This window comes from Cucumis sativus, chromosome 3 (genome assembly GCF_000004075.3).
Source record: "Cucumis sativus cultivar 9930 chromosome 3, Cucumber_9930_V3, whole genome shotgun sequence".
In the NCBI taxonomy this organism is placed as follows: Eukaryota; Viridiplantae; Streptophyta; class Magnoliopsida; order Cucurbitales; family Cucurbitaceae; genus Cucumis; species Cucumis sativus.
In genome coordinates this window covers 16,627,680-16,771,858 of record NC_026657.2, presented here as the reverse complement: position 1 = coordinate 16,771,858, position 144,179 = coordinate 16,627,680, and the positions used below count along the sequence as shown (strand labels likewise).

At 33.2% G+C, this 144,179-nt stretch overlaps 9 protein-coding genes and 1 long non-coding RNA gene across 19 annotated transcripts; 3 read left to right on the top strand and 7 right to left on the bottom strand.

Moving 5' to 3' along the window:
- Nucleotides 1–636: 636 nt before the first annotated feature.
- LOC116402900 lies at nucleotides 637–1,665 on the bottom strand. Its single transcript, XM_031883332.1, has one exon. The coding sequence runs from the start codon at nucleotides 1,663–1,665 to the stop codon at nucleotides 637–639; it is 1,029 nt and encodes a 342-aa protein (XP_031739192.1).
- Nucleotides 1,666–9,913: 8,248 nt separating this feature from the next.
- Nucleotides 9,914–14,604, bottom strand: LOC101213604 (cytokinin hydroxylase). Its single transcript, XM_004145612.3, has 5 exons — nucleotides 14,262–14,604; nucleotides 13,824–14,050; nucleotides 12,756–12,997; nucleotides 11,074–11,464; nucleotides 9,914–10,451 (listed from the first exon to the last, which is right to left on the bottom strand). Exons 1-5 carry the CDS (start codon nucleotides 14,542–14,544, stop codon nucleotides 10,023–10,025), a joined length of 1,572 nt encoding a protein of 523 aa, XP_004145660.1. The 5' UTR covers nucleotides 14,545–14,604; the 3' UTR covers nucleotides 9,914–10,022.
- A 35,894-nt stretch (nucleotides 14,605–50,498) lies between these two features.
- On the bottom strand, nucleotides 50,499–68,915 carry LOC101213368 (probable dolichyl pyrophosphate Man9GlcNAc2 alpha-1,3-glucosyltransferase). Of its 3 annotated transcripts, none has more exons than XM_004145611.3 (7): nucleotides 68,700–68,914; nucleotides 66,596–67,033; nucleotides 66,310–66,493; nucleotides 66,089–66,196; nucleotides 63,148–63,309; nucleotides 51,215–51,467; nucleotides 50,499–51,111 (listed from the first exon to the last, which is right to left on the bottom strand). In XM_004145611.3, the coding sequence occupies exons 2-7, from the start codon at nucleotides 67,000–67,002 to the stop codon at nucleotides 50,675–50,677; spliced, it is 1,551 nt and encodes a 516-aa protein (XP_004145659.1). In that variant the 5' UTR covers nucleotides 67,003–67,033; nucleotides 68,700–68,914; the 3' UTR covers nucleotides 50,499–50,674. The 3 variants fall into 3 exon arrangements, with proteins under 3 accessions (XP_004145659.1, XP_031738402.1, XP_031738403.1); XM_031882542.1 differs by having other exon boundaries at nucleotides 66,596–67,020; XM_031882543.1 differs by lacking the exon at nucleotides 63,148–63,309 and having other exon boundaries at nucleotides 68,700–68,915.
- Nucleotides 68,916–71,610: 2,695 nt separating this feature from the next.
- Nucleotides 71,611–72,045, top strand: LOC116402898 (S-protein homolog 1-like). Its single transcript, XM_031883331.1, has one exon. The coding sequence runs from the start codon at nucleotides 71,611–71,613 to the stop codon at nucleotides 72,043–72,045; it is 435 nt and encodes a 144-aa protein (XP_031739191.1).
- Nucleotides 72,046–74,129: 2,084 nt separating this feature from the next.
- LOC116402697 lies at nucleotides 74,130–78,635 on the bottom strand. 5 transcript variants are annotated; one of them, XR_004215203.1, is made up of 3 exons: nucleotides 78,511–78,635; nucleotides 77,072–77,165; nucleotides 74,130–76,483 (listed from the first exon to the last, which is right to left on the bottom strand). It is a non-coding gene; the product is annotated as an uncharacterized LOC116402697 (long non-coding RNA). The 5 variants fall into 5 exon arrangements; XR_004215206.1 differs by lacking the exon at nucleotides 78,511–78,635 and having other exon boundaries at nucleotides 74,130–76,183; nucleotides 76,405–76,483; nucleotides 77,072–77,164; XR_004215202.1 differs by lacking the exon at nucleotides 78,511–78,635 and having other exon boundaries at nucleotides 74,130–76,183; nucleotides 77,072–77,204.
- On the top strand, nucleotides 77,112–79,585 carry LOC105434874. Its single transcript, XM_011653067.2, has 5 exons — nucleotides 77,112–77,590; nucleotides 77,694–77,797; nucleotides 77,909–78,080; nucleotides 78,169–78,291; nucleotides 78,581–79,585. The coding sequence occupies exons 1-5, from the start codon at nucleotides 77,399–77,401 to the stop codon at nucleotides 79,247–79,249; spliced, it is 1,260 nt and encodes a 419-aa protein (XP_011651369.1). The 5' UTR covers nucleotides 77,112–77,398; the 3' UTR covers nucleotides 79,250–79,585.
- Nucleotides 79,586–79,915: 330 nt separating this feature from the next.
- Nucleotides 79,916–82,551, bottom strand: LOC101207757 (30S ribosomal protein 3, chloroplastic). Its single transcript, XM_004145592.3, has 2 exons — nucleotides 82,187–82,551; nucleotides 79,916–80,428 (listed from the first exon to the last, which is right to left on the bottom strand). The coding sequence occupies exons 1-2, from the start codon at nucleotides 82,544–82,546 to the stop codon at nucleotides 80,147–80,149; spliced, it is 642 nt and encodes a 213-aa protein (XP_004145640.2). The 5' UTR covers nucleotides 82,547–82,551; the 3' UTR covers nucleotides 79,916–80,146.
- Nucleotides 82,552–86,679: 4,128 nt separating this feature from the next.
- LOC101207514 (S-adenosylmethionine decarboxylase proenzyme) lies at nucleotides 86,680–89,838 on the bottom strand. Of its 2 annotated transcripts, XM_031882231.1 has the most exons (4): nucleotides 89,686–89,838; nucleotides 89,468–89,549; nucleotides 88,377–88,531; nucleotides 86,680–88,285 (listed from the first exon to the last, which is right to left on the bottom strand). In XM_031882231.1, exon 4 carries the CDS (start codon nucleotides 88,119–88,121, stop codon nucleotides 87,027–87,029), a length of 1,095 nt encoding a protein of 364 aa, XP_031738091.1. In that variant the 5' UTR covers nucleotides 88,122–88,285; nucleotides 88,377–88,531; nucleotides 89,468–89,549; nucleotides 89,686–89,838; the 3' UTR covers nucleotides 86,680–87,026. The 2 variants fall into 2 exon arrangements, with proteins under 2 accessions (XP_031738091.1, XP_031738092.1); XM_031882232.1 differs by lacking the exon at nucleotides 89,468–89,549 and having other exon boundaries at nucleotides 89,686–89,834.
- An 18,704-nt stretch (nucleotides 89,839–108,542) lies between these two features.
- Nucleotides 108,543–118,446, bottom strand: LOC101207261 (uridine kinase-like protein 2, chloroplastic). The gene is made up of 14 exons (XM_004145591.3): nucleotides 118,098–118,446; nucleotides 117,828–117,919; nucleotides 117,688–117,757; nucleotides 117,283–117,401; nucleotides 117,080–117,176; nucleotides 116,585–116,664; nucleotides 115,723–115,917; nucleotides 110,302–110,385; nucleotides 110,154–110,214; nucleotides 109,947–110,007; nucleotides 109,655–109,748; nucleotides 109,448–109,520; nucleotides 109,283–109,365; nucleotides 108,543–109,183 (listed from the first exon to the last, which is right to left on the bottom strand). The coding sequence occupies exons 1-14, from the start codon at nucleotides 118,288–118,290 to the stop codon at nucleotides 109,037–109,039; spliced, it is 1,449 nt and encodes a 482-aa protein (XP_004145639.1). The 5' UTR covers nucleotides 118,291–118,446; the 3' UTR covers nucleotides 108,543–109,036.
- Nucleotides 118,447–123,481: 5,035 nt separating this feature from the next.
- On the top strand, nucleotides 123,482–133,677 carry LOC101213123 (regulator of Ty1 transposition protein 107). 3 transcript variants are annotated; one of them, XM_011653064.2, is made up of 9 exons: nucleotides 123,482–123,740; nucleotides 124,064–124,203; nucleotides 124,441–124,574; nucleotides 125,256–125,439; nucleotides 126,182–126,334; nucleotides 129,538–130,125; nucleotides 131,190–131,369; nucleotides 131,608–131,805; nucleotides 133,185–133,677. In XM_011653064.2, the coding sequence occupies exons 1-8, from the start codon at nucleotides 123,668–123,670 to the stop codon at nucleotides 131,782–131,784; spliced, it is 1,629 nt and encodes a 542-aa protein (XP_011651366.1). In that variant the 5' UTR covers nucleotides 123,482–123,667; the 3' UTR covers nucleotides 131,785–131,805; nucleotides 133,185–133,677. The 3 variants fall into 3 exon arrangements, with proteins under 3 accessions (XP_011651366.1, XP_011651367.1, XP_031739474.1); XM_011653065.2 differs by lacking the exon at nucleotides 133,185–133,677 and adding an exon at nucleotides 132,127–132,452; XM_031883614.1 differs by lacking the exon at nucleotides 133,185–133,677 and adding an exon at nucleotides 132,122–132,452.
- Nucleotides 133,678–144,179: the final 10,502 nt, after the last annotated feature.

The window sequence follows — 144,179 nt, the reverse complement described above, 5'->3', positions numbered from 1 at the left end:
ATCCTTACTTTTTCCTGGTATATCAAGTAAGGTGCCCACTATGTTCATGCATACATTTTTTTCAATATGCATTCTGTCTAAACAGTGTCGAACATGCAAGTGTTTCCAATATGGTAGTTGAAAAAAATAGGTCTTCTTTTCCAATAGTCATTGCCACCTTCATTATGCACGGTCTTTCCACACTTCTTCCCACATGAAAATATCATGTCTTTCATCTTAAGGTACATGGCCTCACCCGACAAGGGTTGTGGAGGAATTCCATGCTCTTGCTTCCCATTAAATTTTTTTTTTTGTAATCTGTATGGATGATGTCTTGGCAAATACTTCCTATGTCCCATGTATGACATTTTTTTCCATGTTGCAATCTTATAGAAGTAGTCTCCTCTCCACATATTGGACAAGCCTTATATCCTTTCACACTAAAACCGCATAGATTACCGTATGCTGGAAAATCGTTGGTCCATAATAAGACAGCCCGCAGTGTGAAATATTCTTCCTTATATGCATCGAAACAACGAACTCCATCCGTCCACAACGTTTGTAGATCATCAATTAAAGGTGCTAAGTACGTATTGATATCGTACCCCGGTTGCTTTGGACCTGATATTAACATTGTCAGCATCAAATGTTTTCTTCTCATACACAGCCATGGTGGAAGGTTGTATATTGTAGTGATGATGGGCCAACAACTGTACGTCGTCGACATATCTCCAAATGGGTTAATTCCATCACTAGACAAACCCAAACGGAGATTCTCGATTCTGACCCAAAGGTTGGCCACATGTGGTCTATCAACCTCCATGATGGAGTGTTAGCCGGGTGTCTCAAAACACCATCAACTTGTCTATCTATCGCATGCCAACGCAAGTTCTTAGCATTTTCAGATCTCTTGAACATTCTTATAAATCTTGGAATTATTGGAAAGTACCACATCTGCTTAGCAGCCACACCACTTTTTTCCTTTTTTGAGTTCTTAGCGATCTTCCACCTTGACAAACCACACTTAGGGCACTTGGTCAACTTTTCATATTCTTTTCTGTACAAGCAGCAATCATTAGGGCATGCATCAATCTTTTGGTAACTCAGTCCTAGGGCACCAAGTGTTTTCTTGGTTTCGTACAAAGAACATGGAATTTCATTGTTATCAGGTAATAGATCACTTATTATGGACAGCAATTCAGAGAAGCTAGTATTCGTCCAACCATACCTAACCTTCAGGTTATACAATCTCACGAGGGCTGATAACTTTGTGAATTGCTTACATCCTGGGTATAAGGGTTTCTTCGCGTCATCAAACATAGTGTCGAAGGTATTTGATGCATTACAAGATTGTTCTTGAACAGATTGAACCATATTAATTGTATTAAATAAATCGTCGTTTTCATCAGTTTCATCCACTATATTTTCCATCGGGTTGGCAACGTTATCTGAGTTCAATTCTTCACCATGCCAGAACCATACCTTGTAACTCTTATCAATTCCATTGGCATACAGATGATACCGAACTGTTGAGACATCCTTAAGTAAACGATTGCCGCAATTCAAACATGGACATCTAATTGAATTAACACCTTTGGCATGACTCAACCCAAATTTAATGAACCTTTCGACTCCTAAATCATATTCTCTTGACATCCTATTTTGGGTCATCCATGACTTGTCCATTGTGTAGAGGTCTAAGTTGGCCTCGAAATAAACCTGATTACAAAAGAGATTATAGGCAACAACTTTTAAAACTCAAACTTTCAAAACGGTAGATAATCCTCAAAGTACTTAATAATTTATTTCATACCATTTAGGAATTTTCTAGCTGTGGTGGAAACGATTGTGGTAGGAAATAGCGCCACAGATAGACACACAAAAGTATATTTTCCAAAATAGATAATCAACATCAAAATTATATATAATCAAGAAAATATTGTAACTATATATACGAAGAAAATATCGTAATCCACCTATTAACACTCAAATACCATGAAACGTTCTCCTAAGACTTGAGTCAATTCAGACCTCCCCTATTGGATTTTGTCGACTTTGACAGTTTTGAAGACATTCGTCCATATTAAACGAATCACTCGAATGCCATGATGAAAACTAATTAAATTTGTTACATTAATTTGAAAGGTTGTCTCATTACCACATTAGTGATGAAACCATCTTGAAGGAAACTTCTGGACTAGGTTCAACAACCCCCAATTAGCATAAAACATTTGAAGGACAATTTCCTTTACAGACATGATGAATGATGAAGGGAATTAGTTGACAAATAATTATAACAATAGTTTGTCTTTAGTTACTTGATTAGGGTAGGTTTGTATAAGTAGTTTGGCTTACATTGTACAAGTAATTAGACTAACTTTACCCTAAACCACAGTACACTGCCAGAAATTAAAATTGAACAGAAACTAACCGAATGAAAACAGAAATTGGGCATAACTCAAATTCACAAAATAAGCTCATGTGGTTGCAAGAACGAATTAAGATCATATATAACAGAAAATCAACGATTAATGACTGAAATTGGGATAAACTGAAACTCACGAAACAATCCAACGGAGACAACGAAGAACTTCATAGAGAGAGAGAGAGAGAAAGAGATAAGGAAGAGAAGCTTACCGGCGGAGGGGAGGGGTGACGACTGACGCCCACGATTTGAAGCTTCGGGTTGATTGGAGAGGTTTGGAGAAGACGGGGGTGGTGGCGACGGGTTGGTGGTGGCAACGGGTTGGTGGAGAAGGTTTCGACGGACGGGCAGGAGGGGGGTGGTGGTGGCGACGGGACTTCAGACGGTCAGAATTGGGAGAAAGGCGACTGGACTTCACGCGGATGGGAGGAAGAAATTGGGGGAAATTTGAGGGAAATCTATAGGGTACGCGGATGGGAGGAAGAAATTGGGGAAAATTTTGGGGAATTTGGGTTTTTTTTAAAATATAAATATGTAATTTTAATTTTTTAAATATAAAATAATAAATTTTTTAATGGTAACATTCTATGACATTAAATAACTGTCGCGAAAAGTGTTTTCCGAAAAATTCCGTCTTTTCCCGCCAAAAACGCGAAATTTTCTATTTTGTGACAGTTTTTTTTTTTTTTTCCATTCATTTTTTGAGATATAGAACTGTCATAGTAGACAGGTTTTCTTCTAGTGAGACTTGAAGAAGTTATGGTTGAAGGAAGTTAAGGTAACCATGATTGATTCACATTATCCATATATTTATGCTCTACATCGCCTTGGAACTTTTTCTGTATTTTACTTTGATTTCATCATTAACATATTTGTTAATTTGAGATAAATATTATAACCGCTGATTTTCATACTTCTCACTTTCCTAGCGTTGGATAATCTATAATCATCATGATTGATCACTAATTTTTCTTTTACTCGTGCAATATCTTTTGCTTGTTTTTCAAGGGAAATACTCTAAACTTTGAAAGGCTTAGGCAAACAACATGATCTCGTGGAGGAGTTGTGCATTGAATACTTCACTTAGGGAAAATACATTGGTGACCGGTAACTTAATTGTGAACAAGATTTTAGGATGATGTGATTTCTTCAAGATCATAGGATGATGTGATTTATGTAATTGTGAACAACACTTATTATTACTTATAATTTGTGTTTTATGATTAAGAACGGTGTTCATAACTTGTTTTGTAATATAACAATATGTTTCTATGTTGTAAGTATATTGGAATGAACAACTATATGAACATGTTCAATGACATATATGCAATTTGTTAGTTATTTGATTGAAGGTTTGAGTTGATTCAAAAAATGTAAATAGTTCAATTAATAATGTTGTATATCATTGTTAGACTTCAAAACAGGTGCAATATAATTATATGAGGTATTTTAAATTTTACAATTTATCATTTGAAAGAAGAAAAAAAATCTTGACATGTAAAACTTGTCAAGAATAAACAAATTCTTGACGTTTCTAAACTGTCAAGTATATATTTACTTGACGCGTAAAAACTATCAAACAAAAAACTCTCTTATTCTTGACACTAGATTACTTGACGTGTAAAAGCGTCAAGTAATCTTATATACTTGACACTTTTTACTTGTCAAGTATAATTTTACTTGATGCTTAAAAAACTGTCAAGTAAACCTCCTTTAAGCGTCAAGTATTGCCAGTTTTGTAGTAGTGTAGCTTTTTCCTTTCTATTTATCCTATGTTTAAACATTGTAATCGCATAAAACAAACATGATGCCTTTGTAAGATGTATTTATAAATAGTTATGAATTTACAATATAAGTTGCGTATTTTGATAATCTTATTGTGCGTTTTGACCTCATTATTCTAACAAATGTTTATATACTTATCAACATTGCAGGGCTTACCTAGCTTTGCTGGGTGCTAACCTTGCAAGGGACACGTGGCGCGCCTCACTTGGCCATGTGCCTAGTGCTCCACATAGAGTTGTCATGCACAATCCATGCATCTTGCATGTAGGGCAGACCACATGGCACAGTCGCGTGCTTCGTGTTGTATGGTTGTGCACTGTTTTGTGCCTTATGCATTCAAAAGCTCTAACTAACCTCTTAAATCTTGAAATGTACGTGCAACTCACCACACTCTTTCTAACCTATCGGCCCAACCTCAAACTTGTCTAGAAATTTCTTTCTTGGCCATAACCTAGGTCCCACTTTGGAGGTTAATATCTCCAAATTCATAACTCAAATAAGAAAATTTCCTTCTACAACATTGTGTGAAGTTGTTTTAACTTGCTTAACTCTAAATGTAAGCCAACAACTCTATAATATTTGTTTTGTAGCCCTCTAAAAATCAAGATTGCTTAGATTCTGCCAGAGAATGACCTTTCCTCCTTTATTTAGCTCAAACTTTATCTTCCTCACCTCAAACTTGACCAGAAGCCTCAACATATGAAATAGACTCAATTTAGAAACTTTTGATAGTAATTTGAGCTAAAATGCAGGAGTAAAAGGAGAGAAATACTATTTTGAAGTGATCTATTTATAATGAACTTCACATGAGAATTTCTTGACAACTCTTGCATGTAAATGGCACAGGGAATCCACTCAATCGACTTACCATGGTCAGACACCAGCTTTACTTCCTCGCTTGTAATTTAGAATTCAGAAACGTATCTGTCTTATTATTTGTTGAGTCAAAGCAATGTTACATATTTATATAGAGAATAAACTAAACCCTAGAGACTATGTAAAATTACAATAAAGGACATATGTATATATATATATATCATAACACTATAACCTTGATCAAAACTCCCAAACATTCAATCTCAATGCTTGCTAACCTCCTTTGACATAACCACAAGCCCCATCTCGCATACAAGTTTTCTTGCCAACCTTATGGTTGCCTAGGCAAAACGCTCAATGTCTCTTCACTGCCCAAATAACCTCTCAACAAGACAAGTCTTCAACGCCTAGCCATGATCATCTCACCTAACACACTTAAAGGTTATTTTGGTCTCCCAACTCTTCTCGGCTACACACACTTGTTTGTCTTTGGCCACCTAACACTTGTCATCTCGCCTAATAACCTCTTTAGAGATTATTTACTCCTCTTTTGGCCACCCACAAAACTTTAAAATGCCTACTTATAGACTGAGCCAGAATTTTCTCTTTTTCAACCTAACATCCATAACTCATTAACCATCCTTAACTTAGCTTTGTTTCTTTCGACCTACCAAGACACATTAAATGACACCACGTGCGTTTATTTTTCCAAACTTAACTCCAATCAAAATCTAACCTTCCAGGCTCTTTAAAAGATTTAATTTTTCCTAAGGTTTAGGGTTTACCAATTTAGGTGAAGGGAGTTTTAGGGTGTTGTGTGAGGGTTTGTTGTTGTTGTGAAGATGAAGAAAGGATGAGCATGGAAAATGGTTGAGCATGCATGCACAAACACACTAGATTTGAGTTGGAATGAAGCTGATGAAGGTGAATGGTTGAGCTTGGAGATCTGCAACGATTGTGAGTAGTGGAGATCAAATATCAGAGTTGTGGAGAGATGGATTGTGAGCAGAGATATGAGCACCATTCCACCCATGGAGAAGAAAAGATCGTGGTGGAGCTTAAATAAAAAAGGAAGATGAAAAGGACAAAAAGCATTAGGGTTTAGAGTTAGTTTTATTTCATTTTATGTACTTATAATTAGGAAAAGAGGGAAACAAATTTGAAAAAAAATTTAAAACTATCTTTAATGTAACTTTAACGTCGGTTTCTAAAAAAAGATACCTTTAATGTTAGTTTAAAGCTGACATTAAAGATCTGTTTTTTTAAAACCAACATTAAACATCCGTGTTCAGTTTTTCCAATCGACATCATAGGTCAAATTTATTGTAGTGAATGAGCCATGTTTCATATATGTAAAGGGCATCTAAGAGATGAGTATTATAAATATTATAATAGATGCCTATTATGCTTAGTGTTCATTGTCATGTGTCATTTTTCTCGCATTCAACTTCTTTACCATGCATCTTGAAGATACCAGCCTTTAGTGACATGTTAAATTGCCTTTAAATAATGACATTTGGTAAGTTATTATAAGATCCACATGTTAGTTGAAACTTCAAAATAATTGAATCAATATAGTGGAGATAAATAATTTTATTTTCTTTATTTTCTTTATTTATATATTATATTTTGGTTTATTGGTTAATTTACATATTATATAATAAAACTAAAAATATATTTATGACTCGTATAACAAAATAAGAAAAGTTCATGAAATTCGTATAATTTTATTTATTTATATATTATATTTTAGTTTATTGGTTAATTTTTTCTCTCCTTTTTCAGAATTTATTTCGTCTTCGTTATCATCTTTTTCATAAAGGCAATATTTTTCATCCTTATTATTTTTCATTATGATCAAGTATTGTGTCATTTTTTTTCTTCTTATTCTTTTTTCATTACCCAGTATTGTACCAAAATTGTTTTGATTTAGTACAAGATCATTCAAACCGGATACAAGGGTACAAGATCGTTTTTTTAAACATGTGTGGTCGATTAATTGCGGGAGTATTTTTGTTATTTCACATTGTACCCTTGTAACATTTTTTCTTTTTCAAAATTGTTATATACGTAGTAATTACTTTTAAAAATTCCCTTATTTACAACAATAAAATATTTTTAGTTTTTTTTTTCTTTTGTAAATTTTGCTGTATAACTTTCTATTGTTTTACTTTTATAACCTTTTTTTGAAGGTGTGGATCCATATCAACTTTTTATTGAAATTTGAAATTACATCAATTTTTTGTTTGACACAATTCTTTCCTCGAAATTTTTGTTTGACACATTTTAAACATTGTTTCTACTCTGATATTTTAATATCAAACCAACAGCGTTTTCTGGCAAAGTCTTTAATCATATTTTGTGTGGAAACCCATTTTATATATACTCTCTCTCTCTCTGTTTCTTTTTGACTATTTTCTCTAACTTTTTTTAAGGATGAATTTCATATGGACATGGCCACAACTTTACATTAGAGTCAAACCCCACCACTTTTTTCCCTTCATTTTCTACTTAAATCTATTATTTATTTTGGATATACTAAACCCCACTCGTGCTAAGTTGTTAGAACAAAAGAAAAATGTAATTATATCCTTATAATCATGGGATAATGCTATTATTAAATCCACCTTTCAAAATCTCTTATGGGTAATGCCTTGTGTGAAGTTCTTACATTTATATAATTCATATCTATCGGTAACTTTACTCTTTTTTCTTTTAAACATACATGAAAATGAAAATGTTAGGTCTTTTTTATCATTAATTGGTCTTTTATTTTAACTTTTGTAAATGAGGATTGGGGAGAACAATACAGTTGTTTCATCCATCTAGTTTTTCGGTTTCAAAATATTATAATCATAATTTGAATTTTGTTTCAATTTAATTCACAATTTTTAAGAATTACATTTTTAACCTCAATTCTTTTACTAAATAGTCATATTAGTCTTCTAGTCGTGATGAAAAGTAATGAAACTTTAATTCGAAGTAAAAAATTAAAGTTAAAAATACAAATGTTCAAATTTACAAGAAGAAAATTTTGAAATCTAGAGACTAAAAACTTGCTTTAAAATTAAAAATATAGAATTTTAAATTTAGGGTTGAAATTAAAACGGGAAAGAAAGAGATTTTCTTTCCTTTCTTTAATACGTTGAAAATGTCAAAAATTGGAATATAATGATACATGAAAGTTGGAAAAGAAATAGTGATTGTGAATAAAACTATACTTTATTGATTTTAATAAAATTATTTTTTATTTAATAAAACAAATATGAATTTATAAATTTCCAAAAAATCATTTTATTGTGGGGTTTTTTTTATGAATAATAAAAAATAATATTTACACAACTATATGATTTGTTCAAACAAAATTGATAGATATACAAATAATTAGATTAAGTCTAAAACTATATCTGGGTATGACTTAGAATAATGTGGTTGGTTGTTAATTAATATATTATGTGGCATGACAACCATATGATGTCTCTTTTATATTGAAAAGGAAAGGTAATAAATAGAAGAGTGTGATGGCACCATCATTACTAAGTTTATGGAGCATGAAGCACAATGAAGAAGACACATCTCCATATCATTATATATATTATATATATATATATAACAGAATAATTTAATTTTCTTAAGAAGATATATAATTGAATGAGTCCTTAATTTATTTCATTATTCTCACTTTGAATAATTTATTTATTTCTATGACTATCTAAATTTAAAGGGGGAGTTAGAAGTCCACTATTGAGTATTTAAGTAGGTAAAGAGTTCAACTAGGAATCCAAAGGGATATATAATTATTTGCTCAAATCTAATTGATATTTAAATTAAAAAGATACTTTTTCGTAATACTATAACATATAATTACAAATATATGGGAGAGAAGATATATGACTCGTTAGGAAAAGGAGATAAAATCAAACAAGTTTTTAAACATATTTATGAAAAGAGAGAGAGAGAGAGAGAGCGATTGGGTCGTTAAGAATATATAATTGCACATCGCTCAACATGTATAATTACTAATATTAACTATGCAATTAAAGTCGTTTTCAATCTTTCCATCATCAATAACTATATAGTTATATTTATTAGTGATATTTTATTATATTTATAAATTCTTTATTTTATTTTTACTATTTTTTAAAACAATTAGTAACAATTTATAAATTTTTTTAGTTTATTTTTACTATTTTTTAAAACAATCAGTAACAATTTGTACGTGACTTAATTAATAAATTGGAAAATTTGCATCAAATAATTATAAAAACATTTAGAAACGATAGTTTATTACATCAACTTTTTTTGGTGCATATTGTGAATATAACAAAATTAGTTATATTAAACAGCTATTAGACAGTAATCATAGTGCTATTAGACGATCGTCATTTTTAAATTTGTCATTTTTTGTGATATGAACTCTATTATCATAAATGTTTTTTTGCTATTTTTATAAAAACCTCTAATAAATTTTGAGGTCTCAAATTTAGGAAAGGTTAAACATTAATAGATATATATAAAGAAATGATATAATAAATATAACAATTAATTGTTTTCAAATATTACAAAATGAGTAAACATAGTAAAACGAGTCAAGATGAAAATTATATTTATAAATATAACAAAATTTTATTTTCCATAAGCAAGAATAAACTAGACTACAATCTAGATTGAGAAGTTTTGCTATTTAAAATAATTTTTCTATAAAAAATCATAAAAAGGAAGTAATCTTCTTGAATTTTAAACAAATTTAAAATGATTAGTATTAGTATCAGGGTAAGATTATCGATTATCTTATTGCTTTATGTTGATTTGCAATAAAATAACATAATGAAAATACCAATTTGTTTCTTAGAGAATGATACTATAATAAGATCATACAAAACATATTAATGAAAATATGGAGAGATATATAGGATAAGGAAGTTGGAATTTCACCAATTTCGTACCATTTTATATATGTCTAAAAGACAATATTTTGTATTTAATTAACGAAGAGAAGAAGATAATAAAAAGGGGTTTAAGGTTGATAAGAATTGATTGGAGTCAAATAAACTTGAACTCCATACTTAGGCTGTATGGTGAGAACACTAACAGGAGCATGGCGATAAGAATCTGAAATACTGAAGCTAAACTTAGAGAGAAGCATAGCCAAGATGATCTTAGCTTCCATCAATGCAAAGCCTTGGCCGATGCAGTTTCTTGGTCCAGCTGCAAATGGAATGAAACGTCCACCACTAAATGGCTTTGATGCAAATCTTTCTGGTTTGAACTCGTTTACATCTTTTCCCCACAGCTCTTCACTGTGATGAATTGCTAGCACTGGAATCCATATTGATAAGCCTTTTGGGATCTCTAAATCTCCCACCTTTATGTCCTCGAACGCCATTCTTGGTAGCACTGTTGCTGGTGGGTACAGCCTTAGTGATTCGTTTATCACCATGTTTAGCTGAAAAATAAGCATTAATTACGAATATCCGTTTAAACTAATTTATTCATGTTAGTTAAGCATCTTCTATCTCAAAACTAATTAACGTGAAATATTTAGATTAGGAAGAAATTACTTTTTGAGAATTTAATCTGATCATATATCTAACCATTTAATTTGTTTGAGAATTTAATTTTTAAGTGGGTGAGACCGTTATATTATAGCTCATTCTCTATTTGAGCTGGTTCCAATTATAATAGTTGGTGTTTTCAACTATTATATCTTGGTGCACGTACTAATTTCTTGACCATCTCAAAAGAAATTATAATAGTTGGTATTAATTTTCAATGTAATATTATATTTATAGTGTTTTACTATCTCCTCCTTACCCTCTCTTTCTCTCTTTTTTATTGTCTTTAGGTCATAGTAGAAAAATGTTTGGATGCAGATTAATATGACTTACTAATTATTGTAATCTAAATACTATAATAATCAACATGGTATTTCAAACACCTTTTAAAAATTTAACGTGTCGTAACGTGATTATTCTTGTGAATATATTATAATTCAACTCGTGACTAAATTACCACTAAAGCCCAAAGGTGAAGTGCAAGATTGGACACAGGGACAATAGTTTGCTTACCAAAGTGAACTTAGAGAGATGTTCAACAGAGGGAGTAGCACCATTATGGCAAACTTGATTGACTTCATGACGAACTTTTTGTTGCCAATTAGGGTTAGTGGCAAGCAACATGATTGTCCAAGTGAGCAAAAGGGCAGTGGTTTCATGTCCAGCAAAGAAGAATGTTTTGCATTCATCCATTATGAGTTGCAAGTTCAAGCTGAAACCATTATCCCCATCTTCTCTTCTCTTTTGCATTTCATTCAATAGCATTCCCAATAAATCACTTCCATAGCAAGTACTTCTACCAATCTCCACACCATCTTTTCTGCTTTGAATGATCTCCATTAATAACCTCTCTACCTCCATTTTTAGTGACTTTATTTCCCTATTGTATTTACTTGGAAAAAACCTGATCAAAATAAACATTAAAACTCCACTCCCCACCTCCAAAGCACAATATTATATTGATGGAGAATAGAAGACATTTTCTTCTAAAAAGTATATGGAGAGATGAACAAGAGGTCTTCTGAAAAAACTATTCAAAATATCTAAAAAACATTTCAAAATTTTAAATTTATCATTGATAATAATAACAAATTCATTCTCAGTTAATAATAAAATTTAAAACTTTTCAATATTTTGTAAATATCTTTTATAGTTTCATGATTTACAATAATTTTCTATAAATTAATTTTGGTTATTTGTATATTATATAAAGTTGAGATATTGATGAAAGTTTGTTGGACAAATATTAGAAGGAAAGTTTGCTTTTATGAATATAAGTTGGGGCATGAGAATTAGATTTTAAATGATTAAGTATACAATAATATTAAAAAAAATTACAAATATAGCAAAAATTATCAAAGTGTATCAATCATCTATCATTGATCATTGACAGACTATGTTGCACATATTGGAGTAATAAACCATAAGAGTCTATCAGCCATAGAATTTGCTATATTTGCAATATTTTAAAATGTTGTTATATACTTAATTATTATTCCTAAAATCGCTACACATTACAATTAGAGATATTTTTTAAAATAACAAAACAATTAAAATATTTACAAACTATAACAAAATTTTGAATTATATTCATTATAGAAACTGATAGACTTCCATCTTTGTGTTTTAATGTCATTGATAGAAGCATATCAGTGTCTATCAATATCTATTATTGATAGAATTTGAAAAATTTGTTATATATTATAAATATTTTATCAAATAGACTATTTCTTACAATCTCTTTTATAATTGTCCTATAGTTTTTGTAAAATAGAACGACATATGTGTTAGCCACTAAAAAGATTGTTGTACCAAAATTTGTATAAGTCATATTATTAAATAAAATCAATATAAACATTTTAAATTCAACAAATGTGAGGGTGTGAACAAGAGTCCAAGTTATCCACTTTAGTTGTCGACGATTACCAAAAGTTATATAAAGTAAAAGTAATGTTTAATTTTCTTTTTAATAAATGTAATTTGACTAAAAATTTAAATTATATAAATAAAAAAAACCAACGACTAAATTTAAAATTTATATAAAGTACAGAACTTAAAATTGGAGAATTAAAATTATAAAAAACTGAAATATTTTAATGAATAAATAGATTAGATTTAAAAACAGAGAAGAAAGAAACGAAATATTTAGACGAAAAATGGGTATAGGATTTGAAGTTGACATAAAGAAAGGTTACCGGCTACCGGGAAGGCAGAGGTGGCGGCTTGCTTGGGCACAGAGGTGCTGAAGAAGAGTAAGCAAATGAAATATTTGGTTGCCTTTATCGGAATTACAATCGAACTCGGTCCGAGAAATGATGTCGGCGGTGAGTTGTTTCATGTAATCGGCGATCTCAAACTCCGTCCGGCCCGAGTCAAACTCGGTCTCAAGTGATTGGATCAATTTGTTAGTGCATTCCACCATCAACCCGGCATAGCTCTTTTCATGTCATTACAATTTATAATCATATAACAAAATTCCAATTATATAATTACAAATTAATAAACATATGATTAAATCATATTTATTCCCTATCCCATTAATTAATTTATATCCTTTTAGACATATATTACATATGGGTCCTATCTTCTCTCTTTTTAACCAACAAAAGAGGTACAACTGAACAATTTTCATGTCAATTTTCTCAGTATATTCAACTCTCATTTCTCTTCTTCTTCCATCTATTTCTAGATTTTCCTTTCATTTTCTCTAAATTACTCTATCAATATCTAGCTACGTTTTTTTATAGATGATGACTTAACCGTAGTATAATATGAAGATAGGGGTATGGAAATTTTTTAACCTCAAACTTAATTTTAAAATGAGTTATTATATGGATTTTGTAGTCCTTCAAATTAAGGGTGTGGTTCTCACACTTGTATTAAAATACTAAATTTCAATATAAATAGAAAACATCAAACATTTATAAAAAACACAAACATCTACATTTTTTTTTTAATTCAAAATATATCAATATAATAATAATGATCAAATTAAACCTCTTTCCATATTTGCCTTTATTTCTAATAATGATGAAAAAGTAGAAAAAGTGAAAAACATAAACTTACCAAACAAGATAAAGGAGATGAAGGGAGATAAATTTGAAAGCATAAAGATCAATTAGGTAAATATTTGGGTGTTTTTGCATCACAGTCTGTTGTCCGACAAATTATTTTTCATTTCTTCATATATATATATATATATATATACACACACATATATATGTTTAAATATTATTGTTATATTCAGTTATAGAGTGAGTTACCTTGAGTTTATCCCCCATAAATGAAGGGGCAACGATGTGTCGTTGATGATACCAATCTTCTCCATTTGCCATCAACAATCCTTTCCCAATGAAATGTTTGGTTCCCTGTCTTTGCAGCCATGATCTTCCACACACATTGCTGTTTTTACTCAATACTTCTTTTATCAATTCCGTCTCCGCCAAACATAGCCTCGGCTCCATCCCGTTCCAATATATAAACCTCTTTCCTGTACCATAAAATTCCTAACTCAAAAGATTAACTTGATAGGTTATAATATATCTTATTCAATCATGCATGTTCAAAAAGTCACATCTTAAAAGAAACTATGCTTGTTTTTAAATGTTTACCAATATAATTTGGTTCTCTTGACAAATTCGAATCTTTAACCATTTTTATTTTGAATATTTTCTTTTACTGATGGTATATGCATGGCGTACCGTATTGCTTTGTCCAGGTGGTGTAATGAGGCAATAGGCGGTCGACGATGTTGTGATCGATGGAGCTCATGTCCTTGGCGGTGGATTTTCCTAAAAGTGCTGCTACGTCAAGGATGTTTCCGACAAGTGGCCGAGGGACGGGGCCACGAACACCTTGTTTCTCCATCTTCTTCCTGATTCTTCTTGGGGTCAACCAGTAGCATGAAATTGTATCATATGCAATCTTTGCAAGTGATGAAATAAAAATCACCAAAAGTGTTGTTAGAATAATCATAATCGCCATGGGCAGAGATGAAGAGGAAAGTTTTTCAAAGAGAAAAATATTGGGGAGAGAGAGAGAGATGGGTGGGTTTGTATGGATGAAGGAAGGAGCCAATTTATAATCGCCAACTCATTGTTACCTGTTAAAAAACTCTCTTATTTTCCTACTTTCCTTTTAGTGAATGAAAATATAACAATATAATTTAGTGCATCCAGAGATGCATCTATTTTTACCGTTTTTTCTTATCAAATAAGAAAATAAAAGATATCTAATTTCTTTTCAAAAAAACTTGTCATATTGAATTGTATTCAAACAATAAAATGAGTGTAGATTATAGTGTTATTGCATACATAGGAAAAAAGTATAAAATAATAGCATAAATAGCACAAGTATAAAATAATTACATATATATAGCACAAAAAATAGTAAAAGACTAAAATACCCATGTCCAACTTTCATTTTTGGCGGTTTTTGTTTTACCGAATTTCTCAATTTAGAAACTAGCAGTAATAACATCTATCACTAATAATTGCTAACAGCCATATATGCTATTAATGATAACTTTTAATTTGAGAAATGATTATTTCACACATTTCTTTTCAATTTTTCACGTTGAAAGCTATCACATATAGTTAAAATTTGTAAATATCATTACTAGCTGTTATCGGTTGTTATCACCAATAGCTACTATCAGTGATAATTTTTAAATTGAAGAATATGCATGTTAGCAATTGATATAAAGACAACAACTATTAGCGATAACTTTTATCAACGATAGCCACTCAAAAGGTAAAGTAATTTTCAATTTGAGAAATATGGTATTGGTTGCTATAGTTAACTACTATCGTTGATAACTGCTATTAGTGATATGGTATGTGATAGCTTTCATTTTAAGAAATGACAGTTCCTATCACTAATATCTTTTTATCAGTGATGTTAGTATCAATTGATATTCCTAATAGCTATTATAAATAATTTTTCTATATTGCTATCAACGTAAAATAATATCACTAACATTATCTATCATTGGTTGCATTAGAAGGATATGATCACTAGTAGCAACTATAAACAATATCATTAGACAAATGATATTTTTTTTATAAGTGATATCTCCTTGATAAACATATCAATTTTGAATTGATAAGGTTTAATTAGGCTATCAACTAATATTTTTTATAGCTACTATTAATGATATTCTTCTATTGCTATCACTTATAATATCCACCAGTGATATAGCAACAGAAGGATATCACTGATAGCATCTATAAGAAATTTTCTAATAGGCTATTATATCAATGCAATGCTATTCTAAGGTGATGATATTGCGGTTGTTTGTTTTTAGCATAAATTGAAAAAAAAAAAAGAAGATCAAATTAGTATGTTATTAGTGATAGCTTTGAATCACTGATTAGTAACATATAATATTCATATGATAGCTTCTATCCATCGTTGATAGTTAATTGACATTGATATAGTTGCAACTTTTTGTTAAAATAAATTATTGATTTTAGGTTATGCTATTAACATTTATATCATTTAAGAAATTTAAAGTTCAAGTTATCAGTGATAAATTCATGTAAAACATATTTACAGATAAGACATGATGTCATTGATAGAAGTCATCACCCATAGTATAGTATCAAGGATAGAAGTTATCATGGATAGCATAAGAGGAAGGAAACTGGGAGACAAAATTGATGTTTAAAAAAAATTGGTAAAAAATTGTCAATTTAGCATAAATTATATTTTTTTTTCTAATTTGTGTTATATGTGCAATTTTTCTTTCAAATATATACCTTTGTATTCTTCCATAAAATATTTATGGTGTTATGCGATAAACTACTCTTTTTTCTTTTCATGGTATGTTGATATGATTAATTTTAAGAGGGGTGGAAGAGGAAAACAATTATGATTCTTTTTGGGGGTAATTATGATTTTATACTGGTTATAATCTATAAAATTGAAAATGAGATGGCAAGGAATTTAATGACAAGAGTTAGAAAAAGAAGAGAAAATAATAGTTTGTTTCATGGTTTTCCTCACAAACATATATGCAAGAGTTAAGAAAAGAAGAGAAAATAATAATGGCAAATGATGTCATTGGAATCAAATACATATTACAAAAATAATTAACGTATAAAGCCATGAATCAAGTTCAAAGCATCATAGGTTAAAAAAATATATAATGAAACAAGTTCGAGGCATCATAATTTTTTTAGGGTTTTTCAAATATATGTGTATGATTCCAAAAAAAATTGAATTGTAATTTAGATATTGTTTGAAGGTGGTTTTGAATCAAAGGGTACACTCGACATAACACGATGACAACTGAACTCAAGAAAGTAATGATGAGTCGTAATGTGATGGTACATAATAGTAAAGTTGACTCAAGCAAGGATCAAATTAGAATGTGAGCGACCCATCAAATCAACTTTGGAGGGGTTTGACTCTCATGTGCTTAGGTTTGATAAGAGAGAAATGAAACTCGAGAGTAATAAAAGAAACCTAGACAAAGAGAATCTATAGATCATCGATCCATACAAAAACATTAGTATAAAACACTGAAAGATCAGGGAAGTTGACACTTCTAGGAAAGTCGTAGCAAGTCCCACCTATCAACTCTCTAACCTAACATTATTGGATCTTGTGTGTGGTAGACACCATAATAGTGTGTAAATAGGTGTAAGTATTTCTATTTTGTAGTTCATGTTGATCTTCTTCTTAATGCAATCTTACTATTGTTGTCACAGGAAGGAGATGCATTTTTTGAAAAATAATATATATTTCTAAATCATAAATAACTTAAAGTTACCACTAAATAATAGTTTGAGTAAAAATTATTATTAATTAAATTATAAACATATTTTATGTTTAAAATTTTGTATTATCATTCTTTCGTGATATGATCATAACAGTTAATGCATATTTTAATTTTCCATAAAGGAATTACATATTTGTATGCTGTCAATATTTTTTAATATAAATTTGCATTTTACATTTTCAAAATCAAAATCTGTATATAAACTAAAATGAAAAAAAATAATAATTTCCATAAATATAACAACCGATTTAATATTTACAGTACGTGTAACAAAATGAAAAATTCTATGAAGGTGGTCATTTTTTTATAAAAAAATTCATGTTTGCGCTCTTTCGTCGTCTTTCTTCTTTTCTTCTTCTTCTTCGTTTTCTCTTGTTCTCTTCGGCAATTCTTTTTTTTTTTTTTTCAAACTGTTGTTTGGTTCAATATTGTGTATCAAATATAAAAGTTCTATTTTTTAAAAACTTTTTTCAAACTATTATTTAGATGTTGAAGATCGCGAAAAAAATTCATTGGGAAATTGGATAAACAAATCTAAACGATAGTGTAGCAAAGAATCTTAAAGAAAATGTTTAGATTTAGGTAGTCAAGTTTAAACGATTAAATCTAAACGATCATGTATAAAAAAATCTTGAAAAAATTGTTGAGAATTGACTATCCAAATTTAAGCGATCAAATACAACGTTGATTTAAACACACGTCAGAAAAGAGAGAAGATGCCAAAGTTGAGAAACACACGTCGGGATAAGGAGAAAAGGCCGACACAACCGGAAACCACATTGGGGACAGATAGTAATTGAATTTTTTATTATACTTTCCCCGATGCAAACACAAAAAACGTCGGGGAAAGTTAGGAATTAAAATTTACATTTAGACTTTCGCCGACGTTCTTACACACCACGTCGGCAAAGGTTTAAATTATAATATTGAATTTAAACATTTGTCGACGTTCATACACACCATGTCGGCAAAGGTCTTAATAATAATATTTAATTTAAACCTTTGCCAACGTCAATCAACACTATGTCGACAAAGGTTTTAATAATCATATATAATTGAAACCTTTTCCGACATCAGCGTTGACCACGTTTGGCAAAGGGCTAGGAATTTATTATTACAGTTGGACTTTTCCTTACACCTTAGTGAGACGTCGAAAAAATTCTGGAAAGATTGATGTTTTCGTGTTCGGTCGACATTTTCTCTCCCTATTTGTTCTGTGATTATAGAACACAGAGCACGCGAAACTGAAAGAGAAAAGAAAAAAAAAATAGAGGGAAGAAGAAGAATCGTTAGTCGTTTGCCTTCCATCCCAATCATTCGTCGCCCACTGCTCTGTGCTCCTCCCTCATCCTCCGTCGTTGATTTGCTTGGTATAAGATTTTGTTCTTTGTTTTTTTTTTTTTTTAAACTTGTATAGTTTATAATGTATGTATGTGTAATATATTATATATGTTTTTATTATATATAGTATGAAATATATGCATGTGTAGTTTGAAATTCATTGTTATGTTTGGTAATGTATTATCCATGCCAGAGATATATGCGTGTGTAATATATTATGTATGTTTTTATATGAAAATGTATGAGTTTTTATATTAAGTTTGAGATTTGATGTGTAAATTTGAGATTGTCTGTTGATATTATATATTCTATGTGTAATGTATGTTCTTTAGAGTTTTGAATATAAACTAGATATTCAATTTGATAGTTAATTTAAATTTGAGTTTAAATATGAATTTTTGTTTAATATCAATTATAATACGAATTTGAATTTAAAGTTGAATATGAATATAAATTTTGTGGTTATCCTATCGTCATGGTAGCCTATTTATTTATGTAAAAAAAATTAGTTTCTAAGTCGTTAATTACAAGGTTTGAGATTCTTAAGTAGCTTTTAATTAAGTATGTATGAATTGTTAGATATGTTGAAAATGTTAGTTATGTTTAAACTTAAGTTTAGATTTGAATTAATTTTAGTGTTATATTAGAGATTCGACAATATAGCCTATTCAATGAGTAAGTTGGAGTTAAGTTGGAGTATGTTGGAGTAAGTTGAGAGCAGAGATATAAAACTAATCAAACGTATTAATGTTTTAGGGCTTTTAACGAGATGGACAAGAGTTGGATGAAACTTAGGGATATATTTTCGGTTGAGTACAGAGAATGAGTTTTCTAATTTTTAGAGGTTGCAAAATATCACGTCAATAATTACGAACAAATAAGGTATTCATGCAAGAGATGTATGAATTCAAATTGAGACTCATTAGAGGGTGTGGAGCGACATCTATTAACCATTGGAATAGCCTCTTTATACGTAGACTGGGTGTATCATGGAGAACCCGTAAACTTGTATAGAGGTATGTAAAGGCTTGATGAAGGAGCGAGTTGTAGTAATAATCCTTTTGATGAACTAGTAGTAATCCATTTTTTGAAGAAAATGAAATGTTGGGTGTGTTGCATAATTTACAAGCTGGTATTGAACACGTATAAAGGAAAAGTTTGGAGAATGAAATGTCGTTTATCATTAGGGTAGATTTAGAAGAAGATAGAACACATGTGGTATTTAAGGAGTTATTAAACCAAGCAAGTTGTGAGCTATATCCCGACTAGTCAGAATTTTCATCTCTAAACTTTTTGGTTATGATGATGCATGTGAAGGTTCTAAATGATATGAGCAACAAGTGTTTTGACATGATTTTACAGATAATAAAACGTGCATTTTCAATGTGTGGTACCAATATCCCTGGTTTATTCTATGAAGCCAAACGTAAGTTGCGTGAGTTAGGACTTGGATACATGCCTGTAAGTATGATTATCTATTGTTCTGGAAGGAGTTCAGAGATTTGCAAAAGTGTCAAACTTGTGGTGAGTCTCAGTACATGGTTAGTTCCAACGACAAATCATCAAGGGAAAAAATTCCACATAAAGTATTTCGCTATTTGTTGTTGGTGTCAACATTACAGCGCTTGTTTGTATTGCAAGAAAGCTCGGTGAACATGAGATGACATAATGATAAACGAATGGAAACAGAGGATGTGCTGAGATGACATCCAGCTAATGCAGAGGGATGAAAGCACTTTGATTCTGAATTTTATGATTTTTCTTTAAAGCCACTTAACGTTCGTTTGGGGTTAGCTTCAGATGGATTTAATTTGTTCGATCATATGAGTATCTCGTACAGTATGTGGCCTGTAGTGTTAATTCCTTACAATTTTCTGCCATGGAAATGCATGAAAGAGTAAAAAAATTTCATGTCTCAAGTTATATTAGAAAAGCGTGAGAGTTCAAATAATATTTCTCAAGATTTCTTCTCACTCGCAATGGGACCTTCAGTTGAGATTTGCTCTTACAGTGGATGCATTGTCGGTGGTGTATGATTTCACATATTGGAGAGTGATTTCTGACGCACAACACATAACAGTGGAGTCATTGTAGTCGGTGAAGGTAGTAGAGGTGGTGCGGTACTCACATTTTGTTTAAGGTAGTTGGTGAAGGTAGTGAATGTCTTCTTAACATATACACATTAGTCATATATTTTTTTATACATTTAGTTTATGTTATACTCACATTTTGTTTAACGTTTGTTGGTTTCCATGTCTGTAGGAATTATGTCTAACTTTTCGGTCGATAATCATGATACAGATATTTTTCTCAATTTGGATGCATTAGATAATGTGGGAGAATCATCCTCGGTGGGCAACACTCCAGATTCGTCTTGTTACACTTAAATATTAGTATTCATCGTTATTGTCCAATCTAATAGGCTATTTTTTCTTTTGTAGAGTCGCTTCAACCCTCTCCAACTCTCATTACAACACTTTAGGAACATTGAGTTGGAGAGATACGCTCAACAGAATGGGAGGATTCCCATTTCAATCACTCTGGGAGGGGACAAGCCTATTTTCGGGCATGCCCCTTGTTTCAACGGCACGATCCATATGTTGTCGCGAGAGACGTTTCCAATTTAGGCACTAAAATGGACAGATGTACCCCGAGAGTGCATCGAGGTCGTCAAGGGCTGCCTGTGGGTAAGTTTGTAAATTTTTTAACATATATATATGTTGAACATAAGTATGTAGAAGACTAATCTCAAACCCTATTTCTTTTGTAGCAATTTTTCGTGCTGGATTTTCTGGATCCATCACTTAATCGGTTTGTTGAGCATCAAATGTTCAACGTGTGGAAGGAGTTCAGGGAAGAGAACCACCAACACTTTAAGAAGTTCAGTGACCCCGAAGAAGCACGTGCAAACCCACCACCCAGATTGGACAATCGAGTGCCATATTGACACTTTCTTTGTGACCATTACATGACACGACAATTCCAGGTGATTAATATCGAATCAATTAATAATAATTCGTTTAATTTTGTTTGAATATAACATTTTAATTACACTTTGTCTGATTGTAGGAGAAATCAAGTGCTTGTAAGGCTGCTATAGCGAAGTAACCTTACAACAATAAGAGTGATTTCAAGTCGTTCCTTCAGCGACAAGTCGAGCTCACTGTAGAACGCAGTCGTTCATTGGATTATGTCGACTTTTTTATAGAGACGCACGCCAGTAGTACTGTCGCGTTCGTTTCACCGGTAGTAGAGGACACACACGTAAGTTCACCCTAGCTTGTTATTACTTTCTTTTTAAATTTTGATGATCTCTCTTGATCCCAACTTGTATTATTGTGCAGAATCAAATGTTACAACTTCAGTCTCAGCTCATCTCATAGGGTTCTCAACCACTCTCGGAGGACGACATATGCGAGATTGTTTTGGATAGACATTGGCCTACTCAAAAAGGTCTTGGTTGGGGCACCAAACCAAAGTCAAGAAAGAGTTCTGCTTCCTCCGCTTCTTCCTCCTCTTACGACCACCACGCACACATTGCGGAGGTTAGCCAACTTAGGGACAACCTTGAAAATACTGGTCTATAAACTAAAATAAATTAGGAATAATGGTCCTCTGTACATAACCCATTTGGGATTTTGAAAAATGTCCAAACTAATCTTGAAAGTTAGTGGTAGCCATCCGCAAAAGAAGATGGCTTTTCTTCAACAAATATTCCAACTTTTGCAACAAAGTAATCACTAATTAGTTCTAAACAAAAGTTTCACCTTATTTCTTTGCTTCCTTTTTTACTTTCTAATAAGCTTTCAAAAACTAATAATAATAATAAGTTCCATTTAGTAATCAATTTATTTTTTTATTTTAGTTTTTAGAACTGTACCTATTTTCTCATCATTTCTTACCTTGGTTTATACTGATGTGTATTCTTAGCTAAATTCAAAAAAAAAAACAAAAACAAAAAAAAAAGTTCAAAACTACTTTTTTTTTTAGTTTGTAAATTTTTACTTAGTTTATGAAAACATGGGTAACAGGACATAAATCAAGAAATTTGCAGTAGAAGAGAGGTGTATAGACTTAATTTGGAAAAACAAAAAATTTAAGACAAAATTATTACTGAATTGATTTAAATTATATTATTTATTTTAACATTTAGGAAGTTCAAAAATGGGAGAAACAAGTCTAAATTGAGAAAAAAGTAACCAAAAAGTAAAGGCAACAACAGAATAATTTTCAAATAATATTATGCATATCAGATTAGTTAACTTTGTTTTATTAATTCTTTTGTTGAGATTCAGTAACGTTTTAGGTACAACTATCAAATCATCTTTGTATATATTTGGGAGGAAGATTACAACATTTTCTTTCAAATCTCATGTAGTACGATGTTAAAGCATTAACAAGAACAGTATAAATAAGCACACAGTTAAAAGTAAATGGAAAACAGAGATTGGTTATCCACATGGGTGAAATAACACACCAACCACCTCTTAGAAAGATAATTTCATTAATATAATATTAAATAATTACAACGTTGCAGTACACAAATAGCTTAACTCCTTATAAAAGGTATTTATTCTTTGTTTATTAATTTTGTTTATGTCCTTAATTTATTCATTCACCAAAATCTTCGTTTCAATCCAATTGAATATCAATTTGAAAATTTTCTAAATGAAATTTTGAATGGGTTTTAATTAAAAAAAATTCAGTTGATTTTAGATACTTTTTCTAAGAAGACTTTCCATTGAACTTTGCAAAAGAAGAAAAAAAGAAAAAGAAATCTAAAAAATCTAGTTTAGAACTTTTAAATAAAATTGAATTTAGGTTAAACTTCAATTTCGAGTGTTTGAGTTAGCTGAGGAGCTCAAAAATAGAAAGGTTGAAGACTTATTAGTCGAGGAGGAAGGCTGGAGGGTGATGCTGAGGATATTGTAAATACCCCTGGAACCCGCCAATCAATTGAGATGAGAGTAGCTGGGGGTTGGAATAACAAACCCATTTTCTTTTGTTAAAGGTGCTTATCACCTTGCATTAATATTGTGTCTCTCCAGGAGCCCCTCTTCTTCAATCGGTGGAGGATTGAAGTTGGAAAGAGTTTTGGAAAATTAATATCATTCCTAGGGCGAAGATTTTGGAAGCGTTTAAGACGGAAAGTGACTTATAATAGTCTTCAGATTATAATAGTGTAGGTATCGTAATAGTCTGTGTTTAGGTCTAAACTATTATCACATGATACTAGTAAACGTCATGTTTGTGTAGAAAGTAAATATTTTAAGAAATTGTCTAACTCTGTTGTAACTAGAAGTACCGAATTGTTAGAGTTAATTCATTATGATATAGCCGATTTAAAAAACACTACAAGTAGAGGTAGAAAAAATTATTATCTTTTGTTCATGATTTTACTAAATTTTACTAAGATTTATCTTATAGAAACAAAAGATGAAGTCGGTAGCATATTTTTTAAATTTAAGGCAGAAACCGAAAAATCAGTTAGGTAAAACACTACAAGAAATCAGGGTTATTTCGACGCATTTTAAAGCATCAGAATAAAGAACGTCGAGATATAGCACATTCGTTGACGCTGTAAGGTGTGTGTCGGTAGATGCAATCTATCTCGACATTGATTTGATTGCCTCAAGCATGGCCATACAATCCACGTCGTACATGTATATGTCGAGAAAAAGGAAACAATTAAACAACATTTTCCTTTTTTCCGACGCCATGCATATATATGACAATAAATATGTGGCTATTCTCGACGTGAACGTGTACAACATCGGGAAAACTTATTATTTAATTGTTTTCTTTTCCCCAACGTCCTGCATATATGTTAGAAATTAGGTGGCCACTCCTAACTTATACGTTGATCACGTTTGGAAAAAAGGAAACAATTAAATAATTAGTTTGCTTTTTCCAAACGCCATGCATACAACATCGGGAGTGGAGGCTACCATTCCTAACGCCATATGTAAAACGTCGGATATATGGGGCATAATGCACGATGTTTTACTTATGGCATCAGGAATAGTGGAGATCTTTCGATGTTTTTATTGTGGGTCGGGAGATCTATAAAATTCCAGATTTGTGTTCACATATCTAAAAGTTTAGGGTTTAGGGTTAGAGAGTTAGAAAGAAAGAGAGACTGAGAGAGATCAACCGCCGTGTAGAAGCCGAGAAGAAGAGTCTACATTCGTGGTCAATAAATAACTTTTTGTTTATAGTTCATGCGTTGTAATCTCTCAAGTAACATGTTCGTGGATTTAGCATGAGTGGCTATAAGTTACAATATTAGACCGCTAAATAGAGTCATGCGATAAAATATGCATTCCTATTTATGCGTTGCTATCATGATAATTAAACACAGTTGCACAAGTTTTCCTCTCCATCATCCAAGTATAAGCAAAGAGAGGTTTCTGGTAAGCCCAGATTCGAACACAGAGAATGCAATATCCTACTTTATCTAATCGCGTACTAACTTATGCAGTATACACTATACAGTATAAACTTTTATCAACAGTATACTAAGAATTCTAGTTATGCACACTACAGTGCTTGGTGGTGCAAGGTGAACATGGCAGCATTTTATAATGTGATATGAACTCACTATAGACATGGCAAAGAAGGAGAGTTGAGCTAACTATTTGTCGTGATCGATGCTTTCTTACTTCGAGACAACACACACATAAACTAACTAAGAATTAAGACGAGTACTTTTTCGGTACAATACCATACTTGTTCTCCTTTTAGGATGCAAATACACTTAGTTATTTTATGGAATATCTAAGTATCATGAATGTAGTAACATTAGCAAATCTTTATTTAAGCCCTACACCTTTCAGTGCTTTCATCGGATACATTGACCTTTCAGTAAGCTATGCAAAAGATGAGCTTTGGTGACGAGAATATATTGCTATGTTCTCTTCACCAATCGTTTAGCTAAGTAAGATCCTTACCTATTTGATGATTACCATCCCTTTCCTTGCTTTTCTTTTGAATAAACAAGTTAGGACACTTACCATTAGCTAAACAAAATGTTTACTACTTTCAATGTAACTCTCTAAGCATTAATAACATCAATCACTAACATGTCATCAATCAACTGAGTAGATTTATAAGAGGTAAGAAATATCGGGGAATGGAAGAAGAAATACATTGCTTTCATAAACGACAAGTTAAGCTTTCCAGTCTTACTATGCTACTTACAAAATATTACAATATAAAAATTACAAAGTGGAAACACAACAGAAAGAGGGTGCCTTGGAGTTTGATTTTTCATACTCCTCGGCTCTTAATTTTGCCTACAAATGAGGAGAGGTGATGAAATGTGGAAATCTCTCCTGGTTTTTTCTTTAAGTTCTCAAGTAAAACTCAAGGACAAGGAGAATGATGAACGATGAGAGGAACTTACTTTGTTGGCCAAATTATGCACACCTCTTATGGAATGAGAGGCTCTATTTATACACGAGGCATGATGTCGACAAGATGTCACACACCATTAAGACCACTGAAAAGTTGCATTTGGTGTTGCGCCAGACGTCCTTTCTGTCCTCTTTCTGAATTTCCCGCCAACTACTAGGTTTTATAGTGCTTTAATCGCCTAATTTATATTTCTTTTTGCCACAAAGATTGATGGGTCTTCTCGTGTAGCCATATCTTCGCCAAGTTTATCTCTTCCTAAAGTCCTGCGATAAGAGCACTAAAGAATAGTAAAACGAGATAAGGTTCTTTTGTGTCATGCATCTCACAGAGTAAACAAATCACTTACTTTTTCCTTTGTTTCTTCTCTTTTCGTGTGATTAGACTTCATAGCGAGCATTAACTTGTATTTCTACAAGTTATTAGCTCTCCATCGTCATCGGGCTCCTCTTCCGCTCATCATCTTGCCACTTGTCGTCCTATTTTGCTGTTACTACTCGTCATTTCGATAAGTTGTTTTTTGTTTTTTTTAAGTAAAAGAAATGTACATTTAAGTGTATATTAAAACTGTTAGAGGTTCAAGGTTGAAATTTTTGAAATGTATGCTTAAATGTTTATTGAAATTGTTAGAGGTATAGGTTGAAATATTTGAAACTATTGAAATTGTTGAAATTGTTAGGAGGGGGGTTATAATGGATATGTAGGAAGCCTATAATGGATTGAGAAAATTGTTTGTTGCAAGTGTTAGTTGAAGCACTTTGATTGATTTATTCTGGCTATCCTGCAATTATTGTAGCCTTTCGTTTCTTATTTGTTATTGTGTTTTGTTTGTTGGAAGTGTTAGTTAGATTATAAAGATTGAAGCATTTTGATTGATTTGTTTTGGCTATCATACAGTTATTGTAACCTTTAGTTTTTTATTTGTTACTATGTTTTGTTTGTTGGAAGTGTTAGTTAGATTCTAAATATTGAAGCATTTTGATTGATTTGTTCTGGCTATCATGTATTATGATAGCCTTTAGTTTAAACTTAGTTATAAATTTGTTAGTAGTTTTGTTTATTGGAAGTGTAGCTTGGAAAGATTGAAGTAATTTGTGGTTAGTTTGTTCTGGTTATCCTACAGTTATGGTAGCCTCTTTAGTTTAAACTTAGCTTTAGTGAAAGTTTGGAGATTGGGTACTTATGAGGCATAGCTTATTCATGGAGTAAGTTTGAGCATTGAGAGGAGGAATATAAGACTAATCAAACTTGTTTATGTTTTAGGTTTTTAACAATGGGTAAGGGTTGAATGAAACTTAGAAATAAATTCTCGATTGCGTATAGAGAAGGAGTGTTCCGCTTTTTAGAGGTTGCAAAGTTTCACACCAATGATTACAAACGAATAAGGTGTCCATGCAAGAGATGTATGAACTCAACTTGGGAGTCATTAGAGGGTGTTAAGCGACATCTACTAACAATTGGAGTACCCCCCCCCCCCCCCCCTCCTATACAAACTAGGAGTATCACGAAGAGCCAATGAACTTGTATAGAGGTATAGAAAGTTTTGATGAAGTACCTAGCAGTAACCCTTTTCATGAAGAAAATGAAATGTTCAATATGCTTAATAATTTACACGCTCCGATTGATCATGAAGAAAAAATAGAGGAAGGTTTGGAGAATGAAATGTCGTTTAATATTGGTGTAGAACAAAAGACAACAAACATATTTCAGAAGTTATTGAATGAAGCACGTAATAAGCAACACCCCGATTGTTGTTTAGAGTTTTCCTCCCTGAACTTTTTGGTTAAGTTGATGTATATCAAAGTTCTCAACGGTTGGAGTAATAAGTCCTTCGACTTGTTATTTGAACTGTTAAAAGTATCGTTTCCAATGGGTACTACTATCCCTGATTGATTCTACAAAGCTAAACGAAATCTACATGACTTAGGCCTAGGATACAAGACTATTCATGCATGTACGTATAACTGTGTTATGTACTAGAAGGAATTTACCAATTTGCAACATTGTTCATCTTGTGGTTAGTCTCGGTACAAAGTTAATGCTAACAAAGGGGAAAAAGTTCTACATTAGGTAATGCACCACTTTCATTAATACCGAGATTAAAGTGATTATTTGTATGCAAGAAAGGCTCGTCGGACATGAGATGACATAAGAATAAACGAGTCAAAACAGATGATGTGTTAAGAATCCAATTGATGTTGAGTGATGGAAGCATTTTGATTGTGATTTTCCTGATTTTACTTTAGATTCATCAAACGTTCGTTTGGGATTAGCTTCAGATGGATGTAATCCATTTGAGAATATGAGTATCTGGTACAGTATGTAGCCTGTGGTGTTAATTCCTTATCATTTGTCATCTTGAAAATGTACGAAAGAGTCCAACTTCTTCATTTCATTGCTTATACCTGATCCAATATCAACTGGTAGGAATCCTTGATTGAGGAATTGAAATAATTATTGACTTTTGGTGTGCATGCTTATAATTCTCTTACCAATTAATTCTTTCAATTATATGCAGAGTTGTTGTAGACAACTAATGACTTTCCAGCACATGATGACTTATTTGGGTGGAGTACAAAATAGTATTAGGCATGTCCCATATGAATGAGAGATAATCGTCATTCGGGATAAAAGAGAGAATATCTTTTATGGGACATCGATATTATCTTCCAGATAATCACGTTTGGCGTAGAAGTAAGCTATATGATGGAAATGTAAAGCATAGGGTCCTCCGTATGATATCTTAGAACAACTAGATTTGTTGAATTTTCTAGTTATGAGTAAACATCTCTCATTGAAAGATAAGAAAATAAAGCAAGCTCTCAATAGGACTAAGAAAAGTATCTTTTTCAAACTTCCTTATTGGTCAGGACTACTATTACGTCATAAACTGGATGCAATGCATATTGAAAACAATGTTTGTTACAACTTGGTTGGTACGTTATTGAATATTCAAGAAAAAATAAAAAATACCATGAATGCTCGACTGAACCTACAAGATTTGAAAACAAGAAAGGATCTACACCTAGTACAATTCGGAAACAAATTTTTGAAGCCACATGCAATGTACACGTTGACTAGTAGCGAGCAAGCTGCATTTTACAAGTATCTGAAATCAATTAAGTTTCTCGATGGGTTCATTTCTAATATTTGATGACGTGTGAATGATAGAGACGGAAAAATATTAGATCTTAAAACAAATGACTATCATGTTTTGATACATCGACTTCAACCTATTGGTGTTGGAGCATATCTTCCAAAACATGTGTTCACGGCTATTACTTAATTATGTGGTTTTTTGTGACTTGTGCGCAAGAATGGTACAAATAAGTGATTTGGACCGACTGCAATCAGATATCATAATCATTCTTTTAAATTGGAAAGAATATTTTCATCTGCCTTATTTGTCGTAATGATACACTTTGTCGTTCACCTACCATATGAAACCAAAGTTGTTGGTCCAGTCTCTTACAATTGAATGTATCCTATTGAAAGAAGTCTACACATGTTAAAATAATTTGTCTGAACTAAAGCACATCTTGAGGGGTCTATTACAGAAGCATATGTGATGAATGAATCAGGGACTTTTTGCCCGAGATATCTAACTGGGATTGAAACGTGATTCACCAGAGATGAACAAAATGATGATAGCATTCTCGGTGACAAGGTAATTAATGAGTTTGAAGTGTTCATGCAGAAAGTATGACCATTAGAGGCATCAAGTTTACGAACTCTATCATAGAAAGAGAAACAGCTTGCACATTAGTACATCCTAAACAATGTAGATGAAATAGCAGACTACCGCAAGTACGCAATTCCAACATTATATTTCACTAACTATTTTAGGTGTTTGTCATTGTCATCACAAAAACTCACAATTATCCTCTTTAGGAAATACTTGAGGTTTATACGTCGTCAAGCTCAAAGCACTTTTGAGTTATTTAGAAGACATCAATGAGCATTTTCTGATATGTTCAGAGCTCATGTATATATAGCGTACATGAGTATGAAAATTGGTATATCTTCTTTAATAATTTATATATATTCATTTACATCAGTTTCATGTTTTTGAAATGCATAAGAGAGATAACATTTCTTATGATTTCTTCTCACTTACAATGAGACCTTCATCTGAGGTTCGCTCTTACAGTGGAGCGTTATTTCCAACACACAACAAAAAACAGTGGATACAAGTGTTGGAAATTCAATATCCGCATGGACGACATGTTTGGCTATTCCAGAGTAGTTGGTTTCATACAGACAACAACAAATCAATACGTAGCATTTTTGGTTTATTAAGGAACTAGTCATTCTCGCGAACCAAGCACATCAAATCTTTACCTCGAGGACCCAAAATTTGTACCAATTGAAAAGTTGTTCAAGTGGTCTAAAATAAACGTATATGGGATGTGACTGAAGTGGAAGATGAGAATGAACAATTGAATGTATTAGAAATTGTTGTCGGACATCGTGTGGATGAATAAATTGAGGAAACAACCTTACAACCATAGTAGTGGGTCCAATTTTTTCCTACAATGACAACATGATCTCACTGAAGAACGAGGTCAGTCAGTGAACCATGTGGAGCTTTTAAACAAACACACTCAATAGAAGTGACAAATTTGTTTTACAGGCGGCTGCAGATGCACATGTAAGTTTATAGTTTATTTTGTTTTATTTTTCAACTTTTAATTGTGAGTTCATAATTAACTTCAAACTTTTGGTTCAGAATCAAATACTGGAACTTTAATCTCAACCCACCTTAGAAGGTTCTCAACCACTCTCTAGGGACAAGATATGTAAGACCATTTTATGTAGACGACTGGGCAACTCAAAAGGTCTTGGTTGGGACCCCAAGCCCAAGTTCCGAAATAGTGATCCAATTCTTCGTCTTCATATTCACAAGAAATGAAATCTAGAGAGTTTAGAAAACTAAGACCTAGCCTTGAGTTTTCGCAATCAAAGATTGAAAAACAAAGAAGTGATTTTGAAAAAGCTAAAAAATTTATTGAACAACAAAGAACGTAAAAGATGCATGCTCAACAAATGAAAGAAAATGCTCGACAAATAGAACAAATGAAAAAGATGATTGAGAAAATGAGTCACCCATATAGAAGACCTTCAACACTTGCGGTATGTATTTTTGAACTTTTAAGTTGTTTAATTTGTTATTTGTGATATATAAATTTACTTTCATGTCATTGTAGATGTGGACTGTTTGAAGATGGCGTCCACGGGGACTAGGAGTTGATATATTTTTTTTTTATTTTTTTATGTAATTGATTCAAACAATTTGTAATTGTTCGAATAGTAAAATTGAGTTTCTAATGATATAAATTACAAATTTGTATTTTAATAATTTTATTAATTTTGTGTTAGTTGTCTTTCAAAATTTTATTGAATTTAAATCGAATTGAAACCCAAAAGAGTACCTCACGACAAAAAAATAAACATAATAATTGGAAGAAAAAAATATTAAAACTATCTCTCGACACCCTAAAGGCGTTGAGAATGATGCCCTTTCCCGACATCGTAAGCAAAGCATAAGGCCAACCGTCCCCCCATGTCACGTCGGGAGTACCTTTCTCTCGATGTAGGGATGGGACATCAAAAGACACCTACTGTCGACGTGCTCCAACCATCAGCATTTCCAACGTCGGGAGTAAGTAATTTCCGATGCCTTTTTGGTTGCACGTCGAGAATTCCTCCTCTGACGCATTATTGTTGACTTCCTTTCCAACAATGCTTTGTACATGAGGAGATCATTTCCTGATGCTTTTGGGTATATATGTTGACGCTTGAAGCCATAGGAAGACCTTCGATTTCTTGTATTGAAAAGATTAAAAAAAATAAGATCTGATAAAGGTGGTGAATACATTGATAAATTTCCTAAGGATATTTCTTAATCAAATGATATTTTTCATGAATTTACTACCCTTTATTCACTACAACAAAATGGTATAGCAGAGCGAAAAAATAGAACCCTTAAGAAAATGATGAATGTTATGTTATTAAGTTCTAAATTATCTAATAATATATGGGAAAGTTGTGTTGTCTGCTTGTTTTATTCTCAACAGGGTTCCTCACAGAAAAATGGATAAAGTATCTTACACCTTTGGAAAGGATATGCACCTAATCTTTCTTACTTGAGGGTTTAGGGATGCTTGGCTAAGGTACCATATCCTACATTCATTAAATCTACGGTAGGGTTAAAATCTTTGACTGTGATTTATTGGTTATGCTCGAAATAGTGTTGCATATAGATTTACATGCTTAAATGACAAAACCATACGTGAATATATGGATGGAGTGTTCTTTGAGAATGTTTTTCCTTTAAAAGAATAAATGAAATCTCTATTTGTTTCTTGTTTGTCTAGCAATATGCATGATCTCGAAAACACTTCAGTTGTTAGTAAAACATTCGAATATGAAATTGTAAATACTTTTGATGTAATATCTTAATTAAAACCTAGAAGAAGTAGGAGACAGAGAACTGAGAAAAATTTGGGATTGGATATCTTAACCACTTTTGTAGTTGAAAACTACAATGACATCAACTATAATTTCACATGTTTGTATCTAATAGATGAGGATCCTAAATCTTACAAAGAAGCCTTAAACTCTGTAGACTCAAGTATATAGAAGGAAGCTATTAAGAGTGAACTAGATTCTCTAACCATAAATCAAACATGGGATTCAGTAAATCATCCTGAAGGAAGTAAACCAATTAAGTGTAAGTGGATTTTAAAAAAGAAAACAAGATCAAATGGTTCGATAGAAAGATACAAAACTAGATTAGTAGTGGTAGGATATACTTAATTGACTGCTTTGACACATATTCCCTTGTAACCAAGATAACGACAATTAGGGCCTTGATTGTACTAGTTTCCATACATAGTCTTCTTATTCACCAAATGTAAAAAAATGTCTTTCTAAATGGTGATCTCGAGGCATAAATTTATATGGCACAACCAGAAGGGTTCAAGGTTACTGGTCCAGAGAATAAAGTATGCAAACTTAAAAAGTCGCTCTATTGTCTTAAACAAACTCCTAAAAAATAGTATGAAAATTTTAATAAAACTTTGATAAACAATGGATTTAAGGTAAATTCCTTCGATACATGTGTTTATTCAAAGTTTTTTTGAGCTCATTATGTGATACTATGTTTGGATGTTGATGACATATTGATCTTTGGAACAAACATGGAATTAATAAATAATACCAAGTTGATTTTGTCATCACATTTTAAAATGAAAGACCTAGGAGAAGCAGACGTAATTCTTGGTGTTAAAATCAGAAAAATTGAAAATGGTTTTTCCTTCTGTCAATCCCATTATGTTGAGAAAATATTAAAGAACTTTGATAGCTTTGTTATTTATCAAGTAAGAATTTCCTATGATGCTAGTAAAATCTTAAGAAGAATAAGGGAAATAGTGTCTAATCTGAATATGTAAAGATCATAGGTAGTGTTATGTATTTAATGAACTATACTAGATCTTATATTGCATATGATGTCATTAGATTAAGTAGATACACATATAATCCTGACAAATATCATTGGGACACTTTACGTCATCTGTGGACATATCTTAATGGCATAAAAAACTATTGTTTGCACTTTAACAAAGTTCTTGTTGTATTAGAAGGTTATTGTGATGCAAACTAGGTTACAGATAATGATAAGATTAACTCCACTAGTGACTATGTACTTTTACTCGAAGGTGAAGAAATATCTTGGAAGTCTGCAAAACAGACTTGCATAGCTAGATCCACTATGGAATCTAAATTTATTGCATTAAAATTGGCAAAACAAAAGGCTGAGAGGATTAAATGCCTACTAGGAGATGTACCATTGTGAGGGACATCTGTACTAGTGTCTATACACTGTGATTCACAAGTTGCCATAGGTATTGCCAAGAATAGTGTTTATAATCGCAAAAGAAGACATATACGTCTTAGACATGAAGCAGTGAAACAATTGTTGGAGGAACTATTTTCTTAGAATTTGTTCAGCCTAAGAGGGACCTGGTTGATCCTTTAACCAAAGAACTAACTATAAAAGTAGTTCTAAATTCCTCAGTGAACATTGGCAAGAGTCCTACAATGATCCATAGCACTTGATATTGACTGATCTATTGCAAATGACTTGATGGTCCTTACTAGGTAGTTCGTTCCAATAGACTTGATGGTCTATAGCTCATTATGTGGATATTCCTTAAATGGACTTGATGGACGTTTGGTGCTTGTAGAAACTTTGCACATAAAACTCAATACTAACGGCGCCAAAAACTTGCTTTTTTGTCTTGGTTTCGTCTTATGCAAGACCAAATCATAAATTTATCATGCTAGGTTCTACTAATGCGACTAATATAGCCATCAAGGCAAGGATTAGGTGATAAAAAATTCATATCCTATCTATGCATTACTTCATGCATGATCAATGTTTAGAACAAGTTTCCTCAAGCTTGCCCAAGTGTAAGCCAAGTGAGAGGTTTTCTAGATAAGCTAGAGTCTAACATAGAAAATTTCTATCAATGCTTACTTCTTTACCAGGCGATATAAATTCTATATAGTATAAAGTATAAAACTATACTAATGTACTTATTTACACAAAGGATTCTTTAGAGGGAATGGAAGGGGAGGATTATGAAATACAAACTAATTTACATTGTAAAAATTAGGCCTATAGGGCCAAAAGGTCAGACGTTTGAATAGAGTGGTTGAGAGGTTCGAGTGGGCCAAAATCTAGATAGAGAGAGACGGAAAGGAATAGCCCTTCATCCATCTGTAAAAGAGTTTCTTCTTTTTCTCCAATCAGTCGTAAAAGTGAGAGTTGTATTTCTGATTGGAGAAGAACTCACATTTCATTTGTCTTCTAACTTGTAATATTCTTCATCTTCTTTATCTTCCATTTTTGTATTTCTCTTTAATATATATGTTCATATTGTACGATGGTCGAAGGCCTACATCTTTTAATATATTGCATGATTATACCTTTTCAATCCACCGTTTCTTGACTTTCTAAGACCGATGGTTGAAGGCCTACATACTTGTCGCGTTAATTGAGCTATGTTCATCGCCTGATCAGCGTAAATCGCCAACTACCCGAGAGTGTCTCCAAACTCATTCTTTGTGAGAATATTTCTATAATTTGTATTTCGAAAGGTGAACAAGTGTGGATACCAGGCAACAAGAGGTTGATGTCCTTAAAAGTGAAGTTTTATAAGCGAAAACTTCTAGACATAGCTTGCATTAGTATGCTTAGTCACTTGGATCCTGAGAGGTGAGCAAGTGTGGCATTTAAAGACTTCGAGAGAAGCTTGCCATAATCATGAGCTGGTGATGCAAACAATGTACCATTGAGGCTCTTACATTGCTTAATCACCTAATAATGTGTAGACCTTCCTTCGACCCCCTTCTCACATACAAGTTAGTTTGTATCATAGCTCGTAATTCATCTCCTCCCCCTTTTACAGACTCTCTAGGCCTATAGGAGTAGAATTCATTCTTACATTCTTTATACTATTCAATTTATTCTTTTATATTGTCTGATTGGTAAGTAAACTCTAAAACTAAGCTTTGATATCAATTCCTTGTGTTTGACTTTTAATCACCCAGATAAACCTATTACTCTGTTTATACTTGGACAAGTAGTAGAAAAACTTGTATCGGCCAACAAGGGTTTAGTGGTTAAGCAATAATGAGGTACATAGTGAGTACTTCACGTACAGTGAACATGATTAATGATTTATTGCATAGAGATAATGATACCCTTTAAGTCCTACATTAACTTACGCGACATCTCAACCTAGTGCTTGGCGTCATAGGTTAACTAAACACCAACCACGCACAAACAACACCCACCAACGAACTAGCAAGCTATCACATAATTTATGTCCATTATTTGTGTCCGAAAAGGAGAACAAGTATGGTGTTAGGCACCAAGAGGTTTTTTTCCTTAATTAGAAGAAGGTTATAAAATCTCTATTGCATCAAGGGCCACTACTTGGTTTAATCGTCCATAACACAAAGACCTTCCTTCATATTTTTTTAATACAAGTTAGTTAATTATTTTCCACAACCACACCATCACATATCACCTTCTACAAATTCTCTAGTGTAAATAATAGCTTTAATATACACATATACATTTACTTTATACTGTATAGATATTGTACATCGCCTAAATGAACATAAAACATTGTAGTTAAAGCTTGATAAAAATTCTCTATGTTCAACCCTAGTTGTCACACCTCCTCCTAGATCACTTGCTCTTGATCCAAAAGGTTGTGTGATGTCAACTGAAATCATTCACCTTTAAAACAACTTCAATTAACCCTTAACTTGAAAACATAAAACATTTGCAAGCAGAAGTCTTTAAACTTAGAAATAACTTAAAAGTGTAGTGTAACCCATTTAGAATTGAGTTTTACAAATATCAAATAAAGTATATAATACATGGAAATATAACTTTACATAAAATATAATAATACTTTTACTAAATCATTTCCTTTCATGACTGAAAACTTATTTGGCTTGGCAGTAGTAAGTTAAGCACATAGAGATTCACAATATGTACCTGAAAAAAGAAAAAATATTTTGTAAAAGTAAGTCAAAAGATTTAGTGATCAACTGTTTTTTATAAAATAAGTTTTCAAAAATAGTTTAACATAAAACTGAAGATTAAATAACATTTATCAATAAACAGTCATTTCATAACATGATACTCGAAATAATGAACTTTTATATAGCTTTTGGAAAACATGATCTATAGCCACAGGCTGTATTAAACCTTTGTCCGAAGACAAAACAATCGATAGGAAACAACTTTCACAATAATCCTCCTCCTTTAAGGGATGAAGATATACCCTTGATGACCCATAAACTATAGCCTTGTCAATCTTAGCATTATTTTGGAGTTAACCACATGTATACTAGGTCTCATGGAATATTCGAGCTATGATAAAACATATTGAAAATCTTGAAACATTTTCTTTGCTTTAATAGTTCATCAATAAATCATTCAAACATATCATAGCTTGAGATATCAATTCAATAATTTCTTTATCATAAAACATGTCTTTAAACAATAACTTTTAAATAAATGTGTCACTCACTATACTTGAGTTGATCTTTAGTCGGAAATTTTCTTCACCTTCTCCTTGATCTGAAAAATCCACATTAATTCTTAATTAATTCCTTGATCATGAGAATATCCAAAATTTCCTTAAAGTTTCCAAAAGTAGAAAAACAAACCAAAAACAGCCGAAAATGGTTTTCTTGCGCCCAATGGCATGATGATTGGGCTTGGACAGGCTTGTAAAGGTGATAAGAGCTAGGCCTAAAAGAAGCATCATGCAATTATTGACTTGTTTGGTTACATGGCATAGGTGATAAGAGTCAAGGTACTAATGACTTGTCTTCTTTATGTTCTCCTTCTTGTTTCGCCAGTTTATTAGAGTTATTTTGCTAATTTTTAGTTGACTTACTTTGAATGAGGTTAAGAAGAAACTTTGGAGTATTGATTGAGGATGATCTTTCTTCTTGTGTATGTTCATTCTATATATGTATTGTTTTATTAAAAATAGAGGATTTGTTGCATCGGGAGATCCTATACATCTTTCAACGTCGTCTACACGGCGTCAAAAGTTACAATTGAATCTCCCGATGCCGCAAATGCTACATTAGGAGAGCTTTTTGTTGGATCGGTATGGCAACCCTAGAGGGGGGTGAATAGGGTTTAAATAAACTTTTTGACAAATAAAAAGTAAAATCAACTAATTAGATATTTTTTTAATTTAAATAAAGAACTTTGTAAACTTTGTTAAATAACAAGATTGATAAAAAGATATTAATGGAAGTATTCAATCAAACTCAAGCAATAAGAATATATAACTAAAATTAAATTAAAAAATAATTAGAAAAGAGTTAGAGAAGAAGACATCGTAATTTTATAGTGGTTCGGTTAAACTCAACTTATATCCACTTTTTTCCAAGCACCTCTTGGGATTTTGATTGAAAATCTTCTTTGAACTCTTTCCATGGATTTGAGCCGAACCGATTCTTGCTCCTTTTTCGTGTTCAAGAACAAATCTGATCCTTTCCACGGGTTAGGATCCAACCGTTAAAAAATGTTAAAGTTTTTAAATCACACAAAAGAAAACTCTCTAAAAGAGTGAGTATACAATTTGAAGCTCACAAATTTAATCCTCACAATACAATAAGAAGCTCTCAAGAATAAGATGAAAAGAATAAAAATTGGAAGCTTTAGAGAGATTAACAACGTTGGTTTTTTGCTTGAGGATTGTAAAGATTTAATGATCTTGTCTAGTTTAAAATTTGGAAAAAGTGAAGTATTTAAAAAGAGAGGAAAGATAAATTCAAAATCATTTTGGTTCATTAGATATAAGTAAAAGAAAAATGAATGGTTGAGATTTAAACTTAATTAGCCGACACAATAAAAACAATAATATAATAATATGTATTTTCAAAATACTTTGTTTAAAAAGAAACCAATAAAGCAACTTCACAATCTTTTAAAAAAACTAGCCGTTAGACACAAGGAAAAATAATAATATTAAAGTCATTTTCTTTTTAAATTCATTTCCTTTATAAAAGCCAATAAAACATAACCAAAAGCCACATTTGTTACTCCTCCATTGCTCCAAGTGGCTTTCTCTAATTGGTTCAAATTGAATGCTTGGTCGTCACCATCTCGGGTATTTTTCCTTTAAGCTTCTTTTAGCAATATTTTCTTCATTTGAACTTCGATTTGGGTGATTCAAGAGGCGTTAGAATCTTTTTTCCAAGCTCTACGATATGGTCTATTCAAATTAATAAAATTATCAATAAAAAAATATCAAATTTGTTATCATCAAAACATAAATTAATTGAATAATTAAAATAAATTAATTTGAGATTAAGGACCAAAAAGCCAACACTTATCTCCTAACCCCAATTATGATGGATATTTATGCGTCAGGAGATTCTTTACTAACGCTTTATTATATCTCTTGACTATTTTCTACGTTGGAAGATTCCTCTTTTCTTGTAGTGGTTGGCGACCAACATCGGCCAAGCGATTGAATTAAGCTTAGCTAAACATCATGAGACTTATAACTAAAGAATTCTTACCAAGTACATAACATGGACTTAAACTACATAAAACACATCAACAAGGAAAGTAAAGAAATAGAAGATAAAAAGTGGATAAAAATGATTGTATTATAAATGTAGGCCTTTCGGCTATAAAATGAAGAACACTCATACAATACATCAGAAAGTACACAAATGGAAAGAAAAGAAATGTGTTGAGTCGTAGAATGCATCGGCTTGCATTCCTTGGCTCTTTTACAAGTTAGGGGAAATGGGAAGGGGACTTCTCTTTCTCTAATATCTCTCTAAGCTCTCACTTAGATGTTGACCGGAGAAAGGATGGAGGAAGAACACTACTACAAATAGTGAAGGACTTTAAAACTCGTCCTTCACCACTTGCTTAAGGGATAACCTCCTTTATATGGTATTCTTCAAGGTGGAGTTGGGCTTCTTTTATAGGCATACTTTAGGCAGGAATTTAAATGCTCATGTTGTACGTTGGTCCTTGCATACTAATGTCAGAACAGAAAGTACTCGTTCCTTCTCACATCAGACCTCCACTACCACTCTTGTCTTCTAGTGAATCATCTCATGAAGTGATGTGCTGGCATCTCGCCCTGCGACTCTTGAATTGTCAATTTTTTTCTCGCTGATTCAACGAGCGAAATCCTCACTTCATTTCTTATTTACATCATCCTATGTGAAAACACTTAAAAGCATAGTTAATCAAGCATTAAGACTTATGTTAGGTGCATTCTATTGATATTACAATTTTGCACTAAAAGCTATGTGTTTTGACCATTTATCTCGCATTTTGACTCCATTATTTTACCTAAAAGGCTACAATAACTTGTATTTCTACAAGTTATCAATGATACTAAAACCTTTTGAGTGGTCCATAATTTGTATGGATGATGATGAATTCTCCATAGCTCTCTTTTCGAATGGTTTGTTTTTGGCATACTTGATGAAAGGTATGGTCGCCTTCTATGAAAGAGTTTAAAGGTCTCTTTCTAGAACTTTCACAGTGACCCGAGGATCATGTGCATGGCCATAATAAGCACAAATAATCTTGCAGAAATAAAATGAAAAACCAAGAATAAAATGTGTTGTGAGGGTCTCAATCAGTATTAATTATTGAAAGTTCAAGATGTAATTCACTCTCTTTAACAAGGTTGTTGCCTTGCTTTACTAGCATCAATTCAAATCTTTAGATATTAATTTTTAAGCTTAATATCCTATCTTAGCTCAAAACAGAATTGTTAAAATCTCATTTTTATTTGTCAACCCCCTAACATTGTTGTTACAGTCATGTATGGTGGATTGTTGGAAATGACTTGTGGACCTAAGCCCATAAGCAAAGTTGAGAGAACTTTCCTTTCCTTGTCCCACGTTGAAAGAGTTAGAAGATGTGAGAGGTTATAAATACTAAAGAACTTCAAGTGGAAGACAAAGTATGTTGGTGCTGATAGCATAACCCTAAGACAAAGTAGGTTTAGGGGTAATTGTGTTTGCCCAAAAAGAGGTACTTTTTTTTGCTACCTAATTTGGTAATTATTGTTCTTTCTTGATCGTGGTAGCTCGGTTCTCTAGTGAAACCTTCATGGGGCATCATTTTCGACCCGTTCAACCCTTCACATTCAGGCCCTTCATTTTCGGGCCATCCGTTCGCACATTCAACCCTTCACATTCGAGCTTCAGTTGGCCCTTCTCCCCCTATATAATGAGCTGCTCTTTGTCATTCTCTACACACCAAAACAATCTCCCATCCCCATTTCCATTACAAAAAACCTCTATGTTCTGCTTATCTTTGTTTTCTATATTGCTCTGAGTATTTTCGTTTTGTTTCTACTCCTTATTTCGATGAGTGCACATCTGAGGTGGGGGAGTTGTGTTAACCTTGGGGAGCAACTGGCAACACGATTGACACCTCGATCAGCCGTGATTACTTTTAGGGTAGTGGTTCGTCATGAAACAGCAATCAATTTAGTTCGACATTATGATATTATTTTCCAAAATCTGTATGTCAACTACAAACCGTTCAAGAATATATCTAATAATCTCAAAGGTTTAGGTTAATGGATAATTTAATATTTCATATTTAATAATAAATAATTAATTAAAGGCTTTTGGGCACAAATCTCAACATACCCACACCTTTTTCTTTAGATTTTGTTAATAAATGATTCTGCTCCAAAAGTTTCGCAAACTACTATTCTCCTTGTAAGATTTTGTGTACTGATGTTTTGATTGATTCTCACCAAAGTTTTTCCATATAATGTTTTCATATAATTTGAACAATGGTTTTTCCATTAAGCTATTAAGTTTAACTTCTTGAAGAAAGCCATGAACAATGAGGAGATTGTAGCTACGAAACAAGTGTACTGGTTCCTCTTTGTAAAAGACAACATGCTAATCAATGCAAATGGGTTTATAGTGTTAAGTACAAAGCTGATGGAAGTATTGACATATGTAAAGTCCGCCTTGTTGCATGCAAGAGGGTATTAGCTTTACACTGACATGCTTTCCACTGTCGCTAGCGCAGTAACTCTTAAAGTTTTCGTCTTTTATTGCTTCATATGGGTGATGTCTTAGTCAAATGGACATCAATAAATGGAGTTTTATTTGAAAGGTATGTATCCCCCAACTACATTCTTTGTCAAAGCTTTTTAAACAGATCTAACACTCGCATAACCCCGACCTATGTTTATGTCACAGCACAGTTTCTTCGTTTTGTTTAAAAATGTTACCCTGGTAGTTAATAAGACTAGTGGATCAAAGATAGCTTCGGTCAAAGGAGCCTATATTTTCATTATATAACAAACCGCATCATCCATATATTCAAACTCTAGATCACATAATAAGATTATCAGTAAGTTGTTCGAATCAAAATGTAAATGATTTTTCCAATTGCACCATCACCAAACATCACTTGGCTGGGTCTCACATATTTGAGATTAGAAATTAATTGTTTTTTTTAATCATGTTTATGGAGCTTTCATTGTCAAAAATACAGATTTCCTCTTTTGTAGAAGATCAAAAAGAGATATGTAAGTACCACATGGCATCGAACACCTGTTATTTTAATTGAAAAGTTAAAGGCTATTGAACGCAACCTTTTCTAACCTCAACAAGGCGTGTTGTAGTTACTACCTTTTTAGTCTTCTCATTAGTCAACCAATATATGCTTACATAAGGCACTCCCTGCTTTACAAACTTTTATGGTTAAGATGGGAGCTTTCAACATCATGGTCCATTTTGAAGGTGTGTATTATGTATATTTATTATTAGTTAACATTATTTTATTAATTTGTTTGTTGAGATTTAGCAACACTTGAATTATAGCTGTTATATTTGGGAAATTTGGACGAAAACACATTTTTTTTGTTTTATATTTTAAAACTAACATGGTTTTATGAAACTCGTAATTGTGTTTTTCTCTAAGTTAATGTCGATAAGGATCAACTTCGAGATTCTTTTCAAATTTTAAAAAATTATTTAAAGAAAATTTATCGGTCCCTCTCGACCAAATGCGTCACTAAGATAGTGTATTTTTTTTTTATTTGAAACTAAAGACAAAAGAAACTAAACAATCTAACTTTGGATATTAGAATAATTTTTGTTTACAAACTTTTGTTCCTTGAGAGCATCAGCAAAAAAAACCTTAAAGTAATGTGGATTGTCCAACGCTTTCCAAGGTTGTTTAATAATGTTGTTCTTCCGATAAGTGGTAGAAGCCATAAAGGGAAGCTTTTGTTTAAGAAATTAAGTATTCTTGTTCGAGGACTAAAAATTGAACTTTAAACTAATGTACATTTGTAATGTGGGTAGTATATTAAAAAATTAGTTGAAGTGTAGAGATTGACAAAATCTTATTTATTAAATGTTGTTTGAGGAAAGATGCAACGATGTAATTAATGAGTAGCATCGGTGAAATTAATGGATTAAGAAAAACAAGTCACTCACCTTACAATGCTAATTAATGAGAAGCTTGTTCAAGAAATTTCATAACCTTGTCCCAAGAAAACTAAAAATGAATTAAGTAAAACTCGAGGACCTCTTGAGGCAACTTTGATCCGAGATCATATTACATAATTTTATGTTCTTTGGCTCAGGGTTATTATGGAACAATATTGTGAAATTTCTTGAACAAGAGCTCCCCTTCGTAGCTTCCTCGAGTCGCAGGCAAAATGACATTATCAAACGATATTGTAAAGCGTCAGACAATCCTCATTTCTTTAAGTTTGTTCTAGTTGATGCTCTCATGGAACAAAAGTTTGTGAGCAAAAATTATTCTAATATTTTACAATGTTTGGCTTCTTTGTCTTTACTTTCAAATTAAAAAAGAGAAAGAAAAAAAACATTATTGCACTCGGTCGAGAGAATCTAAGAAATTTTCTTCAAAGAGTTTTTTAAAATTTGGGAAGAATCTCATGTCTATCATGACCGAGATTGACCACGAAAAAAAATAAAATTACGAGTTTTCTAAAATTATATTACTTTTAAAATATAAAACAAAAAATGTGCTAGTTTTGTCGATTCCTCTAATATTTCTATGTGTATATATATTTTTAAGATTAGATTAGTAAAGATTTAAGCATAATTTATCCTTTATCTTACAATAAACAACGTAAAGCCTAAAATAACCCAACATAGAAGATTACTTTAGTGATACATTGGTGTGATTTTCTATCTTAAAGATTTGGAAGTTACGTTTCCATTTTTTACAATTTTTGTATTAGAAAAAATAGAGAAAAAAATAGAGAATAGTAAGAAGAAGAAGAAAAAGCAATCTCAGTCTGCCCACATATAAAGTTACATAAATCTTTAACCAAACTTTTCATGGGGCTACATTTTGAATAGAGGATTAGCTTTTCAAAAGAGAAATAATTATGAAATCTTTTGGTTTAAAAGTTGTTTGGACTGTACTATCAAAATATTGTTTAGAACTGTACTATCAAATAATTATGTATATTTATAAAACTGATATTTGAATAAACCTACACACATTTCATAACATTTTTAAGCATATATTTATAATTAAATGTCTACATGATAATTTAGGAGGTTAATCTAATCAAGTTAAAAGTTTTATAGTATATAAGCATGAGCAGAGATAAAACTGTCCAAAGTCATACCCAAAGAAATGTACAAAGCCAAAAACTGATATACTTAAAAGAAATTAAGGATTTAAACTATGGATACAATTATTATTAATTAGTTTAGAATTTTAATTGATGTAACAAAGAATTAAGAGATATAAATACAAGTTTGTCTTTATATTTTTTGTATTATTTAAGAATCACACACAACGTGGGTGCAAAAACATGATCAAAATAAAATTGAGAGTATAAAGATTTAATTTTTTATATAACATAGGTTTTATTTATTTATTTATTTATACTAAATATTGCAATTTAATCTATAGTTTAGATGTCTGTGGATTTTGATTATTCCCTTTGGAGATCCAAATTAAAAATCTACCAACATATAGGGAGTGCCTATTTAGCTTCCTAATTCCTTCTTCACTCTAACAAAGTCAACAGCATCATGAAAAGTGGTGTATGATATATTGTGGTTTTGTCTTTTAGACTTAAAAATGGTTTTTGTGGATGTGATCTATATGTATAGGTTTCTTGTTAAACACTCAAATTTTCATACAAATGATTTGTACATGTACCCAAACAGTTCATTTTCAAGATATATGAACATTACATTGATTACCTGCATGCTATGAAATAATAGATTTAGAATACATTGTTTTTTCTTTAGTTTCTGGTCAAATATATATGGCTCAACCAAGTTTAAATACAAGTATATATATATATAGTAGCATGAAGATTTAGGTGGTTTCTAACGTGCCTTAAAATGCATATAATTATGGTCATGAGATCTAGTTTATAGTTATTTAACAGCAATATATAATTTCTGGACAAAACTCCCATTCATTTGCTATTCTCAAAACCCACCTTTTGATTAGTTAGGGTTTGTAGTGATTTCTAATCACTAGCTACTCTCCATATTGTAGCCAATCTTGCTATAACTCGTTTTTCATCTCTAATAATGCGTATGATTCTTGAGTTGTGAGGCTATTAGCTTACCTTTTACGTTTTGGGTGGGGGAATCTCTCTCCACTTTTAGATTATATCCACTCAAAAAAAAAATCCAAATAAAATATAGTCTTTCAATTATCAAATAGGTGCGAATATATTTGGTAAATCAAACTAATAGGTGAAACTAATATTTATCAAATATATATATATATATATATACACGTTTTCTTTTAAATATAATAAAATAAATCAAAGTAATATTTATTATTATAGCAAAATGTCATTATCTACTAGTGATAGGCTACTATCATTTATCACTATTATTAGATATAAGCATTCATAGGTAAAACTACTATCATTCATCCTTATCACTAATATAAGCAATGATAGACACTAATATATAAATTAACCTGAAAGTTTGATGTGGATACATGTATGTATATATACACATTTATTTTAAGTTATTTTTTCCTTGAAAATGATGGAGAAATTTCTAAATAACCCATGAGGATCAAAACTCTATATGATCATAAATAGTGTAGTGTTGAATGAAAAAAAAAATTACGCGATAACACTGTGCGATACGCAATAAGTGTTAGGACTAAGCTATACGAATGGATAGCTTTGAGAGTTCTACACAATATAATTTTCAATTATGTGATATTGATTATGACTACGTCATAGTACTGGCTATGCAAAATGCTAGAATATCTTCTCTCATATGTTGACATCCTAAGCGATCAAACGAGATGAGATGTAATAAATGACATGATCTTTATCGCATAATTAAATAATCAAACGTCTTATATTACCGTTTTACATTTAATTTCCAATGTAATCTTCCATTAACTACAAATGTTTCCAAAATTAATTTTCCAAATTAATTCCCAACGTCCCTATTGGTCTCCTCACTCTATAAAACAAATTTCATTCTTCATTTTGTGTGTGGAAGAAAAACCGATAAAAACTCTCTTTAAAATTCTCTTTGCGAAGTTTTTTGAACAAATAGTGTTTTTTTTAATGTTGAGATTCCAATTATTTTCATTGCAAAACTAATTTAAGGACAAGACTGTTTTATCATGAGGACGACAAGACAATAAGAATCTGTTTGCACAAAAGAACATAAACCTGTGAAAAGTCTTAAAGAGAGTGAGATCTGCGACTCAGCCCTCTTATTCTAACTTAACACTGTTTTGTAGGTGTCTTGAGCAAGCAAATTGATCATTAGAAGAGTTTATCATTGGCCGACGACGTTTTGATCAATAGGTGATTTAATTTGACATGTACATGATTTGACTAAAGAAAGTATTTTGATCAGACGGTATACAAGGCAAAACATTAATACTATCAGGCAAAATACAAGACGAATCGTTGGCGCGCGGGTTGTCTAGACATTCTGTCTAAGTGCTAAGACTTCTCAACTTACAACACCTTCTTCCAAAAAATGCAAACATGTACAAATCCATAGACAAATATTCAAGAATCTAAATGATTTGCTAACCTTGAAAAATAAAACAGACGTAAAGGTGGGTGTGAAAAATAAGTTGATAAAATCCAACGGAAAATTACAAGGAAGAGGGAATGTCTGTAACGGTTTAGAAGAGATAAAAGAGAGACGAAAAGAGGAGGAAAAGTGTTATAAAGGCAAAATTTATGGAATAAGTTTTTTCAAAACATAAACTTCAAGAGAAGGCTTAGAATGATGGTTTCCTTTTCCTTTTCCTTTTCCTTTTCCTTTTCCTTTTCCTTTTTTGACATGAATCCAACAATTGACTTCAATATTTATATAAGATCAATTCTATTAGTTTCCATTGGACGTTTGTTAAAATTCATGAGTCACATATTCACATTACCCTACCCAAAGAGAGAGGAACAATTCACCATGTTTTTGTAAAATATATATATATATACTAAAATCACTTTAAATTTTGAAACATTATATTTGAAAATCCAAAAAAAAAAAAGAAGGGAAGGTTTTATTATTATTATTTTGGAATAAAAGAAAGAAAGCAAGGCATGTGAAATAGGAAAAAGGCATAAATTGAGGAAATGAAAAGCATTCACCGAATTCTTCATATATTACAAAATAAGTTGTGTGGTCACTACTTACTACTATTGCCTATTAATGCATTCACAATCATGCTTCTAACCCTAACCGAAAGCAACCAAAGATTTCCTCTCTTTTCCTTGCGTTTCACACTAAACAAAATAAAATACCATTACCTATAAACTATGGTCCTATTTGATAATAACTTCCACCACCATATTATACTTTAATACTCCCTTTCCTAATTAATACACTTTCTTATCATCCTACCATATTTTTTTTAAAATCTAAATTTAAATAATATCACTAATTATATCATGTTTTATTAAAACTTTTTGATACAAATGTTTGATCACCGACCCATTGATTAAATATTAAATAAAAATGATAAAGTTGATTAAAAACAAAAGCCAAAACTATAACTACGGTTGAATTATTTAGTAAGCGTTAAAATATTTGTTCATGTAAAGCTTGTAAATGAGTGAAATTACTTTTAAATTTAGATTTTAAAAAAGGAAGGTTAGAAAAGTGAAAATATGATATAGTTATTATTTAGAGAATAAATATAATATAATAGTTGATGGGAGTAGGGAAAAACAAATATATGTGTTGTTACTTAGGATTCAAACCTTGGTGTTGTGCAAAAGAGAAAAGAGGGTTGTACATGTACCAGGAAGCCAAAAGGAAATTATTCATTCTATTATAAAAATGTGTACAAACCAAATCATTAATGCAATCAATTTCCACATTAATCTTTTGAAAACGGTGCAACAGCCCATCTGAATTCCTCACCCTAATTCCATAAAGGACAACAAATAAATAACATATTTTACCTAAACAGTTTCAACCACACATGTTTTCTCCTCTTTTTTTTTTTTTTTTTCTTTCTTAAACAACGATATTCTAACCATTAATCCAGTCATGTTTTGCGGAAAGAAATGGAAAATGTTAAAAGAAATTTGTTTATTCTTTTGACTCAAAGAGATGAAAAGTAAATTGTCAACAAAGGAGAGAAGAAAGTTTGAATTACCAAGAATTGCGTTCTTTTTTTTCTTTTTATATGGGGGGAGTCTCCCCTCTTTATGCATGCCTTTCAAAAAAATACAAATCAAACTAATCAAACTTTTATCACGTATCTAATTATGTAAATATTTGACACAACACACACATATAGTCTAAGATGCACTCAAATATTTGTATTTTTTTCTTTTCACTATCAACTAGAGGTTTGAATTAGCTTTACCCGTTTAGACTGTATTTGCTTTCTAGTACTTTTGATCTTTTAAGTTGTAGTATAGTTTTCTTTTATCCGGTTTGAATTAGCTTTATCCCCTTAGACTATATTTGGTTTTTTTATCTTTTAAGTTGTAATACGATTTTTCTTAATCCATAGCTTCACGATGTTATATATCTAACTTTAGTTTTGACTTGGTTCTTATTTGGCCCGTAGTTATCAAGATATTGCATTTTTTTTGTATTAAGTTTTCACACAGTTATAACTAATACTCACTGTCAATCATTTCTTTTAATTTTTATATAATTAAAATTTATCAATATTATTTTTAACTAATCAATTAAAAATTAACACCAACAGTAAGAATTAATGAAATATTTGAGATACATAAACTTAGATTATAGTTTATCAATAATGTAACATGTTGAAAACTAAAGATCCAAAAGAAAATTAAACTTACAAGGCAAAATATAACATCTATAGACACTTTTCTACTTAATTTATTATTGTACTTCTAATCTAATTTTTTACCTCTAAATTTATGAATTCATCCCAATTACTTACTTTTAGCCTTTGAAACGGTTACAATTAAAATTTTACAATTGCAAAAGTATTCGTAAAGAAAATGTACATTGCAGCCATCTTTTCAAATGATGAGATAATTAAACAACTAAACTTGAAAATGATTAGATGATTAAACAACTAAACTTGAAGTTTATAGCTCATGTCAATTGAACTACATTCATATTTATTCGTTATTGATAAATCAATTGCTTAAAACAAGTTTATATAATCTCAATTGCTTAAAACAAGTTTATATAATCAGGTGGTAATGTACAATTTTAATGGTTAATCATCAAACTTCAATAACTGTATTAGTTTTATTGATCTATGATCTCTAAGCTTCTGATAAAGTGCCTATTCAGTGATCGAACTTAAAAGAATTTCAAAAGATCCTTCGACCAACCAGGGACAAGATTGATTAATTGAAGTGCATCAAACTACAAAATATATGAATGTATTTATCTCTTCCATTGGTTTTGGTAGCTACGGCAGTGATGAAACCCTCAAATCACTACCTACCAACGACAAGATTGGAATAGATGGGAGATAGGTCAAATGAGAATACGATGGCTTGTTATTATGAACTACAGGCGCCATCAAAGACTTCTGTGAATAAAGGCAAATCCCAAAGCAAATCACGATAGATTTCTTGCCAAAAAGAGTACCAAATGAAACGAACCGATCATGTCGATGGACATATTGTATCATCAGCACTTTATTACAAGGGCTAGGGAGCAAATCTAACAACTATAGACAATAATTGGTGTTGGGAGAAAATCAGTAGCGGGATTCTAAAAGTTTCCGTATAAACATGCTGCTTTTTCTCAACTTCTAGCTGGGTGGAATCTCAGCATCTTAAGCCATAAGGTCTGTTTTCAAAACTAATGGGAACATAAATCACAACAGGACAGACTGAGACCATCAAACAAATTAAGAAAGCTTATCTCATAGCTTCAGATAGAAAGGCAAAAACAAGAATAAAGGAGATGTTTTGACTCCTCGTTTCTGAAAAAGAATTTGTTGCTTGTTGAAAAGCCAAAACAATACAATTTTGAAGTGATTTTTTTTATTGCATTTGAACTTTTTTAAGCACTTTGGAGAGTCATTCCAAACATGCCTCGAGAACTCCAAATTCTCGAGTTAACTGCGAATATTGTTCCTCAGAAAATATCACCAATTTGATTTCAAGGAAACTTATGCATTCTCTTTCTTTTTCAGAAATTAGAAGAGATGCCGTTCTCCAAGTCAAACACAACCATAAAAATCAATAGCTGAATGAAATAAGTTTCTAAACTTAAACCTCTTTTTTTATGGGAAAAAACAGCTTTCCTTAAAAAACAGAAGAAAAGCCTACAAAAGAAATAGTAAGAAAAGTAACTGAAAGATGAAAAAGAAACATAAAAAGGGTGACAAAAGTTTCACTGGAAACGGTTACTTCATCAATTATCAAAACAATTGAACTACTGTAGGGCCGCTGCTGAGTTACTTCTGTTTCAAATAAGCTCAACACGATATTGTGTTATTGGTTCAGCAAACAAAAATGTCAAGTCACGGTAAGTAACTAAGTTATAAAGCATATCAAACTAATTAAGCTTTTGCTTGTGCATCTGTGGAACAGCTTTAGACAGCGTCCATTGCTTTACATTGGAGAAGATCACAAGGAAGATGAATTGAGAAAAGCAAAGAAGCATAATTACTGCCTCAAAGAGAAAGGGATACCTCTCAGGAGGGCGCACCACCAAGTACACAACGTGGAGAACAAGTGAACAAAACAGGAAACATCCAAATAAAACCCCCCCAGAATGAAATCCTCCCCCTTTTTGCTTTCCTTTATTTAATGCATTGATAATAAGAAAGGTAAGAGCATAAATGGCAAGATATGCTTGAACCAGTTTGTCTCGAACTACAAGAGGAAATATTGAAAGCAATGCATAGTGTAGAAAATGAATAAATAATGAAGGCTCATCCAGGGCCAACATGCTTGCAGGAAGAAGAGGAAGAAGAATAGACTTCTCATGCACTGCAATGTTAATCAGAGGCGGTTAATTAGGCTATCTTCATAAAAATATTATCCTAGCTCGCGGAGAGAGAGAGAAAAAAAGGGAGAGAGATAGAGCAAGTACCTTGAAACGAGAACAGGTAGAATGAGAAAGAACTACATAAAAGGCCATATAGAAACCCCTGGTTACTTGGGACACGAATCTGTTGAATCATGGAAGGTAAACAAGTTGATAGTGTAGCAGTGAAGCTCAAAATTTTCAGTAATTTCACTGAAAACAATCTCTTCCACTTAATAAGGACAGACGTGGTACACCAAAAGTTCGCCACATAATCTTCATACAATCCTCTCTCAAAGGGAGCAAGACGTGATAGAACCTAAGCCAACAAGACTTGGATTAAACATCAAAAAACAGAACAGATGCAAACAAAATCGGAAAAAAATCAGGAGATAAACTAATGTACTACCAACTGTAAGATTGTATTGTCCGAATAATTAGACACAAATCTTAAGTTGTGTTTCATTTCTGCCTCCACAGTGGTAGAAACAATGTTTTGTTTTCGTACCCACCCACCAAACACATATTTTGTTTTAAGAGTCTCTTTTATTAATATTAATAATGAGACAAAAGCTCCAAGTACAAAAGACTATACAATGAGCATAAGAACCTAGGAATCCCCTTCGCGTCACAATCGCAACCTTTCAAATACGAGATGGGCGACTATGCGATGTTAGAATTAGTGGGCTAGCTCATTGGGGAATTTGCCCTAAATATTTTTTTCCTTTTTTCTCTCTGTATTTTTTCTATTTATTCTCCTCCTGTACCTACTTCTATCATAAAATAATAAAAAAATATCAAGGCTTTTCTCCCGATACTCGGATTTCCACGTAAAGTTGTGTTCTTTGTCTCTTCATTCAAATATGATATCAGAGAAGGATTGAACAAACCCTAAACAATATAACTAGTAATGGAAACAAACAAAGGAGACAGCCGCCGGTTTTAGCACCGCCGTCGATGCTCGGATCAACGTTGCCATGGACGAATGGTTCCATTGCCTTCAGCAAACGTAATTTCGCAGATTTTCTCGCCGTCTGTGCCACCACACGCCTCTGCTGGAAGTCCACAAGTCGGACCATCTGTTCAGACGCCGTCGGTCGACCTAACTGTGCAATCCCTGTCTTCATCCTCGGCCTGTAGTGTCCCCCACATGCCTATTCATGTGCTGCCACCTAATTTCGACCAGCCACCACCGCTTCTACAGTCAAATCTGTATGTCATGCCACCCACTGACCTTAGTTATCATCTCGATCTTAGGAACCCTCAAATTCACTCAATACTTGAGGTTAGTGAATTTTTGGCACATTCCAACCGTAACGTGCAATTGAGGCTACCCTAGGGACGACATTCAACACCCCCGTACCGATGTATTCTAAGAATCCGATAACGTCGTTCCTACGTTATCATCTTCCTATGTGAGTGAGAATGTTAGTCCAACCACACTTGAAGCTATTGTCCAGTCAGGTATGCCTCAATCCTTTAGTCTCCTTAGTATTGATAGTAAGAATCATTGGATCTTGGACTCTGGTGCCACAGATCATTTAATTGGCTCCTTGAACACTTTGTGTCCTACATTCCGTGTGGTAGGAATGAGAAGATAAGAATTGTTGATAGCTCCTTGGCTCCCATTGCCATGGAAGGGCAGCTTTTTTTCTTTTTACGGGTTCTCATTACACAATGTGTTGCATGTGCCACAAATTTCATATAATCTTTTGTTGATTAGCAAGATTACTCGTGAACTAAACTGCAAAGCAACTTTCTTACCTTATTCAATTTTTTTCAAGACTTGAGCTCGAGAAGGATGATTGGCACTGCCCAACACAATAGGGGTCTTTACTTGCTTGATGATGCCTTCTCTAGTAGCATTTCTGGGCGAGTCTTTTATCTTCCTACTTTACTACTTTTGAAAAAGATCTTATGTTGTGACATTTTCGTTTAGGCCATCCCAACTTTAAATATATGAAATACCCATTCCCTCATCTCTTTTCTAAACTTGATATTTCTTCCTTATCCTGTGATGTGTGTATACAATTTAACAACACTGAGTCTCATTTCCCTCACAACCCTATAAGCCAACCCGACCTTTTACTCTTGTCCATAGTGATGTTTAAGGGTCATCCAAGGTCACTACCTCCTCTGGGAAACGATGGTTTGTGACCTTTATTGATGACCATACTCGTCTTACGTGGGTTTTCCTGATCTCTGACAAATCTAAAGTTACCTCCACATTCCAAGACTTCTAGCACACCATAGAAACGCAATTTAATACAAAGATTGCAATCTTACAAAGAGATAATGGTCTGATTCTTAACGAGTTCTTATTCTCTAAAGGAATTGTCACCAAAGTTCTTGTGCTTACACCCCCAACAAAATGGAGTTGCCGAACGAATAATCATCACCTTTTGGAAGTTGCTCGTTCCCTTGTATTGTCCACTTCTCTTCTTTCCTATCTTTGGGGTGATGTCATTCTCATTGTCGCTCATCTCATCAACCGCATGCTCTCCCATGTCCTTCACTTCCAGAGACCGTTAGATTGCCTCAAAGAATCCTATCCCTCCACCCGTCTCATCCTTGATGTTCCCCTTCAGGTGTTCGAATGCACAGCCTAGTGTCCATAACCATGGTCCTAACCAAACTAAATTCACTTCTAGGGCTCAGGCTTGCGTGTTTGTTGGGTATCCTCTACACCAACGAGGCTATAAATGCTTCCACCCATCTTCACATAAGTACTTTGTTACCATGGATCTCACCTTTATTGAAGATTGTCCTTTCTTTCCTATTAGCCTACTTCGGGGCAGAGTGTGAGTGAAGAGTCTAACTATATGCTTCCCTTAGAGTCTACCTATTCTACTATGATTACCTTATTTGACCCTAGCCCTCACAGTAGAATCCTACCCACAAACCTACTATAAGAGGAATCTCATAAAGGGAGTTGAGTCTCTTGTTGTTCAAACAGCTCCAGTCCAAGATTTTGAACCAATAAGAGATCAAGGTATGATTGATTCCATTAACTCACATAGTAATAACAAAATGAGTGAGAATGATAGGTCTAAGACGAATTCAACTAACTCACATACCAATAGTAAGGCAGGTGAGAATGACGGGTCCAAAACAGTTGTTTTGGAAGATATGGGTGAGCAGGACAATATTGATGGGGTCATTATAAACAGAGAGAACAGAATTGATAAGAACACAAGGTTATTGCTGAACATACTGAAAACGGAACTAAGTCAAACCATTACAAAAATACTAGTAAGTATGATCCATCCCTTGATCTTTCCTATTACACTGAGAATCTCTCATCATATCTACAAAACACTCCATATCTAATTTTGTGTCATATGAGAATCTCTCACCACAGTTCAGAGCTTTTACAACCAATCTTGACTCTACCGTGATACCAAAAAATATTCACACTACTTTAGAATGTCCTGAGTGGAAAAGTGTTGTCATGTAAGAGATGAGGGCCCTTGAAAAGAACAAGACTTGGGAGATCTGCGCTCTACATAAGGGGCATAAAATTGTGGGATGCAAATGGGTGTTCACTCTAAAAAACAAGGTGGATGGAACCCTTGACAGACACAAGATGAGGTTCGTTGCAAAAACGTTTACTTAAACCTATGGTGTTGGTTATTCATAAACATTTTCCCCAATTGTCAAACTAAATACTATTAGAGTCCTATTATTTGTTGTTGTGAACAAAGATTGGCCTCTTTATCAACTAGATGTTAAGAATGCATTCTTGAATAGGGACCTAGAGGAGGAAATCTACATGAGCCCTCCCCCAAGGTTTGAAGCTCAGTTCGGTCATCAGGTGTGTAAACTTCAAAAATCTTTATATGGTCTAAAACAGTCACCTAGGGCATGGTTTGATAGGTTTACTACCTTTGTCAAGCCCCTATGATACAATCAAGAGCACTCTGATCATACTTTGTTTACAAAGGTCTCCAAGGCCGGAAAGGTTGCAATATTGATTATTTATGTTGATGACATCGTTCTATCTAGGGACGACAACGTTGAAATCATCCAATTGAAAAAGAGGATGGGTGATGAGTTTGAAATCAAAGACTTGAAAATCTGAAATATTTCCTTGAAATGGAGATAGCCAGATCTAAAGAAGATATCTCTGTATCTTAGAAGAAGTATACTCTTGATTTGCTAACCAAGACAATTATGTCGGGGTGTCGTCCTGCTGATACTCCCATTGAATTCACGTAAACTAGGAAATTCATATGATAAAGTTCCAGATGATAAAGAATAGTATCAGTGCCTTGTGAGTAAGTTGATTTATTTGTCTCATACTCGACCAGTTGATAATGTGAACCTGCCATTACTAAGAGTAACTTCCAGAAGATTAGCTTTATCAATGAAATTATTAAACTTTCTCATACTTCTAGTAGCCTTTCCAATAGGGAACCACTCGAGAGCCCATCTTGTGATGTTGAAATCCCCAACACACCAGGCTTGTGAGCAATAACCGAACAAAGAGAGTAATTCTGGCCAAAAAAATTTCTCTCCTTATAGTCATTGGGGCCACAAACTTTTTTACACAAAGTGAGCCATTTGCAGTTAGAGAGTAACCTACCTTTAAAGATTTTAAAACAATTAGTCTGTTCATGTCCCAAATGTTGAGCAATCCTCCTGAATATATTCAACAAAATCCCAGCCTGCTCCCTTGGTGCTCCAAATTGATTTGCTAAAACCTATGTCAAATTCATCTTTTTTTCATTCTTTGATTAGAACAATCTTCGGATTATGTGTTTTCATGAATATCTTGAGGGCCAGTCTCTTCTTTGGATCTTTTAATCCTCTCGTATTCCACGTAACAATTTTCATACTAATGTCCCCTGCTTTGAACAAAGAGTAAAGCTGAAAGTTAAGCTAAAATAAGATTGCAGTTTCCTACCACTGATTTCAGGTGAGCGGGAACTTCACTGTACTGGGATTGTAAAGAAATTTTAGCAATCTTCTGATCTTTTGCCTGCTCTTCAACACCCTAAAAAGAGAACACCCAAGTCTGCCACTATGGATTCATCCAAACTCTGTTTTATGGCCTCTGAGGACTTCTCCAAATGAACAATTTCTTCGCTACTGATACTGAAGAGGGAGACCAACTCAGCTTTACCTTTCTTCTTCTGGTGAGGAAAGATTGGAGTGTGAGCCAGTGTGCCTCTTAAAAATTTATTTTAGCATTATGTAGGAAGAAAACAGAGTATTGGAACTTTGGGGGTGTTGATTTTTTAGGCTCTGATCTAGTACTTTGTGTAGGAACTTGAACCTATGTGCAATTCTCTTCTAAAATATCCGGATTAACCTCTAAAATCAGCTTGGCCTTCAATCTGATCTTCTTGGCAACGGCCTCCTTTCTCTTTCTTCTAACAAAATGCTTTGGAAAAGCTTTGAAGGGAAGAGAAGCTTTCTATGCTTTGGAATTTCACTGTGCCCCTGTTTTGCTCTTTATTCCACCCGAAAGAGGGATGGCTGAAGAAGAGAACGATTGAGTGGAAGAACAGTTGGAGCTTTTGGCAGTTGAACCAATATCAGAACTATTGACTAATAATGGAGCTAATGAGTGGAAGAAACAACAAAGGAATGATTGAACTGGGTCCACTAGAATTTTGATCTTCCATACTAAGACTTCCACCCGAGATAACTTTTGATTTTCCTTTAATAACCTTATTAATGCTTGAGGACTGATTGATCAAATTGATTAAAATATGCACTCTTTTATTTGTCCTTAGAAACGTCTTCTCAACTTCCTTTGATTTCTTATTGGGTAATGATTTTGGTTTGGCCGTAACTTTCTCTATCTTCAACAAATTAGATTTTTCAACTTCCTCAACTTCTCTACTGGTCAATTTGTGTTTCTCCGGCAACTTTGAAACTTGATGATGGGGTCTGGCAAACATGAGATGGATCCAATGCCCAGCTCGCCTCCTTTTCCATCAAGACTTCAAAAGGGTTCCTCGAAAATCCTGGTTTCGAGTATTTTGAGGAAAGAAAGGCCCATTCCAGTTTCAGCATATTTGGAGATTCTCCTCCGTCTAAAAGAACTTGACATCCTGAGTAGATCAATCAGATTGTTGAAGTCGCTAATGAACAAAGCTTCTTCGACGGCCTTTGGAGCTTCCAATGCTTTTATGTCCCCGAAATTTAAGAAAATATTGCCTCTATATGCATCTTGTGATTCAACTGTAGCTGGCGGAAAATCACAAAGATTTCAACTGGCCTTTATTTTGGCCTCCTACAGTTAATCAGATTCATGGTTTCTAAAGAGATGCTTTCAAGACCTCCAAAGTATCCTCCAATGGCTTTCTTATAAATGTCAACACTCCAATAATCCAACGGTAAGTTTTTAATAGAGATCCAACCGCCATAACCTTTCACAAAATATGGTCTACTATATTTTTTGCCATTCCACATTTCAAATAATATATAGAAGAGACCATATCTCTGCCACTTGCCCAGGAACTCAACCTTGTCTTCAAGATTGCATAAGGGGGATTTAATTATAGCTTTATCCGCAGAAAAAGGATTAATGGTTATTTTGGAATGGAAAATGATCCTCCAGCAGTATTTTAATATCTTTCCAATCATTAAACTCAAACAGACTAGTAACGACCCACAGACCTCTAAAACCTTCTTTGATTACCTTACTGTTCTTATGAACCCAAAAGGATGACTTACCCTGCTTTGGAAATGTGATCTGTATTGTTGGAGCTGAGATAGAGGAACGATGATTTAATTCAATACAGCCATACTTTGAAGCAACTTTTTGAGGAAATGCCGGCAATTCTAACATATTAACTCCCTTCATCTTCGTGTCTTACTTGCTTGCTTTTTTTAAACGGAGACAAACTACTTTATTAATAAGAAACTCAAAGTACAAGAGAGTTAAACAATGAGCATAATAAGTGAGGGGATCAGAAAGTGCACTCAGACATCTCAACTAGGTTGACACCCTCTTAGCACCAAAACAACATATCCCAATTAAAACTAAAACAACATATCCCAATTAAAACTAGCAAATAAAATATGCTAACCTAATGCAATGGAAACATAGTCCAACCTAATGCAGAGAGCTGAGACAGAGTAAAGAAAATAAAGAAAGGGGCATGGGGAAGAAACAGCAGTACAAAGGCTGAGCCTACAGACAAAAGCAAAAGCGCTACTGTGTAAACTAAACCAAAAGAAAATATAAGCTATGCTCCAAAGAAGGCTGGCCAGAGAGGGGAAAACGAACCTGTCAAAATGCCAAACAAAGTCCCCAAAACAGAACAGGGCCTAGGGGTGGTGTTAGACCACCCATCATACGCCAGTATAGTAGGAGAAAAAACAGGAAAGAGAAAAAGGACGAGGAGTTGGTTATGTAACCAACTGCAAGTGGGGACCACAAGGAAATGGAGTGCCGACGCACGATCACCATGGCAGGGGAGTGAGGGAGCAAATATAAATAGAGACGAGAAGGAAGGGAGAGGGCAGAGAATTTTGGTGATAAGAATCCTACTGTTATTCCTTGAGAGATAGGAAGGCAGCCGAGGGAGAGAGGGAGTCTTCGACAGGGAGCTTTTATTTTTCTTCTGTATTTTTCATTAGCCACAGTATTTCCTATATTGTATCCTTTTCCATTGCCAACTGAGAAGTCGGGTTCTATCAGGTGGTTGAGAGATAAAGACTGCCCAGTTGAGGCAAAGAACATGAGTGGAGTAATTCACAAACTGATTGTTTAGAGAGCACCAAGTTGTTGCGTTGCGTTCTTTTCAAAGACACAAATTACGGAACTTCCACCAAAAGATAAATACCCAAAACTCTTCTCCTTTCTCTACATTAACTCCCTGCCCTTTTTTTAAGGTTAAACTGCCAGCCAAGGTATTTCCAATTGCAACAAAAGCAACCTTACCAAAATCGGACGTTGAAATTATAGCTACTGAATACTTGTTCTCTGTGAAGACATTGCAATACTTCCTATTGACAGCAATTGGATTATCAGTACACAGGCATCCAGGTATGTCAACAATTAGTTCAATGAAACCAAAGACCGGAAAATGAAAGCGATGAAAATCTTGTGGTGCCAATTGAAATAACACCAACGACCCATCCTTAAAAGCACTCGCACTTATATTTTGCCCTAAAGAACCTTGAACTGAAAAATTCCACCCTTTAGGCTGTCATCAAATGACTTAAATGCCATTAGTCAGCAAACAGCAGCACATATTGCAACATCACCACACTCCACATGTGCAATTGGTCTAACACCAGGCTTCAACTCTCTTGTAAAGAAATCATTAAATGTCTTGAAATAGTTCGAAGGGTGCTTCACCTCAATCATATTGATTTGATCCTTGAAAGATACAATGAAACGTGGAATATCTTTTGCAGATTTCACTGAATCCATTTGCTTTCTTTGCTTTTCAGAAATGCTATGTAAGAGTTCCTTCACCACTTTATCCATAAGATGGCCCTCGTCGACAAAACAATCTTTCCATCGATATCTCTTCCACTAGCCTTTTTTCTACCAATCATACACAACAGTATGAGATGCACTCAAACTAGAGTTTAGACCAATATCATAAGATGAAAAATTAGCCCATTCGCTTAATTTAAACATCCACCCATACGCAGCCTGTTTATCAGTCAAGAAGCCTCTGGTCAGCTGTCTCTTGAAACCAAGATGATGCCACAATCATTGACTAAGGATAGCAGATCTTGGGCAATTTCGAGGGTTCTTTGAGAGGATAGGTAACGGCTTCATCAAACAGTGAGGTCTGCCCCTTCAATTTCTGCATTACACTTATGATCAAAACCGTTAAGGAAACCCAAAGACTCCTCACTACTGACACTAAAAGATGAATCCAAGGCCTCAGTGGGAAGCTTTTCAGAGGAATTGGCAGCAAGACAAGGAGAGCCTCACATCAAATTTACTTTAGAGTTAGAGTTGGGAAGTTTCGAATAATTGAATTGCTTGGTAGGAGAAACTGAGTTTACTGACCTGATGAGGCAATTATAGGTCTGAATTTTGGAGCTGCATACCTCCAAAAGGTCTGGATTACATTATGAAATAGATGGCTCAGAACGGTAAATCCGAGAAGTGGCTGCTGAAAGTGGAACTTTGAGAGCACAACCATCATTCAACTCAGATTTTAATCAGGTTGTCCATAAGTTGTTGAAGGATGTTTGCTTTCGAATATTGAGGATTTTCGAAGCTTGAAAAAAATTTGCTACCTTTTGCTGATCTAGGCCTTTTGCAGAATCCAGAAACAGAAGGGAGAGGAGATGTGTTGGTCGGAATTGGAGTCGTTGGGTGGGAGGGGAAAAGTTTTCTTTAATTACTTTGGAGGGTATATCATAATTATTCATGATAGTAATTAAAGAAGCTTCATCTTTTTTTCTCTCGCAATAAATCTTCAACAGCTGAACTAAAATTACTCTTAATAGTAATTAAGTGGGCTTTTTTTTTATTCCGTTCACTTGATGGCTCTTCGTCTACTGGAGTTTTAAAAACAGAATCAATAGATGTGGCCTCACTGCCATTTTCCAACAGCTGTGTTATCTTGGCTTCGGCAACATTCAAAGAGGGGGACTGTTTTCTGGCATCTGTCTTCTTCTTCGGCACCAATGGGATGGCCGGAAAAAGCTTCAGAATTTCAAAAGGATTTCTACTCCTAGGGAGAGCTCCAAAAACTGATTTTGGAACATTCACTACCGATGGAAAGAAGGAAAGATCAAAATTTTAATCTAACAAGGCATCTCTAATTCTCAAATGATCAATAGAACTTTTAAAATCATCTAGCAAAATAGGAACTTTGGAAGATCTAGAAGGATTTAGAAATTCAAAGTCACCAACATGTAGATAAATATTTCCCCTCTTTAAATCTGTATTTTTTATCGTTGACAGCATAAAACCACATAAGTTCTTTACCTGAATCCGAGCTTCACTACAATTTGTTAAATTCAGAATTTCAATGGCTATGTCAATAAGACCTCCAAAGTGATCCCAATAACCTCAAAGGTGCTTCTACACATATAATCCAGAGGAATGTTCTTTATTTTAAGCCAACCACCGTAGCCTTCTAAAACAAGTGACCCACTGTGTTTGATGTCGTCTCATCTTCCGAATTTGAGGTGTTAATTCCCCCAAGCCTGCCATTTTCCTTCCTCACAGATAAAGTCTATGATTGATCCTTGATCAATACTAATGAGGGTGTTCTCATCAAATAGAGGATTTAATACAATTTTTGTTCGAAAAATTTCTTTCAGCCTCTTATGGATCAATCTCAGTCATCTGGCAAATAATTTTGATATAATCCAAAGGTTTTCAAAGTTAACCTTAGCAACTTCATGGTTCTTGATCAACCACTGCTTCTGTTTTGGAGGGGAAGGATGCCTGGCCGCTTGTAGCTTCCTTTTTTGGCTAAAATTCTGCCTGACTTCCATTTTTTCAGACCTTGGAGCTGGGAGTTTAGAGCTACTGGACTTAGCCTTATCAGCATAACTTGACTTTTCAACCATTTGCGAAGAAGGAAAACTAGAGATATTACCAGAGTACCATCTAACATAGTCCATTTTTTCTACAAATTTTTCCAGCATCTTGCAAAACGATTTCCATCGTTGCTGATCTTTTCCTGAGCAAACTCTAATATTGAAAAGACCCCCTGAATATGGCCAGTGATCGCAACTTAGGACCCATCCGAACTTTGCTTGAAACTTCAAAATTCTCAATCTTCCTCTGTCAATGTCCCCAAATTTATTGAAATAATTGTCCACCAGAGTTCTGAGTAAATCAGAAATTACTGACTGAGTCCATCTGAGTTGGCTAACAGAAATAGAAATGCTTCTACAAGCTTCCACATCTTCAATGAAACAACTATCTTCCTCTTTCCAAATGCAATAGTGGGATAGATCGATTTTGCAACTGACAACCTCCATGTTGTGCTTTGAGACTTGTCAGAAAAGTCTGATGAAGAAATCGGCTACCGAAAGAGGGGAGGAGAAGGGAGAGAACTTACTTTTTTTTTCGTCTTCCTTGCTTGTTGATACGGAGAGGAAGTCTTTAATCGTGTTGGCAAAAGATATCCACCCCTGTTGATTCGGACCCACTGGAACATGCAAGTAAAAATGTCCTCCAGATTCAGGCCATACAGTACATCTCAATACCCATCCACAAGAGGCAGCAAATTTGGAGACTTCCTTGGCTCTACGAGTGAAGAAGGAAGTAACTTGTATTTGCAGAAGTTCCAAAATTCGATCAACAAACCAATCTAAATGAGATTTGACTAGTGATAAGGATTTTCTATTTTCTACATCCTCCGCAAAATACTTACCACCTTCAAACCAAGTGCAGCAATAAGAACCATTAACTTTGCAACTCTTGACTTCCATAATAAAATTAAATACTGAGTCGACAAAAGAAGACTTATTTCTGACGGCTGGACTGTTGGAGGATGCTAAATTCGAGTGGTTGGGAAGGGAAGGAGATCGGGGAAGGAGGCAAAGAGGGAAGAAGGGTGGTAGGAAAAGAGGAAAGGGATAAGGAGAGAGGAGAGAGGAGAGCGGGGAGAGCAAACCTTTTTTCCCCATCAAACATATAGTCCACCTTTAATTCGATAGGGTAGAAAAGGGACTGGTGTGTTTTATTATGCTAAAAGGGGAGCATGCATGTAACATTCAGGAGATCCTCACAACTCTAGAATGTCTAAAGAGGACAACAATCTCTCTTCCAACACAAGCATATATTAGTTGAAGCCCTTCTTCAGGCCAATTTTGTTGATTGAACAAGACAATAGTTTTCAGTATATTGAGGATATTATCAAGCCCCTACTCATGAACACATTTCAGATACAATTTTGAAGAGAGTGAAGTCATCTTCTGCTACACGCAAAAAGCTAGGAGGGAAGAAAAGGAAGTCTTCTTTATTCTGGATAAAGAACATTGTATTGACTCTTGAAGGTATACTGGCAGAGTGACAAATAATGATTACGTTATTTGACAATTCTTCGTACCTGCAAAAGGGTATCAACTGAATGAAGGTATGGCAACCAAATAATAGCAAAGGTTCCCAAGACGACCACGCCCAATTTTAACACTTCAACAATGGGTTTTCTACGCCTCATGCATTTACCCAGGAGATGGCTGAAAAATGCTGGAGCAAAATATGCACTCATCTGCAACACATCAAGTAACTTCAGCATTCGCTCTAGTTAAAGTTAATACAGAAAATTTTAAATAATAAATTTAATACTATCCTCATGTTCATAACCTAAAAATTAGTTGGGAAAAGTTCTGATAAAAAACTATATGGTGAACTCCTGAGAAAATATAAGATATTTCCAGATGTATATACTATGTATTTATTCTACTGAATTAATATGTCAGATCAACAAAACCAAGCCAACATAAATGGAATCTGATGGAAATAAAAAGCTTTGTTGATAGTGCCCTAAGGGTATTTTAGTATTTTACTTTACCCTAAGTTTATTTCCTGTTTTATATTAGGGCTGCCTAGAGCCCATAAAGCTGTCTTCTCTTGTAACTTTCATGGTGTGTGAAAATAATAAAGGATGGACGATTGTGCAGCACTTGTCTAACTCAGTGAATAAGCCATACTAAATCCGAAAGTCACAGGCAAACTGGCAGTATGATGTAGTCTCCCTTCACGTTTTTAGAGAAAATGGTTTTATAAAACATGAGAGAGAAAGAAAACATTGAAGACTAGCAATTGCACGAAAGCTTAGTTTGCAAAGAGTACAACAAGACTTGGTCAAAGGATTCATTAGTGGGTTCCCCCTATTGTACATTTTAAACATTTTTAAGTTTGATAGGCTTGCATATGAAAAGTGCAAAATGTCACTTACAAGGCCGGCAACATCAAAAGGAAAGTAATAGGCTAAACTAAGTACAAAACATAAAGATAAGATGGTTTGAGGATATTTGGGCATGCGGCCATAGGCAAACAATGCCTTGGACAAGCATGCTCATGACATCTCGCAGGCATACCCCACAACAAGTGTGCGCTTGTCCCATTCACGACCCTTTCTCTGCTACGTGCAAGAGGTTAGCATGACCACATTGGTGTGAGACCCATGTCTAAAATAGAAGGGTCAATTGGGAATAACAGTTTCTTAAAAAGGTGTTTTAAGAAGAAATTGCTTGAGGAATTAGGTGTTCTGAGGGACCGCATTGAGGCTAGGTGATGCAAGGAAGGAGTAGGTGTTTTAGTGCAAGGTGAGGAGAGGCCTGGCATTGGGAGTTAGGAATTTTCTAGAAAATTTCCTAATCATGCTTAATTAGTGGGCTACATGTCAAGTTAAGGCTAAGCATGACTAAAAGAAATATTGAGTTGACACGTGTAGCACTACAAAAAGAAGCAAGGAGCTAGCGGTTTAAGAAAGCTTAATGAATGAATAATCCAACTTAGGATTAGTATAAATAGGAGAATAGGTCAGAATAGAAGGAGGTTACTCTAAGATTTTGACAAGAGAGAGTGTTAAGTATTGTCTTGCTAAGAAGTCACCATGCGAGAAGAAGATTTTAGGGAACTAGGCGTTCTGAAAAAGGGAATTAGTCAGTGATTGATTTTTCTAAAGTTGTTTAATGATTTTAAAAGCTTTCCTTCTAAAGTTCATGTTGTCATGTAATGTTGCTTTACATACTAAAGTTTATGAGAGAACTTGTGTTATGTTTTATGTTGAACAAATACTATGTTTGTATGTAAACGATTAGTCTTATTCCTATCAATGAAGCTAACTATTATGTGCACATAAGGAGTAAAGGCAGCTACGTAGAAAAGGCCTACATGGTGGAGTGAAGTTGGCCAATACGTAAAATGAGCGTATTGAGCTTAGCGGTCTAAGCAACGAGAAATGAACAAAGAAATTCTCCAAGGGATGTTGTTGATGAAAAGGACATCACGGTAGTCTATGCGTGGGAATGGTTCATGTTCTTGGAAGAAAGGAATATGAGAAACTAAGGTGTGATTTCTGATTTATGAAATGAGGTGATGAATGAAAGTCATGTTTATGAAAATGATTTCATATATTGTAAGCCCAAAAAGGTTTTCAAAAACTATCACTCACTAAGTTTTGGTTGATGGTTTTAAGCTTTCCCTCCCCAGGTCACCAGGCATTAAGGCCAAGTTGGGATAAGAAAGGCGAGCTACGACACGTTGTTTGGGTTTAGGGTTATTTGAACACCCATAGTGTGGAGTAACCTAGTTACTTGGAGAAGTATGAAGCAAAGTGTTGTTACTAGAAGCAGTGCTAAAGCTTAATACAGAGACATGAATTTGGGAATTTGGGAAGAAATTTGGATGATGAAAGTTTGGACATATTTTCACTAAGACAATATTTTACCTACAAAGCTCTGTTGTAATAATAAAGTGGCAGCTATAAGCATAGGCAATAATACTATACAACATGATAGAACAAAACACATGGTGATAGATAGACACTTTATAAAAGAAAACTAGACAATAGCAGTATCTATATTTCGTATATTCCATCTTGTCAACAAGTTGCTGACGTTCTTACTAAAGAGTTGCTTAGGCCAAGTTTTGACTCATGTGTTAGCAAGTTGGGCTTGATTGAAATGTACGCTCAACTTGAGGAGGAGTGACGGAAATAAGGGTGTTTGTTGATAGTTTATAGCCATGAGGGTATTTTAGTATTTTACTTTACCCTATGTTTATTTCCTTTTTCGTATTAGCGCTTGCTCGAGCCTATAAAGTTGTCTTCTTTTGTAACTTTCAAGCTAGGTCAAAATAAAAGAAGACTCAAACATGGTTTTTTTTTTTCTGTTATAGGGTTTTCCATGTAAACATTGTGTTCTCTTCTCTACCATTTAACAGAATCATATGTGCCACTGACGGAAAAAAAAAGACTATGTTATTTATTTTGAGCAAAAAGTAAACATATAATGCTTAGGAAAGAGACAATTGAAAGGTACCTGCTTATGATTCAGAGCAAGAGTAAATAGAAAACTGCCCACAAGATCTTTATCCGTACATATGGCAGCAATAGCTCCCACAGTAAGGCCTAAGCTTATACAGTTATACTGTGACAAAGGATAAAAGGTGAAGACTCAACATGCTTCCAAATTTAAAAGAAAAATTTTTAAATATATATATGAGAAAACGCATGAAAACATAGCTATGTACGAGTAAAAACCTGAAAATGCCCGTGATCAATTAAGATGAGACATGGGTTGATGAGAAGGATTGCAATTTGCCATGCTATATCACTTTTATGAAACCTGGAGTTACCACTAAAATATGCAAGAACAAAATAGAAAACTGCAGGAAAGAAAATCAGCACATCGGAGGATAAAACTGTCCATCTCATTAGAAGTTTTCTGCAAAGAAGCCAACAAAAGGGAGAAAACTTCAAATGTAATGAAGTCTGAAGAAAAAAATAGAGTGGTTTATTAAAAGATGTAAAATATAATCATACTCACCCAAAATAGGACTCATAACCTCGCGAAGTAAACAGTGAAACTGAATCTGAATCAAATAACTTGAGGAAAAGACCATGAATGAAACTCTGATAGGCTGTTAGGGGTGGATAATCAAGTCCCCAATAGTTGAGGTCATTTGTGGTACTGTTCATGTACCAGTCCTTAGCTGGAAGGTTGATGGTGATTTCCATCCAATGCCTCTGTGCCTCATAGTCACCATACTTAGGAGGGTTCCCAGCACCCGAGTAAGGATGAAGGGAGACTGCCAATCGAACCAGCAAAGCAAATAAAGATATGGACAAAAAAATAGCTTTAACTCCTTTATGAATCAACCACCAAAAAGCGTCATCGTGGTTGTCCAAATCAACCTTGTTCTTCATGGTTTTGCTTTCTTTTACTTCCCCCATGCTGACTTGTTAGAGAATCTGCATGCAGGATCTTAAAGAAAAACGTATGTCACATTTTGGGTCGAATCCTTTCTATAGCTCCAAATGTCCAAAATTATTACGAAAACAATATTGATTCCAACTTAACCATAAAAAGCTCTATCAATGATTTTGCTTTTGCTTTGATAACAAATAATGGAAATTATCTTACGACCTCTATTTACTAATTAGAATGTCCTTTATATGTGTGTACGTAACTTTAGTAGCTTGTCGAACAAGCTCGATCGTAACCTCTTGTAAGGAGAGTTCAGATGACTTTTGGAAGTCAAATTTTCAAGCCATCCCAAAATCATCATTGGGGAGAGAATTCTCTAGCATTGGCCTTTGGGACGTATCCTATTTTTATCATAAATAAAAACATCTAATCATCTGATGTAGAAGTATCATTTTGGGAGTTATAACCAATAGGTATCCAGAAAAAGGTTTCCTTTAGAGATTGAATTATTTAGAAATATGTTCATTTAACATAAACTTACGTTACAAACCTCAGTGCAATTTCAAAAGTAACATAAACATAATCATTCAATCTCCCCAGACTAACATTAGGCTTCTTGAGAGATTAGTTATTTAGAAATATGTTCATTTCTCCTAACAAAACTGATGTTACTAACCTCTGTTATAGACATGGTTTCATTTGCAAATATGCTGTTACTCATAAGCTACGAGCGTGTTTGGGAGTAATATTTGATGTTAAGATCATTTTTGTGATGAAATCGCTCCAAACAGGTCTTTAATAACTCAAAATAAATTTAATATTTTCTTTTGCACTTTTAAATGCAATTTTCATAACATCAAAATTGATTTTGAAATGTCAAAAGTGATTTTAACTATTTCAAACATGCCCTATATCTTTATCTACGGTTTATTGGTCCATATACCTTAGCCATCATTTCTATTTTACCACACGAAAGACAAAACTAACACTCCCCCATACCATAAGCCTCCAGGAAGTACAGACACCAACACACGAAACAACGCCAAATTTCTAAAGAAGTAAAGAGAGCTCAGTGATAAAGGAGGTAGGGGTGCAGAGACAGCCAGGAGGATGTTATAATTTTTTTTATTTTTTTAAATAATATATGTGATAATACTTGTAGATAAATTACTCATATACATTAGAACATAACAATACTTCTTTAAAACATAAATAAAGAGTACATTAGTTTTATGAGTTCATTAAAATGTTCCAAACTACGACACAAATACAAAATCCTAAATAGAGATCACACTTTCATCCAAAACAAAATGTAAAACGTGGATGATTCACTACTATTGGTAGATGTAGATGAGAAGGAAGGTGGCATCTAGTATAAAAAATAGAATGAATTCATTAAAAAATGTTTTCAAAACAAAAACATTAAGATACACATTTCCAAAGAACACATCATGTCTCTCAAATCTGATTAAACCATACCAAAAAATCCAGATAATATTCCAAAAACCCACACCATATATGTACAAATTCCACATTAAATACATTAGAAAAAATTAAATGCACCATTCATATAAATTTCAACATCTCCATTGGGACTACGAATTAATATGAAGTAACGAATAAAAAAGCATATATATATGTATTTATATATATATATATGCAGACCAGTTGAAACATTCCTCAAACATTGATACACAAACAAGAAAAAAAAGGGGGGAAAAACCTTTAAACCCAGACAGCAAGTAACCAAAACGGAGGGCGAGCGCAGCTGGTCTGATCGGAAATGGTGAGCAGACGTCGCGGACGTCGTCTGATAGGAGAGGTGAGGGGCGGTCGCCGGCGTCGTCTGATCGGAGGGGAGGGGCCTTGAAGATTGGAGAGGACCAGAGGTGAAGAGCGCTAGGGGTTGATTTTAACGATGGGGAATGAACGTTAAAAGAATAAAAGGGTGTGTTTTATTTTTTAAAATTATATTTTAACGATACTAAAAAATGAGGTTTTCTCAAATAAATAAATAAATAACAGACTATTTACTTTGTGTATTAAAAAAAACAATAATAGACCAAATTTATTACAATTCATCTTTGTATGAATTGTAAATCTTTTATCAATTTTCTATTTATGATAGCTTTCAAATGCACTATTAAAAAGTGCAAGTGTCTTCGTTCTTGCGTGCCCTCTAGTGTGTCCCTTCTTGCGTGCCCTCTAATGTGTCAAGTCCATGTCCTCATGTGTTCGTGTCTTACATTGTTACTCTCTTTATAAAAGAGTGTTTGTGCTTCATAGATAAACCTATACATCTATCCTTTTTTAATTTATTGCAACATTAAGGCTTATTGTTACATCTATCTCAATGCATTAAGAGTTAATACCAAGATAAGGAGGTGAAGTTGAAGGTGAGGTGAGAAATTGAGAAGAACGAGGTGAAGTTTTTAGAAGAAGCACTGAGATTGGCATTGGCAAGGTTGGCAATGAGTTAAGTGTGAAGTTTGGGATGTTATGGGATTTTGGGTAGAGAAGTTAGTTGCTTAAGGTAAGGAATGAAAGACGAACACCTGTTAGGAGATTCGGATTTTGGACTTGAGATGGTAAGATTAAGGAACGTTAATATGAGACTCGAGTCTTAATTGGAAAGGTCACTTTGGAAGTAAGGGATGTGATTGGAGGATTTTGAAAAATGTGTTTAAAGGATAGTATTTTGAGGATTTAAGCATTTTGAGAACAAGTAGGCATTTTGATGTTCGCATTGAAGCTTGTCGACGTGAAGAAGAATCTGTTCTTGTTTAATAACGCAAGGAGGAAGGCGTTTTAATGCAACACAAGAATATAGCAAGCAAGGGAATGTCTAATCTTGACTTGACAACTGTTTACGTGTAAGGCTAAGTTTAAGCATGGTTAAGAGAAACATTAAACTTACACATGTAGCACTTTAAGCAGGAGCTTGTAAGCTCATGAAAGTTTAAGAACGACTAATCCAATTTGGGAATAGTATATATAAGACAAAAGGACGGAAGAGAAGGAGGCTAGTCTGATATTTTGCTAAGGAAAAGCTAAGTGTGGTACAGTTGAACTGCTACTAGGCAAGAAGAGGAGATTTGAAGCTAGGCGTTCTAAGGAAAGGAATTATAGTAAGTGATTTTCCAAAGTTGATTAAAGATCTTAAAGGCTTACTTCTTATGTTTTGATGTCTTGTAATGTTATATTTCACTTTAATGTTTATAAGAAAGTTCCAGTCCTAAAAAAAGTTGTTATGCTATGTTTTCAAGTTAAAGTTTCATGATTGTATGTTATGTTTGCAAGTAAATCATTACTCTTATTCCTATCAGTAAGCTAGCTACTATATGCACATAATGGGTAAAGACAATCATATAGAAAATGACTGCACGACGAAATGAAGTCAGTCAATGCGTAAAAAGAGCGTATTGAGCTTAACGGTAATACCCAAAAATTAAGGTGATTTTAAATTTAATTATATTAGTTGAATTTAATTTATGATGGAATTATTTAGGTGTTATTTTAGATAATTGAAGAGAATTGTTTGAATTTGTGGAAATTAAGATTAATTAAGTATTTATTGGAAAAATATTTAATTATTGAAATTGAAATTTTTGGTATTGTTATGGATTTGAGAAAGATTGAATGATTTTGGTGTTTTAATTTGGTGAGATTTAAGGATATTGGTGAATTATATATGTATAATTAGTTAGGTTATGGAAGGTAAATAATTATATTATTGGAAATAATATAATTATTAAGTTTTGATTTTGAAAAGATGAAAAGAGAGATGAGTTGATGGAATTCAATGAGAAAAAGAAAATAGGATTTATTACATTTTTATATTTTGGGGAAAAAGTAAAAGATTGGTAGGATGTAAATTATTAAATGGAGAAAGAAAGATTTTATTGGAAAAGAGGAAGGAAAAGAAAAAGAAAAATATATTATTGATATTATTATTATTATGATTTTTTTAATTCTTTTTCTTTTCGTTCCACGTGCTAAAGGTCTAAGAATATGAGTTGAACTCGAATAATCGAGACTACTCAACCCATATTATAAGGGTTGGGTTGGGTTGGATTATTTTTTTTTTTTTTCGGGTTGGAGGGTTGAGAAATTCGGTACAACCCAACCTGAAATAATATAATATATATAAATAATAATAATAATAATATATTATTTAATAAAAAAACAATTAGGTTTTTTATTTTTGTAGGTTTAGATTGTGGTGTATCTTGAACTTTATTATTAAACATGAACATTTATGGATAACTTTTATGTTAACCCATCAAGTTCGTGTTAATTCTTTTATGCTAATGTGTTTTTTACACAATTTTAGGTGAAGTTATATACTTTCTATACAAAGACTAACGTGAAAATATTATATGAATCCAAATATTTGAGTATTTAATAACTCCATGACAGTTACTAACGCATTGATAACATTTCATAACTGTAGAGGAAAATTTAATGCACGAGATTAACGTTTTTTCTCATAATTGAAACCCTAACATTCAATTTCTTCAATTTCTTGACTGTGCTATAAGTATAAGTATGTATATTTAGTCCCACATATATAGATGCCAAAACATCAATAGCAACAAAGAAATATATATATATATATATAAAACCAAGTGTCCATGGTTAAAAGGAAAATGATGATAAGAAATGTGGTGGTTTTGTGGCTTGCCACAGCAGCTTTGGTCGGGGCTCAAGTCCCGAGTTGGTCAGTTTCGATCATAAACGGGCTTAGTCACCTCGATTTGAATGTGCATTGTCAATCAAAGAATGATGATTTGGGAAATCATCATTTGGTTAAACATGGAGATACTTATAAATGGAGCTTTAAGGAAAACTTTTGGGGAACAACTTTGTTTTGGTGTACATTGGAGAAGTCAGATGCATACGTCTCTTTTGAAGTCTTTTGGCCTGAGTCATGGAGTAACACTTGGCTTCGTGATAGGTGTGGGCCTGAAGCAACTTGTATTTGGGTTGCTAAAGATGGTGGAATTTATTTGAAAAACAACCCCGCTAATCGTGATGAATTTATTCACAAATGGTGGATCGGTAAGTAAGCTTTGTTAATTGATTGATGTGAAACAAATGAAAAATAATATATTCCATTTGATGTTTAATTTAATAAAAAAACTGAAATTGTTTAGATCCGAGCACTACATATTTATATTTATATATATTGTCTAAATTGTTTCTTTTTTTCCTTTTATGTAAATCTGTAATATGTATGGGGTCAAGAAAGTAAAACAGAAAATAAGTAATATTGTCGATTTAAATTATTTGATTTACTCACTCTAATGTCTAAGTTTCAAGAACTCACTGGATATATAGGTTATCTGTCTTATAGAATTAAGCAACATCTAGCTCACAAGATCCAACGAACAACTCAACTTTGTGACTTTATAAAAATGACAAAAAAATTTAATGAGAGAGATATTTGTTTATGAAAAGGTGAAAACCTAATTTGAAGAAAGAAACGTATTTACAAACTAATATTTGAAGTCATTAATCGAGCAGTTATATCCGTTATACGAGTTGGTTGGATTTTTAAAATGCATATATATATTTTCATAAAAGAATACAAGTCATGGAAATTAAAAAGATCTGATCGATTATACACGAATAGTCACATATCGTTCTTATTCCACTGCTTCCTCCCACACACAAATGAAAAGCTAAGAATTTAAAATAAAATTAAGTAGAAAGTGTTGATTGTTCTCGTATAATGAAAAAACATGCATCTTAATGAGTATAGTCAAACTTTGAACAAACATTCACTAGCATCAATTAGGTTTACTTGGCTAATCAATCAATTTTAAGCCTTTCAAGAAAACAAAGATAAAAATATAGAGAAGTTGCAAGTTTAGTTCTTATTATTGCGTTCATTTTGACGTTGAACTTCGTCTTGTTTCCATGAAAATTTTAAAGATTTTGTCGAAGCAAATTGATTCACACCCATACCCACCATTCCTATAAAATTAATAAAATTGTATATGTTCTCCTAAATAATTATGCAAATACTTACAAAAATTAAACAATTAAAAGCATGCCGGTATTTGCATTGTCTCGTCGTATCAAAATTTCAACACAAACTTATCCAAGTTTGCCCATCCATCATCTTAGATATATATTTGATGGAAGTCCATAAACTTTTATTATTGATGAAATCCAAAATTTTGTTATAGCTGGTAAAGATTTTAATTTATTTTGTTTTTTAAAAATGCATTTTTTTTTTAAATTCATAGAATGGGCTGAAAATATTTATAAATATTTCATAATTTCATAATAGACATTAATAGACATCTATTGAAAACAATTTTAATATTAGAGTCTATTAGTATCTATCAGTAATAATAAGTAATTTATTAGGACCCGTTTGGTAACGTTTTCGTTCTCCGTTCTCCTTTTTCTGTTTATGTTTTCATTTTTTCAGAAACGGAGTGTTTGGTAACGTTCCATGTTTTTCGTTCTAAAAAAAATAGAAATATTTTCTATTTGATAAGGAATTAATAGGAACAAAAAAAAAAAGTTTATCTTTTGTTCCGTTTCTTAATTATTTCTATTTGTTTCATTTGTTTCATTTTCTCAATTATTTTTATTGGATTTTTTTCCTTTTTTTTTCAATTACTTTTATTTGTTTAACTATCGACATTCTACACTTCGAAATGTCATTGAACGTTGGTTTGGTGTGTTGAAGGCTCGATTTTCTATTCTTAAGTAAATGACTTTGTATTCGATAAAGACACAAAAATATATATCAATAGCATGTTGCATAATTAAGAATTATATTTGAATGAATGATCGTCAAGATGACCTATTCAATGACTTTAGTAATGAATCATTGATCGTTGAAAATACACAAAATTTGTGAGTCAATTTGCAAATTAATATAATTGAATTAGATGTGAGTCGGCATCATCTAAGAGAAATGGCCCGAGTAAGAGATGATATTGTCAATCAAATTTGGACTACATTTGAAGGATAAATACTATTTGGATTTATGTATATTAAGAACTTTGAATTTATTTGTGTTTGTAATTTTGAATTTATTTATATTTGTAATTTTGAATTTATTTGTGTTTGTAACTTTGAACTTATAAATGCTTACCTTGATTTTGTTCTATAAAATTTTGAATTATGTATGTTTGAAATTTAAATGTAACAAACTTATATAACCCGATTTAAATGTAACAAACTTATACAACCCGATTTAAATGTAACAAGCTTATACAATCCAATTTAAATGTAACTAGAAACAAGAGAAGGAAAAAAAAAACAAATACAACCGGTTTGGTTGGAAATCAGATTATTCGAGTTGGTTGCCAACCAAAATAACCCGAAAATATGGGTTGAGTTGAGAATGTCTATCAACCCAACCGGATTTCACCCCTACTAGTGCAAACAAAAGAAGGAAACTATATGATCTTCCTTCTCTTGAAAACCTAGTTGTCGCCCTTTTCTTCTCCGTTCACCGATCTCCATTAAAGGTCGCACCACCACAGACTATGTTCACCACCGTCCAAGCACAAACGAAGCTAGTCTTCGCGCGTTCATCTTTGGCTCGCGAGCCGTTGTGCGCCACTGTCGCCGCTAAGCTCCATCTTTCTTCCGCCGTCGCATTCCACCCAGCGAAGCCTCCAGCCAAGTTTCCTTCGATCCAACGTGTGGATCTTCGCCGCGACTCTCCGCCATCGTGAAGCCGAAGAGTCTCCATTCTTTCTTCACTCGAGTCGATCTTCTCACGTCTGAGCCACCATCTGAGCCATCCTTCCATCCAGGTTGAGCCATCCGAACAAGTCGAGCTACTTTGCACCATTTTGCCCACTCTTCACCTATATTGAGCCATTCGGGGTGAGTTTTGATGGTGTCAGATATACACGTCAATTGTTATATTTTTGGACCTTAATTAAGTTGATTTGGATTTTTTTTGCTTGAAGGGTAATAGGCTAAATTAAAAGAATTAACTTCCACGAATTTCTCCTTAACCATGGTTGAACGGGAATTCAACCTCAACTTTGGGTAAGTTGAATTGAGTTGATTTTGGGTTCAATAACCAATCGATAATTTTATTAATTTTAGTTTCTTTTACTATTTAGGACCTGCTTTGATTGCAGGATTATTTTGACCCAGCATTAGAATAAAGGCCGGGCATGTATGTTTTACCTTATTATGCATTATCGTAACTATGATGCATGATGTGACTATTAGGGATGACTGATATTGATGACTACATAGACACCGAGATACACACGACTGGGATATGTGATGACCATGATATCTTATTAATAAGATATGTTATGATTGAGATATCCAATGATTGAGATACATTATGATGAGATATGATATTTATGATATGCTACATGTATAGGCTATGTTGTTCTATTAACTTTGTCGGTTAGAGTCGTACCATATGGGTGTCTCTCGAAATCACCACCTACTTATGCATGTGTGGCTAGATTTTATGAGTGATTCGACAGAGTCAGCCCGACTCTCTTAGGATGTTTCCTTCGTGTTCACCAAGAGCCCAAATGTGTTTCTACGGGATCACTTAATAACGTGTATTCGGGAGCATTATAGTTATGCGGTACTTTTTTACCGAACTCTAATAGAAAGTTAACAAACACCTAGCATAACTTGTAGGGGTAGAGGTAAGCTGACGAATGACAAGAAGCAACCGTATTGTAATAAGTTAAAATTTAGTGTCAAGTTGTAGAGTTGAAACGGGTGTTTGAGTAAATAAAATGAGAAGTTTTTGTGCATTCATTGTTATCCATCACATTGAGCATTTTTAGCATTCAACTTAAATTTTCAAATGTGCTAAAAGCATCTAAGTGATAAGCTAAGCAGGGAGTAGGAAAATTATGCCTTGAATCATTCAAGTTGCGTTCTTGGTGTGGAGTGTCACCTTGTTGACACTTCTCTTGCTAGTTGCATCTCATCTCAATTTAAGTAGGTGAATTTGAAGGGTGTGACAGTCATCTCAGCACGTCATGAGTGGCTAAGGTAAGTTTTGTAGCTTAAAATAGGATTAAAACTCATTGTAATTTGGGTATGAAACATGGTTCTTTGAATTAAACAGATTTGGTTGAGAATTTACACACCCAGAAAGGAGGTTTGTTGTATCTCCCTTCTCTCTCTTCTCGCTCCGTCCTTCCACTGTTCTTTTAAGAATCTTCTTCAGCCAATTTCCAACAAGTTCTACAGTCACACTCAAACAGAAAGTGGAAGTGGAGATTTGCAAAGTGGTCAAATCTTTCTACTACATCTAGTACGAAAATGGGTTTTACAAAATCAAAGACGTAGACTTCGACAAAATCATGAACAATTTTCTCTCAAATGAACATTTCTTTTGCAAGAAAACTTCAATTTTTAAACCCATTGAATCTTATCATATTACAAGCCAGTCAATATCATCTCACCTTTATTTTTTTTCAATGGATTTGTGAATAGGGAAATTTGCCTGCCTTTTTCTTTTTATTTGTTGTATAGGAACAAGCCCTGACAATAAAAGACAGAATGTTTTCCGTGTGGGATACCCGAATTGGGCCCATTTCTCAATTGGGTACAAATAAATGTCACTTTAAGTAAAACTTTTGTTGACGATCAATAGAAAGCAATGTTTAAGAGTGTTGGTAAGATAATAGAAATTTTAACAAAATAGATCTATTATATATTCTAAAAATTTTAGTACAAAATAAAGTGAAATAGGAGAATATTTTTTCAATATAAAATAATAGTCTTTGTAAAAAAAAGAAATCACTCACAAGTGACATTCCCACAACAAAAACCACCTTTAGAGTGATTGATCCGAAATCACTTTTTCATGATAATCAAAGATCACAATTTTAGAGAAAGACATGACAAAAATGATTTTATACTGAAATCACTCCCAAACTCAACTAATTAAATATTTCTTTTAAAACCCATTCAACGCACATAACAACAAAATATAACAGAAAACTGAATAATTCTATTTGAACGTTTTTGCAGAACAAAAAGTATTTGAAAAAAGAAAGCACCTTTCACCAATTAAATGAGTTGATTAAAGGAGAAGTAATTCATAATGACTAGAAGTGGACATAATACCTCAGAAGCTTCCCATTTCCAAGTAATGTCATTTTCCAGACCAAAGCCGCCTGCTAATACCTCCATAGTCAATTCTGTTTGAACCATTCAAAGCCTGGAAATTTCACTAATCAACGCCTATTTCAAAGTCAATAATGGGAGCCAATTCTCTGACCTGCTTTAAGGAAAAAATAAATAAATTATGCATGTGAATGTTGGTAAAATAGTTAATCATGCATCTTCCCTATAAAACACAGGCAATGTCCGCAACCAACAACCAAAAAGTAGTTCATTCAAGAGCTTTTCACAGGCAAACAAGCAGCAAACAGAATTTAAGGTTTTTCCATCATGGGAAGGAAACTGGATGCTTTACTGGGAAGGAATAGATATTTGAAGGCTTCCAAGTTTAAGACCCTTGCTAATATGGCCATTTCTAGGACTTCCATCCTAAAAAACCACCACCGCGCCCGTTGCTCCCTAGCTCGTGCCGATGTTCTTCAACTGTTGAATCTTAGTTACCAACATCGTGCTCAGCTTAGAGTAAATTTTTTCTCTCTCTCTTTCAGAACTCTATAGTTCAGCCCCTTCTCATTTTTTTCTTTTTTTCCAACCGCTGAGCTTGGATGTGAACGTTAATGAACAGGTTGAGATTGTGATCAAGGAGAATAACATGTTGGATGCTCTTGGAATGATAGAGGATTACTGCTGCCTTCTCGTAGAAAAGGTGGCTCTTCTTCAGATGAACAAGTAGGTCACCTTTCTTTCCTAGAATTTCACTATGTCATTTTTGTCAACTTTGGATGCAGGCCTTTTAAAAGATTTGAAACCTTTTCTGATTCTCTTTCGGCTTAAATGCAGGGAATGCCCTGGCGAAGTTAAGGAGGCGATATCGAGTCTGATATTTGCAGCTTCAAGGTGCGGAGAGTTTCCAGAACTTCAAGAGATTCGTCGGATTTTCGAGTTGAAGTTTGGTGCGGAGTTTGCAAGCAGTGCCATTGATTTACGCAACAACTGTGGTGTTAGTACCAAGGTGAGTTTGATACTTACCAACTGCAAGAAACGAATTAGTTGTTCGAATATATAATCTCCACTTAATAACCACAGTTTCCATATTACAGATGATTCAAAAGTTTTCAACAAAACAGCCCAGTGCCGAAACTAAACTGAAAGTGCTAAAGGAAATTGCTTCAGAAAATGGCATTCCTCTCCATTTAGAGCAAGAATCACCAATAATCATCAAGGTGAGGAAATATCTTTTTTTTTTTTTTAATTATAATGAAAAGAAACATTTCATTCATATGATAGTGAAGAGCCCCAAACATCAAAAAAGGTGATTACATAAGGGAGCGCCAATTGCTAACTAAAAAATATAAGCTTGAATGGAAAGGTGCTTTATTTTAAACTAAGAAAAAGCGATTAGAAGAGGAAAAAGTGTCACCAAAGAGCCGTATGTTCCTCACCTTGATAGAAAATGAGTGCTTCTACTTCCTAAGTTAACTTTTTAGTAAAAAATTCATCTGTTAACTGCAGGCAAAGCAAAACCAAAAGTTGGAAATCAAGAAAGAAGCAGATTTGTATAATCCTGAAGTCACAAACACCACAGATGATCTACATGAAGTTATTACAAGTGAAAAGATGGCATCGGAATTAGTGAAATCAAAGAAGTTTAAAGATGTAGCTAGTGCCACTGAAGAACCCTTCCAATCGGCAGCTTATGCAGCATTAGCAGCTAAAGCTGCAATCAACCTTTCAAAGTCCAAATCACAGGATATTGATTCAGATCATGAAGATGGCTCTCATCTACAAAAGAATGGAAAAGGCTCAGATTTGAATAGTTCTTATGAACCTAAGCTTAATACAAAAGAAGAAAGAATATCTTCCTGTAAGATTGACTATTCAGACGACAGATTTAGTTTTGAAAAGATTTGTCCTGTTGAACTTGAAAGTTGCAGTTCTCAATATGAAGATGCTGACATGGAAGAAACCAATCAAGAAGAGTTACCAAAAGAACCTGCCAAAGAAAGCACATCCTTTGCTCTAAAAGATTCAGATGTTAACAATATGAAGGAGCAATCATCAAAACCAAATTCAATCTTCTACAACGAGTCAGACGGCGACAAGATAACCAATACAGATAATGAAGTTGCCAGTGGAAAAGAAATTTCAGAAGAAGATATAAGAGTTCACGAATCAAAGTAAATTTATTGGCTAGTCACATCTAGATTGGAAGGAAACGTGTAGTGAAACTTTTGGACCCAGTATACGATCAGTAGTTTCTTATTTCTCAATAAAAGGGTACGAACAATTTTGCTAGGACAGACATGTAAACATTATTATATTTTCAGAGATTGTTATTCGAGTACAATACATTTATATGGTTGAAAATAATGTAACTAATACTAGGATAGATAGCAAAGAAATTTTCGATATTGCCAAGTTCTCTTAAATTCAGTATTCTAACAAAATCTTGTATACAAATGAAAAATGAACAAAAATACAAAACAAGACAAAAACAAAAAGCAAAATTTACTTGAAGGAAGAAAGCTTACAAGACAAGTGTCTTTAAAGGTTGAGGTTTATGTAACTTCTACTTCAGGTTAGGAGTCAAACTTATATTTGATGTGTGAGTTATTTATACCAGATTATGGGATTAACAATTATGGATCTGTTAATCCTACAAATTTGTTACACAAATATTTGCTTTAGAAAATAACCTTTTTTATTTCCCAACTTCAGGCTTTAGAAACCCAGACATGTTTAAACTATGAGCTAAACATAACATTTCAGCTTCAAATTATTACAACAAAAAAGCTTAAATGTTTCATGTAATTATCCTTAAACTTCTCAGAAACTTCCCCAGCTAAATGCATAAAATAATAGGTTTTCATATTGAATATGAACAAAACTTTCAACGGAAAATGTGAACTGTAGATGGGTTACACAACCAACATAATATACAACAAAAGATGAGTCATTTATAAATTATAAAATTACTTCAGAATATACGAAAAAGGACATCTGAACAGCCGTACGATTCAAGAATAGTCACAATCTAAGACCACTATCAAAAAAATTTGAAACTTTTTACATTGGAGCTTAAGCCAGGTTGCCTCCACCCTGCTGCCACAAATTGATGATGTCAGTTGCCTGATTAAGGAGAATAATCATCTGCTTTTGAGAAATCCAGGGCTTGCTCTCAAGTAAGACTTTGAGTTCTTCCCATGCATCTTTCCGAGGCCAAAAGTAGTACGGGCTAAGAGGAATAGTTCCATGACCAGGAATCATTTGATCAAGTGCAATACCAATGTTCTTCTCCATCCATATAAACTTTAGCACAAGCCTTGGCTTTTCCATCGGTTTCACAACCACTCCCAGTTTCTATAACATTAAAAAATGAATCGTCAAAATGTATAATTTGCCAGAGAAGGGCTTCCTGATAAATCTATTTTGCTCAAGTTTTCATTTGTAAAAGCAAAAGGAAACTATAAAATCAAAATACCAGTACTTGTTTAATTGTGTTTCACAAAAATAATGAGAATCAAAAGATTTTCACTGTTGTACAGTCCGTTTCAGTATTTGATGTTGATATCATCTTATCAAAGGGAGGGAGATTACCTCTAAGACTCCTAATATGGTTAAAGTAAAGCCAAGTGGGGAAAGTATGAGTTTGTTTATAGTAAATACTTGTTAAGAAACTACATATGCTTAGAGTTGTTCTAGAAATTATTTAGTGTAACATAAAAGATATCTTTAGGACTTGATTAGCACACAAGTTGGATTTGTGTAGCTGAATGTTAAGATAGCAAAGAGGTATGACTAAACTTTAGTACATGAGCTTATTTATCCAAATTACGATTCTTATCCCACAGGTCAACAGTTAGCTAATTCCACAAGCTACAACAACAAAGGTTACATACATATAACAAAATGAAACCACAGGTTTATAGTTGAACTTAAACAAAACATATTTTACACATACCAAGATTTCTACAACTCATTCCTTTACAAATTCTAGGGGTAGATTACGCAAATCCAAACTAAACCTAGGTTAATCAGCAAGCAAAAAGCATCCCCATAAGGTATGGACAAAGGGAGGGGAAAAGAAAAGAAAAGAACTACATATACTAGCCTAAGAGGCTAAGTTATAACTTTATCGAATTGAAATTTAAACTGAAATATTGATGAAATTGAAATCTCACAAAACGAAACTAGAGTATTGTTCGAAAAGCAGCAAAATATCACTTAAATTTAGCTAAAAAAATCAAATTCCAAATACAATATCCAAAACTTGGAGACATCCAAATCCAGCCACAAAGTGATAAAGTTTAACAATTAAAGCAGTGCTCAAACCTAACAACAAAAAACCAAAACCAAACCTAAATAAATGCTCAAGGCAAGGCAATAATAAAATGAGCATTCAAAAAACCAACCACGTCCCAATTCAAATCACAATAACACAGATATAACCAGAAACCTAGAGAAAATAGCAATTCAGCCAACAAGGAGTATTAATTCATTACTTATTCAAACTTCAATTTGGAATTAATAAAATTAACAATTAAATGTTAATGCTGCGTCAATCATTTAACTACTGTGTGAGAATTGATCTTCTTCAATACGTTCATTTCAAATTATAAACTTTTAGGGATCCATGAAAATCAACATCAACATTCTTGTTAGAACCTATCTTCCAAGTTACTCACAAAGTATTAGTAATTCGTTATACCAGAATTTCTACCATGTGTTCATAGCGAAAACAACACTACTCGATCAAACAAACAATGTACAATACATAGCCACAGTAAGCTATAGGATCTCAATGAATTCAAGCAGTTTCTTTGAAAAGAACCAAAAACTGAAATGAAAGCAAGAACATTTTAAAAAAAGAAACAAAAAAAATTTAGAAATAGAACGAGCTTTCAAGTAACCAAATTCACCAATAAATCCGCCCCTCTCAACTAACTAAGAAACGACAGTACTGTTTGTTTACCAAACTTTCGGTAGCTCTCCCCCAAATATCAGACGATCTCCATCCAGCAGAAAAAACAAGGATTCATTTTTCAACTTGCTGAAAACGAACGAAACTAAACGGAGCAATCAGACGAGATAGAAAGGGAGGAAGAGAGAGAGAGAGACCTCCTTAACAGGAGAAGAGACGGAGTCGGAATCATCAGCAACAAGCAATTCTGAAGCAGCTTCGACAGCTTCAATGGGCGCAGCAGAAGCAGAGATTTCTTGAGTTCTGAAGTTCTGGCGCCTCAATTGCAAGCCAAAAACAGTATGGAAGTTGGGAATGCAGGAAGAAGCGGTGGTTCTTTGCCTCACAGCAAAAGGAAGTTTGAACGGTTTTGAAGCGGTTTGGGCAGTGAAATTGGAGGTATTGAAACAGAAATTAACATTGGGCTGAAGTTGAACTGCCATGGATAACATCATAGAGAGTGCGTTCGGAGATGGAGAGAAAGAAGAAGAAGAAGAAGAAGAAGGTGCAATATGCATTTCTTCTTAATGGAATGTGGATAAGATGGGTCGGGTCGGGTATACGAGTACAAAACCAGCCCAGCCCAGCCCATTATTTAATATTCTTAATCGAATTGGTAGAAGGCCCAACCCAGAAACTGATAAAATATAATATATAAATAATTAAGAAAATAAAGAAATTATGAAAATTGGATATTAAGAAAGTTGTCAAATTTCTCCACTTTCTCCAACTTTGGAATTCTATCCTATATCAAATCCACCACCTCTCTAACCTCTCTATTCGTAGGAAAAGTGACGAGTAGGTGGTGGATTACTTCACCACTAAGAGATCTTCAATACACATGTCAAGTGGGTGAGATAATTTAGAAAGTGACAAGTGGCTATAGACACTAAACTTGATTCGATAATGAGCATCTCTTTCCTTAAATGCCCATTACATATATGAAATATGTCTCATTAAAACCTTAATATGGAAAAACTCAGTGGAAAATAATCATAATGAAGGAAAAATAGTATATATTTTATATAACGTATACACTTACAAAAATATAATTTACTCCTTGTGGAAATATCACCTCAGATCTTTGAGTCTCTGCAATTTCAATATTGTGCACCAATTTTTCAAAGGTTACAGTAGATAATGATTTTGTAAATAAGTTTGTCAAATTATCTACCGTGATGTTGTTATTTTCTTCAAGATCATGAGTATAGAAAAGTTTCGGTGAAATATGTTTTGTTTTATGTCTTTAATATAACCTCCTTTTATTTGAGTTACACATGTCGTGTTGTTTTCGTATAAGATTGTTGAAAGAAGTTTATTATAAGACAAACCACATTATTTCTGAATGTATTAAGTCATCGATCTTAACCATATACATTCTCGGTTAGCCATCATGAATTGCAAGAATTATAGCATGGTTTGAGGAGGTGGGTATTATGGGTTGTTTTACTAATAGCTAAGATATATCAGTTCCTCTCACATGTGAATCGATAACTTGTTTGAGAACTAGTTTTGTATGCATCAAATAAATATCCATAATCTACAACACGAACTAGGTTAAAATTTGATTTATTTTAATAAAATAGTTTCATATCAATTATTTCTCGAAGATAACAAAAATATACGTTTAATTTCATTCAAATGTTTTTTTTTTTGGAGAGGAATTGTATCTAACTAATAAATTTACTGAAAATGTATCAGGTCTTGTATTATTAGCAAAATCTATAAGTGCACCAATTGCACTAAGATATGGTACTTCTGAACCTAAGAGTTCTTCATTATCATCTTGTGGTCGAAATATATATTTCTTCACATCTATTGTGAACAAACTTGCATTGGAATATTCAATGAATGCTTTATCCATATAATTTTTTTTTTTTAAATATTGTTTAAGATTATTTATGAACAAAGATCTCATCTGCTAAATGTTTAATTTATAACCCAAGGCAGAATTTTATTTTTTTCGAGATCTTTCATTTCAAATTCTTTCTTAGGATACTTTATTGCCTTTGAAAGCTCTTCACGAATTTCAATTACATTTAAATCATCAACATATATAGTTATAATAACAAATCCAGATAGTGATTTCTTTATAAAAGCATATGAAAATATTGGATTACTTTGATATCTTTCAACAAACATTCACTCACGATTGTATCACATTTTTCTTGATTTTTTTAATCCATATAATGATTTACAAGAACTTGATTTATATGTTTCAGCTATCTTAAATCCTTGTGAGATTTTCATATAAATACCATTATCAAGTGATGCATATAAATATGTTGTGACTACATTCATAAGATGTGTGTCCAGATTTTCATACAGAGTCAGACCAATTAAAAATCTTAATGTGATTGCATCCATTGCCACGGAATATGTCTCCTCATAATCAACACTAAGTCTTTTTGCAAAATGTTGCGCAACTAATCTTGTTTTATATATTTTATGATCTCATTATCTTCATTTCTTTTTCTCGCAAATACCCATTTATATCGCACAGGTTTAACATCTTCTGGTGTTTGGACTACTAATCCAAAAACTTGACGTTTTGAAAGTGAATTTAATTCTGGCTTAATTGTTTCTTTCCACAAATACCAATTTTTTCTTTGTCGACATTCTTCAAGTACAAGATTTTCATTTACGAATATAATATCAACAACAATGTTATATGCAAATATGTTGTCAACAACTATATTAGTTCGGTTCCATATTTTTCTTATCATGACATAGTTTATCAAAATCTCATTATTATCTTCAATTGTTTTATCTTCTTTGACATTTTTGTTATAACTCAAATTTCAGATTTCTTCTAGAACATCCATATCTTAATCGAGTTATTCACTCAATTTTTTTTAGGGTTTTTATCTTTAGAACCTACCAGTCTACTATGTTTTTGGCTCATTAATGACAACTTGTTGTGTTGGGATCTCAATTTTTTATGGTACATTTGCAATTGTTATATTGATTTAGTAACTTTCTTTACATCTACAAATGCATTTGATAACTAATGTGCTATATTTTGTAAATGAATTATTTTTTGAATTTCAAGTTCACGTTCATCTGTACGAGACTCTAAATGAGACAATAATGATACATTTCATGAAATTTCTTTTTTCAACTTCTTAATTCCTCCTCCTAATGTTAGAAAATTTGTCTCATCAAAATGACAACAAGCAAATCATGTAGTAAAGGAGTTCGAGATATTTAATAATTGACCAGGAATCAAATCCAACATATATTCCTAACCTAATTTGAGTATCCATCTAATTAGTACGTTGTGGTGGAGCAATTGGAACATATATCATGCACATCCAAATATTCTCAAATGAGAAATATTTTGCTCATAGTCATATGTTAACTATAATGGTGAATACTTGTAATAAGTTGTTGGCATAATATGCACAAGTGACACAACATGCAAAATTGCAATGTCCATGTAGAGAGTTTAGATCTCATAAGCAATGCTCTAGCAATGTAAATACAAACGTTTTATAAATAGTTATGCTAAATCATTTTGTGTATGAACATGAGCTATAAGTTATTTGACATTTATTTTAATAGACATACAATAATTATTACCAGCATTATCAAGTCGAATGTTTTTAATTATATAATAAGAAAACTATGCTTTTAACTTAATTATTTAAGCAAGATTACAACTTGATAATAAGCACACATGAGACCATCTGCTGGAGGTCCACTTGGTGGAAGTTAATGGTCCACAAATATCTCTATAGTCAATCCTCAAGTCTCATTTTCTTTCAAGTTCCTTAATCCCACCTCCCTTGTTAATCTAATCTTGAAAACTCTAACCTCTTTTTGGTGTGATAATCGCCGATAAATCCTTGAGTTTGCTTTTGGAACCACTCGAAAACAAATGTGAGATTTCAAACACCCAACAAAAACAGAGTATAACATATTCAAACCTATGGTGGATCGCCATTAGTAATATGCTAATACTAAACACAACTAAAATAGTAAAAACAGGAATGGATTCCAAAAAAAAAAAAAAGTCGGTTTATGTTACCTTTTTCTGGGTGCATATTTGCATTTTAATCCCCTGACTTGCAAGCAAAAGGACTCCAATTTCTTTATTGAGGTCCTAAATATTGGCTAATTCTTCCAAAATGTGTATTATTCAAGGGTATTAATTCGCCATACAATGGTATCTTTTGGAGTTGAAGCACTCTACAAATTCAAATTCAGTGTCTAGGGTAGGCCAGGAGAAAAGTAATTCTAACATTCATCTGCATCAGAACGAGTCATAATTCCATTACCTAGGTCCCTCTTGCCATATCAAACCACTTTTCTATCCAATTCATCAATTAACGATGATTTTACCTTTGTAGCAAAATACAGCTTCCACCCTAAAACTTGTACCATAATCAATACTTGATGTACTTCATCGAATCTAAAAAGCCAAGAAACTTTCAAAGTTTTGGAATGCTCAAATTTTTGGCAGACTCGATGGCCAAATAACTCCTTCCCTCCCTTGTCTCCTCATTATTGTCTACTTTTCACAATAGTTGGCCTATTATTCCGCACCCTCCACCAATCATAATAAATAATAATAATCAAAGCAGAACAAAAAAGAAACAGAAGGTTGAAATCTATCTGCATACCATCCAGATGCCCATGATCACATAAATAAAGCAAAGAACAAAAGTAAATTTTATTCAAACAAGTCATGATTAAAATAAGAAAAGATGATTGATAAGTTTCATCATAACGTAATACGATGCAAAAGCAGACCAACAGCAGGCAGAATTAAAGGACACAAGCTTTCCCATCAGGGAATTATTTGCAGAATGAAATATAACTCCAACAACGAAGAAAAAGAAAAACAAGACACTAATGAAAGAACACGACTCTTTTAATATGCTGCATAAACACACCCAAGGCAGCTTAAACAAGACCCCCCCAAGATACTTCTTCGTTTATTCATTACTAGTACGATAAAAAAAAAAATAGCTAGAGTAAAAGTTGATGAAAGTTCTAATACTTCCCAACTTCCTCGTCCTTCTCGTCCTCACTCCAACATTTCAAAAGGGTCGACCTTGGAGATGAGGCATAATCTCCTTCAGTCTTCATAAAGCTCTGGTAGATGACGGTTCCATTTTCCCCCAGTATTTCACAGCTCTTCTCACCACCCTCGTACCCCTTCAATTCCAGACAGAGCAAGTCTTCCAGATTTTCACCAACAACGTCTGAATGGAGGGCAACAGAAAAATCAGATGGCTGGAAGCATGCCAGCACCCTCACAATCAACTTAGACAGATTCATATCATCGAAGTCATAACCAGCTGCTTCAAAACTTGCATAACTAAACCCATCTTCTGGAGTAACATGGATTGTAGACTCAGCATCTCCTTCAATGGCATTCATGGAATAACCACAAGGGTCGAACTCAAAGTCACATATTTCAGATTTTGGGAGAATTTTCCTAATACCAGAGTTTTCAGTCATTGCAGCAGCAGAACTTGCATCTGTTTTGAAGAAGACAGACGCCTTCTCCTTGTCTAAACCAGTCATGCACATTTCCAGGGTATAAACGGGGTTATTGCTTTGATTCCCCATACTGGCACAGGCAGCGTAAACATGCCATTTCCTCGTTTCATCAGGACTTCCCATCACGTAAGCAGAACCATTGAGGCCAAGCCTGGCCAAATAGCCATCGAGAACAGCAACTTCCTCAGAGAAGCTGCGATGGGGAAAAGACTGGGCACCAGGAAAGATAAAGCTGCCGCGAGTGTACCTCACAGACTTCACAGTAAGAGACAGCGAATCAGCTAACTTCAGCAGAGCTGGGATTGAAAGAAGCAGCTTAGTAGTGCCGCAAGTTTTGATGATGAACTTGTATGGGTACACGAAGAGGCTCGACTCTGAAAGGACATACGAATCAAGATAGTCATTTGACAAAGAGTCGACAATGGTGCACTCAGCTAATGTAAGAATTTCATCCAATTGTGCCTTTGACAGAGCACGGAGACCCATGCCCCTAGGGTCAACAAAAACACTAGGCTCGAAGAATGATACTTCAAGCCTCTTTTCGTAGCCTTCAAATCCAATAGCAGAGGTTGGACACGTCATCTTTTCTTAAAAGGAAGCTAATTATGTTGAGAGATTGAACGAGAGAACGAGGATAGTAGAGAGTACTGAAGAAAAAAGACAAACTAAAAATTATTATGAAACTAAGGATCCTGGGGCGCAGGGAAAACGAAACTCAGCGAAACTCAGGATGGCTTTCGAACGCACTGCAGAAGAAGAAACAAGAGATTAGTCGTTAGCCAACACACAAATGATAATGCTACAACAACAAACATGATAGTGTAAGTAGGAACATACGTTGGAGTAAGCAGCAGATCTGAACTTCTTGATTCCACCGTGTGGTCGGACGTCTTCAATGCTGTATCCGAGGGGAGCTTCGTAGAAAAGAGATTTACTACTACTACTACTACTAGACTTCTTCTTACCACCTTTTGACTCCATTAAATCATTCGCTGCAAAAATAGAGATAACACCCCAAGATGAAATCAGAAAACTCTCAACCTTCAATAGAATACAATAAACAAACCACCCAAATTCATAGACGTCCTTAACATGAGAGCCTTAGGAGATGATAAAAAAAAAAAAAAAAAAAAAAAAAAAAAAAAAAAACTCAATCTGGCAAAACTGAATCTAATTGAAGAACAATATGAAAAAACAAAAAGCAAACGAAATGGAGGAATCAAGGGGTAAAGGACAAACATTGATTTCATACAAAACGTTATCCTAACGTAGTAAAAAATGATATTATAACAACGATGATGATGATGATGATGATAATAATATAATGATAATAAAAAAAATAATAATAGAGGATACAGATCTGCAATCATGAAATAACGCTTTATGAAAAAGCAAACAGATTAAAGCAAAATATGCAACAAAACCCGTGAAGGAAAATCAAATGATGCTTTTTCCTATTATTGCTCTATTATTTTAAAAGTAAAACAAAAACCCCTTTTTTCATATTCAAAAAAGTAAAGTCTTCTTTACTACGCGAACCCCCTCGTTATCTTCGCCATGCAATCAACCATTAATACATACAACTAGGCTAAGAAAGAGAACATGTTGCTCTAGAAACCCAATATTTTATTCAGATAAAAACGAACACGATTCCCTCAATTTGATATCCCATTCGGATCAACATCAACATACCTAAATCGATATGAAGAAAATAATTTTAAAAAATCTAGAAATCCTGGGTTCAAACAGAAATCAAGAACAAAAATACATGCTATTACAGATTTTTTTTTAAAAAAATAACTAACAACCCAAATCAATCACAATCCCACAAATCCAAAACCCAAGTCAGAGAATCATCTTGATCAAACATCAACAAAACTTTTTAATCACCCCATCCCAATATCCCGAGGGAGAAAGGGAGAACGTACCAATAAATACAAAATGCAAAAAATCGGTGAACCAGTAACACCGAGAAACCCTTTTCCTTTGGACTCTTTCTCCAATAAAATCCTATTAACAAAACCAAATCGAAATCAGGAAATAAAAGGGGGAAAACCCCAGAAATCAGAATTTCAGAAAGATTAACAAAAGAAATCGATGACCATTAACCCTAAGATCACAAAGAAAGAAAGAAGAAGAATCTTACAGATTAAATGAGCTAGCGGCTGAGAACGAAAGCCAAGAAATCCCTAAGACTTGCAATGAAACCAAAAGCGAAAGCAAATAAAATTCTCTCGAGACGATGAGAATAGAAGAGGCGGAAGAACGTTTGCGTTTTGTGAGGTCTTCCGAAGAGGAGAGGTACTTATATAGTAAAACCGTAGCGGAAAAGCCACGCGTTTTCTATTTAATTACGGTTTTACCCTAAATTTTTTCGCTGCCATTATTCTAGGTATGTGAAATGACAGTATCACCCTTGCTCGCTTTTCCAAAGCGGGGTGCCAAATTATCATTATTATATTTAAAGAATTGCCTTTTTCTTCACTGCCTTTCTTTTAAAAAAGATTTCCCGTTTTTTCCTAATCGTTGAAAATATTTTGTTTCTTTAATTTCGGCTTTTTTCTATAAATTCATAATATTTATTACGGTCTTTAAATTTTCAACAAAAAAAACAAAACACAATTTTATATACATAATTTGGTTGAAAAACATATTTTCTCAAATTAAATTTTGGATATGTAATTCCCTTTAAAATCAATTATTTTTCAATCTCATTTATTAAAATGGATTATCTTTCAATCTCATTTTTTAAATTTGCATTTTGAAAAGTTATCAAACACCTTAAAATTTTAAAAATTATGTAGTTCAGTTAACATCTTGTTTTTCTTCTTCATTTCTAAGATCAAAAGAGTACCATTTTAGCTCTTAAACAAAATCTTAGTGTTTACTTAATCACCAAATTCTCTATTTATATTATTTCTTAACCTATATTGGTCATTTTTGGTGCTTTGTTCGATTGTCAGTTGTTACTTAAAACCTCACACGTGTAAAATTAATATTTATCTTAGTCATGCTTAACCTCTGTCAAATCAGATTTGATATTTTCTCACCAAACCTTTATTTTCACCTAATTTCATTCCTCGAATAGCTTTAACTGCTTAACATAACTTTTGAAAGTCTTAACCCATAACTTTTCTGGCGGTGCTCTTTCTCTTGTGAGCTTTTAGAGTTATAGGTCCTACCGCAAATCCTTCTTTTCTCAAAATTTTCTCGGGAACTAACTTCTTAATCGCAAAACTTATACTTAACCATATAAAATTTTATCACTTAATCCTTTCCGCGAATTGATTAAAACGCCAACTTTTTATCGCGAAGTCTTATTTCAAAATGCCTCCTCTTATCCAAAACGCAAATTTCAAAATACTTAGCCAGTTTTTACTTCTTATACTCAAATTAGAAGCGGGTCTCATAGTATAAGTTTAGACATTTTGGATGAAAGTCTGCGTTATAGCTAGGCAATGCAAGGAAGGTGTAATTATGCGTTATGGCTATCTTACACGAAGAAGATTTCGTATTTTGAGCTGGGCGAGGAAGGGTCAAATGAGAAAGAAATTTAATTTAAGAAAATTCAAGAAGAATTAAGAATCTGCATTAGCCAGCTTCTTAGGATAGAGTTAAGCATGATTAAAGAAGATACTAAACCTATACTTATATAAGATACTAAGTAGGAGCTGGCAAGATAAAATGCATTTAAAGATGACTAATCCAATTTAGTAGTAGTATAAATTAGGTCTCGAAGGGTTAAAAGAAAGGGATAAGGAAATCCTAAGTGTTGAAGCTCTTCCAAAAGAACACCAGGCAAGGAGAAGAGAAGAGGGTGGGGGAGAACCATTTAGTTTGAGTAAGTGATCCTTCTAAAGAGAGTAGAAATTTCTAAAGCTTTTCTTTTCAAGTCATGTTATATTATGTACATTTTAAATGCATGTATAAACTTGTGTATGATTTATAAGAAAAGCATGATTCTTGAAAGAATATTTTCAAGTAATTGAAATGTTTCAAAGTATTTCGTTTTATGGTGTTTGTATGAAATGCTTAAATGCAAGTAAACCATTAGCTTTGTTCCTATCAAGAGCTAGCTAGATATTATGTGGATATAATAGTCAAGACAACCATGCATTGAGACATTTGCATGGTGATGAGAAGGTACTGGTCGAATGTGTTGAGATGTCTGCATTCGAGCTAACCGCCTAAGAAACTAGAATTGAACCCATAAATCTCCTAGGGATGTTGTTGATGATACGTGTCGTCACAGTAATTTATGTGTGGGAATGGTTCAATGTCCTAGAGAAAGGATTAAGTAGAGGCTAATATGGTGTGAAAGGATTAAGTAGAGCTAATGTGGTGTTTAATGTTTTTAGTGCATGTTGAGACGTTGTGAAGTTGATCTTGCAAAATAAATTCATACATGTACTTGTATTTTCCAAAGGTTTTCATTTAAAATGTCGCTCACTAAGTGTTACGCTTAGGTTTTAAGTTTCTCCTTTTCCAGGTAAGCGAAGTAAAGAGGTTGCAATTGTTGGCGAGCCACTCCGTTGTATCAGGCGATAAGAGTTGGGCAAGGCGTTGGAACTTAAGTTTAGCAGTTGTACTAAATTTGCTTAAGAGTGAATAAAATTGACAAGTTCCTTCAAATTCTAATTAAGTGTTGCATTCTTATTCATATGACAAAGTTTAAGTTCAAGTAAGAGCTGAGTTTAAGGTCGGATGTTCTAGCGTTTCACTTAGAGTCATTGGAAGCACTCGAGAATGCATTTCAAGTGGGGACGTGACAAGATGTGGGTCCTACCAGCCTTAAGTCAAACATATTGCCCCTTCATCTTTAACGGATCTCTTAGGTTAGTTGTTGTAACTTTGGAAAAAACTTTTATTAGCTTTCATTTTCAAAAAATCAGTTTTGTTAAATGTAGTAAAATAATGTTCGGTAAATTTTTTATTTTAAATTAGAAAAACGAATCATGGTATTGGATAAATAAATACCAAATTGGTGTAATTTAGTTAAATCAACTAAAATAGTCATATTATTTTAATTACTTTTACATTGATAATTAATATGTTTAAAACATATTGGTAACTTCATAATATGTTTATAATATATAATTTTAAAATTATATATGAATTTCAGCATAATCTAAACAATTTGATAAAATAATTGTTGTAAAAAAATGAAAAATGGTATGAAATGACAAAAATATTTAGAAAAAAAACAGCTTATGACGTTTTTTTTTTTTTTTTTTGCATATTGTGAATATGACAAATATGACAAGTAATTTGTGATATAAAGGGATATCAGAAGATTATAATAGACTATCAGATGGTTATCTTTTAAATTTGCTACTTTTGCATTTTAGAAAATATAGTGACATGAGTCATAATATCATAAATTGTTTGGCTATTTTTAGAAGTGCCCCTACAAAAATCTAATCAAATAAAATGATAAAGTATATGGAAAAAATATATTAGTATAGAATAACATTATTATAATATATTTATTTAAATAGTTAAAAAATTTGAACAAAAAACTACTATTTTGTAGATTTTCACAAAAGTTAGAATTTTAAAAAGGTTATTTTTTTAGAAATATAAAAAATAGCTAGAATAGCTAAAAAGCACATTAGAAAATATAAAAAATACTCTAGCCAACACATGATTAATCGACCACAAGTACATGTATGTAATATTCTTGTAAATGATCGTGCACTATAGTCTAAACGAACAATTTACGATCGTTTAGGTCATGATACACGATTGTGTAGTTCTTTTTTACGATGAGAAAAATGCATCAATTTTAAACGTTTGTGGTGACTATGGTGAGTGATCGTTTAGATCATATCCACACAATCTTGTAATTTATTTTAAACGATGAAAAAATGTGTTTAAATTTAAACGACTCGGTGTTGACCATAGTAAACAATTGTTTAGATCATGTTAAAAAGATATTTAAATGATCCTAATAATCTTGAATATGAAAAAGATGAAGTAGCTTTAAGAAAGAGTGAAGATGAAACAGAAGATTCAAACAGAAAAATAAATCATTTAAAAATAAAAAGAGAGATGGAGAACTCACAAGAGAAAATGAACAAATTGCCAAAAATAAAAAATAAAAAATAACGTACCGCATGAGTTTTGCATTTTTTATCATGGTCGTATATATTTGTATGTGTTTTGTCAAGCTTATTAAAGCAAACCATTTAAAAAGTGGATGCATTAGATTAATTAATAATTATATTTAGGAAACATCAAAATCACTTATGCAAGTCCATCTCTTTATAAATGTAGTAAAAAGAATAGTAATTAAAAAAAGAAAAAGTAAAGAATGAAAGCATCCAAAATATGCAAATAATACTCGGTAGTTTCAACGTTATTTAATAAATATCGTAATGTAGTTTTATTCTTTGGTATAAGTATGTGAAAGCCGAGGCAACGCAACCTTGGAAGCAATTCTTATCTCCTCTTTCCAACTATTCATTTCATGCCTTGTATTCTTTATTTGTTCATAATTTAAGATACGAGTTATCTACTCAGGGCTATTTTCGACATTGCCCATGCAAAATATATCCATGCATTTTATTTCTTTTTCTAATCTTATCTCTCTCTCTCTCTCTCTCTCTTTTATTTTGAAAAATTTTACTTCTTCCTTCACGTTTAACTTTAGGGTAAAAACTAAATGTTTACTCAAAACACATTCCTAATTGGATACATAATCTAAATTTGATTCTTCATGCCTCCACCACTCAAATGTCCAATCCTTCCCATCTCTCATCATCGTCGCCTCCAACCCAAAGTCACCTACCTTATAGTTTGCCGCCACACACACCCAATTACAAGTTTTTGTTTTTGAAGTATTTTCTCTCTTTCAATCTAATCAAATTCTACACATTTTCACTACAAATATGAGAATATATTTTATTTTGATAATGTTATTTCAATACATTCCTATTAAAAAGATATGGCTACCTAAATATTTATTTAACATTCTACCAATTTTCTTGCAAACAAACTAGCATTTGAAGATTTTGGCTATTTTAGTTCTAAAAATCAAACAACTTCTAAGTATATATTTATTTTTTCACTAATTCAAACTTAATTTAATCGATTAAATACTGATTATCAGCACAAAAGTAATTGAATCAAAATCTTACCTCTACTATCGTTGATAAACTGATAAAGTGTTTTCTTTAATTTATATAATTTTATATTTCAATTTTGTGTGCTATACTTCTTTTTTTCTTTTGATAAAGTTTAGTAATACTAATAACTTTGGATCAGGACAACAATAGCGCAATAAATGAATGGCATCTTTCTATGCACACTTTCCAAAAAAGCTATACTATATATATATATATATATATTGCCTTAATAATAATAATAATAAAAAGGTAAGAGCCCAATTGTTTTAATTCTCTTGAGTAGAAAAAATGAAAAGCAATTTACAGGAAAATAAAAAAGCATTTGCAAAAATAGGAAAAGAGAGTTTAATAGTTTTTTTTAATGAAAGGTACTAGTACGTTTTTCTATTATTTTTGGAAAAACCCGTTTTTATAAATTTAGCTATAAAATTAATTTATTTTTTTTTGGTAAATAACAATCTTGGTTAATTTTTCAAAAGGAATAGTTGCAAATTTAGCAATTAAATTCAAAATAATTAAGTATATAGTAATCTTTTAAAAAATTGTAAATATAGCAAAATTTGTCAAATTCTATCGATGATAGAATCTATTACTGATAGATCATGTTGTAAAAATTGGTCTATCACCGATAAATCATACGAGTTTATCAGCAATACAATTCTATCCGCGATAGTTTTGCTATATTTGCAATTTTTTTAAATGTTGTTATATTCTTAATTATTATTTCTCAAATGGTCATCAATTACAATTATCCTTTTCAAAAACTACAAATATCTTACTTCTTCACTTCCTCTCCGTATAAACTACAAATTAAAACAAAACTAGTAAACAAATAACAAAGAGTAGAATTATCACGAGTACTAAAAAATTCAATGTATTTATAAAATATAACAAAATACAATTAAGAAGAATTGAACTAACAGAATCAATTTTGTTATATTTGATAAAGAGTTATTTTAAAAAGTTGTTTTTGAAAATTCCTTAGGTCAAAATTTATTTGGTAGCTTTTTAAGTAGTGAGAGAGTCAAAGATTTTGAAAATTTTACTTGAACGAGTACACATAACCTTTTGCATGTGATTTTTCAAACATTTGTCCATGCATCCATCTCAACCATTAATAAATGAAATATATCATATTCCAAATAAAGTAATTTATTAAAAGCTTTAAGTACTTTTAAAAAATCAGGATAATTGGTATAAATAACTGAACAAAAATGAAACTATTTATAGTAAATTTTTTAAATAGACTATAAACATTTACATTATTTTTCAAAATAATTATTTATGATATTTGCTAAAAAAAAATAAAACCTTTTATATGATATCAAAATAAAATAAATCTAGAATGAGTAGTTAAATGAGCAGTGATGGCAACGAATTAATAAAATGAAATGACCAAAGTATTATAAACATTATTAATATAGATGTTCATGTATTTAAGCTTAATGTCCATCATATGTCACCTTCTTAATCATTCAATATATTTTACAAATGTCTTTAAGATACTTATTTTTTTTAGTGATTATGTTTGTCAAATTGTTTATAAAGAGTGATATTTGATGAATGTACAAGACATTTGTATACTAGAGTTAAAAGAATTCCAATGAAAGTGAAGAAATTTGAGAGTTTTCAAAATGTTTAATTTTAATTATTTAATTATTTAGATAATCTAAAAATTGCAAACCTTTATGTTTGGATGTGTTTGTCATTCCAATGACAAAATCAATCACTCTCATGACAATTGAATAAAATAAAAGAAGATACCCTTGCAATTAATATCTTAAGGATACCCTTGCATGATGGATGTCAATAGGTTTAAAAAATTAACATCTCTTCTAATAATCAAACAAAACGAAACATTTACATATCTAAAGTAAACAAAAAAAGCTAATTAAATAATTAGCACAACAAAATCTTTAGTTTTTGAAAAGAGATTAAGAAAAGATCTAAAGTTAGCCTTCCAAACAAGGTATTAAAGATAACTTAAATGTTCATCCATTAAAAACATATAAATATGTTGTTGTTCTATGTAAGTAGATAGTGAAATCTAATCTCAAACCCGTTGAACTCATTGATTTGCAAAATGAACTTCAATTTGATTCATCACCTCATTCTATGGTTAAAAGCAAAGATATAGATTCTAAATATACATGAAGATTTGAAAAGAAAAATAGATATAACATTATATGGTTCAACTAGCTCGTACTCTGTACAACTTAGATTGCACCTATAAAGATGTGTAGTTTGGGAGAAAGGAAAAAGAATTGAACTTAATTTTCTTCCGTGCGTGTGGAAAGAAATTTATTATTATTATAATTTTTATAGTAATATGTCTATCTCTATTTAATATTATTCGTAAACGAAAGAAAAGAGAATAAATGAATTAAAACGAAATTTTGATAGGTGTAGAAATAGAAAGAAATTAATGGTTAAAAAATGAAAACTGATTTGTGTAGGAGAAGATTGGTAAATTTAAATAATGAAACGTTATGAAGAATGAATCCATGGGAGAGGGTCTCTAAGGACAACAGTACACGTGTGCAGAATCAGTTTAATTACAGGGCTGACGAGGCGACACGTCTTATGGGGCCCATAGCTGACCAATCAGAAGCTATCAAACAAGGAACAACTGGCAATTTTCACCCGTTAATTTTTTATTTTGTCACTCCCCGGTTTAACCCTATTGTTTAGACTCCATCTTCGAATACAGTAGGGAGTTTGGGGTAATTTAACCCATTTATTTCTTTCAAAGTCCACAACTTTCCTATTAGCTTCCTCCATCCTTCCTTGCCATTGTATAGGAATCTTTGCTTTTCGTTTTGCTCAATTTAAGAAATCCCCATTTCGGAATTGGTTTTGCAGTGGAGATTGGAGTTACTTCATTTTCTCTTCCATGTCCCTGTTGGGGATTCTTTTTAGTCTCTATATTTTGAAGAATAGGTTTATTAGATCCTTAGAACCAACAATATTAAATCAAATTTAATAAAATTATAGAATTATAGAATTATTAAACCCACACAAACGCTTTAGTCAGCCTAAGCCTAAGACTTGATGTAAGTGATTTTATTGGAGAGGATAAAATTGACCTAGAAGATGCTATAAGCATCAAACAAGAAGGAGAAGTTTAGGCGAAAAGCTAACATTCTAAAACCCACAAGAGGTGTAGGAAAAGAACATTTGAGAGAATTAAATATGCCACTCAAGTTATCCTGTTCAATGAATCTTGAAAAATGTCATTAATGAACACTAAAACCTAATTATAATAGGTGTAAAGCAAATAAATCTAAAAATATGCCATAAAATCTCCTTTGATAGGCAAGTAAATTCTCTAAATTTGAAGCATTATTGATTTGGCAAATAGGGAGAAAGGAAGAAAAGAAAAGAAAAGAAAAGAAAAGAAAAGAAAATGGGGGAAGAGAGAAAGTGAAAGTGAAAGAAAAGGGTGTATAAAGTGCATATAGTTGACTAAGATGATAAAAGGGGAAGAAATAAAGTTGAAAACGGCAAGAGAAGAGAGATTTGGGAAGAAGATGAGTAGGTGATTGGTTGCGGGTCCACAATGTGTGTTTGTGTAGTCATATTCTAGTCAAGAACTCAATTATTTCCAGGGTGAGTGTTGGAATTAACCCTGAATCCAAACACAACCTCCAACTCCGACTCCAAACTTTGTTTCTCCAGTCAAACCTCTGTCATCTTCCCAGTCTTTCACCGCATCTAACCTTCCTCCTCTGTTTGGTAGCCAATTTTTAACAAACCTTTTTTTTTTCAATTCATTTTATTTTGACGTTTTGTCCCTAATTTCAGGTTTATTATAAAATATTTTCTTATTAACATTAATGAATAATCATATCACATGCAAACTTTTTTGTTTTTTCTCTTCATTTTCTACATTAAATATATCAACACTTCATTCTTTTAAAACCATTAATCCAGTATCTTACAAATAGCAATACCCAACAAAATGTTTGATAAAATAAAAAGTTGTGAAAAAGATACTTGCACCTATTACACATCATCCTGATGTTTTGTCTTATAAGTCATTACAATGCAACGACTCACGTCACCCTAATCGTGGTACTATTGTTGAACCACTTATCATTTCTAGACAAACATGGATTAATAGTAATGAGATATAGGAAGTAGATAGTTATGAATTTGATAGTGATATATTTGTGTTCACATTTCTAGTTCATTAAAGTCCTATATCTAACATTTTATCCTACTTTTGTACCATTGCTTCCAAGAGAAGAAAGACTTTGTAAGACCCATGTTTAAATAGAAGGGTCAATTTTGGAAAATAAGTATTTTAGTATGGATTTTGGAGAAGATTTTGAAGAAAAAAAGTGTTTGAGAAGCTAAGTACTATATATGTTGAGTTGCCGTAGAGCTGGATGGTGCGGGAAAGGGAAATGTGTTTTGAATGCTTGACATTAAGATTAAGCGACGCAAGGTGAAGAGAGAGCGAGCAAGTCTGGTCTAGCGAGTTGAAGTATGCGGTGAAGAATTAGAAAGTTTTTAGGAAATTTTCTTAGTATACTTAATGGGCCATGTTTAAGAGCTTAAGCTAAACATGGTTATGAGAAATATTAAGCATACGCGTGTAAAGTTCTAAGTAGGAATTGACAAGTTATTAAGGACTTAAGGATGACCTAATCTATTTTGAAGATAAATATAAATAAAGGAGAAAAGATAGTAGAAAGATGGTTATGCAAAAATCATTAGTGTTACTCTGTTGGACAAAGAAAAGAAGTTAGGCGAGAAGAAGCATGAAGACAAGGCATTCTAAGCTACACGAAATTTAAATCATTTTGAAGCTTTTCTTCCAAAGTTCATGTTGTTTTTAATGTTGTTCTTATCACTAATGTTTATGAAAAGAATGTTTTCGAAAGAAAAATTGTCTTATATTAAATGATTACATTGAATGCTATGTTTATTTGTAAACCATTGTCTTATTCCTATCAATGAAGCTAACTATTATGTGCACACAAGGAGTAAAGACATCCATGTAGGGAATGGCTGCATGGTGGAGTGAAGTTGGCCAATGCGTAAAAGGAGCCTTGATTAAGCTTAAAGACTTGAGCAACGAAAAACGAACCAGGAAATTCTTCCAAGGATGCTGTTGATGAAACAGACATCATAGTAGTCTATGTGCATGAGACTGGTTCATTTTTTCAACGAAATGAATGTGGAAGACTAATGTGTGTTTATGATTTGTAAAAGAGACGTTAAAGCCTATTTGATGAAAGTTTTAGACGCTTTGTACATCTAAAAGATTTTCTAAAAGTATCACTCACTAGGTCTTTGACTTACTTTTTAAGTTTTTTCTCCCCAAGTGATTAGGCCTTTCGGCCAGGTAAGGAAGGATAAAATAAGTGATAATTGTAGAAATACAAGTTATTGTAGCATTTTATGTAAAATAATGAAGTTTAATTTTATCGCATAAGAACAAAAGAAAACAAAGGAAAAAAAATATAATTTGATTATCTTGTATATCGCATCTTGCAAAAGAACTTCGTCCTTGTTTTATCGCACTTTTAATGTTTTTATCACATGATATAAGCAAAAAGAAGTAGAGCTCGATGATAGAATGCTACGCGAGGAGACGTGTCCAACCAACATGATGACAAGCAACTGGGTTAGGCGATCAGAGGCACTAGCAGAAAAATTGGGTTGGCATCTATTATCAGAAAAAGGATGAAAGGACGTCTGCACGACTTTGATGTAGCTTTTTAGAGGCATTAATGAAGCATGGAATGTCCTGTCAACATAAGTCCTCGCATATAAATAAAAGTCTCTACTTCATAATATGGTGTGCAATCTTAGCTGGAGAGCAAGTTCATATCGTCAATTATTTCTTCTTCCCTTGAGTTTTAGGTGAGAGCTTAGAACAAAAAGAGAGAGGGAGTTCTTCTCGTTTAGTGGTAATCTACCAAACTTCCTTTATGGGCCAATCAAGGTGTTCATATGAGAGCAGTTATTTAGAGGAGAAACAAAAGCGAGACTGGATGTCGTAAATATGTTTTATGATGTGAAATACCATCTGGTGGAATCATTTGCAACAGTGGAAGGCAAGAAGGTTACCTTCATCACAAAAGAGATCAACAAATTATATGGTCTCTCCAATAATCTGGATGACTACCCTGGCCAGAGGATTATCACCAAGCCTATTAAAAATGATATGAACAGTGTATCACCTATCCAGACGTGTCTTGGAAAGAAACGCCAACTGAGAAGTTGCAACTATATCCACATCAATTGACAATAGAAGCCAATGTCTGGTTGTTCTTTGTCAAGAAGATGATAATTTCCACGTGACATGATAGTACGGTGCCATTTGAGTATCCATTGCTCCTCTACTGCATCATGAAGAAGTCGACGTTTAACTTGGAAATTGTAATGAATGAGGCTTTCCTTGGCTGGATGAGGAACCCCAAAGGCACCAAACCCTTCCCAACCACAATGAAGAAATTGTGTTTGAAGTACCTTTTCACCCTGGCGAGAAACCCTCAAATAGAAATGGGCGGGAGGTGTAACTTGGCGGGGCTTAAGTGCGTTAAGAACCCTCCATCAAAATAAGAAGAAAAAGCCGTTAGAAGACATGAAAACAAGGGATACATGAAGTTTAAAATAATGAAGTATATGCATGTCCACCTCCACCCACACTGAAACGAAAGGAATCAACCTCAAGGGTAGAGATTGATGTGAATAAGAACACTCTTGTCTGACGTTGACCCGCCGCGCAGAAAGCGAATAAAACTCAAGATAAAAGGGTCTTAGAAGAGATCTCTCTCACTCACTCCAACTCCAAGATGACACTCCACCTCCACCTCTACCTTATGACGAAATTACGCCACCTCCTCTCCACCAACCAAATCGCCTTCTTCATCAACCAAATTACCTCCACCAACATCTCCCATCTCTTCCAGCCAGTGTAGTCCTCGCCTAGCTTTCTCCACCAAGATCAACCCCATTCTTTCACTTACCCTACCTCTCTTGTCATCCCTATCTCATGAAAATCCTCCCTCTCCTCCCAAAGTCCAAACTCCTCAAACCTCTCTCTCGCGACAAAAATCTATCGCCAAGCCATGCACCCTTTAACTCGTCAATCATCAATTTAGACCCTAAGCGTCCTAACTTGAACGTTCCAGTAGTCAATCTTTCAGAAGGGGACATTGAGATAGAAAATGTGGCAGATAATGTAGTGCCACGAGACCCTACAACCTAGCACACCGTTTATAACTCACTCTTCAAAGACCTACTTGTCAGAGAAGATGGAGGTGAGATGAGCTCAACGCGACAAACATAGCCCAAAGTTGAAGGCCAAGCGTATAACGAAGGAGTGCTTCGTGACTTACTCTAAAATATAATTGCATGGCCCATGAATGAGGCTTTTCAAGAAGTGCTTTAGGGAGAATGTGGCACTAAAAAACCAAGTCACCAGCCTCAACACAACAGTGACAAGACTCGGTGCCAAAATGGATGGGTTAGAAGCCATAGTCTACCATATTAACTCCACGGTCTTGCAATTTTCAGTTGCACTGCAAAACTTAACAGGTTTGATTTTTGCCCGCTCTAACTAGTCGTGTCAAATCTCGAAGCAGCATGACATGCAATTCATAACACAAATGAAGTATATGCACACGATATTCGTAAAACGTGTCTGTTAGCTTATCATCGTACCAGAATTGATGACACCATTCCCCCTTTCAACCAACGAATCCCACTTCTAGTGAACTTGATCCTCACCTGAAGAATTAAATTTGGGGGGATGTTTTTAAAATTCTATTATTTTTTCTTTTCAATTTCAGCTCTTTTGTATTATGCTTATTCGATTTAGTAATCAAATCTCTTCAAGTCCTTATTTCTTCTAGTTATGCATTTTACTTTTCTTGGCACTTGTTTCATTTATGGATTCTTTTCATGTTTTCTTTTGTTTCTTGCAAGGATAACTTTCATAATGAAAATTATGCTAAGTTCATCTAGCTTGTACCTAACGATGACACTTTTTTTTATTAGCAAAATGAACTTCGTAAATATTTCTCGTAGTCATTAGGTGAACATTTTTTACTTCAAATCTCTTTTGTAAATTTTTCTAAGTTCATCTTATTACTCATTTTTTCGCAATGAGGACCTTGTGAGACTTTAAATTTGGGGGTGTGCAAGGTTCGAGCTAAAGTGTTCGAAAAATCAAGTAACCCTTCCTTTTCAAGCTTTAATTCTTTTTATATATATATATATAAAAACTAGCATATTATTTCATTCTAAATTCAATTGAAATAAGAACTCCATTGTCGCCACCTCTCACCAAGTAAATAAGAAGCAAAGCTTATTCGTCCAAATCTGAGAGTAAGTAAATAAGTGACAATAAAAGTTATAGTTGAGGAGAGGACTAGACTCATAGGGTACCTATGATTTTTCACTCAACGCCAAATGTATGTAAATAAATAAACTTAGCTAATAAAAGCGTTGCAAGAAAAAGAAAGGAACTAAGAATTTTTTAAACAACAATCATTTCGTAAAAAGAGAAAATACGATTTTTTGGAAATGAATAAGGATATTTTGAGACTTAAGCTTGCTACGTTTAGAATTTAGAAATATTTTCAAGTTTAGAGTAGTGAAGAAGAGAAGAAATGCTAGAATGCAGGATAGACTAGAATTGCATTATGTAAAATAACGAAGTCTATCGATGTGCACAAGAGAAACCATGCTTAGAATCCTGGGATGATGCTTGAGGACAAACATTATTTTAATTTTGTGGTGTGATAACTCGTAGAAATACAAGGGAAAAAGTAGACGATTTGACTAAATTATGAATAACATAACATGAAAGAGTCTTGTCCCTTTTTTACTGCGTTTTAGTGCTTTTATTGCAGGATTTTAGGCAAAATAAGTGATGCTCGATGAAATAATGTCTACATGTGAAGACTCGTTCAATCAATGTGAGAACAAAGAAACAAGCTAGGCGTTAGGACACTAGCAAACAAAATTGGTTGACGTGAAAGTCAGAAAAAGGACAAAAGGATAGTCTGCACGACGCCGATGCAACTTTTCAAAAACATTAATGGCGTGTGGTCTCCTGTCAACATCAAATCTCGCCTGTAAATGAAGCCTCTCACTTCAGAACAAAATATGCAAAAACTTTGACCGGAGAGCAAGTTCTTACATTGTCCATCCTCCCTTTCCTTGAGTTTCTAAGTGAGAGCCCATAGCAAAAGAGAGAGAGAGTTCTTACCCCTTCATCATTTCTCTCATCAATAGGCAAAAATCGGAGCCAAAGAGGATGATAAATCATACTCTAAGGCGTAGTTCCTTCTTCTTTCTTCCATTTTATATTTATATTATTTGTATTGTAATATGTACTCGATGGTGGAGAGGCCTAAAATTATTTCATTCAATGCATTACATTTCTTCTTTTATTCTTTCGTATGTCTATTTCTTGCCTTATTTGATCCGTTTGATTAGCTTGCTAGAAATAAAATGTGTTTTAATGCTTAAAGAACCATAATGTTTGCATTTTAAGTTTTGCTGAGCTAAGTGTGGATGTCAAGAACATTGTATATTCGAGAGGAACAATGATTTTGATTGTAATCATCTGACAAGTGAGAACACACATTTAACTACGTGATTAGAGAGAAGGTTGAAGCAATGCAATCTTATCGCCAAGTTCATCCTTTGCATACGTTGCAGAAATGACAATGTGTGCGACGAAAGCACCGAGAGGTTTTCCGCCTTAATCAAGGAGAAACAAGTTAGAATGCTTATAAAATGATTAAATATAAATCATAGTTTAACTTTGTGTACTTGGATCCCGAAAGGAGGACATGTATGGCAAAAGCATCGAGAGGCAACTCGTTCCCTAATTTAGAGAAAAAATATGCTCTGTATCGCCTTGAATGTGAAGCACAATTCATTGCGTTTACATAATTAGACTATTCCTTCATCGTCATGCCTATAACGAGTTCATTATCCATTTTTCCTCATTTTTTTCATGTCACCTTGCATCGCCAAATACCGTAGTGTAAATAGTTAGGATAGAAAGTATATTGTTCATATGTTACATTGTAGAGTTTATACTGCATGATTTAGCAGCGCAATAAGATAACTTAGAAACTTAAATTCTTTGTGTTCGACCCTAGACTTACCCGAAAACCTCTCTTCGTCTACACTTAAACGATAGAGAGGAAAACTTACACGATAACGCATATCATTAGCAATTTAGCATTAGATCTTCGTATAATCAAGGAATTGATTTCAGCTTAGTAATTCTATATATATAAAAAGAAACTGTTAGCATGAATATGGAGAGTTAAATTTTGTAATAACCTTGAAGATGAAGTCAACATATAATTTTCAAATTGGAATTCTAGACTTCTCTAACAATAAAAGAGTATATATTATGTGTATTAAATTATTGAACCCCACTTCCCACCTAATTTCTAGTCATAGTTAGCTAATAAATACAACTTCAATTTGTCATTTAGTTGGTAACACTCACCATTATTCATTTACTTCTCAAAGCCCTTCCATTATTGGAAAGAACCATGCATTCCATAAAACAGTTTAATTCAAATTTCATTAATTTAGTTTTTATCTCTAGTGTAGTCTATAAATTAAAGGTTACCTTAGACTAATTTTCATTTTTCCTTTCAACAAATAATCAAAGAATATATATATATAGATGAAAAGATTCCAACCTTTATTTGTGACTTCCATCTTATTGTAGTGCTAAAATTTCAATGTTTATATTTAAGAGCACAATCTCATATATATTTTACACGTTTATTATATTTTTCTTGTTCTTATATACAATATTGTTTAAGTATCTAATTCTTTTTATTATATTATAATTTATGACATTACTTTTGTTTTTGCTTCCAACTTTAAACTTTTATACATATTTTGTTGACTTCACTAGTAAATTAAATTAATTAATGTATTCAAACTAAATTTATAATACAATAATATAATGCATTAATTTAGTTATTCCATTGCAGTACATTAATTATTTGAGAAGTGTCATTGTAATACATATTAATTATATATATATGAATAAAGAAAAGATATATTCAATCAATATAGGGATGCTCATTTTGTTTTGTTGAAGAATAAGAGAATGAGTGTACGAGAAGAAAAAAGCTTTCGTAATCTAAATAAAGATGGGGATAGGGGCATTAGGCATAGCCATTATCATGTTTCCACCCTATTTGTTATTTTACTTTTATGTTGTTCTTACAGTATTTGATACGTTTGAACCATATGATCTATAACATTTGGACTACAAATATCTATTTTTTACATCCCATCTAGTCCTCACCTCTATGGCTTTGCACTTTTGTTTTTTCTTTCTTTCTTTCTAATGAGTAATTCTGCAGTTGACAAAACAGAACTACTTAGTGAATCAAAATTACCTTTATGCAAACAATTAAGAGAATCAACAAACACTTGAAGTTTATTAACATATATAGATTTTCCAATCAAAAGCTTTTAGATGATAAGGGAATTAATTTTCAATATGGAGTGAAGCCTATGCTAGCTTTCTAGACTCTCATTGTCCAACAATATCTTCCGCCATGTCTGGCATTAGCTTTTGTATACCAAACAAACTAGACAAAAGTAAATGTATCTCCAAGTCATGCATACATTGCATTGCCATTGAAATTACGAACATTAAACTCCAATACCTGCATCCCCATTAAAGACTATTGTATATCAAAATTCAACTTGAAGAAACCATATTAGAGTGGGGCTAACCAATGATAGATGTTCTCTCGGAGTTTAGAAGAGGACTAAAACATGAAAAGAGAATGGACATCACCCTACTAGAGAACAACTAATAATCCATGCATGATTCCATAGTAAATTCCACCATTTGAAAGGGTCACCGGGTAAGATCTAAGGTGGAAGAGTTGTGTACTCAGAAAACGAGATTGCAACTGCTTTAGATAGCATAAGCAATAAGCGTGAACCTCTTTGATATCCATCTAGTTCAAAACCTCTTGCAAGCTCTGCAAGAACGAGAAGCAACATCAGAATATAACTACTATAGAGAAAGAGAAGTTCTATGGGGTCATAAAGACCAAATTTGTTTACTTCCTTTGCATAGAAAGAGGGACATGAATACAAGACGTAAAGGCACAAAGACACAAAAGGCAATCCTCTCGGTGAGGGAGTAGCTAACAAATGCATTAGAAGTTGGGAGAGAGTTAAGATGTGTTTGCCACATAAAAATAGTATTATTAATAATAAAAGAATAAGAAAGAGACCAAAATGGTCATAGCAGAATGAACAGAAAAGAAACCAACTATCAAATTGTTCAATTCATCCTGCTAGAAAAGACTGGCCAAGCCTTCAACTCCAAGAATAAATAGACAAGTCGTTTCTTCCAATTATAAAATGCGATCATATCTATAATGTCAACGAATTGAAGTACTCGACTAGTTTATTTTATATGATATACCCTTTAGATTATTTCTTAAATATTGATCAATTAGTAGGTAAAATCACATATTATTCAAAATTGCACAGAATAATTTTAGATTATTATGGCAATGAATGATATATAAAATAATTATTAAATAACTCATTAATGATGAAGTTTTAGGACACAAATTCAAACAAAACGTAAACAAATAAAAACAATAATTTGGTGAAAAAAAAAGCTTTTAATGTGGATACCCTATTAGGTTAAACATTACCAATCTCAAGACAGATGCGTTTTTAATTGAATATATAGTGTGTATTCTCACTTAATATATACTATCAAACCCATTTATAAAATTTAAAATATTGTTTGTGCATTGTGGACATAATTCCAAAAGTTAAAAGATTTTAAAAGATAAAATAAAAAAATATCCTTAAAGGAAGTTAAAACCAAGAATAATTTAGATGCATTTATAAATTTGAATACAAAAGATCTGAAATTATTTTTAAAAATAAATCCTAAGTTATGTCTTCATCACCTTTAATTATAATTAATGATGGTTTTCATATTATAGAAAATCACCTTTTAACTATAACATTTACGAGTTTAGTAACTCTGCAAACTTCTACTACTATACAAACATGGTAAAGATATCTACACATTTTTTTTTCTTGATCTTAGGAATTTTTTATTTTAAGAATATATTTTTTCCAATTAGTTACAATTTACAAATGCTTATTTGTTGAACATATTTCAGATTTTGATTTAAAATCTAGAGTCCTCAATTTTAGTGGATTGCTGCATTTAACGCAGATTGGATTTATTTGAAATGGATAAAAGGTTTGTTCCAATTGTAAAAAAGTTGGAAGGGTGTGGTGTGGTGTGGTGTGGTGTGGCGTCCTTCATATTTGATAGCTTAGTTATTATTCCTGAAATGTTCCTATGAAGTTGGTTTTAATTAAGACATGATATTCACTTAGTTATAAGCATGTTTCTACCCATTTTACTTATTTCTCCCATTCGAAACATTGTTTTAATATGCTAAGAGGTCGAGTCCTACTGTGTTTGTCAAAGTTAGAGAACCTCCATGCTCATTTCTTTAACACATTATTGACTGTTGGTCATGTTTTGACAAATATAATTATGCAACAATAAGCCTAAAACAACACCCTACCTATACTCCCCAACAATCAAACAATTTTGAAAGATGTTTCTTTAACTTTTTCCTTTGTGTCTATTTCTTTTAACTTTTTCAAAATCTATAAAATAATTGATGTAGACATTTGGGTCAGATTTTTGTGTACACTTCATCCCTAAACTCAATCCAAATGATCATCCATTTCATGGTGTACCACACGAGGGGTGGTTGGCTTGCAAAATTTTATCAGTCTCCTCCATTACACATTAGGAGAAATTGAAGTGGTAAGTAATGAGTAGCTGTGTAACAAAAGAAACTAGCAAAGTGACGGTTTCGATATTCTTCAATATCTATCAATACATTTACATGGGGATTCAAGGATCCAATCAAACCTCCTCGTGATATTCTTTTTGCCTTTTGAGCTAACAAAACACAAATACAAAAAGCCAACACCTTTGGCACCAAACTGTTCAATTTATTCAGCATTAGAGAGAGCCATTCTGACTTTTACAACTAGATTGCAATCTTTGCTTTCATGATTAGAACTAAAAATCTTATTTGAATTTGTAATCATAGACATAATCTTTCAACAAAAAATAGATTCCTTCACTCGTGTCTGGGTTCACATCAATGATTCGATAATTTCTACCGCACAAATTGAGTTTAATGTTGAATACTTCATCTACAGTTTGGTAAGACTACTGCTGAATCTCTAAGAAAATCTGCAGCTGATCTTCCACAATGATTAATTCATGGATTTTTATCTAATTCACTGAGCTATGTGATACTTTCCAACCAGCTAGATGCATAACTAATCATCGGTACCGAAGTAACGATCACCAAATTCACCTAGGCCGGGTATGACACGATAATTTTCGTCCAATCCAACATCGATCTCAGAAGTGACAATTTTCAAGGATGGGAAGCGTTTGGAAACACAGTGAATTCCCTCAGGGGCCTGAACTCAGAAGGTGTGATATTTGACATCAGTAAAGGAATTTTTTTGCAACCAATTCTATTAAGTTTTAACCAATTTGAATAGGATAAAATAACTCACAGAGATCAAGTTCAGGAATATGATGTGCGCTTCTGGAACTCCCTTTTGTATGAGTAGATCAATTGCTTGATTAGCTGAGTTGCCTGCATAGATAAAATATTGTTGTATTACTAATGATAGGTAAAAAGAAATTTTAACTTATAATATAAGGATTGACATCGTTACCAGTAGCAAGAACGGGATCTAGGAGCAGGACATGTCGCTCTGATATATCACTAGGTAATTTCTCATATATCAGCTGTTTAGTTTCAAAAAGAAAAAGAAAAAAATCTTGTAATGTTTATAGAACTAACACCAAAAGTGACAAAAGAAAGGCCAGATCAAGCTCCAAACAAACTCAATAATTCAAGAGTAACATCAGTCTAGTCTTACCTGCTTCCCATTATCTCCCTCACGGTGAATCAGAATCTTCCCAATTTTTATCCCTTTGCAACATGCACGCAATGCATTTTCCATGCTTTCACCACTACATTATTAGATTGAGGAGAACTGTCATCAATGAGAACCTTCTCATCAAGTCTCAAGGCTTAATTAATATACCTCATTTTCCCTCAAAAGTCATCCAAAATTGATCACAACAGATACAACCAGCAAGTTCATTTCAGATAAATTTTAGTGCAACTATTCAGAAATCAAGTATCATAGATAGTCATGTCAAGCTTACCTCCGAACAATGGATACTCCACATAGTTTCTTGCAGAAATCAACCCCAGTGTATACAGATGCTGAGATCAAAAGCATACATTCATTATTAATCAGTAAACACACACCAAGAAAGTAGGACAAATTTAGACACTCACGGAAAGAGAAATGAGTTTATTGCACAGATAGATTTCAGAAAGTATAAAGCCTGGTTACTTCCTCAACTCACCCGTAGGAGTGATCACTTGTTTTTCAGTAAATGGCAAATGGCCAAGGCCATGCTCCACAACCTGAGAATTAAAAGAAACAAAATCTATCACGATGACAACTTTACTAGAAAAATGAAAGTAGGATTTGAGTTTTGTAGCGGAAAGTACCAGACGAATGAGTCGATCTGAATAGAATACAAAATCATGTTTTGAAATGTCCCGATCTCGAATTAATGTATGCATGCCTCTTATCTGTGAATACAGTTACCCACGTGAGATTATGGAGAGAAGTAACAGCTAAAATGAGAACAGGAACAAACATATATCATCAGTCTGTCAGGCAATAATAGTTGGTACGTATGTTAAAAGGGGTAGAAATGAGAATCCCCCCCACCAGTACAATCTTGGTTGTTACTATTATGGAACTGATTGCTTAATTTTCTTGTTCGGGGTATTTAGATGGTTGGGAGTGTTTTTGGAGGTTAGTTTTGTGACTTCAGCTGTGGTTAGTAGATCACACTTGGGTTTGTACTTTCTTTAGTTAATGAAAATTAGTATTTAGTGAGGTATTAACCTCATTGGTATCAGAGCACTGTTCAATTTCAATCCTGGGAAAATAAGAAAGATGGCACAAAGACTGCTCGAGGAAAGAAGGAAAAGATAGATGTGGCAGAACGTACAATATGAGCGATGTTAGAGAAGAGGTGACAAAGCTGCCTAAAATTAATAAGACAATGAGAGAGTTGATGCAAAATGTGGAAAATATTGCACAACAAATGGAAGACCCTGTAAAGTTGGTAAACGACAACTAGAAAAATGTTGTAATAATGTTTAATAACCACGAAGATCACAACAAGTAGTTTCTCTTTCTCCAGTGCATCGTTTCACAAGTGTAATTGGGCTGACGGTCGTCAACTGTTTGAAGGATGGAAAGATTTAAAGCGGTAGATGTTGGATCATTTCCATCCATCAGAGGGGTCCGGTTGCAGGAGATTTCTAGCAATCAAGCAAGCATCAACTATAACTGATTTCAAGGAGAGATTTGAGGCTATGTCAGTGCCTCTTCCTTAATGTATTAGATGAAGATATCAAGACTGAATTCATCTGTTTGAACCAGTCAGCTTGGCCCAAACTATGAAAGCAGCCCAAAGAATAGAAGACTAAAATATGGCCATCCAAAACAGAATTGGCCCCACCTTCTTCCAAGGCCTAGAAATCTTTCAATCCCTCTTTTTCAACCCGAAGCATTTTAATAAACCCAGGACTAGGATCCCAGCCCTGTTCGTACTATTACTCTCACTGGCCACCAACCCCCCAAAAAGAAAGAACAAAGTTTCATACAAACGTCTATCAAACATAGAGCGAGAAAAGAAAGGGATCTTTATTTCTCATATGATCAAAAGTACACCATTAGCCATAAGTGCAAGAGCAGGGAGTTAAGGTTGCTGCTTGCCAACAACGAGTGATGGAAGAGAGAATGATCACTGAAAGTGGAAAGGGTCCATCCGAGGAACCAGTTGAAGAGATGGTTGAGCCGTTGAGCTATTCTTGAACATTGTAGTCGAAATTACGAATTCTGATACTATAAAGTAAAAGGAAAGCTGGAAGACAAAGAGGTTGTGGTTTTGGTTGATTGGGGAGCCACACACAATTTCATTTCCCCACAGGTGGTCAACAAGCTTAAACTTCTTAGTTCCTATACTGCCACTGCCAACTATGGGATGATCCTCAGAATAACGGAAGCAAGTTGTGGTAAAGGGCATTTGCAAAAAAGTGGTTTTGTCCTTTTCAGATCTCATGGTTACAGAGGACTTCCTGTCGCTTGATTAGGAGGCATTGACCTTATACTTGGGATGCAATAACTCAATACTCTGGGAGTGACAGAGGTGGACTGGAAGAGTTGGACCATAGCGATTCCCCAAGGAGATTCTTGCGTGGTGACAGAGGAGATTCTATGCTTATAACGAGAGATGTATCTCTTAATACATTGAAGCATTCATGGGAACAAGGTGATCAGGGATTCCTCCTGCAACTACGGGTCATTACTGCTCAAGTGAATAACGTTAATGTTCCCATGGCAACTCTGATTTCATCACTACCATCAGAGATCCATAGATTGTAAAATAAGTATGAAGATATATACCAAACCTTCAGCCCTAAGCCTCACGAGACCTTGATCATTGCATCATGCTAACAAAGTGGAAGCAACCCTTAAGCCTGAGGCCCTACTGTTACCCTGCCATCTACTAGGATGAAATTGAGAGATAGATTGATAAGATGCTATCAACTGGAATTATACATCTCAACAACATATGTAAGCCGTGCCCTCCTTGTAAAAAATAAATATGGTAGTTGGAGATTTTGTGTGAATGTCATAAATTGAGTCAAGCTACCATCCCAGACATGTTTCCCGTTCCTATGGCTATCATTGAAGCACTCCTAGACGAACTTAATGGGGCCAAAAGTATACTCTAAATTGGATCTCTACTTAGGCTACCACCAAATTAGGGTAAATAAGACATACGTAATTGAGATTGTGTCACACTCGTGAAGGCCACTATGAGTTTTTAATGATTCCTTTTGGCTTTAAGAATGTTCTAGCCACCTTCCAAGCACCTCATGAACAGAGTTTTTTGCCCATTCCTACAAGGTGCATTCTTGTATTCTTTGACAACGTTATTGTGATAGTCCTTATATGGAATCCCACATAACTCATCACATTATGGTTTTCAATACATCGTGCGGAAACATTTTATTTGCCAATCTCAAGAAGTGTACTTTAACAAAAGAAATTAGATTATCTAGGTCACTGGGTCAACCGAAGGAGTCGAGGCTTATCCAATGAAGATTTGAGCTATCTTTGAACAGCCACAACCTTTGAACGTTACGGAACTTTGAACTTTTCTGGGTGCCTTACTAGCTACTATAAGCATTTTATCTTGAATTATGGCCAAAACGCCCAACCCTTACACCAAATGATCGAAAACAACATATTTACTAGGACAAATGAAGACGTGTCTGCCTTTGAAGCTCTAAAAAAGGTCACCGTTATGTTGCCTATGTTGGCTTTGCCCAATTACTCCATTGCTTTCATTGTAGAGATAAATCCATCTAAAATGGCAATTGGGGTTGTACTCTCTCAAAATCAAAGGCCCATGGTCTATTTTAGCCATATGTTTTTTTTTTCTATAGAAACAACAATTTTCATTAAGATAGAATGAAATAGTACAAAGGCAGAAGCCCAAAAAAAGACTCCAACCTATGAGAATGAGTTCCAACTGAGTAAAATGTTTCCAATGGAATAGTTAGAAAAGTCCTTCAAAATCGAAGCCCAAAGGGGCACATGAAATCTAACCAAAGACCAAACCTCATTATGGTCCCTTTCCCTACCACAAAACACCTGATCATTCCTCTCCATCCATACATCCCAAATCACAGCACGCACCCAACAAGCCACAAAAAACACATTTTCTTTCTGAAAGGCGGATGTGTGGGTAATTCCTCAATTGTCGCACGAATGCTCTGTTAGCCAGCGTAGCTAATGCCAAACTCTTGTAGAAGAGAATTCCACACAGCCCGAACATACTAGCACTCCCATAATTGATGACCACGGTTTTCCTCCGCCTTGGATAGTTTAGCCATATGTTGTCTGCTAGAGCCAAGCTAAGTCAGCCTATGACCAAAAACTCGTGGCTATAGTGATGGTTGTCCAATGATGGAGATCCTACTAATTAGCTATGAGTGAGAATTCATGGCTATAGTAATGGTTGTCCAATGATGGTGATCCTACTAGTTAGGGAAGAAGATTTATCAAGTGAACTGACCAACAACCTTTGTAGTTTTTGGTTGAGCATAAGTCAATTCCTCCATGGTTACAAAATTAGGTGGCAAGACTTTTGGGATATGATTTTGAGATCCAATATTGTCCTAGTTTAGAGAACAAAGTTGTTGATGCTCTTTTCCCATATGCCACCTATTGTACATTTCAACAACTATCAATTTGACCATCCTTGAGGTAGATATCGTGGAGGAAGAAGTGAGTCCAGTTGAATTTTTCCAGAAAGTGTGCACTGATTACAGCCATCCTAAGTTCTCCTTAAAACAAGACACCCTGATGTACAAAGGGTGGTTAGTGATGACACTTACACCCAACTCTAAACGTATTCCCGCTATGTTACAACCCTACCATGATTCGGTTATGGTTGGCCACTTGGGATTCTTGAGAGCATACAAGCAATAGACAAGAAGAACTCTATTGATCAAGAATGAAGGGAATGGTTAAGAAATGTGGATGAATGCATCGCTTGCCAAAGAAACAAGAGTGGATCCATGTCACCAGCTGAACTTCTGCAACCCCTTTAGATGCCTGATCGAATTTGGAAAGACATTTCAATGGATTTCGTTGAGGGGCTTCCATGATTGCATGATTACATTCCAGGATTTGTGATAGTTGATCGACTAAGTAGGTGCACTCTATTCCTCAAACAAATCCCTATTCAGCTAAGACAATGGCTAATGCTTTTGTCAAAAACATTGCAAGGCAACATTGGTTTCCCAAGTGAATAATTTCAGATCGTGATAAGATTTTCGCGAGCAACTTTTGGGTTGAAACATTCGGTGTAAAGGGCACTCAGCTAAGACAAAGCACAGGCTACCATCTGCAAATTGATGGACAAACATAGATCATAAACGAAAGTCCGGAGAATTTGGTCGAAGTCGCTTCATTGGGCTGAGTATGCCACAGCATGACCTATCACTCCAATTTGAAAACTTCATCTTTTCAAATTGTCTATGGTTGGTCCCCACCTACGCTTATGCTTTATGGTAGCCAGAAGACCATGAATGCCACTCTTGACCAGCAGTTGGTCGAAAGTGATGAAATGGTTCAACAATTACGATTCCACCCTAGTCAGCCCAAAATTGAATAAAGAAATTTGCAAATAGACAACGCAGAGTGCATGAATTTTGTGTTGGTGATTGGGTATTCCTCTCATTGTCGTCCAAGTATCAACCACCCCCCACCCCCCGGCCAGTTCTGTGTTGATTGTTACTGATATTGTACTGTTCGCATATATTGTTGTTTGGGGTATTTAGTTGGCTGGTAGTGTTTTTGGAATTTAAACTTTTGTGACTTAGTAGATCACACCAAGAGTCTTTCACCTTCTTGAGTTGGTGAGTATCTTGTCACTTGGGTTTATCCTTTCTTTTGTTTATGAAAATTAGTATTTAGTGAGGTTTTAATCTAACAGTCTGGTTTGAAACAATCAACATAAATGGTAAATTTCATGTAAACCTCTAAACCAGTGACAACAGTGGGCTCATTTCTCAAGCAACAAGTTCCATCTCTGTTACACATATCTTTGACACTTTTTTAGAAAAAATAAGAACCTCAAGTCTACTGTTATAAATCTCAGTCTACACAATCTTTTCCACAAGGTTGGTGAAGATTGATTCCGGTATGAAGTGTAACAATATGGACAGACAACTGAAGGTAAAAAGTTTAGCCTATTTGGCCAGTCCTTTAGAGGAAAAAGAGGAACATAAAGTATTAATTAGAGGGAATTGCTATTTGAAAATGTTATATGATACCTGAAATGTTGACTGAATGACAGTAACATTGGGGTATATTTTGCATAGGTCATGCTGGCCTAACTTAGTATGGATGTGTTGCACAATCAAATCAATTGCAACATGGTTATCACCCCCACGTGGTATGATCACATCAGCATACTTCTTTGATGGCAGAATGAAATCATCAAAAGCAGGTTTTACAAACTTGGCATACTGCACAAATAATACAAATGAAAACATCACTCAAGTATATAATGAATTTAAAAACAAATTTCAAAGGAATGCCAGTCAGATGTTGTACACTGAAGTATTGTTATTGTTATTCCTGCTATAAAATTCATACACAAACTATAAAACTTGCTCAGCTCACATAAACAAAAGCAAATCCTTCTGACACTTCAACTATTCCCCTTAGTCACTGCTCTAAATGATAAACAAGCCTGCGATATCATTGAGTAGGACATGAGTCCATGACCAAGTAAATCATTGCAATAATAACTATTTGATCATGTTAGATTGAGGCTATTTTTCAACTATTCAGACATAAACTTGATTTTGGTTGCTTAGACTGGGGAAGGGAGGCATGATTTGGATTTCTTCTCAGGCCATGATTAGAAAAAATGATTTGGCTCAAGGTAATGAGTTCCTCGACATCTTTCTTTTTTCACAATGCTCTCAAATTGATTATGATTTAGTTATGATAATAACCAAGTAATGAGCTGGGGGAGCATTTTTAAAATCCTTAGGGTCTGAAGGAAAGACAATATGATGATAGTAAGCTATGCAATACTTGCGAAATATTTCAATGTATACACAGCCTTCAACCTTTTTAATTAAAGATGGAATAGGTTTAATTCAGGAAAGAATATTTATATTTTACCTGTTCAAGAACAGAGTTAATGTCCCTGCCCCTTTCTACCGTATCACGTCTAATTCTACGAGCAAGCCTCACATCAGGATCTAAAATCAATGCAATACCAAACATTAGGTGAAGGTAGAGATTATTTAATAATAATGGTAATATGTAGAGGAACAAAATCTATTTCAATCAAATCTCTTGCACATTTGAAAATAATAAAATGTCAGCCCCAAAGAGGACCAACAAACCCTTTGTTCCTACTCTTCCTTTCAGCATTCACATATCTCATTTCATCCACAGGATTTGAGAAACTCTAAACAAAATGTTCTCACTAAGTCTCAGTTCCGAGCTCTTCACTCATACTATTCATTGAGTGTAATGTGTAAGCTTTGCAAGAAATTCCATACAATCAGGACAAAAGTCTAAAGCCTACGATGTGAAAAGTGAAATTATACAGGGTTAAAATGAAAAAAGAAAAACAATAGCAAAGAACGTAATAGCAGCAAGATTTTGAACCTGTGTCAACAAATATCTTCATATTCATCAGATTGCGGACTCTTTGGTCATGGAAAACCAAAATACCTTCCAAGATGATAACATTAGATGCATTGACCTGGTGCAAACCAATGATTAATTTTCTGAAAGAATTGTACCAAAGAATGTGCCCAATACCCTCAAGAAAGAAAAACAAGTGAACACTTGGAAAGAGCTGTCGGCACCTGTCGAAAACTATCTACACAGCGTTGGTGAGTTTTAAAATCATAAATTGGGACATGGTAAGGTTGGCCACTCTTTAGCTTCTCGATACAATCTACAAGCTGCTCGGTGTCAAAAGAATCTAGGAACAATTCAATTAAAATAATCAAAGAGAGGGAAATATATTATGTACTGTTTCTATTGAATATAATGATAACTAAACCCAGTAGCTTATGCTACTGGATTATGGAAAACTTAATCCCCGTTTATCTATACTCAACATCACCTAGTTTAAAAGCAATCAAATCGTTATCACATACATTTGAGAAATATTTTACAGCTGATACAGCATTGAATCTCTATGCTTTCCTTTACAATGAGAGTAGACAAAAAAAAAAAAAAAAAAAAAAAATCACTAATGTCATTACCAGGATGATCAAAGTTATACTCGTGTACGCGTTCTAGTTCCTCAGCTGTCAACCCGCGGTAAAACGAGTCCTACAGCAAAGCCATGAAGTTCAGGAAACGGAAGAAAATCTAAGTAGGATCCAGCAGATAAGAAGCTAACCTGATTGACCAGCACAACCCTGTGATCATGAAGTTGCTGGATAATCATGTCACACACCGTCGTCTTCCCAGAAGCGGTACCTCCAGAAACACCTAGCAAATTAATAATAGCAACAATTATAAGGATGTCGATCCAAACGGAAAGAGTTGTAAGTTTCAATGGAGGATCAACAAAAGAGGAATGGCGAAGATGAAAAAAAGAAAAAGAAAAACTCATCCATAAAAATCCAAATCCCCTCACAGAGTAATAAAGAACAGATAGAAAAATTACCGATGACAAAGGGCTGCCTGGGAGAGTTGGTATCGGCCTGTGCAAAGGAAGATAAAAAAGAAGAGCGGTGAGCCGGAGAGGAAGTTGAGGAAGACGGCGGAGAGGCGAGACGTCCATCGAGTCGGAGGCCAGAGAAGTGAGGTCCGGAGGCGGCTTCCATTACATAGTCTATGGGAAGGGTGTCTTCCGGCATGATCGACGATGAGTTGACGTATAATTATCCGGTGAGTGATGCTGAAAAATGCGACGGCGGACACCGGCGGATTGAGGAAGAGATGTCCCGGTGTTATTTCTTTTTTTCTCCCTTTTCTCCTAAAGGTGAGTTTGGGTTGAAATTTGAGGATTCAGTTTAAAAACGTGTTTTATTTTAAGGATAAAAATAATTATAAAAGGTTGACCACTGGTCTTCTTAATCAATTTCTAACCCATTTTTAAGCTAATCTTACCTTAAAATATTCTTTTAATTCTTAATTTTGAGGACTAAACTTCTTTTAATTTTTTGTTTAATTCCTAAATTTTCTTTAAATAGCATATTTTTAATTAAATATCACATGGTTAATTTATGTTTATCCGATAACTATAGGAAAAAAAAGTCACTTTTCCTTTATATTCTACTGCACTTCCACTTGCACTTCCACTTGCACTTCCACTTGCATTTCCTCAACTCATGTTAGATCTTTTCTGATTCTTTCTTTTTCTTCCTTCCAATTCTTTCTTTCTATTTTTTAGGATGGATGTTATGATTCATTAGATTCATCCTATTACTTAATTAATAAATCATATTAATTAAATAATGAATCTAGAGGTAATTTCATGGGGTTTAATTTATACACAACTTATGCTTTCTTTTATATATATATATATTTTTTACTTTCAACAATATATCAATTTTATTTACATTTTTTCTCCATCAACATTTCCATTTGAAAAATAAAAAAAATAATAATGTAAGATACTTTGAGTAAAAAATAACAAATTTGATAAATGTGTTGGTATAAAAAAATTAGAATAAATTAACAAGATTTATTAGTTATTTATCGGTTTAAGTAATATGATAATATAAAACTCAATAATCTAAATATAAGAAGTGTATGAAATCTTAATGACAGGTACCAAAGTAAGTATTTTTAAAATGTTTGAAGATACGTTGTAAAATGTTTAGGAACCAAAGTAAGATTTAAACATAAAATATTTATTTAAATCAAATTATCCATGCTTGAACTTAAAATAGAAAATTGTTTTAAATAACAAAACTTCTGAAAATATTTTTAAAATGTCATAAACCACGATAGACTAGTACCTACCTGTGTCTATAGTCTATCGTGGTTCATCGTAAATAGACTGTGATATTTTACTATATTTTGTAAATATTTTGGTTCGATTTATTATATTTGAAAATAGCCTATTTAAAATTCTAAATATGTGTTTGGAGAACTAAAGTGTAGTCAAGATTAACACAAATTAGATAAGTGTGTGAAAGCGTACGATATTAAAGACAAAATGGAAATGAGGTGTGAAACATTGAAAGAGGAATAAAGAGGTTTGGATTAAAAGTTATCTAGACGAAAAGAGCTTTAAAATACAAATCTAGCCCTTAATTCAAAAGCATATTATAAAAGGTTGTTTGCTATATAAATTGAAAATAGAATTTTGAAAAAATACGAATTTGGTAGCCAAATCACTTTTATTTAAGCCATATTTAGAAAATGGATTTGATATTATACCTATTATTATATTTTATCTCTGGCCAAATTCTAAATTTGCAATATTACCCTACATATTGTGTTTAATTTATAAAAAAGTCATCCACGGTTATTTTTTATATTTTAATGTCAATTTTAAGTCACTGTCATTTAATTTACCTTTCTAGATAATGAAAGAAAACCTCACACACGTTCGTATGTTGTTTGTAATAAACAATTTTTTTTGGCTAGTAATAAATAATAATTTTAATTTATTCTTTCAATATTTGTTTCATTATAATGTAATAATAAACAAATATAAATCCTCCCTATAATAAATAATCATTATGTGCATGAATAATTTTCATAAATATAATGAAAAATAATTATGAAACATTTTTTTTATTTTTTATTGTGTGCCAGTGTTCTTTTTCTGTTTCAGAAATTTTCTATAGCGTGTAAATATTATGCCGCTTTGTTATTTTTTTTTAAAAGACCCTAAATAAATGCGTATGATTATTATAATTAAAAAATTGTCTTTTAAAGTTCCATAGCTAGAATCAAGAACAATCCAATTTTATTATAAATATAGATGCATCCTTGTAGTTAAACTTGTTGTCCTAAATTTTTGTTGCTTTCAAGTTTTATCTGCTCATTGTTTGTGCCAACTCAAAGAAAAAAATGATCTAAAGTAATGCTAATATTTATATTTTGTTGCGTTCTATTGTTTTGTAACCTAATTTTTATTTCCACTTTGAAACTGCAAACTTAATAGAGCATATGCTATTACGAGGTTTGGAACATTTCCAAAATAATTGGAGTCTCAAAGGGAGTGTTATTCGTAAAACCACTATTGAAAAATATAAAACTAAAAAGGAAGAAGTGTTAGAGGTATTGAAACTTATTGTCATAAATGAATAAGTAATCATACATATTTGTTAAATTTAATTGTTTATCACTTCATTTTTAAATTTGTTAATCATACATATGGTAGCTGTACTATTAATTGGTAGTCACATTTGAGGTTGAGTATGTAAGGAAAGCAGACAATCGCAACGAAAATAAGAATCGAAAAATTACCTTAATTGCACCTAATTAACATGCAACTCTAAAGTAAAAGGAATTGGGGTTTATTGAAAGTTTAACCTTTGTAGTTTCGAAAGAAATGTCTACTCCTCAATCACAAACTAGGACCACCATTAGTAGTCACTTATTATCCTCTAGACAAAGAATCAGGTTGTGGAACTCGAAAGAAGAAGTATTAGATTGAGAGAGTGAAGGAAATTTAGGAAAGGTGAATAAATGGGAAATTTTGGTTTTTTTTTTTCTTAAAGTAAAATCATAAAAAGGCAAAAAGTTTTTTTAAAAAAATGAAAAACTCTCCCTTTATAAATAAATTACATACAAATTTGCACGTAATGGAATCACCAAAGGCTAACACCTTATAATCCACTAACCTTTAGTGGATTTATTCACTATTACATTTTCTCTTAGTGGACTTGGTATCATTACCATGAGCCACCACATAACCCGCTAAAAGTTAGTGAGATTATCGCACAAAATGTTGGATTTTCCCACTAACTTTGGTCAATGGGTCAAATGACTATTCAAGTCAAAGTCAAACTTTAACTTTTCCAAGTCAAAAGTCAACATTTTGACATTTTACAACTTCAATCATCTTGACTAAATTCGACCTCCCGAGCATGAATCCGCATTAATTTTCTCAAAATTCAAATCACATTTGAATCTATAGCCGGTCAAAGTTTGATTTTTCAAAGTCAAAAGTAAACCTTTTGACTTTTTACAATTTTGGTCATTTCCATTATTTTTGAGCTTCGGAGTATGAATCCATATTCATATTTTTTATATTTAAACATAAAGCTCTGTTTCTAAACTAGTAATCGATGGCTATATCATATATACTTATCAATTTTTCTCTCTTCACCTAAATCAAACAATTCGACTCATTCCATCATACTATTCTAAGTTTATTCCATATGAGCTAGCAAATGAACCTAATGGACCTATAGATCATGGGCTCCAACAATTCGAGATTAACTGATTAAACTCTTTTAGACTAAGCTAATCGACATTCGTTAACTAACACGCCATTCCACTAAAGTCTCATAGTTGCACTCCCCTTACTATACATATATATTTGTATCCATTTGATATAATCATGATTAGTAAGTTAATTCTTCACAGGTTGTTTATAAGTTCGGCTAGGTTAAAATACCGTTTTACCTCAAAGATTACATCTTGTTCCTTAAGTCCCACTGATCCACAATTGGTTTAAGGTCCAACCTATAAATTAAATCCCTCTCGGGCCAATGAGAGGGTGAAGCCCCTTGTTCAAGACTTGGATTCAGTCCTTAAGGGAACAACCTATCTACTAACCCTAAAGTAGATAGAAGCGAATTTCGTCTTACACCATATGTCCCCAGCTATTTGGTTGGAATTTCAATATGGACTTACTAAATTTGTGTGTGTATAACGCAAGAGCAATACATCATCGAGTCAAGTCGTCGCGCATAATGTGTTCGTCGTAACTCTCTGCATGACATGCCTTGATTATAGACTATGCAAATACACTATAATCATAACTCTGTGTTATATTCCATTATTTTCGTAATTCTATGTTATATTATATTATTTTACACTACACAAATACACTGTAAGTGAAAAAAATGAGTTTCAGACTATCAAGGGGTAAAATCAGTTGAAAATTTATAAAAAAAATCTACTACATGCGATTTTGCTAAAAATCAAATTATTCTGAGAATTTGCCATTTTCTAAATTGCACTCTATTATTTTGCTATTCTCATGGTTATCTCTATTTTTTTTTAAAAAAAGGAAGAATAGAAAGCCAAATTTCTCTTCATTTTCATCTCTCTCTCCCGGTTCTTTCTTCCAACGAGCCCTACACTCCGATTATGAGTCTAGATGATAGTAGGTCAACCTTAGTGGTAGTTCAAATTACAATCGGAGCTTCAAATGTAAGTATCCTAAGAAAAAGCCTAATTTGTTTTTTTGGTTTAGGTTTTCTCGTTAATTAAGTTGAATTAGAGTAGAATTTAGATCCGGTTTATGCTTCACATGTCTAATTTCTATCAATTTCAATACGGTTTGATTTAAATTAATTGTTTAGTTAGATGGAATAAAAAATAAAAAATAATAAAAAAGATCGAAAGTTGGTGATATGTTTAATTAGATTACAAACTATAAAAATAAAAACAAAATACATACAAACTCGGGTTTTGAACTCAAGACCATTGTCAATATATAAAAGTTGGTAATTTGTTTAGTTAGATTACAAATAAAAAAATAAAAAAAATACATAAAAGGTTAGGTTTTGAACACAAGACAAATTAATATATATAAATAAATAAATAAATAAATAAAGTGGTAGTTTGTTTAGTTAGATTATCAGTTTAAAAAAAAAAGTTTGAGTTTCCAACTGAAAACCATTATTACAAAATATATAAAGAAAGCGATAATTTAGTCAGGTGGATCATAAATTAAAAAACAAAACATACAAAGACACATGGGTGGATCTATTAAGGGTCTGGGACAGGTGCTCTCACATTTTCGTGCTTTTGGTGGAGTGATTGTACCATTTTAAAATTCAAAGGTCCCGATGCAAATCTCAGGATATGCTACTCCAAAAACGGAAAGAAAAAAATGAAGGTAGCAAGGTCTTGGGTTGAAAATGAGAGAGATGCAAAATTACCCTAAAATCTCTAAATATTTTCAAAAGTATTGTTTCTATAATTATTTTCAAAATCCACGATATTAATCCAAAATTTCCTTCCCAATTCCTCTATGTTTTAAAATCCCACAAATTCAAATTTATTTCTAATTTTTCGCGGCAATTTCTTGAGGGTTCGATGGAGGAAGAAGAGCACGAGGAAGACCATGGTCTCGCTAATACAATTCTTTCCTGCCCTAATCGAATTCCCGGTGATTCTCTCTCATTTCATGCATCTGTTTCTACACACTTGCTAATTATATTCTTTCTAGGGTTTGCCGGAGCTTGTATCCGCTCGATCTTGATAACGTCCTGTTTCAGTCAATATAGTTTTGTAGGGTTTGCAAGCTTAGAATATCTGCTTTCGTTACTCTATTTGTTTCATCCGTTTGATCAGAAAATGAAACTTCTTCTGGAAGCTTTCTATTTCTTAAGTTTCTAGCTGCAACATTAAACTGTGTTTGTGCCTATTTTGTTACTCCATAGATTTCTTTTGCTCTGGGATTTAGTGCTTTGATTTTTGTGACGTCTGTAGGCTGTCCAATTGAAGGCATGGAATCTGTGGTTGTGACTGTTAGTGGCTACCATGGCACAGAAAGATTTAACCTTATCAAGATGATATCTTATACTGGTGCTAGCTATGTGGGTGCAATGTCAAGGTCTATTACTCATTTGGTGGGTTTTTTTTTTTATTAGTTCTCAATTCAGTCTGAAGTTCACCAATTGCTTTCCAATAAGATGAGTTTTGCGATTATGCATGTGTAAAACAGAACAAGTTTGGAGTTTTGGATGGGGATTTGATGAAACACTTTATGGAGTATAGTATTGCAGTATCTATCTGTTATGAATCACTCGTCTGCAATCTTAGGCTAAAAAATGATGTTAATTATTGTCCATTCTTATGGTGATTAGATTTGTTGGGAATTACAAGGGAGGAAATTTGATCTTGCTGAGAAGTTTAGAACAATAATAGTCAATCATCGTTGGCTTGAAGATTGCATCAAACATGGAAAGCGTGTCCCTGAAGGTCCTTACATTCTCCAAAGGTTTTGTCAATTGTTACTTTTTCTAGATTACATTATAGTTTCTTGCAGACATCATCAAGCATTAACATTCTGTCGTGGGGCTTTTGTCCAATTACATTACAACTAGTATAAAGACTTAAGAATGATATATCCATTTTGTGATCCAACAAAAGATTTCTGTTTTCTAACCATCAAGGCAAGGATGGAAAATGTGCAATTAGTAACATTTAATAAACAAATAACAAAAATTGCATGAAAAATATTGAGGGCGAAAATCTACATTTCCAATCAACCCAGAGAAGTGCTGCTTATTTTTATTCATTGCCTATGTTCCGAGTCTTCTTACTTTTTGATGCAACTCTTGCAGTCAAACCCGGAAAGTCTTCTGTTATTTTTTCCCTCGAAAATAAATTATGAAGTCCATCTTTTCATTTCTTGTGTACCTAATCCTGGCAAAATATATAATTTTCTTTTTCACAGTAAATGATAACTAGAATTTATAAATTGTTGACCTTTTGTCTCAGATTATCTGTTCTTCCTTTTATATTCCTTTGCATTTGGTCTGTATGTATGCATGTCTTTTCTTGAGCTTTCACTAAGGCTCGGTTACATATCAGTTAATTTCCACCATTGCTTTATGGCATATATCCTGTAATTGTTTTATATTTTTTCTCTTTGAATTGTGGATTTTATTCCTTGCAGTGGGCAATCTATAGGTCCCTTGTCAATGAAACTCCCTCTTGCTGACAAGGGCTATGTCTCAGCCAAAAAGTATAACCTGCTTTCTGAAAAGTTACACAATTACGGAAATGTTGAAGATCAAAGTATTAAAGACATATGCTCTTTTGGTGATTCAATCTTGCCCCGCTCTTCTTTGCTGGATAAGGTGATTTGAGACATTCCTCTCTTAAGATATGTGCACAAACTTGCTGTTTAAGTGGCTAGAAATAATCAATAAATTATTTTGTTGTAAGTTGTAACTTGAAATTCATATGTCTAGATTAAACTCTTCAGGGAAAATATTAAGTATCTGAATCTTTTAAACGATTTACATTTCCTTTCGTGGTGAGAAATACATTATTTTCTTCACATTCATGACTTTATTGGTTTTCTTGAGTCCAAGTTCAAGTGCCATTCATAAATTATTGTTATCATTATTAATAATATTGTTGTTTTTTTTTTTTTTTTATGAAAGAAACACCATTCATAGATCTTTGTACATGCTATGATTTGTTTGATATTTAAAATGTCAGGGTTCTCTTTGTAATCAAACTTGGGTATGCTACTTCAACAGTTAGGTTATTAGTTAATTAGTATGGTTAATATCATTGTATTTAAATCCCATGACTTAAGCCTATATGAAAAGAGTGCTATGAGCATAGCTCACCTGGAATAAAGTATGAAGTATTGATGGTCATAAGTTTGAATTCCAGCCTCACATGTTGAACTAAAACAAATCCTACATAGAGTAAGGCTTCCCCTTTTGTACAACTGTTTTTGATCATTAATAAAGTAACAGCCCTAGGGCTTTTCGACTCTACCACTGTTATCGTAAGAGAAAAAAGGAGTTCAATACATGACTAGAGTTAGTGCCTATCGTTAACCCTTTTACTGTCATTCCCAACTAGGATCTGTCCTCTGATTTTAGAAAAAGTGATGACACTGCTCATAAGCGAAAGCACAAAGTGCGGAAGAGGATTTCTAAGCTAGAAGACCCATCAAGCTCAAGTAGCAGAAACCGTTTTGAGGAACCAACTTCTGCTGGTCTTTTTGCGATTGAGGTAAGATATATCATTCTTCTTTCCATCTTACATTTTGAATCTCGTCATTTTTGTCCATGTTGCTATACTTCATAGGACAAAGCCCACTCTTCAATTAAGGTCTTAACCTGTGGTAATATCTTGTACTGGCGAATGGTTTAAATTTAATAAACATCTGTTCTATATTACTAACGTACGTAAATAGTTTTCTTAAATTAAGTAATGTGATCTGGTTCTCCAATTCTAATCGTAGGTCGATGACATGATATCTTTTGATTAATCCTCCAACAATTTAAATTTCTATTGTTATAAAATCCCAATAAATTGGCATGTTCTAATTTTATTCTGAGGTCCACCTACTGACTTTACTGCTTAAAATGCTATGCAAATGTATTAGGCTAACCAAAATTCACCTCCAACAAATGGCAACAAGTAAGAAAGAGCATGGGCTTGCCTTTAAGACATAAAAAATGCTTTCAAGTCTCTGGTAGTAAAAGTGTCAGTAGGTTGATGAGCAGCGGTAATAATATTTAATAACTATCCTTGTGCACAACCTTTCTCTAGAGTGAATCACTTTTCACATGACTTGGGCCTTAAAAAGATCGGATCTAGCAACTAGGATAAATATTATCTTTTTAGGAAACAGAAGAATTAAGGAACACAAGCATCTTCAAATAAGTGTCCAATCCAAGCTAGCTAAGCCCCTTGCTTGAGCTCTTGTAAGAGCTTTGGAAATTGCATCATGATTCAATAGTTTCACACAACCTGTGGTTGAGAGGTCATCAATACTCTTTTTAGCCCAATCTCGCATGTTTGGAGCAAAGTTTAGTTTTAGTTGAGGATTAGGATTAGAGTTTAAAACAATTCACATGCCATTACTATTCTTTAATTCTAGGGGTATTTGTTTCAAGAGCTGGGAAGTTGGTCGACCAACTTTCGGACATCACCTCTGATGATCATTGCTGGCCAGTCTCCGACTACCACCTCCGGTGACTCCACTAGTAAAATTCTGACAACCAACTTTGGCGGCCATCGCCAACCAATCTTTGGTTGCCACCGATCAACCAACCTTCGGTTGCCACCTATTAATATAATTAGATTATTCTTAGGAGATATTATTCTGGAGATATTATTCTGGAGATATTATTTGATATTATTTCCTTAAGTGTATTTCTCTATGGTTATATATAGGCTTGTATCTCTATTAAGTAATTAATGAAATATAGATTGATTCCATAAAATCAACACCACCGATCAACCTTGAAACTTTTATAAATTTTTTAGGGTTTAAGGCTAATCTTTGGTGATCTTCATCGGCCAATCTCTGACCACCACCTCCAGTGACTCCATCGACGAACTTTCAACAACCAACTCTGGCGATCGTCGCCACCAATCAATATTGAAAATTTTTAATAAAAATATTTTTAGAGTTTAGGCTAGTCTTCAGTGATCGTCGTTGGCTAATCTTCAACCACCACTCTCAGTGACTCTACCAGGAAACTTTCGAAAACCAACTCCAGCAACTGTTGCCACCAATCAATCTTGAAAAATTTTAAAAAAACATTTTTAGTGTATCTAACAAACAAATAAAAACTTGTATATACAAGTACTTCTAAAAAATGTTTTAAAACACATTGTGTTTTTATTTTAAGAAGTTTTCATCAAAAGTGTTTAAATAAAAACGAATTTTTGAAAAATCTTTTTCTAAGTCATTCCAAATACATTTTTAGTTTAATTATAATAATATTTTTAAAAATACACTTATGCTATTTTCCATGCAAAATTATTTTATCTACTTGTTGAACTTGTTAATAGTCGTATATGAAGATTGTAACTAAATTTATTAAATGAACAACCTAATTAACATAATTTAATTTAATCACATAGCAATTTCTATAAAATATGTTATAATATAAAATTGTAGAAGACATGTATCCCAACTAGTAATAAACTAGTTTGTATAAATTAGTGGAAGGTACAATTCGAGCTATGTTTTCAAAAAATGGTATTTCATGTACCTAATATATATATGCCAAAAAATAAACTATAATACTTTGCACCCCAAACATGGAGTATAATAACCCACAGATTATAATAACCACAGATTATAATAACCCACTCTAAATCCCAAACGCCCCCTTAGAGTCCAAATAGGCATGATATTAAATTTTACTAGCAGGAAAAGACAGATTGTTGGATAAAAACCCTTCAATTTTATAAAAAATCTCTTCACGGAAGCCATATGACTACAAGTAGGAATCTGATAGGGCATGTGTTGGCGATTTGCAAAAACTGTGGCAATAATATCGAGACATGAGTCCATGGCGAGAGTAGAGTATTGAGATGGGCCACAGATACTTTCATTCTATGCATTTTAGCATCCTTTTAACCAAATGACTTGGGAGAATTAGTTGTAGAACTTTCAATATGAAAAGGGGTTTGACATGATTTTTCTTAGATATAACAAAACAATGCAAGACGGTTGAGAGGAGGTATGCAGTGTGTGAGGAAAAGATTGTGAACCCTGATAATGAAATGAGTGTATACACTGTCTGGTATAGCATTTCTAACGTTTTTCCACAAACATATATAAACTCAACACAATCATACTTCGAGTTTTCTCCGCATGGCTACATTTAGAATATAACATTTTGTATTGGTTCAAATAAATCATATCTTAAAATATCTGTTCTAGTGAACATTAGTGAGTGGTTTTTTTTATATGTTAATGTGAGTTTCTTCTACATTCATAGTGTGGGTTGGTGAATTGATATGGTCTGATCTGATTAATCAATAATCATCCAAGAACTTGTCAATTCCTTTAACTTGTTGCTAGGCTTTGACTTAGGAATACTTTGCCTCAGCTAGGCAAAATTGGAAGCTCACTATTACTGTTTTTGAAATTTTGAGCTGCTGCTTGGTTTGCTTCTTTCAAATTATTAATTGAACCCTGAGATAATTTCAGATTCTGTTCAAAGGTGTAATTTTTACGTTCTTTTGAGCTTTATTTTTTCATCTATTAGAATGTCATATTCTTTTACACGATGTCTCTTTTCTTGGGCAATTGATTTCCTTCACCATTCTGATGAAATACTATTTCTCTGTCTTTTTTGGCATAATGCCACTTGAAAGAAAGAAGCATTTTACCCTAAACAAAAATTCTTATGCACTTTTGAACGTTTTTCCCTTCTTCATTAACATTTGCTCTTATTTTGTTTCGATAGTGTGGTAGCCCTTCAAGCTTGGCGAGAGATGAAAGAAAAGGTGAAAGTAGTAATCAAGACTCTACTGTTAAATCTTCAAGGAGACGACGCCTGCTTGTAAGTAATAACTCTAGGGAAGATCATAACAAGCCTGACATTTCGAATTTTGACCCGGAGCTGTATCGTTTGGGAACTCGTAATAGTCTTACAGTTCCATCAGTCCTTTGGGATGCTGAAACAGATATTGAAGTGGTAAACATTGGAGGAACATCTGATCGTGAACAGTTGTGTGATGAAAGGGGACTAGCAAGTGTCAGATTTGAAGGTGTTGAAGCTTGTGAGAACCAATCTACTTCCAAAGATACAAACTTACTAGTTGACAATGCACCAAGAGTGCTATCAATAACTTCAGAAGATGAACTGCACAATATGAATGATTTGCAAAAGAACATTGAGGATCCAGTTATAGAACTCGATGCAAGCTTACCCTCCACTTCAACAGAGTTATCATGTGTCATCTGTTGGACAGATTTTAGTTCGACGAGGGGAGTTTTACCCTGTGGGCACCGATTTTGCTATTCATGCATTCAGAACTGGGCAGATCACATGGTAAAAGTTCTATTCAATTTCTATTCATAGAGATTCAAGGATACGACTAAACCTTGTGATATTGTTTATGCTTTTTGAGCTAAAACTGCTATAAAAGATAGGACCCTGGGCAGTGAACTGTTCAATTTATTCAGCATATGAGAGTTAGCTTTTCTTACTTCATTAACTAGGTTGCATTTTTGCCTAGATAATTGGGACTAGAGAACTACTTATTTGAATTTTCCATCGTATTCACAATCTTCTTAATGACAATTCCTTATATTTTGTAGTAATTGGATTATGTTTTGAACATGCTAGTTATGATTGTGTACTAGTTCTTTATTTGATACATCCGAAGTAAGAACTTCCAGACAAATAACATTGAGAAACAATATGTTGCCTCCATAAATTATTCGTATCTTTTCCAATTTCTCTCTGTACTGCTTATCCATTTTTGTTTTCTAATTCAAAGGTAAAATTCACTATCTAATTCAGCATGGCATGAAATGTGTTTTAGGGATGATAATATATTGCAGAAGTTCAGGATGATGATTGCTCGAGCAGCCATGGGATTTGCATGAATGTTCAACACTGGATATTTTAACTGCTTGTCATATATGGTTGTATTGGGATTCTTGAACTATTAGGCAACGTTGCAGATCTGATTAAGAAAAATTAACCTGAAAATTGTCTCTATAATTGTCCATACATTTTGCTCTTTAGGCAAATTATGTGACCTCCAAATTTATTTATTTTTCCTCTAATCATTACTTGATGGAAAATCTAACATCACTTTCAATAATTCATTTCATCTAAACTTGATTAAAATCCTCAAATCACAAGATGATATATAACTAAACCAAATTATGCGGGCTCCAAATTTACTTATTTTCCTCTAGTGCCAACTTCTGCTTTGAAACTCTGAGACTACTAATGATTTTTGCTCTTTGAACTTGTTGAGTAAGTTCTGTCATTCTGAATTGATTGATTTACTCAGTCATTCAAACGCTGTCAACGTTCTAATATGTACTCTGAAGTTCAGAATCTGTTTCAAGGTCCTAATCTATTGGTCTCGTATCTTGTAGGCTTTGAGCAGAAAAATCTCAACGTGCCCTTTGTGCAAAGCCAGTTTTCTGAGCATCACAAAGGTTGAATATGCGGCCACCTCGGATCAGAAGATATACTCCCAAACCATTCCATGTGGATCATCATTATTGGATATTTACCTTCTATCTGATGAAAGAACTCTTAACAACGTTGTTCAGGTCATATTATAATGCTCAATGTCGTTGCTTTGTTGTTCGGGTGTGTGTGTGTGTGTGTGGGGGGGGGGGGGGGGGGGGGGGGGGGGTGTTGATGCAAAGCTAGTACTCATTTTCAAGAATTCCATTTGTAGCTCTTCTCTGCTAATACTCAATGATTTTTCTGGTGACATTCTTATTTACTATGGTTAAAATGGTCCATCTGAACAGACAACTAATTCTCGATAGTTATAATTAACAGCCCTCAGTAGCAGCTGTTTGTAGTGCATGCCGTTGTCGGGAACCAGAGGACCTCCTCATGAGCTGCCATCTTTGTCAAATTCGACAAATTCATTCATATTGTCTGGACCCACCGTTGTTACCATGGACTTGTATTCACTGCAAGGATCTGCAGACACTGTACCATCGAAGCCATTAATTTGTCATCTTGTTAGATCAGGTAACTTGCCCCCACTTTTGATTGTCATATTGTTCCGTATACTTTTCGAAATTCATCTGAGTTGGGTATTGGTGGATTTTGCTTTTGAGAAATTGGATTAAAGACTAGCATTGTGATAGACCCTCGATCCTTAGGAGGTGTATGAGAAAAAAGAGAGGAAGGGAGATAACTGTAAATAATTGTTAAAGGGAAAACGGTTAGTTATGGAGTAAAAGAAGTTACAGTGGGCTCTACAGGGATATAGGGTTAGTTAGGATTGGGCTATTTAGATTGCCTCTGGGTAAGTCTTTTAATTATCTTTTTGCATTCTGTGAAGTGTAGCCCTGTGAGCATGTTGAAAGGAGGGAGCCTCGACTTCCTTGGCATTTTGGCTTAAATAGTGAATAGATAATCCGAGTTCTATCACGCTGTTATGAGCACAAACAAATAGCGAGCAACTTATCAAGATCCAATTTGTACCTTGTTAACTTTTTTTTTTTTTAAGAAAAAACCTTTAGACGTTTTTTGATTTCTTAACCCTTTTATTTTGGTCCTTTGACATTTTGCTTTCTTACTTCCATTAATTTCATACTTGGTTGCATTTATTTTTCTAAAAGTAAATGAAAAATTGTGCCCACCCTAATAAATATATCCTACCTTTTCTATGATGTGATTCATTTATATATTTTTCTATTTTCATTGTATTTTTGGTCCCAACGGGGTGACCCCGTCGGCAAAGACACACTGTTTCTTGGTAATATCTTGTCAAAAGCCACATGTTTAAACCTTTGAGTGAGCTTAATGAGAAAAAACCTCTTAATGCTCTCATTTGGACCTTGGGACCGCCGAAAGGTTCTCTAGGATTAGTGATGATGGGTCCCAATACCAATACTTAGGGTATAAGAAAACATTTTTCTTTTATGAACGAATATGGCATACTAATACTCTGACAAACTTTACCATTATTTAAGTCATTTTTATCTTATTTTTTAATTGTTTTAAAATAAATAATTATCTACTTCAGTACTTTTGTGTTTGGATCACATGTGTAACGAAAAGAAAGTTTCAACTAAAATTGAGGTGTTTTAAAAGTCTAAAATAGAAAGTAGATGAATAGAGTTTTTAAAAGAATTAATTAAAATAAGAAACACATAGAGTTATACACACAAAATGTTGTGCAAACCTAATAATGTAATCAGGACATTATTCTGAGAAGCATTGACTTAAAATTCATGTGCTGTGCAAAAACGTACTGCTACCATTCTCCTTGTATTAGAAGCCAAACACGTAGGCTGGGACTTGTCCAAGAGTCTACTTAACTGCAGAATACCCCATTAGAAAGATAGTTTATAAAATCCTATGTTGAAGCTTTACAATGATTGATAGTGATTTTGTTTTAGGTGATTTCATAGAGAAATTGAAGTTGGGTGGCCAACATGAGTTTAGCTCAACTGACACCTATATGTTCCTGTGGACAAGAGGTTTCAAATTCAAATTCCCACTCCAGCATTTATTACAATGCCTTTACAAAAAAAAATTTGAAGTTGGCTGAAGATTTTGAAGCAAATAAAAGCCAACCTGCCTCCCACAAATCCTTCAATGCTAAGGTTGTGCTCAACACTGAATATTGTAATTATTTTGAAAAGTTTCAATTTGTTTGGCTTGTTATGATGTTGTTTTTGAATGTCTTGTTTGATTTCTTCTGCATTTAACCGAAAGAAGATATTAGGAAGGAGGAAAAGAAAAGAAAAGCCATCCGTACATCTTTTTGGAAATCATTACGTGCATAAAGCAGATTATTAGTATGTTGAAATAATTGACACTTTTTTCTAGCTGTTCATGTGAAATATTTCCAACTTATTTCTTGATTAATGCATTTGTTCTTAAGATGCCTATTTTTTTAGAATTTTTTCTCTTAAACAATTAATTTTGTTCTTATTCAAAGTAATACTGTTCATGTGGATCCAAAGGATCTTTTGGATTGTCCAGGGAAGAAAGTGTTTTTTTTTTTAAAAAAAAAATCATTTCAATTCAAAATTGTTTAAAGTACGTTTCAAAAGTTATTTTGAATGTTAAACACTCCAAATTTATTCAAAATGACTTATTAAAATTAAACACTTAAAAATATATATCAAACATAACATAAATGTATTAATGCGTTGAAGTTTAAGAACCAAGATCAATCCTTCTACTGGATGGTGAAACATTCTTAAGAAATAGAATCTGTAAATTTTCAAAGAACCAATTTACTATTCAGAATGATTGTATTGTTGTAACATTTTGGCTGTTTATTGTCTTTTTTATCAGAGAAATGCTAACATAGATTTGTGAAGACTGTCAATTATTTTATCGTGTAACAATGTTTGAGTACGGATGAATCTTGTTGCCTATTAAAATAGAATATCTAATGAACAGAAAAGCAACAAAAAGGGGATTTCAAAGAATAGTTTAAATGTAAAACTTTGATGAATTCCACAAAAAAAAAAGAAAAGGAATGGGGAAGGACTGAGAGCATAAAAGTAAAGGTGGATTTTCTTTTTGGGAGAAATCTTAATTAATGAAAGTAAAGGCTGTTTAAAAGTTATAAAGATGACATCCACCAAATATGCACAATCATGTCCAAACAATATCCAGTCATCAACCTTATTATTCTCTTTTCATGAGAAATACAGAACTTTATTATTATAATTAACTAAAGGCAAAGTGCTTAAACATGATCAAATGAACCTAACTTTGTTAGTTACAAATTAATTAAATATGTGAACGTAAAAAAAAAAAAGTGTTTTTCTACATAATATTTATTGTTTTTAATTTTTTTGGGTTAAGTTTTGTGTAAGAAGATGTAATATTTCATGATGATATATAGAACTTGTGATGGAAATTTTTTTTAAGTACAATAATTTTATTATCGATTTAATTTTACCTTAATAAAATTACAAAATTGGTCTTTCCATCTATTTGTTCAATTTTATTTTAATCACAAAATGTATGTCTAAATTCTATATGTCTAACAATTGAATCCACTTTACAGAAATCATCAAGCTAGTTATATAGCATATTGTCACGTGGTTAGAGTTTTCAACTACCTAAACGTGCGGCTCTTGGACAATCTTGATGTCAAAGAAGCCAAGTAAGCATTTAAAGGTTAGAGTACAAAGCACTTGTGATGAGTATGACAATAGAAAAATTGTGGTGTAGGCAAAAGAGGTTTGAGAGAATGAAAGAGCTTGGGTTAACTCTTCTTGGAGTTGTTTGAATTACAACCAAGTGAGTTCTTAGAGTTGTACAAATGAGCCGCCTTTGAAATATATATAGACATGACAACTGACCTTAGGGCCTTAGAAGGTCGGCCATAGACTTCTCTAGATCTTTCTTGTACATTCCACCATGATTTTATTAAAAGTACGGTCATGAAATATTTCAACATTCCCTAGCATCCTCCAGTATGTTTCAAGGCCTTCTTAGGTGATCTAGACACTTTTAGAATGCTCTGGCACCATTTCAAGCCTTCTAGGGTTGTCTAGGCCTTGGGTGGGTGATGCAACACGACCATGAACGTGTTTAACCCCTTTTGGAAGCTTCAAGAGGTTTGTAGATGCTTTTAGGGGTATTTGGAACATGGGCGCACGCACAAGGTATTGCGCGCACCTGAGGTTTGGGTGCGTTGGGCTGAGTGCTGAGTTGTGTGTATGTGCAAGGTGACACACATGCCAAGTCTAAGGAGTGCATGAAGGGCATCCGCTATGAGTATGCGCGATGTGGCTTGCATGAGGGGCGCACGCCTAAGGCGTGGGTGCTCTAGGTTGGGCGCATGGTGCCGTGCGGGGCGACACATATGAGGGGCAAGCGTTGCGAGTATGTGTAGTGTGGCACGTATGTCAAGTCTGAGGCTTGCATAAGGGTTGTGTGTTGCGTGTATACTCTATGGATGTTCAAAAAATAGTTGAAAACTGAATCGAATCGCAAACCGAACCACAACCAAACCAAAACATAATTGAAACCGAATGCATGCAGTTTCATTTAAATTGAAATCGATTCTTATGTGGTTGGTTCGGTTTAAGACATTAAACCGATTCTAAAATCGAACGAAACTGTAAAAGGGTAAATGATCGTATAGAAAGTTGAATCATCGTTTGAAAGCTAAAAGATCGTATAGAATGCTAAATGATTGTGTAAGAAAGCTAAATGATCGTGTAAAAGGGCAAATAATTACGATTGTTCGTTTGAAAGTTAAATGATTGTGTAAGAGGGTAAACAATCGTATAGAAAGCTAAATGATTGTGTAAGAGGTTGAACGGTTGTATAGAAAGCTAAAGGATCGTGTAAGTGTAAGAGGTTGAACGATTGTATAGAATGATAAACGATAGTGTAGGAGGTTGTAGGCACATATGCCAATGGTATAAGATAATTTAAAATCGAATCAAAATTGAATTGCATATGCGATTCAATTTTAATTCAATTTGACCCAGATGAGCGATTTGGTTCGATTTCAGATGAGATTTCTTTTGCATTTTGCGATTAGGCGTAGTTTCAGCTTTAAATCAAATCAAACCGAACTGCGAGTTTGCACGATGCAGTGCACATGTTGCAGGCTAGTGTGGGGCGCACACGCCATGCGTTTGCGAGCAAGGGTGACCGTCTGGGGCATGCACATGTATGCGTGCATGCTTGGGCTGCCACTTGTCCATATGCACAACGCTTGTGTGCATGAGCTGTGTGCTTAGTGTTGGTGCCATGAGCTCATTGGCATCTGAGTTTTGCCTATGGGGCTGTGGCATCTGCACACGCACATTAGGCTGTCATGAGCATCTGTCTTGGTACGTGCGAGGCTTGACTACCTTGGATGGGCACACATTAGTGTCATGTGCGTGTGTCCTAGCTGCACTGGTTTGTCAAATGGGTAAGTTGGGCTCCTTCTTGGTTGTTAAAAGAGCCTTGGACATCATTTTGGCACAAATTTTGGAATCATTTTCGCCGGAACGTGACAATATGCACCATAAATCTAAGAATCATATAAAAGATGACGTTCCTCGATCTCTATTCTCCTAGAGTCGAATCCCTTCTCAAATTGCATAAGCTTTCACAGTTTTTATGTACTTTTATATGTTTACGTTTAACCAATTTTGTCAATAAATCTTAAAATTCAATACTCTATTTCAACACGTCTCTAACATTTTAAAAATTTATTATTTGTTTTCTTTTTCTTTTTATTTCTTCTTTCTTTTTGGTAATGAGCAACAAGCGAATGCACTACATTTTTTGCACTAACATATGTAAACAAAAGAGAAATCAAAGCTTTTAATTCTTACTTTTTCATGAATTTTATATCTATTTTTCTTCCAATCGTGCTTTGTATTTTACCTCTATCATGATGTCTTTTAGTTGAACCTTCCTCGTCATCTTAACAGCTAATGGAACTCCACCACATTTCTTCAAAAATTCAACATTCAATTCTTTCAAAAAAATTCTAGCTAAAACAGTGTCAAAGAAAAACTCCATTTTTCATAGATATTCTTTTGTTAGTTGTTATTTATATTTTTGTTTGTTTTTACTTTGTATTTTTTCCCAATCATTTAACAATGTACATTTACAAATTCTTGACAGTACTCACATGATAAGTGAATTCAAATAAATAAAAATATGATAGGGTGTGTGTATATACATATGTCATCATGGGCAATAAAAAGCCAACTAATTTCATGTATACAAAAGAAACATTGTTCTTTTAATAGTAAAGTTGGTTAGTCCTACCAAGTAAACAAGAAAAATATATCTTCCTTGATTGTGATATTTATAATCTCTTTTTACATTGTGATGAGTTGATTGTTACATTGATGCCCATTTAGTTTTGTCTAAATTTATTCTTGATGGTTATAAAACTTTGATTGATCTCTATGGTGTGGTTAAAGATCTCTTGGTAAATTTCTTGAGAAGTCCACAATGTCCTCTCATTTCTTTTTACTTTTTACAGTCTTCTCTCTATACGACTGAACACTTTTCCACCCACCAAAATGTCCTTTCAATGTGTATATTTACACACTTCGTCCAACTAAGATTATTCCGTGTCAAACACACTTCATCTTAGCCTTCCTATGATATTGACTTACTAAAATGAAAACGTAACATCGTTGGTAGTAGATTATAGCTAGTAATCATTTTAACTTTCATGTCCATTAAATTCCTTTAATTCAAACGTGATACTTGTTCACTCATATTTTTCTCTTTAAACTATGAAATTACATGCTCACCAACTTTTGACGACACTCAAACCACATTATTCATTCTAAGATTTCAAATAATAATCTTGGTCTAAAATGTTGATTATATTTATGAACACTTCATTTAAAATATTACTATTATTGTTAAGTTGATTTTGATAAACATTAAGGTAAAATGAATTAGAAGAAAATTTAAAATTAATTGAAGGCATAGCATAAGTTAGATAATTGAAATTGATAATTAACATAAACAAAGGCAAACAATATTTGAAAGCATTACATTATTATATAAACTAAAATAATATTGCACCACTTTGAAAATCAAGCTGCTAGTTGTTTGACTAATGAAAAAGAAAGTAAAATCCACTTTGTTCTATACACTATTGGCTCAAATGGTATAGCTTATATCTTCTCTACAATAATGAAGAAGCACTTTCATTTGGGTGCCATGCAAAAGATGATATAAATAGATTTGAATATCCCACTGAAAAGAAAATAAAAGTTGTCATTTTCATCACACCATTAAATTTTGATGAGATAAGTTTTCTTCTACCAACCATATTCTTTTATATGTTTCCACATCATTTTGCTTCCCTATACAAAAATCATGGATAAAACTTTTTTGATTATATACCACACATTCCTAACATACCATATATATATATATATATATCTCCTTAATTTATCATTTCCCTAACTTTAACTTTAAAAAAGAAAAAAAAAAAAAACTTAGCAGTTGTATATGTAATATCTATATTGATTGCAAAAGATGATTAAATAATAGGTAGATGATATGTTCCAAATTTAATTAGATAGATCATGCTTTTCTTCTCATATATTTTCTCTTAGTATCTCTTCCTTTGAAGAAAAAATTGTTCTAAAACAAACCAATTTGAAAATCTATGTTTTTATTGTGGTGGCCATAATTTTTCTTATAATTAACCAACTAAAAATGGTAGAAAGAATGTTTAACTACATTTCATTAATTTCTAATTTGTCCCCTCATCAAATTAAGAAAAATAGATAGAGTAATAAAATACACATATTTTGTCCATATGGTTAATTAATATAAAGAAACAACTATAAATGTTTGTTTGCATTAATTTAAGTAACAAAATAATAAAAACACATAGTCTCATCATATATAGAAATAAATATGTATTATAAATTTAATGGTTTCAGCCACGATAGAAAAAAGAAAAAGAGGATGAGAAGAAGAAGAAGAAGAAGAAGAAGAGAAGAGAATAAGGAAAAGTGAGTTATTTTATTTTATTATTAGATACTTTTGTTCATATATAATTATGTAGTGATGAAGGAAGGAAGGGAGGGAGGGGAAGGGTATAGATGAAATTAAGGGCAGGGGGTGGGATTGATTGAGATATAAGAGAAGAAAATTGATATTTATATAAGAAATCAAAAGGCATAAGTTTTAGAAGAGGGAGAGTCAGCAAATTTCAAGGACTGTTGGATGAGCTTCTGGGCTTTTCTGCTTCTGATTTCAACTCTCATGCTTTCACTTTTCTCCATCTTATCATAATCTGCATCGTAATTTGTTGCTTTCATCTTCATCTTCATCTTCAATGACTTCATTATTTTTGCTTTCAAGTTCACTACTACCCTCAACATCATCCTTACCTTACCTTTTTCCCTTCACACAATAACCTAACCTGCAAAATTTCACAACAAAAATGGCAAAAGAAGAGAGAGAGAGAGAGTGTGTGTGTTTGGAGAGAGAGAAGAATAGTTGAGAATGAAAATAAATAAATAAAATTGTGGGGTTGCTTTTGGTGTGGTCACAATGTAACCATAAAGGATATTAGATGGATGAGCACTCAACACTAATTCTACATTTATATATAAATATAACCCTAAACCCAAACTACTTTTCTATTTTTTTTTAAAAAATTTCTTTATGTCATTTTTGTTCTCTTCTTAATTATAGACTTGAGTAATTGTTTAAAAAAAAAAATTGAAATTATTTTTAAATATAGTAAGATTGGCAAAAATATAATAAGTTGGCAAAATATTTACCTTTCATATGATAAAATGAAAAAGTTCATGATTCTTTTTCATTGTCTTTCTTCTCTTCCCTCTTATGTGATTTTATTTTCTTTCCATCGTTTTTTTCTCTCATTTTTCTGTATTATTTTTTCAAACTTTTATTTGGTTGTTTAAGATCGCACTACTAGAAAAATGGGCTTTCTTGACGGTTGTTGTTTTCCTTTCTTGACATTTTTTTCAAAAAACGTCAAAAAAGATTTCATTTTTAATAAAAAAACGTCAAGAATTTTTCTGAAACATCATTCTTGACGTTTATTAAACGTCAAGAAGAAATAATTTTTTTCTTGACGTTTTTAAAACATCAAGAAATATCTATTAATTTTTTGACGTTCTTAAAACGTCAAGAAGCGTATAAATTCGACATGCTTGATGTTTCTTAAACGTCAAGAATTTAAAATTTTACTCGACGTTTTAAAAACGTCAAGAAATTTATAAAAAAATCCTTGACGTTTTGAAAAATGTCAAGAAATTTATAAAAAAAATCCTTGACGTTTTTAAAAACGTCAAGAAATTTAGTACTAAAATGACGTCGTTTCAATTAAGTCCGTTTTCTCTTTTCTAAAACCCTAGGATGAAAACACGTTCCTTCCCTTAATCAAAACGCACGAAGATGCAGAACTTGTCGTCTCAGCCGCTGCACTCTCAATCGCCGTCTCAGTCGTTGCCTTTTCAATTCGCATCTCCATCTCTCTCGGCTACACTCTCAATTTTCATCTCCATCTCTCTTTTGGTTCCTCTCAATCGCCATCTCCATCTCTGCTACACTCTCAATTTTCATCTCCATCTCTCTTTTGGTTCCTCTCAATCGTCATCTCCATCTCTGCTCTCTTATTGTCGCTCCTTCCAAATCCGTCCATCGGATTTCTTCGACCTCTCGAACTCGGCTGGCGTCAAGGCATTGGAGCTTCGCATTGGCTAGGGTGAAACCCCCCTTGATGGAGATCGGGTAATTTCATTTCAAAATCCAATTTAGGGTGATTTGTTCTAGTGGCTAGATTGACTAATAGAAGGAGCAGAGCAGGAAGGGATGAGTTTTTTTTTTTATATATATATAAATATTTTGTTGACCCTTTTTCTGGGTTTAGAGGCTTTCCAATTGATGAGGAATTAAATTCAGATGATGAAAAACAATCCGAAAAAGAAAGTAGAAATCATAAGAATTCATCCAAAACGCCTCTTGTTAAAAATTGATGCGTTGTTTTCTTACTACTTTACTTTAGGTTGTATCGGTTCTCGTTCGAAAATTCTCTTTTGTTTTCCATGGTTTGTCCATATATTTTTTGCATTCAATTTTTATATCATGCAATTTTTTTCCTGTACACATTTTTTTACAGGGTGGAGTCATCTTTCATGTATCCATTAAACGAAAGGTATTTTGTTTACTATATTGATATATTTTTGTTTATGATGTTGGGTTGATGAAATTTAACTTACATTCTACTTCAATATCCATAATCAAACAAACCTATCAAAATGGCCATTACTCTACAGCTCATGGCCACTGTGAGGTATTTTTCTTCTCTCTTAAAGAAATTGATCTTTCTCTTCAACTTAGAGTTTCTATTTTTCAAATGTATTTTTGATTGTGACTCAACTTACTGATATTTTGATGTATTTATGTGTTTTTGTTTTCCTTAGTGAACATGGGTTGCTATATTTTTAGAATTCAAGGACACACTAGTACAACATAAACAAATCCTATTCAAGTAAAAGTTGTAAATATAAGTTGTGCTTACAAAAGGTGTTAATTGAGCATCTTTTTTATTTTTCATTATTTTTGTTTTCTTGTTTCTCATTACTTAGAAGTCAATTTGTTTATTTGTCTTATCCATTTTCTCTTGTCCGATTTTTCCTTTGTCTTCATTGTACACATGAATCGAAATCTCAATCGAGGATATTTCTTTGTCAGTTTTCGATGGAAATGTCAAATATAAAATATTATGAAAAAAATTTGTTGGGATATTGGATAGTCAAATCTAAACTTGGTGTATAAAAAAATAGTCAAATCTAAACGATCGTGTACCAAAGAATCTTTAAAAAATCATTTAAATTTAGGTACAAATTTAAATGATCGTGTACCAAATATAAACGATCTTGTATCAAAAAATCTTGAAAACAATTGTTGAGATTTGACTACCCAAATTTAAATGATCAAATCTAAATGATCGTGTACCAAACATTTTTGAAAAATATTGTTTAGATTTGGCTACTTAAATTTAAACGATCATGTACCAAATCTAAATTAATGTGTACCAAAAAATTCTTGAAAAGAAAATCGTTTAGATTTGGCTACCCAAATTTAAATCATTAAATTTAAATGATCGTGTAGAAAAGAATAGCCAAATCTAAACGATCATGTACAAAAGAATCTTGAAAAAGAATTGTTTAGATTTAGGTAAAAAAAAGCGATTTAGATCTAGGTAAAAAAATTATTTAAATTTGGTAAAAATATCGTTTACCAAATCTAAACGATCGTGTAGGAAAGAATATATAGTCAAATCTAAACGATTCTGTAGAAAGCCAACAGACAATTTGCTTGTTTGAATTCGTTTTGCCAAAAACTTGTTGTTGGTTTTGCGATTCCATGACTCAATGTTGTTTGCAGTAGTGTTTGTATCTAATTCTAGGTGATGAGTCATTGACCATAGTCATTGCATGCTAGATGCTCACTATGTGTATCACATCTTCACGTAATTACTAAGTCTTTGTTGAGTACATGTTTTCTTATTGTTTGCCCAAGTGTAAGGGAAACAATACGTTTCATGTGTAATCTAAGGTTGAACACAGAAAATTGATATCAAATCTTAGTTTTAGAGTTTACTCTTCATTACGGGCAATATAAAAGAATTATCTATATAATATGACAAAGTGTAGGTTTATACTATATCCATTTATCTATATTAGAGAATTTCTAAAGGGGAATTAAGATGAAGGTGAAATGGAGGTGTGAACTAACTTGTGTAAAGAAAGAGTGAAGGAAAGTCTCTGCACTATTAGGCAATTAAGTTATTATTAACTATAATGCGACATATCTTAGTTAACTAACTTATGATTAACGTGAGCACCTCTTGGTATCTTTAAACGCTATACTTGCTCGCCTTTCGGGATGCAAATGACTAAGTTTAATTAAGCAAGATATATCTAGAAAATTTTACTTACAAAACTTATAGAGCTTCTCTTTTAAGGTGACAACCTCTCAGCTTCAAGCACCCACACTTGTTCTCCTTTTGGGACACAAATGATGAAAGTTTATCTCACTAAGATGAAGTTTGTTTTCAAATACTCTTTCTTGCACAAGTTAGCCATTTCTTTGTTATTTGTTCTCTTGAGTAGTCGGCGATAAACATTAGCCAAGTTATGACTATAGGTGCTCAACTAACACGATAAGAGTTATAAGCTAATCTTCTTATCAAGAACTTATCACAGACCGAAACTTTGAATAACACATTGACATATGAATAGTAACGACATGATGGATTGGAAATGTATAAATATACAATATATTAAAGAATGTAGGTATTAGGTCACTATACAATATGGACAAAAATACATTATAAAAAAAATATAAAAATGAAAAGTATAGAAATGAACATCACAAGTTAGGTGGAATGGAAAATGGACCATTCTCTACTCAGACATTGAGCTTTTACCTACAAATTGATCGAAGAAGAAGAACAAAAACGCAGTTACCCTTCGAAACCTTCAGTCAATTCAGTTCTAAAATAGCATCTCGAAGAATGCAGGAGTCAACTGCAGATTCTTTCCAGCCAGCTAAGACGTATACGAAATCTCCTTTCGTATCACATACTTCGAGGAAGTTTATGACAACTTCCCCCTTTCGTGTTCTATACCTCAGTCGATCAATTATCATCACGTTCACCTTTATGTAAGTCTCATTCAATGCCCCAAGGAAATTCTGCAGTGTTAAAAAAATTGTGGATCAGCAGTAGGACTTTGTGATATGTGAAGCACGAAGTATATTTTAAGAAGCCAACCTCAAAGCACTTCCAACTTGAATTTGTGCATGCATTTATTACTGGTTGTGGTTTTTTCAACAACATGTCGTACATGCGTAGCACAACCAATAGTACGAGGCTAAAATGGTAAGAAATTATC

Coding starts and splice junctions, on each gene's coding strand:
- LOC116402900 (XM_031883332.1), bottom strand. CDS start 1,665: ATGGACAAGTCATGGATGACCCAAAATAGGATGTCAAGAGAATATGAT.
- LOC101213604 (XM_004145612.3), bottom strand. CDS start 14,544: ATGGCGATTATGATTATTCTAACAACACTTTTGGTGATTTTTATTTCA. Junction 11,465..12,755: donor CTCTGCCTTCCCGGTAGCCG/GTAACCTTTCTT, acceptor TATTTTGATCAG/GTTTTTTCCAAGTAAATACA. Junction 10,452..11,073: donor ATCTCTCTAAGTTCACTTTG/GTAAGCAAACTA, acceptor CTTATTTTTCAG/CTAAACATGGTGATAAACGA.
- LOC101213368 (XM_004145611.3), bottom strand. CDS start 67,002: ATGGGGGAAGTAAAAGAAAGCAAAACCATGAAGAACAAGGTTGATTTG. Junction 66,494..66,595: donor GGTTATGAGTCCTATTTTGG/GTGAGTATGATT, acceptor GCTTCTTTGCAG/AAAACTTCTAATGAGATGGA. Junction 66,197..66,309: donor TTGATCACGGGCATTTTCAG/GTTTTTACTCGT, acceptor CCTTTGTCACAG/TATAACTGTATAAGCTTAGG.
- LOC116402898 (XM_031883331.1), top strand. CDS start 71,611: ATGGTTAAAAGGAAAATGATGATAAGAAATGTGGTGGTTTTGTGGCTT.
- LOC105434874 (XM_011653067.2), top strand. CDS start 77,399: ATGGGAAGGAAACTGGATGCTTTACTGGGAAGGAATAGATATTTGAAG. Junction 77,798..77,908: donor GCTCTTCTTCAGATGAACAA/GTAGGTCACCTT, acceptor GCTTAAATGCAG/GGAATGCCCTGGCGAAGTTA. Junction 78,081..78,168: donor ACTGTGGTGTTAGTACCAAG/GTGAGTTTGATA, acceptor TCCATATTACAG/ATGATTCAAAAGTTTTCAAC.
- LOC101207757 (XM_004145592.3), bottom strand. CDS start 82,546: ATGCATATTGCACCTTCTTCTTCTTCTTCTTCTTCTTTCTCTCCATCT. Junction 80,429..82,186: donor TCTCTTCTCCTGTTAAGGAG/GTCTCTCTCTCT, acceptor TTAATGTTATAG/AAACTGGGAGTGGTTGTGAA.
- LOC101207514 (XM_031882231.1), bottom strand. CDS start 88,121: ATGACGTGTCCAACCTCTGCTATTGGATTTGAAGGCTACGAAAAGAGG.
- LOC101207261 (XM_004145591.3), bottom strand. CDS start 118,290: ATGCCGGAAGACACCCTTCCCATAGACTATGTAATGGAAGCCGCCTCC. Junction 117,920..118,097: donor CAGGCAGCCCTTTGTCATCG/GTAATTTTTCTA, acceptor TTAATTTGCTAG/GTGTTTCTGGAGGTACCGCT. Junction 109,521..109,654: donor AGGGAGATAATGGGAAGCAG/GTAAGACTAGAC, acceptor GAAACTAAACAG/CTGATATATGAGAAATTACC.
- LOC101213123 (XM_011653064.2), top strand. CDS start 123,668: ATGGAGGAAGAAGAGCACGAGGAAGACCATGGTCTCGCTAATACAATT. Junction 124,575..125,255: donor GGTCCTTACATTCTCCAAAG/GTTTTGTCAATT, acceptor TATTCCTTGCAG/TGGGCAATCTATAGGTCCCT. Junction 126,335..129,537: donor CTGGTCTTTTTGCGATTGAG/GTAAGATATATC, acceptor TTGTTTCGATAG/TGTGGTAGCCCTTCAAGCTT.